At 35.0% G+C, this 117,239-nt stretch overlaps 5 protein-coding genes across 8 annotated transcripts; all 5 read left to right on the top strand.

Annotated features, from left to right (window-relative positions):
• The first annotated feature begins 1,154 nt into the window (after positions 1–1,154).
• LOC111511159 (uncharacterized) lies at positions 1,155–24,309 on the top strand. The gene is made up of 17 exons (XM_074175232.1): positions 1,155–1,442; positions 3,208–3,396; positions 3,486–3,634; positions 3,738–3,860; positions 3,915–4,069; positions 5,549–5,711; positions 5,972–6,061; positions 7,514–7,573; positions 9,297–9,508; positions 12,161–12,402; positions 15,376–15,564; positions 18,200–18,333; positions 18,796–18,945; positions 20,396–20,550; positions 20,610–20,772; positions 23,279–23,368; positions 24,204–24,309. Exons 1-17 carry the CDS (start codon positions 1,157–1,159, stop codon positions 24,273–24,275), a joined length of 2,622 nt encoding a protein of 873 aa, XP_074031333.1. The 5' UTR covers positions 1,155–1,156; the 3' UTR covers positions 24,276–24,309.
• A 3,387-nt stretch (positions 24,310–27,696) lies between these two features.
• LOC111511164 (gustatory receptor for sugar taste 64f) lies at positions 27,697–35,285 on the top strand. Of its 2 annotated transcripts, XM_074174736.1 has the most exons (7): positions 27,697–27,833; positions 29,132–29,282; positions 30,506–30,631; positions 31,457–31,611; positions 32,743–32,905; positions 33,055–33,144; positions 34,605–35,285. In XM_074174736.1, exons 2-7 carry the CDS (start codon positions 29,247–29,249, stop codon positions 34,659–34,661), a joined length of 627 nt encoding a protein of 208 aa, XP_074030837.1. In that variant the 5' UTR covers positions 27,697–27,833; positions 29,132–29,246; the 3' UTR covers positions 34,662–35,285. The 2 variants fall into 2 exon arrangements, with proteins under 2 accessions (XP_074030837.1, XP_074030838.1); XM_074174737.1 differs by lacking the exon at positions 33,055–33,144 and having other exon boundaries at positions 34,605–34,833.
• A 1,865-nt stretch (positions 35,286–37,150) lies between these two features.
• Positions 37,151–46,400, top strand: LOC111515692 (gustatory receptor for sugar taste 64e). Its single transcript, XM_074174738.1, has 7 exons — positions 37,151–37,500; positions 38,463–38,614; positions 38,747–38,863; positions 38,947–39,101; positions 42,106–42,268; positions 43,707–43,796; positions 45,539–46,400. Exons 1-7 carry the CDS (start codon positions 37,320–37,322, stop codon positions 45,632–45,634), a joined length of 954 nt encoding a protein of 317 aa, XP_074030839.1. The 5' UTR covers positions 37,151–37,319; the 3' UTR covers positions 45,635–46,400.
• A 386-nt stretch (positions 46,401–46,786) lies between these two features.
• On the top strand, positions 46,787–61,360 carry LOC111515693 (P2R1A-PPP2R2A-interacting phosphatase regulator 1). Its single transcript, XM_074174739.1, has 5 exons — positions 46,787–46,865; positions 46,928–47,212; positions 47,264–47,357; positions 51,519–51,963; positions 56,220–61,360. The coding sequence occupies exons 2-5, from the start codon at positions 47,067–47,069 to the stop codon at positions 56,393–56,395; spliced, it is 861 nt and encodes a 286-aa protein (XP_074030840.1). The 5' UTR covers positions 46,787–46,865; positions 46,928–47,066; the 3' UTR covers positions 56,396–61,360.
• Positions 61,361–62,571: 1,211 nt separating this feature from the next.
• drongo (Arf GTPase activating protein drongo) lies at positions 62,572–113,475 on the top strand. 3 transcript variants are annotated; one of them, XM_074174740.1, is made up of 6 exons: positions 62,572–62,904; positions 92,184–92,695; positions 102,778–102,870; positions 107,281–107,589; positions 108,249–108,517; positions 110,766–113,475. In XM_074174740.1, the coding sequence occupies exons 1-6, from the start codon at positions 62,741–62,743 to the stop codon at positions 110,808–110,810; spliced, it is 1,392 nt and encodes a 463-aa protein (XP_074030841.1). In that variant the 5' UTR covers positions 62,572–62,740; the 3' UTR covers positions 110,811–113,475. The 3 variants fall into 3 exon arrangements, with proteins under 3 accessions (XP_074030841.1, XP_074030842.1, XP_074030843.1); XM_074174742.1 differs by lacking the exon at positions 62,572–62,904 and adding an exon at positions 72,541–72,693; XM_074174741.1 differs by lacking the exon at positions 102,778–102,870 and having other exon boundaries at positions 62,577–62,904.
• The last annotated feature ends 3,764 nt before the right edge of the window (positions 113,476–117,239 follow it).

Genomic DNA, 117,239 nt, shown 5'->3' on the forward strand with positions numbered 1-117,239 from the left:
GTTGTGTTTAGACTCTAGTTCACTAGCTACCCAACTACTTTCATTTATCACTAGGGTAATTCTTATAAATGTAACGTTTTTCCAATCTTTTGGAGTGAAGAAACAATTGAATTTTGAGTTTTGTCTACATTCAGTCCAAAATTATTAACTGAAATCAGTTTTCTATTGGTGAACTTCTCAAGCTTGGTTTATTAATTGTCTGAACAAATCATGCTGTCGATAACAGCATATAAAATACCAGCGTGGTTCAAACATAACTGGCTGGTATCTCAATCGCCACAAGTGAAATAACCAGGAAAGGAACTTCTAGCAAAAACAATGGGAGAATATTTGGAAGCACCACTTCTCACGTTTTATCAACACAATTAATCTCTTTGTTTCTTAGTAAATTACGCTAGGCTTTTTCGTACTTTTACTAGATTGAACTTGATCGAAAATAGTCATTTTGTGAATTTTAAATTTTATACATTGAATTATTTATGTATACATATTAGTATATACACTTGTTTATGACCTGCTACAAATGTAATGTAACGTAGTCAAATAAACTTACTTACTTACTTACTTACTTACTAACAATACACTCGCCAAAAACAGTCTGAGCAGTGGTTCAGGCAGTGAAAGATGAACAATGACAGCCAACCCTTCAAGAATTAGAGTAAGTACAATATAACATGTGTTTGAGATATTGAATTTCAACTATACGTAATAAAGATAAATTCCAGAACAAAAAATCAACGAATGTGACGAAAGATTTACAGTTTTGACACTGCAGGTCCATCTTCTCTGCAGATTATGTTTCGAGTTCATTTATTTCACTTTCATACATATTCATTATCTAGTAATATAGTTTCAAACACCTTCAAATTGTGAAAATTTGAAAAGCTAACTGAACAAGGTTTAGAAAAGAGCTATGTGAAATTCTGCTTCAATTTTATCGAAGGAAAGGTGGAAATGTTAAAAGCTGATTCTATTTTCCAATAAATAAATGAATTTCCATCAACACAGTGACATACATCACTTTTATAATGGTGCATAATTAAACATGTCTAGTGTATATAAATCATTATCGAATATTCAGTTCACTCACAACAGACTCAACGCTACTACAGAAAAAACAAATCAATAATTCCATTTTCTTGCAAGAACCACAATAATGGTGTATGTTGTGACAAATAATAAAGTAGAAAATTCGGTAAAGTTAGCAAAAGTGGTAGTTGAAGAGAAAAATATCCACAACTCTTTGAAGTTTTTTCTGGTAGTCTATCAAATAATAGGAATTCTTCCGCAGGAAAACATCACAAAATCTTATAATGAACTGGGTTTCAAGTGGAGGAGTTGGAAAGTAATATACACACTAGCTTTGATTTCAATAATTTTTTTTGCTGTTATGACATGCTTCTTGGACTGGTTTTTCACAGGATATGACTTCGAAGATTTCGGTAAGAAAATTACAGTTTGCAAGTTATCTGAAACTACCTGAAGGATGATTTTTTGGAATCCTCTGAAATACTGTTCATCTTCAACTTCATATTTTTCAACTCTTCATGCATTTAGATACAATTTTAAAAAAGGCGATTATATAGGTCTAAATTATTACTCGGCCGGAATAAACTGGAACGAACTATGGGGTAATATAACTGACATAGATAAGGCAGTTGATAATTTTTACAAGGTGCTGCACAATTTTATTCCCGTTGTGCGATTTAGAAAATCAAAGTTTCCTCATTGGTTTTCGAGTGACTTAATATACTTAACAAAAGAAAAGAAAATAGCACACAAGCGGTTTAAAAAAAGTCAAAATTGGGATGATTATTTCATATTTTCCAACCTTAGAAGAGAATGCAAGGAACTAAGTGAACACAATTATGATAATTTTGTACGAATCACTGAATACCATATAAATACAACTGGTCTGTCCGAAAATATGTATTTGGGTGATCAGTATTTTGAAAATAGCAATGGTATTGTAAATAATTTTGCTATAGAATTTCAATCTATTTATAAACCTAATGAGCTGACTAATATTCCAGAAATTAATCACGATAATTCCCCCACATAAGTAACTGCACTATTAGTCTGGGAACAATTCTAACCAAGCTAGGGGAATTAGACATTAATAAAAGTCCTGGTTCGCATGGAATACCAAATATTTTATTGAGAAACTGCCGATTTACACTTGCAAAACCATTATTAGCGCTTTTCTCTTCTTCTCTAAAATTAGGTATATTTCCTCTATACTGGAAATCAAGCTTCAAAACACCTATTCATAAATCTGGTGATGAAGCTAATATACAGAATTATCGCCCAATAAGTATTATCAGTGCTATACCCAAAGTGTTTGAGTCCACAGTATGTGACGAAATCAAAGATTCAGTTAATCAAGTTCTTATACATGAACAACATGGCTTTACCAGAGGCAGATCAACACCTTCCAACCTACTGTTATTTTCACAGTATGTGTTGAAGGCTTTGGAGGAGAAACATCAAGTAGATGTCATTTATACCGACTTTTCCAAAGCATTTGACACAGTGAACCATTCAATTTTATGTGAGAAATTGAAAGCAATTGGATTTTGTGGAAAACTATTGAAATGGCTGATAAGCTATATTAGTAACAGATCTCAAGATGTAAAAGTCAAGGAATACATATCTCACGAAATTAATGTTTCATCAGGTGTACCACAAGGAAGCCATCTGGGGCCGTTTCCTTTCAACATTTTTATTAATGATATCAGAGTTAACTTAAAATATACTGACATCTTACTTCTTGCAGATTATTTGAAAATGTTTAAGACAATTCAAACACCAGATGATTGCTTAGTATCACAGACAGATTTAAACAGATTTAGTGAATGGCGTTCACAAAATGATATGAATCTCAACGTGAATAAATGTAAATGTATGACGTACTATCGAGTACTTACACCTGTAAACTATGATTACTACATATCGGGAGAACTTTTAACACGTGTCGAATTTGTAACTGATTTAGAAGTAGTGATGGATAAAAACTGGACTTTTACCTACATTATTCTGTAATGGTTCTGTAATTGAGAATTTTTTTGGTTATATGAGATGATAGCTGTACTTGTGTACTTGAAAAATTAAAAAAAGAAATGTGGAGAGAATTCTAGAATTTTATTTTTTAGCTTTCATACCCACCCTAACAAAAATTCCATATTTAGGTTCATTATTTCATTGTAGGAATCCTCCTGTTTTACTTGGCTACTGTCATAACCCTCTTCCTGTATCTTTGGCTGGCCAAATCATGGAAAAAACTGATGAAGTCTTGGTGTCGAATGGATAAAATTATGAATATCAACTATGGATACCCCGAAGGATTGGATAGAAGGCTACAAATATCCTCACTGATTTTCATGTTACTAGGAATCAGTAGGTGAAATAACTTCAATCATATCGGAAAACCCGAACATATCAGACATGAAAAACTACCACCAAGAATGAAAAATTATTATTTTTAGGTGATTATTGTTTGGGTGTATATAGCCGTTATAATACACTAACTACAGAATTTGGAAATACTTATGACTATCAAAAATATTACGTTGAAACATTTCCTCAACTATTCAACATTGTTCCGATTAATATAGTGACTGCAGGATATTGTTCAGTAAGTGAACCGATGTTGAATATGTAATTTTATGACATATCAATTATGATTCACGGGAAGTACGAGTTAATTTTTTATACATTTGCTACTATTATTATTTCAGATGATTATAGTTTATGCTACTCTCATATGGACTTTCAATGATTTATTTATAATCATGATGAGTATGGCGTTAGCTATGAGATTCAAGCAGGTGACCCAAAAGATTGTTGAGAACATCAACAAGGTATGGTTTAAATTCAGCTCAAAAACGACCTTTTTCTCTTTTTTGATGTTTCAGGCGAAGTCAGAACAGTTCTGGATAGAGATACGAGTAGATTACGACAGACTGAGTATACTATGCAAAGAATTGGATGATCACATTTCCTGTATTGTACTTTTATCGTATACTTTGAACATATTTTTTCTATTGGATAAAGTATACAAAAGTTTGGAGTAAGTGACAGATAATTCATAAGCAGATAATTCATTCAGCATTTCAGATATTTTTAATTTTTCAGAGACAACCTCAAATACATATCGGCTATTTTAAATTACCTTTCATTCATGTCTCAATCTCAATACATAAAAATCCAAGAAAGAATAGAACAGAAATATTTATACAGGGCTATTCAAATTCGTTTCTGTACATGGGGATCTCGTAAACGATAAGAGATAGAGTGTCAGGTAAATCGTATCAAAGTTGCGTATTTCAAAGACATATTCAATGATGTAAAAAATCGAATATAGCTCTTTTGGTTCTGAAGATATACAGGAAAAACAAAAAAACCCAATTTATTTTGCCTATATCTTCTTTATTCGCAGACATATTGAAAATCTGTCCACATTTCGCTATTGGCACTTGATGTGGGCTATCAGAATATGTCCATGAATCTTTTATATAGGGTGTCATCTAACTTGGGCCACCCCCATTTTTGAATTTTTGAATACGGACCTGTATTTTTTGTTGTAATTTTTGGATCGTAGACGTTCACTTGATACTGAGAAATTGAATCTTATTCATATTTACCTATACATATTTTTTCATATTTACATCGCTCTGAGCGTCGTCTACAATGAACTTCGAATAAGAAAACCTTTTATGATTATCTGAAATGCATCTACAACAAAAATATATTATATGTGTTTTGATGAGCAGAAAAAGACATGATAGCAATAATAACATCCGAAACGAACACTATAATTATATAATTGAAATGAAGTAAGTAATTTATATACACAAAAAAATCAATTGTGCAATAAATGTTCGAATTAGAGTCCTTCCATTTCGAGACAAATTATGGGACATTCAGATGGTCTGCAAGATCACCAGATCTTACTATTTTGGACTATTTTCTATGGAGGACATTGAAAAATATCCTGCATATGCAATTGGCAATTCAAATGAATGAGTCGACCTTCAATTATAGAACGGGCACACTTGCAGACCGGTTTCGGGCTTATTAGCCACTCATCAGTGCAAGATAGTGACCATCATCGACCTAAAGTCAATGAAACCGGTCTGCAAGTGTGCCCGTTCCATAATTGAAGGTCGACTCTTTCAGTTGTATTGCCAATTGCATATGCCAATTGTATTGCCAATTGCATATGCAGGAAGTTTTCTGTGAAGATTCCTGCACTGGCGCCTGTCGGATATAATCCAACGCCCTTCGTGCTATCAGCCAGGGGAGTAGTTGTTTTCTGATAAACCTACTGTGTAGGTATGTAGAGACTGGCTTGAACGGCTTGAGTTATGTGTATCTTGAATAAGAACACGATCAGAAAAAATTTCGTTAATAAACTGACAGTTCATGTAAGGAAACTTGCAAACTTTCACTTTTTTCCACTTAATTCTTCTATTTTCGAAAACATTTCATCTAGTCTACAATGATATATCCAGAATACTTTATATTAATTTCATTAGGTATGTTTCAGATTTGTTTCGGGAATGGTGGAACGATTGCATTTCATATTTTCGTTCTTATTCTTGATACTGAGAGTAGGGTCTGTCTCTCTTTATGGAGCTTGGATAAACGATGAGAGTGTTGAGTCTGCTAATGTTCTCAACTCCGTTCCATCTGACTCGTATAACATTGAGGTGAGATGTGACATACATTTTTCAGTTCCTTCTTTCAGAATAATGAATGATCAGTTCGTCTACGAGACAAAGTATTTCAAGTACTCATATCTAGTTGTAAACAAATGTGAATAACCTTAAAAGTAGCATTGGCAATGAGCTGTGTAGATGTGTAGATGATATTTCAACAAATTTTCATTCAAAGATTTTTTATAATAACATTTTCAACATTGTTCTCATAGATCATTTATTTTTCTAAACATGCTCAATTTTATTTTCAGATCAAACGTCTCTTGATACAAATAAACTTCGATAATGTGGCTTTGACAGGATGTAGGATGTTCAAAGTGACCCGGGGGATAATTTTGAGTGTGAGTTCTAATAGTAATAGCCCAAATCTGGTTTCAAATGCATTGATGTTTTTCACAAGATTCAAAATTATATTTGTGGGGTACGATTAATTCTATAATGAGTACTGCCGGCTCGAAATGAAGATATTATCGGTGGGCCATAAGCACGTATTCAATTGCGAAACATAAACCTTCACAGTATTGAAAATGAATAGAAACGACAGAAATTCAGACAAAAAGCGCATCAGAAACGTTATGTGGCATTATAGCAGGGAGATGTAAAAAAATACTGTTGCATGGACATACTCCAGCGCGTCAGATATTGATAGCATCAATGTCCATTATTATAATGTGCAAAAAAAATTCGCCATTTTGAAATACTCTAACGCGTCAGATTAAGATATATATGGTTCATCGATATATTTTAGACGTGCTGTCTCATAATCTGACGATTATCTAGAGAGATTCGCTTAATCTGACAAAAACAATATATTTTTTTTCAATTCATTGAACTCGATTAATTGAAAAGCTCAGAAAATAGCCTGCAAATAAATAAGTGTATGTTTTTTAAGTACAATACTTGTATTTATAAGATTTTTTTTTAAATGCTCAAAAAAATTAATCTTTTATAGTCAATTGATTAATTGATGATGAAAAGGGAAATTGAACTTTCTATGTTTTTTACCACTTTTATTTGTAACTAACGTTACTGCAGTTTCGTCCTATAAGGACATATTTAAACTTATATATTGTATAAGTTTGAAAATGTCCTTATATATTTCATGGGGACGGAGTGAGAGAGTAATAGAAAGAGAAAAAGTGAATAGAGAATAGAGGAATAGAAACTCGGAGAGGGAAATATAGGTGTCACACAGCTGCACGCATTAAACTTTATCGACGAATTTTTGTTATTTCTTCTTGCGAAAATCGACAGATTATATATTTTTCGTTATCTTCGAATTATTTTCTTCAAAGTCAAAAAAATTAGCTACGTTTGAGAATGTCGAGATGACGTTATTTTGTTACAACTTTGCTGCCCTCCCTTTTCTTTACGTCACTCTCAAATTGTCAGATTACTGGAATATACACTTTTTAGCAGGTAATTAACTAACCCTACCTTAATCTGACGCGCTCGAGAATTTCTGATGATCAATTTTTTTTCACTAATCTGATCCTTCATCCATCACAGGCGACCTTATATATGGGGCTCATATTTGGTGGAAGAACTGCAATCAAACAGTTTTAACAAAATGCAAGACGTGTTTCGCCATACAATGGCATCTTCATGAGGAATTCAAAAATTCCTCATACATGGAACTGAGAGTCAGATGAAAAAATGTGTAGCTAAAAACAAGCAAATGGCTCAACCTAGTAGTAGTATAGTTTTTCAGTTGACCACTTGGAAGAGATATATATATTTTCCAAATGAAATATTCAACCTGTCATTAACAAATCTATTATTTTCTCTTTCAGATTGCTGGTGCTGTGGTAACATATGAACTGGTACTTATACAGTTTAACGCAGCTACCAATGTTAAGATTCTTCATAATTGAAGAGATGTCCTGAAGATATTGCACATTTGTTGTTTGTTGAAAATATTCACAATGTTCAATTGTAAGGAATAAATGCGAGTTGAACAACAAATTCAACTATGACTGTCACTTTCTCTTTGGTTCAGTTCATTTTCGAACTTCCCCGACAGAGTCAAAGAAGTAAAATATGTCACTGTTGTTGACTGACTTTTGGAACATTCAGTGTTTTTATTATTTCAGATATGTGTGGTGATGATTCCCATAAAGACCCATAGAAAAACATGCAAGTTGTTTTTCTTTTGATAGAGGTGTTCCGCTCACTATTTAAATCTGGTACAAAAAAAGTTTCACCAAAAACCGAACTTGAGCATATCGTTGCAATACAAAAATTTTTCAAATAGGATCACATGCTACATAGTTGGTTAAAAGCTGAAGGCAAACTGAGTGAAACCGTTAAAAAAAAGTGGGAATCTTTTAAAAATGTTCTGATTGACTCTTCCGTTACTTGATGAAGATCCATAGTAATTTCAAAAACTACGCCTGACGATTTGATCTCCACAAACTTTATTTGGAAAAATATATCATATGTTTCGCTAAAACATTGTGCTTATGCAACTTTTCCGAATTTACTATTATATTGGATAGGTTTAGCATGTCCATTTGTTGAAAGAACCGTTAATCTCGATGGAAATAGTTGTAAAAGAAAGCCGTGGGTTACGAACGAAATTATTTATATGGGAGATCTGGAACGAACGAAATCTCGACTTTCAGAAAGGACAAAGACCAAGATAAATACATCTCTGTTCCATACCACCAATAAACGAGGAACTTTGGAAATATTTTCAAGGAACTAGGTATGAAGGTGGTTTTTAAAACAAGTCATACACTACAGAGCCTTTTGGGAAGTCCAAAAGACAGTCGAGAATTCGGAAAAGTCTGGAAGATCTATTAAAGTAAAATATAAGGAACACATGGCACACTTAAAATATGGAAGACCTGAAAAATCAGCAGTCGCTCATCATATTTTGCAACAAAACCATTCTATAGACTTCAGTTCATCAAGATTAGTTAGACAAGTTAACAACAACAAGCAACTAGATGCCTATGAGAGTGTAGAAATAAGTAAACACAATAATATTATGAATAACGATGACGGACCTATACCAAAGAGCATACTATATGGCTTGTTAAAATAAAATAAAATAATGTTGTTGGGTTTACTGATTACTACATAAGGACACATTGCAAAAACAAATTTGGATAGGCAATATTGTGAAATTGATTTTTATATAGCTGAAAATTAATTTATATAAACATATATTGTGAAATAATAGGTCAAATAATAAGGCAAAATTGTAAAATTCATTTGGGTTGGTATACCAGAATGGTTGGTACGCCTGGATGGTTTACCTGTGTGGGTTACCTATATGGCATAAATAGGGTTAGCTCACATTAGTTTTTAGTTTTGATTTTCCTCTTTGAAGATGATCACTTGGTGATCGAAACACGTGTCGAAGTGTTAAAGTGACGGTTTGGTGTTGGAAAAGACTCCAGTAATATTCATTACTACACCAAAGGTTCCAAACAATGCATCATATGAGTGCTCAGAAGAAGCTCAACAACGGCTTACCACAGGGATCAGTACTTGTCCCCCTTCTGCTCAGCTTATACATGAATGAAACGAATTCGAGAAAGTTCAAATACGCTGACGACTGGACACTAGCTGCTACACAAAGATATTGAAGCCACCAAGGATGTTCTTACAAACGACCTGCTGGATATCGAGCAATACAGTCGCAAGTGGAAACAAAAACCAAGTGCTGCTAAGACAGAGGTCTATAGTTTCCACCTGAACAATAAATTAGCCAATAGAGAACTGCAAGACTATCTTGAACCTAGGGATTACACTAGACACACTGAGATCCTCAGCCCTGGGCTTGGTATATTCAGCAGCTGAATAACGTGCGTCGGTGTGGCTTAATTTAATGTATCTTTTTATGCTTTCATACAATTATATCTGTTATGTTAACTTTTGTGATGCTAATAAGCCATACGCTAAATTTAAGTAAATCCACTGAGTCTTATTTTGTAGCAGTGGAAAAATTTAAAAAAAAAGGAAAACATTTCATGCAGCAGAAATTTTGCAGAAGAACTGAAAAACCTTATATTTGGCGTCGCATGACTCAATTTTTTTGGTAATTTTTCATCACGATCGAAGTAGACATTGATGTCAAAGTCATATTTCGAATGGAGCTATCATTAAAAGAAATTCAAAATTGAGCTGCCTTACCCAAGTAAGATGGAAAATCAACAGAACGATATCGAGTTACAGAGTCGGAAATCTATTGGAAAGCAATCAATTTCACGTAAACATAAGTATTTATCATTCATTCGATTAAAACGTCCACCTTTCAGGTTTCTTGAATACCACACAAAAACAGCTTATGGAACAATAATGTATTTATTTGGTCATTAATTAAATACAATCATTTATCATGTAACCTGAAAAACTGCCATAGAGTGAAAAACAATCGTTTAGAGTGATCGGGCCTGGCCACAAGCAAAGCACGTCAATATGACACAAAGGTAATTTGAAATATAATGAAATGATGATAAAAAAACTTTTGAAACAAGCTTTCAAGTGCCCAAAAAAGATCAAATCAAAATTTCAAATCACATTAACCACATTCATTTATGACTTTACAGAATTGAAATTATAATAAAAGCTCGTCGCGATGCCTAGAAGAAATCTCTACATATTCAGTCAGATGAAATTTAAATAAAATTTAAAATTTCAAACCCGATAAATCCTATGTGTGCAAAAAAGTTATTCAAGGTTGAAGTTCCACTTGTTTTAAAAGTTTTTATCATTATTCTATATTTTTTAGTTTCAATCGATAGTTATCGATCAATACGAAAGTCCATCTATAAAACGGAGAGTCCTTCAACAGAAAAACTTAAGGAACGGGGAAAATTATTATTAGGATAAAATATATTCTATAGAAGTAGGTAGGTACTTACTCCTCCAGCATACCTTATAGAAGAATTAGCTTGTTATATTTCTTAGTCTTTTCATTTCATTGATGGCGTCATTATTACATGGCCGAGTCCCAGTTAATTTCGAACAGTCTAATTCTTCTATCAGGAGGCATTCTATTGATGTGACCCTACTTAAAGCCACGTACGCTTGGCCGGCAGCAAACAACTTTGAATCCAAGTATACAACAGCGTGGTCAACCATACTACCCTGCATTTTGTGAACTGTACAAGCCCAGCATAAAACAATTGGCAACATTCTACGTTCAGCTGTACCATGGCTAAATTTAGCTGAAAATTGCACAGATTTCGGTTGAATAAAGTGGATCCCATCTTTGCCGAAATCGATACGGACTGATGGAAGGTCCGTGTCATACATTTGTGCTCTCCGGAAACAGGGCCATATAATTTCTATTATATGATCAATGACAACATTCACTAGACCTTTAAACATCACCTTGGCCCCCACAAATATTTCCAACTCTTCAGGCAACCCCCCAGTCTTGTTTAAATCAAATTTGATTTGTTTTCTAAAAACATATTTTTTTTATTGAAGCCAACCCTGGATGTGGCATCTATTTCATGGTGGACCTACTAACTGCCTATCATAAACGAATGCGTTTACAAAATTTCGTGTCCCTGCTATTTACCGCTGATGTGATCTCTCGTACGGAGCCGATCCTGGCAGCAGCATCAGGTCACGTTCATGATTAACATGCATTGTAATCGGTTCTGGACCAGCATGCAAAATTCCAGATCAATCGGATACCGGGAAGTGGGTTAAATTGAACTTGCTGGTTTTAAATTAAACTTCACTGGTTTCACGATCATCCAATTTCTTTGAAAACTTACTTGTTTGTTTGCTACCATCTGTCAAGTATGTATGTGAAAAATCATCAACATATTTTCGATATAAATGTGTGTTTACCTTTCTTTGTCACTTAGTTTATGGTAGCTGAGGCGTCATGACGGTTTTTGTCAAAAAAAATTACGAACAAGCGAAGCTTTTTTTATCTTGGGACTTCTGGGCTCTTCTATTGGGATGATTAGACTCTGGTTTCGATATCATCACCATATATTCATGACTCGTCACCAGTTACGTCCTTTTTGAGCAGATCTAGATCGCCATTGCTCATGCGACGGTTTTTTTGGTCAAAATTCACCAGTTTTGAAAAGAACTTCGCTGCCACACGCTTCATGTCTAAAATTTACGGAAAAACTGCTTGGCATGAGCCAACCGATATGCCGAAATCCTCAGCTACTTCTCTAATAGTGATTTGACGATTCTTCACAACAATTTTCTTCACTTTCTCAACATGTCCATCTGTTGTTGATGTGCTTAGGCGACCAGAGCTAGCGTCGTCATTGACATCTTCTGTGAAAAGCCTGTACCACATCACAGATTACGTATTTACGAATCAGTTAAAATCTTGTCCAGATAACGTCAGAACCTTTTGGAAATATTTCAGAATTCACTCACAAATACATTTATTTATATAGCGAAAAATAATGTGATATCCATTAGGTATCGTTTTAATATAACTTTTTCAGGATGAAAGTCGAAACCAAAGACGGGAACATACATGAAACACTCAAAAACTTCCTGACATTATCTCAATTCTGTGGTATATTTCCGATATATAACATCAGGAGCAATGATCCAAAAAATCTAAAATTCAAATGGATATCATGGAAATCATTCCTGACCATATCTTTGGCTATTTCCTATCTTTTAAACGGAGCTTTCTTGTTGTGCAACGTCCAACCCCTCCATATTGGTATGGTTTTCATGAGTGAGTATTGAACAAGTGAACAAAAATGGATATGCATAAGATTTTCTGAGAAAAATTAGTAGAAATAAATTTTTATATTGAACGGTTGAATAAAAAAGGATAATCGTGGTGTAGAAAATGTATTAGAGACTAAAAAATAATTCGGAAGGTCCTAGGTAGCAGCTATCATACCACTCTCCTCAGGTGTGATGACTGCTGTGATCTACATCATCATCTTTTTCTTTTCAACAAAACCGTTGAATTTAAACATATTTTTTACTTACTTTGTTTTTAATTTCTAATTTTGTAACCCAATTCATCTCATTCTGTTTAGTTCATTAAGTACCTCAGTATTAGAAGGTAATATGACCTCCGCCATTTTGTAGCTGCGGCCATCTTTGATTCACAATGATACAGAATTCATTGAATTGTATTGTCATCAAAACTGAGTGTGTTCCAAATATCAGATCAATCTATCAATAGGAAGGGAATCCAACTTCAATTCCTAATAGAGATTCGACTATTCTTCAAAACATTTTTCATACAAAATTTGACGCAAATTCTGTGATCCATTCTTTCCAATAGCAGAAAATCGCCAACGTGCAAAAAAATTTTACCTTCACCAACAAACTAAACAGCTGAAACAGCTGAAAAAATGTATGAATCCAAGTTTCCAGCATTTGCAAATACTGTTTCCCTCTTATATTTTGATCAATAAATGGAGGTCCTACAATTTGATTTCCCAATATTCCTGCCCAAACGCTATTTTTTTCTGGATATTGAGTATGTGTTTCCCGGAAAACGTGAGGGTGGGTGTTACTCCAATGAAGACAATTTTGTCTGTGAACATTGCCGTTTGAAAAAATGTACATTCGTCACTAAAACAAATATTGTGGAGATAGGTAGGATGCCTTGCAATGGTTTCCGTCATGATTTCGCACAATTCTGTTCTTCGATCAGGATCATCTTCAGTTATGAACAATAGGTTGATAGATTATTTAGAGTCAATAAATTATTTATATTCAGGTCAATATGGCTTTAGCAGATCAAGTGATACTAAGTCTGCAGTAATGGATGTCATTTCTAATATTCAACAACAATCAGATAGAGATATGAAATGTGGTCTATTATCTCTCGATTAGCGAAAGGCTTTTGACACAGTCAATCATAATATTTTATTGAAAAAATTGAATAGTATTGGTATTCAAGGAATTATTCATAGATGGTTTGAAAATTATTTATCTAACAGAAAAAAGTTTGTGTGTCTAAGGAAGAATGCCAGTTCATTGAAAACTATCACCTGTGGTGTTCCACAAGGGTCTATTTTGGGTCCAGTTTTATTTTTGATTCACATAAATTCTGTTTCAAAATTATTGTTGAAAGGAAATATTAAGTTATACGCGGTGACACATCATTGCTATACTTTTCTAGTGATACTAAAGAAGTTCAGAATAACATGAAAAATGACATTATATTGCCAACCTCTTGGTTGAATTATCATAAATTAAGTTTGAATTATGAAAAGTCTTCTTTAATGTTGATAACTAAGAACAAAATCACAACCAAAGAGAATTTGACTGTTAACAACAAAATGATTGAATATTGTCAAAACAAAAAACTTTTAGGACTATACTTTGATGAAAGTCTCTGTTGGAATACTCATATTGAGATGTTAAAGAAGAAAATCGGACCAATTTTAGGAATATTATTTAGTATTAGAGATTTTATTCGATTAAAATATCTTAAATGTATATATTTCTGTTTGATATATTCAAATCTACAATATTTAATTTCAATTTAGGGAACAGCTAATTTATCAATATTAAATCCTCCCAAGAGACTGCAAAATAAAATAATAAAATGTATATTCAAATTGCCATATCTTGAACCTACGTCAAATTTATATATACCACGTGATCTTTTAGATATTCAGTCTATTTTTCAATTGAAAATTTGTTGTTTCATTCATTTTGTTAGAAAAAATCCCAAACATTCGAATTTGGAATTCAATCAAATAAATACTATCCATGACTATAATATAAGACAAGCAAAAAAACTACTAGGCTCAGAATTTTGGGAGATATCAATATTTCATTTAGGAGTTGAAATATAAAATAATCTTCCAGAGAAACTGAAAATGAATCAAAAAACATAATTCAAATCGGAATTGAAAAAGTTTCTGCTTTCTTCCTCTAATTGAAATTCTGATCTCCATATTACATTGTTTTGTTTTTAATTACCATTATAATTCAAAAATGTATAAATTTATATATGTCGGTGTGTATATGTAAATATGTATGCATATATGTATATTTGTGTTTGTATTTATATATTTATGAGCTGTGTATGTAACTGATATTTAATATTGAAATAATTTATTTGATCATTATTTTGAATTTTATCCCTGTTATAAACATTCTTGTTTCTTGGGATTAAAGAAGATTATTATTATTATTATTATTATTTGGTGTACCATTTAAATTCCATATGACAGATAAAAAGGAATATTTCTAAAAATATCGATGTTAATATGTTTGTCTTCAGGAACTTATTAAATGTTCCGCCATTTTGTAGTAGGTGAAGATATTGACTTCATATTCTAGGGTTGTGAAGTATTCGTCAGGGTGATATGTCACAAGACTCCCTTTCCATTTAATTTTTTTCCCAGATTCCACTTCAAAATAAAAAAAATGAAAGGGGGGGACATTAAAGAAATGCACTGTATAGATTTTTTTATTTCTTGAAATATCTCAGTGTATTCAGTGTCTGAGGATAGGTAGCAGGAAAAGATTATGAGAAATAATTCATCTACTCCTTCAACCTATGATTCTGCAGAAACTTCAGAAGTTTCGAAAGAGGCAAGTCACTTTCTTAGTAACTTCTGAGACAAGAAGGAAGAAATATAACAATAGCTCCTCCATAACCACAGAACTATTTTCCGAATCAAATTAAGTTAAGAAATTGAACTACAGAAATAAATTGTTTACATTTCAGTTAGCCCTATCATAGATATCCAAGTTGCTGCAATATTACTGTCATCGGTATTAATTGCAAGAAATTGGCGAAATTTTGTTCTGGAAATGTGCGGGGTAGAAAGCGAAATTTCGAAAAGATACGTGAAATCTGTCAAAATAGCAAGAAAGTTGAAGACAATATTCATAATTTTGGTTATTGCTGGATTTGGTAAGTATTAGTCGTCATTAAACAAGTTTCAAAATGTTCCAATGCAAATAAAGAGACAATATAAGGATATTGACTGGTGTATCTGTTCATGCTTAAGCTGGTGTCACACTGTGCGGTTTCATCGGTACAGTTGACACGGAAGCATAGTGTAACACAGCTTCAACATCACATCTCAAAAGTCCCTCCTCACTTCTCTGCCCGCGAAGTCAGGAGAAAATAAATGATCGATCTTTGGAAAGTTGCCGATCAGCCCAATAACATACAAACCAATACACTCAGTCAATGAATAACTATTTCATATTTGTCAACGTTTCATTATCTCCATATGGTTTGTGTTCTGCTTATAACAATTTGTATGGTATACGTATTGTATAAGTCCCGACTTATTTGTCGTCAAGTCTGGTGTCTATTTTACGTAAATAACCTCCTCAAATACAGCACGATTCATACTCCTTGGCCATCGAAAACTCCATTACCAAAAGACGCAACCGATTAAACTTCAGTACCGAAAACTTTATGAAGATTTTGAATGACGTAGTACTCTCAACTGTACTAGCAAATGTAGCGTGGGGAGATATATTTCTATAATGAGAATCAAAATAGTGGCAACCAGTATGATCTAGTATGGCCTATTGAAATGAAAGAAAAACAAAAAGGAAATATTCACTGTTTTCTCTTGACTGATCGAGGGTGACTTTAGATTGGACCTGGATCCCGACCTTGCCAAATATTTGATACTCAAAGTCACATTTTAGGGAAAAACCCGTTTACTTTTCCACGGATTGAGAAATGGCAGAGGAAATTACTATTGAGTAGAGAAACATGAAGAGAAACATTAAAAATGGCACAGTAATGGAGAGGCTTAGGGTAATCATGATTCAATAAATGGATGTGGCCGTTACTACGTGGTAGGAAATCATATTGAAGAAAAGAGAAATAAAACTTTCTATGTTTTTTACCACTTTTTTTTGTAACTAACACAGCGAATCAGTCGAACCAGATATCCAGTTCAGCGAAAGAATCATTAACTTCGCCAAAGTAGAATTTAACAAAGAGGAAATTTCAACAATGTTCAATAGGCCGGAATATACACCAACAATAATTAATAAAAATAGTTTGGATACGTTGATAACAGATACAGCTATTGCATTGAAACATACAGATAATAGAGATATAGGGGCACACAGGATAATGAAATAATTCAGAACCATCCTTTCTCTTCATCAAACAGTAGAGAAACAGGCATAGTAAAAACTATACAACAAAAAATAAGAAATAATCATCTTGTTTTCACGAAAGCTGATAAATTGAATGCCATCGTTATCCTTGAACGAGAAAATTGAGTCAGTCATTTGAAATGAAAACCTTACTGTCATCAAGAAAGACCCAACGAAAAATAGTCAAAATGAACTGAAAATTTCCTCTTGGATACTAAAATAATTTTCACGGAATCAGAGAAACGGAGAATCACCAACATGAACCCCTGTTGCCCTAAACTATATGCCCTGATAAAAACTCATAAAGAGGATAACCCCATAAGACCGGTAGTTTCGTATGTAAGAGAACTAGGAATACGTCTCAACAAGTTCTTCAAGAATATTACCAATTTCGTCCCACCTCACAGCATTAAAAATTCACTGACTTTAGTAGAAAACATAAGGAACCAAACCACGTATGTTCTTCAACATACCGTACAACAAGTGAAAACCCCTTATTTTAGACATATTAGATTAAGGCAAAGTAGACCATATCACTTTCTTAAAAGTTTCAACAGCTTTCGATGTGTGCCTGAATCAGAGCTACCTACAGTTCAACAACAAATTCTATAAACAGGAGTCAGGTTTACCAATGGGCTCACCCCTCAGTCCACTTTTAGCAGATATATTTATGAACAATTTGGAGACCACTATAGTAAACTCCGAGCTGGGTAAAAAACATATTCATTTTTGATACAGATTTTGATACGAAAGGCTTCATCTGTGATTGCTGTGTGGTGAAGGTGTCTGTTTTTTTAATCACTGACAGAAAGAAAGAGAATGGAAAAAGGGTAAGTTGTTCAGGTATTTTACTTTTCAAATGGGAATATGCAGTATTGAAGCCATCGTCATCTCTTCTAGTGTTAACACTGTCGCATTTCAGGATATACATCATTTCGCTCAAGAGTCTTTTGGATAAATATGTCTAATAGTTTTCAAAATAGTAATATCAACACGAACAAACTATTTCGGTGCGTAATTTGATTAAGAACTCATTATTTCTTGTAAAATTGAAACGATAATAATCGTATAAGTTTTGTGAGAAGTATGTGATGAGTACGAGTTTCTGTTCGGAGAACTAGACTTGGGCTTCAAGTTGATTGCAATCAAGACTAACTCCGAATCCATTATCGGATTCTCAAAAGAAATCCTGAACTCCTGGTACTTTCGTTTTCTTCTACCGTTTCACGTTTTCAAAAATTGAGCCATGCCGCAACTTTTGGGTTACTCTGTATATTATCGCAGTGAGCCACTCAGAAAAAGTCTTGAATTCTTCTTCAGGGCTCGTAAAGTAGTTTCTTCATGTTCGACAAGTATATTTATATATTGCTATTCTCATTCTGCATATACATCTCACATATCAAATTCATTATTTCCAGGTGAAAAAGTTTTGTTATTGACAAAAGAAATCCATGAAATGGGATTCGATACGTTGGATGAATTCCTGAGATATGAGTACCAGACTGAATTTTCTTACATTCCTTATCATATTTCAATTGGCATAATATTCTGGGTAAGGTTCATAAAGCTTTTTTGTTCGCAGTAAGACATTATTGGAAAATGAAATGAAAGTTAAGTTGGAAATACCTGGCACATACCGGTGATTTACATTCAAATTTGTATGTTATCTTGAAGAATGTAAACCATTTTCACATTTTTATACACTTATTATAGTAATAACTAACAAGTTGTAAAGGTTATTTTATAATGAAGGGCTTGAAATTAAAAACCGATGGAGTTTTTACTTTAGTCTATTGTCCTTTTAGTTCTAATCCAGATTTTTCAATTAACAATTCGTCGAATGACAATATAGTTTACATATTATACATAAATGTATAATATGTATATGTATATTTTAGTGAAATAACTGTATATGTAATACAGTTATTTCACTAAAAAAATTCTACTATCGAATTTTCATTCAATTTTGTTGTTAATTGCGTGAAATATGTTTTCATTCGAATATCATTTTCAGATATACTATTGGTCAATCTGGTTCAACTGGATAATTGGAGATACATTCATAATAATTGTTTCTCTAATGGTTTCTTCAAGATTTCGACAAATATCCCTCTCCCTTGAGAGCCACATCGAAAATCTCCGATTTAAAACTCCTAAAGATCTGGTGAGTTATATAAACCAATTTTTTTCAGTGAATCCCAAAATCAAAAGTTGTACAGATGATGTAATACATTTTTTCTAAAAAGAAAGTTCCACATATTCTCTAAACGACATGTTTTGTGGAGAGCTCACTATTTGATACTTTTTTTTAGGTTTATAATCTTTTACGATCTGAAAAAATAAAACCTAATCAATAGATAATCTGCTGAAGTGTAGTAAAGGGTAAACTAAAAAGTTCACCCCAAAAAGTTACTGCGAAATTTAAACTACTGGAAAGTCCAATTAGTCAGCAATTTGTCATATTCATGAATTTTGCCTTCAAATTGGAAACAATTTTTTTCCGGTTTCAAAACCTGTATTCACTATGAAATTCTCGCCCCAAACTCTGATATTTCTAATTTCTTTTGACACAAGTCTAAATGTGGATGGCCACGATATTTTGAAACGCCTTTTCAACTTATTTTGTATGTTACAACATTAGTTGTCAATATATCAAATCTAAAGTTCGTTAACTTCAAGTCTGACAAATGGTCGGATTAACGGGAATGCATGAAATAACAGTTTTACAAATGATTGGTTACGGAGATTAAACCCGAACACAGGAAGTAGCTCGCCTATTTCATGACAAATTTCCTAATTTACCACACATATCTCAAGGAACAATAAGCAAAATAGAGAAGCAGTTTCGCGAGCTTGGTCATGTGGTGCAGATAAAAAAAACAGCTGCCAAAGCAATGAGTGATGAACCCAAATTAGATGTTATGCTTGAGTTTGAGGAAAACCCACATACATCGAGTAGACAGGCATCCACTACATTCAGTGTTAGCTATAGATCGATAGTAAAAATAATAAAACAAAATAAAATGCATCCCCTATAAAATGATACCTACTCAGGAGCTCATGGAAGACGATTTTGATAGAAGAACTTATTTTTGTGAGCAAATGATGGACATGTTGGATAACAAAATCATCCAATTAGAAAACGATTTGTTTTCTCATGTGTATACTTTATCTCTTAACGGTCATGCTAATCGGCATGTTTGGCCACTCGTCAATGCACTCGTCTTTTTTACTTGTTTCAGGGATTTCAAATCATTTTATATAATAGACAATGGAAGTCCGAACTAGTGAAATTCATCACGAAACATTGTCAATCACCTTCAAACAAACATCCTCGTTTGTTATTGATATTCATGGTTTCTTTTTTCTTTCCTTCCCATAGATGGTGTGATTATCAGTTATCATCATCACCACCACTTAGAATTGATGTCTGGATGCTCCTGTCATAACCACTGATGAGTCACATTAATCCTGTTAATTGTGCATGTATATCAATTTGTTAATTTCCTGATCTGAAAGTCAAACCAGATCAACTGACACTGATGGATATTACCGCTGGGTTCTTGAGAAATTGAAATGTTTAATCAATTTTCTTCAATAGAACTTTTTTTCAGGAATCCGACAGAGAATTTTACAGCCAAATCAGAAGAGACTATAACCGTCTAGCTTCTGTTTCCAGATCTTTGAATGACTTACTATCGAATATAATAACGGCTACTTATTTTAACAATATCGCATTCATCCTGGTTCAACTATTCAACAGTTTGCAGTGAGTGAACATTTATATATCTAGGTGCTTCTATTTTGGAAAACTTATTTTCGTTACAGAAAGATGCGAACCCAGATAAAAAGAGTTGTTTTTCTATATTCCTTTGTTCATGTCATAGCAAGAGTCAGTGTCCTCACCATATATGCTGCATCCATTCATGAGGAGAGCAGACGCTTTTTGCCGATACTGAATAGAGTGCCTGCGGAACCTTTTGATAGAAACGTAAGTCGACAATAAAGGAGCAGTTCTTCCTCCACCGATAAAATTTTCCGTGTTTTTCTATGCTTAGTATATGCTTCTCAATAGTTTCACCTGTGATAAGAAACATGAGTAGGAGCGTACCAAAACTGCCAGGAAAAAAACTTTTTTGTGAAAATTTATTTGTTTATGAGGTGAGATTTCAATGACTGCCATTATCTTGTGTAAAAATGTTTTCAAGAGATAATTTGATGGAATTCGTTCACTAGATTCACATATGAAAGCACTAAGTTGGTCCTCATGGGCTCAACAGTCCCTGGCCTACGAAGGAAAACGCGTTTTTTCTGTTCAAAATTGTCTTCATTCATCAACGTAACGTCCATCAAGAGCCACACAAAAAGCAATAACCTTTTCATTCGATCAACATTTCTTGCCAGTGAGCATTTTTTTGAAGTCTGCGACCAGTCAGTACTCACTGGCAGCCAAATCTGGCGAATACGGTGGAGCAATTCAAAGTTCAATCCATGTAGTTTCGGGATCATTTGACAAGGTTCACCAGTTGTAAAAAAAATCCACAAACCGGGAAAATTAATGCGCCCCATCGTGACAGCTATTGGAGCTCCTACCTACCAAATAGCAAAGTGGCTCACTAAGGAATTTGAAACCTTGTCTATTGCGGAACCAGGTTTTAGTATAAAAAACTGTTTAGAGTTCATACAACATACAAAAAATATCGTTCTGCAAGAAGGTGAGATTTTGATTTATTTTGATGTTAGTTCCTCTTTTCCTAGCGGGAAAGGAAGGAACAGGAAGGAACGGGAAACCCCTTGTCTCCCTACCTGGCAGACCTGTTCGTGAGCAGATTCGAAATGGAAACCAAAGAAAAGACGGAGTATTTTCCTAAGATTTGGCTAAGGTATGTAGATGATATTTTCACAATATTCGATACAAAAAAATCGAATATTGAGGACTTTGTTTCCTTTTTGAATAATAGATGTCCATCAATAAAATTCACGTATGACTTAGACACCACCCTACCCAGCTACAATCCGTAGCCAACACGTTAATATCCCGCAGTTTCCGCCTAACAGAACCAACAAACAGGGCAACAGAATTGGGGGAGACAACAAAGGCTCTGCGACAAAATGGCTACGGACCAAAGATCATTCAAAAGGCCATCGACAGACAAAGAAGAACCAACAAAACATCCACTAGATCGACAGAAGACTCTCCACACGACAGACAATCTGTGACACTACCTTATATCAAAGGTGTGACCGACAAAATCGGGAGAATACTAAGACGTAAAAACATTCGGACAACCTACAAACCACACAAAACGATATCCAGTTGGCTGCCCAGACCGAAAGAGAGAATTTCCCTAGAAAACCAAGGAGTATATAGCATCACATGCGAGGACTGTGGACGACAATATATCGGTCAGACCAACAGACGTATATCTGCCAGAACCAGGAGCACAAAAACTCGATAAGAACAAAACAAACCTCCTCTGCCCTCTTTCAACACCATCTACAAACAGGTCACAAGATTAATTTTGACTCCACAAAACAGATAGCACAGGTGCAAAACCCAAGAATACGACAAATCAGGGAAGCTATCGAAATCGAAAAGCAAGGCCTCATCAACAAAAGGGATGACTCACTAAACATCCCAAGGATTTGGAAAACAATAATTAAAAACAACCACCAAAGACAACCACAAATTGATAATGAACCATCGCAGGTAGGAGAACCGCCAGAAGCCATTAACAACCCTCAGGTAGAAAAACAGGTAGGAGAACTACCAAAAGCCATCAACAACCCTCAGGTAGAAAAACAGGTAACAAATCCATACAACTTACGCAAGCGAAACCATATAAAAAACACACAAGAAGAACCTGACATCAGTTACACCTCTCGAAGCGAAGCAGTAACTCGTCTTGATAATGCCATCTGAGATGATGGCGAAACGTCGACTATCGAATAGTACACAACGGATGAACACCCGGAAAAACAACACATCATATTCTACCATCCGTGAATATATATATATATATATATATATTATATATATATATATATATATAAGGACACATTGGGTAATTGTAAAATTAATTTAAGACACCAAAGGTGTGGTATAGCTGTATACCAGAAATAGGTTTAGCTTCGCTAGGTTTCCTGTTTAATCTTCCTATTGAAGATGACCACTTGGTGATCGAAAGACATTTCGAGGTGTTGAAAATAACGATCTGAATATCCTGCTAATGATGCCAACTTAACCAAACGCGCGTCAAGAAACAGTATTTCCATTCTGGTTGCTGGTGTGTGAATAATAATTTCAGTAGATTCATTTTATGACAGAGATTCCAAATCAAAAGCTACATTTTCACAAAATATTCAGTGCCAGAGCCATGTTGTTTATCTGAAAATTAAACACTATGAATAGAGAAAGCAGGTGGCATAAGTAGTTTTTATCTGTATTTTTCGCTCAAGTTTCTTTCATGGTCAGTAGATCTATTTTGCTTTTTCAGGTGGAAAGATTGATACATCAAATACAAAACGATTCATCGGTCTTAACCGGTCATAACTTCTTTAAAATCACAAGAGGTTCAGTCCTGAAAGTAAGTATGAATGAGTGACAAAAATCACATGAATAATCAAATTAGGCAGATTCGATAAAATTTACTACTCCAATGGAAAAAGGTCGGGTGATTTTTCATCATTTTTTAAAGATTATATATTTATTCGACAATGTCTATTTTGTTTCGTTCGAACTAGTCCCTTTCAGATATAATACACTTAGTTGGACTCATTTTTCTCGATAACAGAAAATCGCTACAAAATATAATGAAATACATCTTTGCATATTTGTCTATGTATAAATGGGAGTTATTCTCAAAAACAATTCATTTAATTCATGTGTGGTTTTCACTTCACACACGGTTTATAATTCAACAAGTTGAGTCTACCATTTGTTGAGAAAAAATACTATAAAAATTCAGTTAATTAGGCTGAAATTTTTGTTGACTATATTCAAAAATTGCATGATTCATTTTGTAAATCAAAGCTAGACAATTACATGAGAACTTCCTGATGTTGGAAAATCTAGGAAAATCCAGGAACTGGAGTCTATGCAAATGAAGTGGCAACAGCTTGTCTCTCATGCACTGAATATTTTCTGATTAATTCCATTGACATTGACAAAGTTCAAACTCTGGTCATCCGTTTATTCAGACAGCTAAATGGACCGATGACGTTGCATTCAGATAAATCACAACGTGGTACTCGCAGTCTAGTCGGGTACCACTCATGAATTCAATGGAATATCCAAACTGGCTTCATCTAGTTTTCTGCTTACAGCGCAGAGAGACAGAAAATAATTGTTCTTCCGATGACAATTGTACAAATCTCTAATGAGTATTGATTTTATTCATAATAAATTAATTTTTGTTTCAGGTTGCAGCGGCAGTAATTTCCTATGAGCTCGTTCTGATACAGTTCTGCCAGACAAATGAGTTTATTCCGTAAATATCATATGAAAACCTTGACAATTTTATATTTATTCGACATTAGAATCTCGACAAAAAGTGTTGGGAAGTTTCATAAGTATGTTCTTCTAATTAAAAGATATTTCGAAAAAAAAACGGTGGTTTTTGTTCACTTTTCTTCTAATGTTCATTTTTCTTCCAAATGATATATATTCCTCCTATCTTTCTTATCAATAATCACTAGAAATACAGGGTGTTTATTAAACATGCGGCAAAAAATGAAGGTACTATTCCTTGAACTATTTTTAAGTATATTTTGTCTGAATTGAATGGGTTATATTTTTAGGAGTGATTAATTTTTGGGAAAGAAAGTTTTTGGCTTTCTACTACTTCATCTTGATACAAAAAAAGATGAGGGAATCTTCCAAAGAAAGGAAGGAAGTAATCAATTTTAAAATAAGTAACTCCATACATGGAATGTATATCATGCAAAGAAGTAATTTTCAGACACAAACTAAAAGAAAGTCCTCCTGAAACAGCTACTTTCATATAAACGTTGAATTACACGAAAGAAAAAAATTCTTTCGAAACAAATACTTCTATATGAACACTGAATTATACAGAAGATACTTTTCTCTACTCAGTTTGTATTTCAAACATTCGTTGTGGAATAAAAATCAGTAATCATTCACATGAGTTCTACTTTTAACGAATGGTAACAAATTGCACTTACATGGAACATTGTCATCCTCACTGCTATGCATCGATGTTTCGCCTTAAGACACTTACCCTAAGGTTCTTCAGTACCAAATTGGATAACATTATAGAAAATATCAAGATGGAGTAGTAGAAAGCCAAAAACTTTCTTTCCCATATAGGTATTTTCTCCTTTGATGAATTTTTGTTTCGAAGATACGGGCAAAAAAGACACTCCAACGTGAAAAGTTCATAACCTAACTTTTGTTATGAGAATCACAACTTCGGAATAGAAGATTTGAAATGCAGAATCCTGCATTAGTTAGTAAAGAGTTAGTAAAGCTCAGCGCCAATCCACTTCACTACTTTGGAGAAAAAACGTATGAAAGAGCAACAGGAATATTTTTAGCAAACACTGTGTTTTTTACCGACAGTTCTGATGACCAGATCCATCAGGATTTGTACTCATACTTAAAGGTTCTTCAATCTGGTAAAATCCGTTATTCCACTCAAAGGTAAGTGAATATCTATACAGCATGGAGATGGTACCTCTTTTGAGTTGAATTGTTACACATCCATCTTCATGCAAGTAGTATAAATGTGTTCTTCCCCTACCCTCAAGGTCTTATGGAGATCAATTTCTATAGAGAAATGAAGTTCAAGGTTTTCAATTGAAAAAAAATGGCCATTTTATGAAATAGGATATATTTTCAGAAGGGGCCAATTTTTGGCCGCATTTGCTGGCCTGGTTTTCGTGAAGCTGCTACGGATAGTGTTACAGAATCTGAAGCAGGTTCTGATGTTGTACTTGGAATCAATTCTTCTTATCCTCTCCGATAATCCTCTGATGTAGGGAAGTGCAAGCACTGGTTGTGACGGCTTCTCTTCCTTGCGAGGCTCCTGCTGTCTTTTAGCCAAGGTCTTTTATACCATCGCTTTGGAGTAGACATTCCGTTGAAGATCATTTTTTCTGATGTCTAGTTCCTTCTCGATACCTTCCTTCGTGTTACAGAACCCGAAAGCACGGTCTAAAACGGTCTAATTCGTTTAATGTTATAGTCTTTCAGAACAGCTATGGTTTCATTACAAATTAAACATAACGCCTTATTACTGGACTCGATCACAAAATACTGGAAGTTCCATTTCAATTGGACGTTCTGCATACACTGTCGATTTCTCGCTTCTTTTCCATACTAATAAATCACACATAAAAACAATAAGCCAAATCAAAATACTTTTATTGACGGGTGTTATTTTATTTCACAATAGACAGTTTCGCTTCCCTCACCTTTCCTACGCAGACTAACTCGCAGTTGCGCCGCTAGCTTTTCTATACGCAATTATTACTGCCATCTCGAAGTGATTGAAATACACTAGCTAGAATCAGAACTTTCTCGAACCAACGCGGTAATTCCAAATATTTAATCACGCCTAATGCCACCTAGCGGGTAGCTGAAAAAAATAGTACATAGTACCACTACTCGCCACTAGATGTCGTCAAGTGTCACTTGAAATGTAAAAAAGCGGTTGCTTAGGTCAAAGTTTGGAGACCCCTGAGTTAGGGTATAACAGAACCACAAGTGATTCTGTAATTCCCGTATCCAGCGGGGCTACGTGGAAGCAGGCATCCGATGGCCGGTTTTCTCAACCGCCACATCCCAAACCAATGCACTCGCCAAAAACCACCAATGAGTTTGTCAAAAAATTTGATCCTCAGACACATCAATCAGTTTTCATCTATCTAGTTTGAAAACAAGAGTTTCCCTTAAAAAATGTCCGATTCGGCTCACTCTGTACATGCCTCTATTGTAACTTTTTGGTAGCTACACAATAATTATTCAAATGAAGTTCCTATTGATACTTCTGAAATAAACAATCAACATTAGTTCCATCCATTATTGCTTCAATACTATTTCAGAACCCGGTTTTCATTATTGAATTGAGTTGTTAATACTGAAATGGATTTCATCGTACTTTATCGAGTCTTTCATCATGACGTTTACCAATTGATCAAATAGACTTGTGTTAATTAAAATGAACTGTCCCCAATAAGATGACATTTCATCGATACGGTAACAACCAAAAATAAATCCTGAGAAACACCACATCAGCAGAATAAAATTTTGTTTCCCGAAATAGTCAAATCTTCCATCCAGTCGTTTGTCTCCGGTCATTGTCTCCACCTGCTTAACATCAAAGTTCCTGAAAGAAAGGTATTTGTAATGTTTTTTTTTGAAGTATGGCTTCTTATATGATCCCAATAAATAAAAAATGTGGAAGAGTGTTTCTATAAAATGTTTATAATTATCCTCGCTTTCAGGAAAATGGCTACGAAAAACTCGGAAAATTGCTTTCATAGGGATATAAAATATATTCTGAGAGTTTGTCAAATATTTGGACTATTTCCTGTCTCAGAATTGACTTCAGAAGACCACCGAAATATAAAGTTCGAATGGAAATCCACCCTAACCGTATATTCTTTCTTGTTGACGTTGTCAACACTAATTTGCACTGTCCTAACTTTTATTCAGCTAGTCACTCACGAATTCAATTTACATTCAATGGGTAAGTCAAGGTGATATGTATATGCACAGTTAAATGGAGTACATGGGATTCATTTCTATGCTATAATTCATTCATAGTAGTATTAACTTCATTGTCATCTAAAATATCCCTCATGAGGCATCAAATTCTATAACTCTACATTTTCTTTCAGATTCCTTTATGTTTTGCTTCTTCGCCTTCGCCATTTCTTTGTCTTTCTACAAATTAGCAATGGACTGGTCGGAATTGTTGAAAAGTTTTCGTGAAATAGAAATAGCTTTCAAGAACTATAGCTACTACCAGAATTTGAGAAAACAATTTACAATCATGTTTGTAATATCTACTACAGGAACATTAAGTGAGTTGACAAATATTTCAGAAGTACAGAATTGGTTCCTAATATTTTTTCCTCACGAACGTCTCTTTCTATTAGATCGACAGGAAACTGAAATCATGGATAATAAACACAAGCTGTATTCCACAATTCCTCCCGTGTATAATTCGAAAGAAATGACTGAGAGGAAACTTACCAGAAGTAGAAGTAACTGACCCCACGGTATAGTTCCTTGTATGTTCAGAGTTCGCCACTTCTCGGTAATGATCGGTTGTTGGTCGGCTAAGATTACCGTGTTTCGCACCGCCCGTTCCATAAACCACTTATTCTACAGACGATTCATGGAAATGGTAATGGTCGGAGATGCTTTTGTAGTTCGTTGTGACCACCTGTAGAGGTCGCAGCAATAATTTGTCGAATTATGAGCATGCGTAGTTGACGCCAATGCTGTCAGCTGGCAACGATTTCCAACTCCCTCTATAACTTAGAATTGGAACTAAACAAAAAAGCGGGAAACTTAAACGCAACAGCTCCACTATTGAAACTTTTCCTAGAAATCAATTACCGTAACACCAAACTGATATTTTTCGCACTCGACGCGTGTTTTGCTAACATGGTTAGCATCTTCATGAGAAGATGCTAACCATGCTAACTGATCGCAGAACAATAACAAAAATAATACATTTCAAATTCCTTTTGAAGGAAAAATGTCAACAAAGACTACTTCTTCTTCACAAAACCTTCTTATCTTCTTCTTCTTCTTCTTATATCACTGAAATACTGTTGTTTTGTGATATATACTTCGAAGAGACCTCCACAGGTGGTCACAACGAACTACAAAAGCGTCCCTGACCTGATAATATGCGTGGAACGTCTAGAGAGTAAGTGGTTTGTGGCCCGTTCGGTGAATGCAGTTTTTGATATATGTCATTGAGCTTTCCCGGTGATTCAGTTATTATCTTCTCAATCGTTGCTAAACTCCGTCTTTCTGTGAGTCTGTTCATTCTTGACAACAGAAAAAAGTCACAGGGGGCAAATCAGGTGAATACGGTGGTTGGAGTACGATTACGGTGTAGCAAGAACTACTGATGCACTACGTCACGGTAACGCTTTTGTCAAGCATTCACCAGGTTACTCCCCATGTCAAGCGCACGTGGAGAAGTTTCACTTCAAAATTTGAAAACAGGACAAAGTTGATGATGTAAAGAATCTAGGGTCCATTGAAAACAGGTCTTGAGGAATAGTCTGACCCTTACCACATGCACATTTTCCAATGGTACTCCTTGTATAATATCTACTATAGATATTTGATTTGCTTTCAGTTGAACACAGTTTAGCAAGGGTGGCTACCTACAACCAAGTTGATCCCCAAGCAATATCAAATAGAACACAACTGGAATTGTATTTAAAAAAGAGTATTCATTTGTTTTTGATCATATGGAATATTCCAATCCGGTAGCTTCATTTTCATTCGTAAGTATATTTTAAATAATTTCAAAACTTTCGTTGGAATTTGCCTCCTTGCGATGGTGACTATGTAGTACAGTACGGTACAGTCGATCTTTCATTTCGATTTACTGTTTTCCGAAACAATGATTTGATATACTTACTTTCAAGTACCGACATCATCGCCGATTATTAAAGAGGATCATCCCATTTCTTGACAATTTTCGGAGCTAACTATTTCACAAAGTTCTTCCAGAACAACAGTCATTTGCAAAATAATGAACAATAGATATATTGAGGAAAGCAAATGAAATTCGTATTGTTATTACATTTATAACCCCATGAGAAACACGTCACATTTCAGGAAATACCAGAAAGACTTCAGAACGGAATATTAAAAAATCATTTTGCCAGCCAAAATCCATTTCACAGGCTTTTTTGAATAATTATTCTACTGAAGATCTTTCTTATTTAGCCCAGTTCCTCATTGAGAGTGAAGTCTGAGTGAACGATCAATTATGGTCTAGACGTTTCCCCTCTTGGTAAGTTGGTGGTGAATGGATTCGTAATTCAAATAATCTCCTGAGTGTTAGTCCTCTTCAATCATCACGTCTTAAAACAACTATCAATTGTGAATTCATTATCTCTTCTTATAGAAGGTCCCACGCTGTTAGGGTGCTACAAAAAAGTTGCCGATTTCGCGTCCTCTCGGTTTCATGTCATGAAGTTGTCGTCAATGTATCTCAACCAGACTCTGGGCTTCTTGCGGGCTTCTTCAACGGCCAGCAATTCATTACTACCCCATTTATATGTTAGCGATAACCGGTGAGCGATAGGAACCTCTGTAGAATTAGAGGTACTTTTTCCCCCTATTTGAGCTTGATCTGTTTTCCATCGCTTCGAGTGTCTTCAATTGTTCTCAAAAGACAAGATTATTTGCAATAGCAGCTGGATGATTGTAAGCAGGAGTGTGGATAAGTTGTAGGTGACTGAATATGTGGAACAGATCTAAGCGAAACATTTTTCTTGTGGGTTTTGATTAGTCCACACAGATTAGGAAGTTTACTGAGTGTGCACCTTTTTTCTCATCGAGGCAGGTAATTATCATGTACTTTTCCTGTATTGCTCCGTCTGAAGAAAGTCTTCGATCTTCTATTCGTGAAGATCAGTATCCACCACTGCAGGTGAAATCTCGATAGTGTTACTGACTCCTTATATACAATTCACTAATGAATAATTCGGTATTTCAGATCATCAATATTTTCAACGTTTTTGCTTGGAATTTTCTCGACACATTCATAATGATGATCAGCGTAACTCTAGTATTCAGATTGAAGCAAATTTGCTCACAAATCAAAGCTGGAGTTCGTAAGAAGGTGCGTATGTAATACAAAGAAACATGTTTATTCGTTTTTTTTTTTGGTTAGAGTTCCTCTTCAAATACTGAACCGTCCTACAATAAAGCTTCTGAAATTTTTCTGTCTGAATAATAATAGCTGTTTGAATTGAAAGGGTCATATTTTTAGGAATGGTTATTTTTTAGGAAAGAAAGTTTTTGGCCTTCTTACTGCTTCATTCGTTATCACCAAGTTACTTCACGTCGTGAAGTAACTTGGTTTGGAATCTTTTGATTTTCAATTTTCATTTCTTGTTGATATATTTTTTATTTTTATCTGTTAATAGTTCAATTTTTCGATTTCTTGGTTGTTGCTTGTATTTTATTTCATTTTAATTTCAGTTTTTGCTTGATATAATTTTTTCAGCTGATCTCTCCTATATCATATCATATTAGATCGAATGAAATATTTCTTGAGTTCCCAATTTGTTATCAAGCGAAGAACTTCCAAAAAATAACAATTTTTTTCACTAGATTACAAATTTTCAGTAGGGGAGATAATTTCTAGTGAAATAAATAATGCATGCCTTCTTCAGTAGTCATAGAAAAACAAAATTTGCTTTCTTCGCTCTAATATTATTCATTGATAGCATTTTTCATTTCCCTCTGACTCAGTGGATGAGTTTAATTGATGCATTTATGCAAGCATTTATTTATTTTATCGTCCTTTCCTTTCCATGAGCACCAGTGCTGGGTAGCAGTTTCCACAGTAAAGGGATACTAATTTTCATACCAGAAATCTAAATAATGAACCATGAACAGTCAATAAATAATGAGATTTTTTTCATTTCATTCTTGATTTCAGTACATCTCTCTTTATTTCTGGACAAAAGTGAGAGAAGATTATAGTTTGATATCAGAATTATGCCAAAAGGTGAATGATAAGATTGGCCACATGATATTGATATCATTCGCGTCAAATATGTATTTTGTTCTGTCTCAGCTGTATAAAGGATTGACGTAAGTATCAGTGCTAATTCAATCTAAGAAAGTTGGGTTTTCTGTTTTGCATGATCAAGTAGTTATTCGTGAAGAAATGAAACAAAAGCCAGATAAGTGATTGAAAGTAATGATTTAAAGTAATGAAAAGTAATTGAAAACTTCCATATTAGAATCACGGGTTGATGTGGAAAAGTCACTGGTACTAATATTGACACATACATGGTGTTACTATTTATCCTCATTGGGTTAGATAACGCACAAGAGTAATAAATACAGTTTAAACAGGCTTTTATAGAACATCAACATAAAGACTAAAGTCAATAAAAGTGTTTCAGTACCATTTGTAATCCATTGTTAAACATTATCAACAGTTCTTTAGAGAAAGGTGACGTACCAACTGAACTAAAATTATCTACTATTATACCTATACCAAAAGGACCAAATACAAACCAAGCTATTCAATTGAGACCAATAAACATTATCAATGCTAAAGCTAAAGTATTGAAAAGGGCTTCTTTACTGGTAGCCCTTCATGGGCTACCAGTAAAGAAACTCTTCGAGTACCAAACAATAATTTTTATTTTTGAAATCAAAATTGGATATTCACCTGTATATCTACAGAATAAATCAACGTATGTGGCTGAAATACATGGGCATGATACCAGGAACAGAAACAATATAAAAGTTGAAAAATATTTAAAAAATAGTACACATTATTCTTTATTTTATAAAGGAGTAGATTGTTGACCTCCCACAATAAATTAAAGATAGTGGTTCGATAAATATATTCAAAAGACGATTGAAGGATTTCTTAATGAAAATATGGTATATTCTTAAGTATGACTTTCTTATGTAACTTTTTATTTATAGATTTGTATTTTCAATCAGAATGTTTGTATTTTTTCATATCGATATAATTTTATTTATAATGTGACAATATATGTACTATTGTAAATGAATTACTTTTTCAACTGAATAAAGAGATATATTCAGTTCGAGTAGGTTTTTGAATCCTGTTTGGTATAGCCGTTTCATTGTTCTTGGGTTTTGGATTCTCTTGGAAAATGGAAAAGTTTGACGTCTTGACACTTAATCGCTTTTTATTATCACTATCATTAATAAGAAGCAGATACGTTTTTGATGTTTCAGAATCAAACGAACCATAATTGATGGAATTTATTTCATATTTTCGTTTGGAATAGTGATTTTGAGGCTGAGCGGAGTGATACTGTATGGATCTGAAGTAAATCTACAGTCTCAGAAACCTTTGAGGTACCTCATCTCTGTGAAGTCAGACTACTATAATGAAGAGGTATGTTGTGTTGAATAACCAAGAAACATTATTGGAGCATGATAATAATAATAATAATACGTCTTTATTCACCACAAATTATTATTGAATAGTAGGAACTAATCATAACTTCCATGTCTAATTTTTGATCAATTTTTCTTATTTTTTAGATAGAGAGGTTCATTCTAGAAATTCACTGCCACGAAACTTCACTCTCAGGAAATCAGTTTTTCACCTTGAAAAGAGGATTGATATTTGGTGTGAGTGATAATTGTGAGAAGCAGTGTTAAAATAGAAATTCATATCAGTTGTTTTCATTGCCGAATCTTTCGTTTCTACTCATTTACTCATCAGTTGATAATTATTAGGTTGTTTCGAAGGTTTTGTCCATTTTTATAGGTCTACTTTGAACTGTAATATCTCAAATACTTATTCAATTAAATCAAAATAAGCGTCATATCAATCAGTGCACTTTTACATAATACAAGTCGATTTACTCAGCATAAAAATTATGTGCTTGGGATTTGACGAATTTGACGAAGGACGCTTTTGCCTGCTTCCGAATGGTGAAGGTTCTACCGGCGAGAAGATTATCGAGGTGCTTGAAAAGACAGAAGTTGGTTGGCGAGAGTTTGGGTGATTATGGTAGGCGCTGATATGTAAAACTTGCGTCAAGTGTAGCTGACGTGTAAAAACCCTCATATGAGAAGGTTGTCGCGGGTATCAAGGGGGGATTCTTGCACCTGTAAGCCGCAATAAACCCTTGCGGGTTGCGGTGGAGGGTCCAACGGACCCACCTACTTTCGACCTTACCTAATACGATGATCTGAAGAGAGGCAAAAAGTTAAAATTTGGAGCTACAATAACACATGACATTGAAACGGATAAAGCGTTTAAAACAACCTAATAACCAACATATGGGATGTTCATAATCACTATTTTTTTCTAAATGTAAAATGCATCCTGGAATAGTTCAACTCACTTAGAATGGGAGCACCCTGTATATATAAGTACTCCCCTTCTACACAGTAGGTACTTAGTGTTTTAGTGAAACTCATATTTTCTTTCTAATATTCAAGGGTTACCCATAATTTAAAATCAAAAATAATGATTTTCAATATTTGTCTTGCAAAAATTTAAACGTCGTGTAGTCTGTAGAATTCTCTACATAGACCCGTTGCTTCAGAAAATAGCCCCGAAGAAACGGTTCGGCGAAAGCGGTCATGACGTCACCAGATATACGAATTAGGGAACCGAGTAGAAATCGCCATCTGTTTCAGACTTTATTCAGTACCTGAATAATTGCATAAATAGAATTTAGAAGCGCTTCCATTGAATGAATTCAGAAAAAATCAGTCCTTATCCATATCGGAATATTCCAAATGGGTAAGTTCACTGGTGATAAAAAATAACGTTCGTTTTGCCTCACTAGAACATTCCTGGATTGAAAATATCTTCTTCGAAACCTCAAACAACACATTCTTTACTTTATAACGGTTCAGACGTTGTTCTAACGCTGTACGGACAATAATACATATCTCGTGACGTCACACTTGCTTTTGGCAAACGCGCAGCTTCAAAGATATATGCCTTGACAGTGAATGCTATCGAGTTGTAATTTTTGCCTTTGCATTCGGGATGACAAACAATATCAAAAGATTTTCTGGAAATAAACTTTGTCTGAACGACTAGATCATCAACTTTCGTTTTTTTTTTCCAGATGGCAACTGCAATAATAACATACGAGTTATTCATGCTCCAGACAAAAATTAACTGATGGGGAAGTATGTATGGGCTGAAAACCTGAGGATTGTTCACTTTTCAGGTCAACGGAAATAAAAAGGAAATACGTCATTAACGTCATATAACCTATACATAATATTACCCTTGTATTATCTATTCAGCCATTTTTTTTTATAAAAATGTCATACTTCTTCGTGAGAGATCAAATACCGCTCAACTCATCAAACAGATACTTTTTCGAGGAATAATTTTATTGGACATGAAATAACGAACCATAGACATGTGTTTCGGGTTTTTCTGTCCATCATCAATATGGTGTAGCCAAGTGTAAGAACGGGCAACACGAAAAACAACACAAATCATTGAAGCCATCGACAGAAACCAGCCGCCTATCTGTGGTTTTGGGTAATAGATCTTGTGCTCACAAGAAAACCAATGAAATAACTACGAAGTCAGCTCGTCATCCCGGTGTTGAAAATCATACTTGAAGGATGCCGAGTATCTTGATATGAATCAAGACCGGCTTCCACCTGCTTCCCAAGTATCGTCTATTCTCAAACTTAACCAAACCAAGGAGGGATGTGGGCCAAAAAGGTCGAAACACTTGTCTATGGTTTACCATTTCCTGAGTGCTAGGTCCAATAATATCATCTCTTGAAGTCTTATCTTTTATCACATATTCCTTGAAAAAACTGTATTTTCCATCCATAGTATTTATTATACAGTGTGTAACAACGAAAACTTAACAGAGCCGTTTTTGAATATAAAAAGTAAGATTTTTAAAAAAGCTCGGACACGTCGATTTCTAATTAAAGGGGGACACCTTTCAGACTAATCAGATTTTTTGTAGTACGCATCCCCTTATTTAGATAGGGAAAGTAGGTCGAGTGGCACCTTGTTTTAGAGGTCTTTCGAATACCTTCATGAATCTGTTAAAAAAAAATTTGTAACGATTAATTTTCGAGATAATTTGAAGTTGAAATTGCATGTTAATAATACATCAGACAGACCACTCGGTAACTTGTATGCCTAAATAAAAAAAAAATTCGAACAGGGAATGTCTGGGCCGGAATATTTGGCAATCATATTATAGGTCCATTTTTCATTGATGGAAATTTTACCGGTGACTCTTATTTGTAGTCGCCATGGGGCGCCAATTAATTTTTGTTGTTGTTTTATAATTTCACGATTTGTATTTTGGAAGTGTTTTAAATTGTAAAATGTCGGTTTCTGAATACAGTCATGTAGCTTGACATCTGAATAAAATATAATAAAGAATATTTCTATTGCAGTATATTCAATCCAAAAAGAGGTTGCAAAAAAATGGTTCAGACAAAAGTTGTACATCTTCACATTTTCTTCATCGTTTGCATTGCAGTTTTTTTTATAGGAGATCCAACTTCAATTGGACTCATGAAAAACTATTTTCCAGCCCTAAAATTCACTCATTTCATCTCCCGTGTCTTTAATTTCAATTTATGTTTTACTTGTCATTTTCTTTTCAACTCAGTTACCTTCATACACTTATTTCTTTCCTTTCGAAAAATTGTTTATATTAGTTTTTATTTGCGTTTACGATTGCGTTTGATATCTCCACTGTACTTAATCAGATATAGATATCGATCCCAACCTTGAACTCTTCGACAGAAGCAAAGCCATCTACAAAATATTTTCCATTCATCAAATGTTCGACACTTTATGCCACGTGATATATCCATAAACATTTACACATCCATCATAGCATTTCACGGCATATCAGATCAAGCTGTATTTAGATAAACATTCGCTTCGGAAAAAATGTTCACTACCCTGAATATCAAACCTAGATAAGACCGATTCAACAAACACAGAAAATCCCTGTGGAAATAACACCACCCGTGAGGATTCCGGAATTACAGAATATCCGCGACTCTCATCATGGAAGTAAATCAAAAAGCTACAAGCGAGCTATCTGTGAATGTTGGTCGGAGCAAACCATCACAGCAAAATAGCTTTCACGAGAATATAAAATTCTTGGTAGTCATGGCGCAGTTTTTTGGGGTAATGCCTCTGCATGGTATTAGCAAAGGTATTGACGATGTCACATTCAAGTGGGGAAGCCTGAGAGTGTGCTATTCAGTGTTCAACGCTGCAGCTACACTCACCAGTACTGGGTTCTGGATAGTTAAATTTTTCGTTAATGGCTTGATCGTGGTTCAAACTGGTAAGTTGGTAACGAATCTTTTGAATAGTTCCGCAATTGTCGAAGTCATTAGGCTGGATGAAATCTAGCAGCTTCATGGTATGCTTGAGGCTGCAGCTTCATACATGAGAATAATACTCCAAAGCAGGTCTGAGCTTTATGAAGGATGATTGTGCCAAGACATATTAGTGTCTATTCAACCTCCAACAAACCGAACAAGCAAATTCAACGCCCTGTGTCTCCGAAACGAAGCATTTCCGGACACAAGTTTGCATAGACTTTTTTTCTCGCAATTATCTCAGAAATACGTTACTTGAATATTTGAACGTACTCATGTTACACCCTGTATAGCTGATTCAAAGTTAAATATGAAAAATTAAAATTCCGGTTTTTGTGCATTGGTCGTTAAGATGCGCAATCTGAAGCTACATTGGAAAGTATAATCTCACAGTGTCTCACAGTATCTGAAGCCATACTTTCGATTGTGATTTTTCTTTTGTTGTAGTACAAATGGTTTTCTACAGTTGCACGTTTTTGGCTTCAGTGCGACTCATTAAAATAGCACGTCATTGGTCTTATATTTTACGGGAATGGTCTGCGGTGGAGATGTCTATGAGAGGTTATTTCAATGAAACTAAGGCAAAGAGAAAATTCGTCGTCATTACAGCAGTATTCATGAGTTTAGGAATAGGTATGTACCTATGCTAATATGTTCCTTTGAGAAATACAGGTAAATATGAGTTTCTTGCTGTTTTTTCAGTGTCTAATCTTCCATAAGCTGGAAAACAAAAAAAACTAAACCGATAAGGAATCTATTGAAAACCAACCAAAAATTGACTGCGTAATAAAAACTACTAAATAGTCCTATTCGTCATCAATTTGTTGTATTCATGAATTTTGTCAACAAATTGAGTACTCATAATCAACGTTAAACGTGAAATTTCTATACTTGGCTCTTTAGATTGATGAAGTTTCGGAAAATAACCCTTTCCTGTTTTCAAAACCCAAAAAAATCACTTGTGATCAACGCCTGAATTACAAACATCTACATTTCTTTTGGCACACGTCAGTTTAGGTTCATATTTCTATTTTCAACCTCTCTTTTCTGTAATGCAACTACGTACGATCCATTTCCACAGAGCTCACCTAACCTAACCTAACCTAAAATAACCTAACCTAACCATATCTGTAACTGATTCGTCTCAATTTTCCAGACAAACCGGAAACATGTGTTGATGATTATGGAATCTGTATGTTTCAGTTACTGTTTTCAAAAACTGCTTTGAAAACTATTCCAGATACTCGTTATGCACCAAAAAAACCAGTAAAAAACATTGACTCCTCCAAAGAAAATGTCTTTCAGATAATATTTTCACAAAATACCATCAAATTAACCCCTAGTTTGGGGTAGTTTGTGATTTGATGGGTTTCCTTTTAGTTAGTAAGCAAATGTCATAGTTTAATTTCTCCATTAAACCAGTTGCAATCTTATGTAAGAGACAATAAGTGAAATTATCAGGTGGGCTCAAGAGTTCGTGGGCTAACACACAGATGGCGCCACTTTCATTGACTCCAAATGATTTTTAGTTAACTCCAATCTCTCAAAGACACAGTACAGTACAAAACAGTAAACTCATTATTGATTATTTTCAGTGGAGCATATATTTTTTATCATGAACGGCATATTCCAATCCAAAGAATGTCAAGGATTTTCCGAGGAACCCCTGAAAGTATATTTTCAAGTATCTTTCCAGAATTATTTCAGTTTCATCGACTATAATATTTGGATTGGAGCAATAATTAAGGTACATACATGTTACAATTTTAGTTTTTTCTTTTAGCATTGATTTTCTGACATTTAAAAAACAATAAGTAGAGTAGGGTGCTCAAATTATGTTATATAAATTTCGATAAAGATCCCTTTAACTCAATTTCAGTTTGCCAATACCATTTCAACATTTACATGGATTTTCACAGACCTTTTTATCACACTCATAAGCATTGCCATGACGTCTAAGTTCGAGCAAATTTTCAAAAGACTGGAAATTAATAAGGTCAGTAAAATGGTAAACATCCACGAATATAGTCGCATAAATTCATTACTCATTATGTCATACAAAAATTAATGTTCTTTCAGGTGACTCACGAAAAATTCTGGAAAGAAATCAGACACGACTACCAGAAGTTGTATAATCTGAGCAAGTCTTTGGAAAAACATCTGTCCTTCTTAGTACTGGTTTCTTATTTTCACAACATATTTTTTTTGTGCATTCAGCTTTACAATAGTTTAAGGTGAGATATGGTTTTTTGTTTGAATACCGATAAAATATCTTCTCAAATAATCAATCCCTTGAAATATACACTGGACTAATCACAAACTCTAAAACTATAAAGTTATTCAAAACTGTTGAAACTGGTTTGCTTATAGACTGATCAAGTTAGGGATATATTATACTTATCAAGCCTAATCAGTCCCAAAATCTCTTTATATTTGCAGAAAAAAGAATAATTCGAAAAGCAAGAATTCAAATTGGCCGCGTGTCTGTTGACCAATAAAATTGATCGTGTCTAGAGCGGAGTTGCCAAGTGTATTAGTTTTTAATATCCAATCACAGATCTGATGATCCAATTTGACAGACGCCATTTTGTTGTTATTGTTGTCAACTCCGTGAAAGTTTTGAAAATAAAGAACTACAATCCTTCTACTCTTCCAAGCCTTTATAGAAATCATTAAAAAAGTGACTATAAATGAAGGGGGAACAAAAATATTGAATTTGATGATGGAGTGTTTTATTTCAACTTCACGTATTCTCCACAGAAAGTATTATCTGGAATTAATCTTGTTACTGAAAGTATGAAATGAAATTAATTAAATGTAATTATATGATTTAATGGTATTATTATCTCAGAAGCTTTTGTTGGATCTCGAGTACAATTAATTCTGTCTATACTTGACCTCATTCAACCTTCCTAACAAGTTTTGGGAGATTCAACAGATTTCCCAAGCGAGCCTATAACGCTTGAATGTAGTAGCTATATTAGAAAGAGGTATGTATGTAGGAATCGTTTTTTTTATGACAAAGTGAAGTTGTACAGATTGAGGATTGTAGAATAAATTGAATATTTGGAATGATTCTTTAATTCAGTTTGCTATATTTTTTTGATTTTCATAACTGTATATTATTAAATAATGTATAAAATTATAGTGTAGGTAAATATTTTGTGATCTATCGACTTTATGTACTGATTTTAGATATAGAACTTATCTGCAATTTTTCGTGTACATTTTATTCCATGTGGAGAATTTTTCGTCAATTGAAACGTTAACGGGCTCATATACATTTCCATAATTAAATTGATAATTATATGCTTCGTAAATTTCACGATTTGGCAATGTAGATTATTTATATTGTTTCTATTGGTCAATCGAACAAGAAGCGGGAATAGGGCCGTGACGTCACCACATTCGATTTTTAATAATTAATTACGGGAAAACTACGGTACTTAGAGAGATGAAACAAAGTCCACTGTTTTTCAATTTAAAATGTCTATTAAGTGAAACTATGAACAAAAAATCATGAAACAAGTCCATGGTAAATGAGATAAGGAAAGTAACTGAATACTTCAGTATCGGCAGATGATCTAAACCAATTTTACTGTACCATAGCTGAAAAACTGACAAATAACACCGTGATTCTATATGATTATCTCATAAACTCAAAAAACACATTTGTCAACGATAAATTCACTTTATATCAAAGACACGATAAAAACCATTAAGAACAAAAAAGCCTCTGGATTTAATAAAATATCTGTTTGAATCTGTTTAAAATCTGTTTTTCCGTCAACTCACTGTCGTAACTCTATGAACGACAACCCTCAGCAGTCGAAACTTGTGCAACTAACGAGGTATTACCTTTTAACGTGTGATTCCTAACACGGGTTGGACGAAAGCAAGTAAAAACCGATCGTTCAGCCTGGGGCTTGAACCACCGACCAACACGGCGGTCGATTCAAGTGAGTTAACAAAGCACCCACGTTGCACCGACGTAGCCGATTGATAATCTTCCTTTAGTGACTTTGACTGTTTTAGCCAAAGTCACTATATAAATGACTCCTTCGAAGCTGCCTATTTTCCTACCTCTCTCTAAACATCTGTAAAACGCTCTACAAATTTGGCAGGCGAGAAAAAATTCTATAAAATGGTGAAGGCGCCAATGTGTACAAATTCGTTAAAATGGTGAAAGCGAGAACATTGTAGTGTCAAACAATTCATATTTCCAAATGATTTCATGTCATGATATCCGTTATATTCCGAACACAACACTATGACTCGTACAGGCGCACAATAAACGCTCTACAAATGGTGCAGGCGAGAAAATTTTCTTTTTCTATAAAATGGCGAATTCGCCAATGTGTACAACTTCGTTAAAATGGTGAAAGCGAGAACATAGTGTGTCAAACAATTCATAGTGTTCATATTTTCAAATGTTCTTCATCATAATATTCATATTATGATCCAAACACAAAACTGATACTCGGTGCAAACGGGCGTACGATAAATAGACAGGTCAGAAAATGTCGTTTTCGTATAAAATGGCGAATTCGCCAATGTGTACAAATTCGCCAAAATGGTGAAAGCGAGAACATAGAAGTGGCAAAACAGTTCATATTTCTAAATGTTTTTTGTAATAATATCCATGATATTTCAAACATAAGACTTAGTCTCGGTGCAGACAGGCGTACAATAAACGCATTACAAACTGAGCAGATTTTACAGTCGTTGCCAACTGATCGAAAAAGTTAAGAATATTGTGTTTTTGTAAAAAAAATGTGGTGTAGCTATCACAGTCGTTTGTGTCTGACAAAATTGTTTCTATACATATAAAATTGCACCTAAACAATTCGTTTGAAATTCTTGGAAAATGTCTTTCAAGGACGGAACTGCAGTAACATTAGTTACAAATACAAGTGATATAGAACACAAGAAGTTTCAGTTCTCATTTCTGATGGTGATCTCCTACCATGTAGTAACGGCTCCATCCATTAGTAAATATACGTTATACAATTTTTTTCAAAAACTAATTTTTTTCCAAGATCATTCACAATATCCTCATTTTTTTTTTCTCTTATTAGCCAACGCAGACGGGTGTTGCTCGTAAAAGACAATGTTTTTCAACAACGCCCGCAAAATTTGCAGCCTCTTGATTGTTCGCTCGTCTGTACGATCTAAACAAAGTCAATAACATAGAAATTAATTGGATTTTAATCTCTTAAATCTTTTTTTTTTTTTCAGTGAAAGAACCGGAGCGATAGAAACAGCTTATTTTTTCATTTCTTTTGGCTTCTTGGTATTACGCATTCTGACTGTATCTATGTATGGAGCATGGCTCAACGAAGAAGCTAAGAAACCACTAGATATTCTATATTGTGTACCAAGTGAACAATACTCTAGTGAGGTAAGAAAAAGATTATATGTTTGTTGAGAGATTTTTACTAAATAGTTAACAGAATCGCAACACGCGTTTCGCTTTGCAATAGCTACCTCAGGTGTATTCATACTAACTAAATTTCGCCTAATTACGATTATCCAGGTGAGTTTCAATCAAACCCAAAGGAGTGTCTCTTACAACATAATATGACAGTTTTTCGAGTGAAATGCTGTGGGAAACAGTCAAAGGCCTTTGACAGGTCTCAATTCCCTCAACTATGCCTCTGACAACACTCATAGTAGCATCGGTGGTAGAGCAGTTTCCGCGAAAACCAAATTGATAACTGCAAAAAAAAATGTTGATTTCGAAATATTTGGTGAGTCTTTAAAGACTAGATTTATCAAATTGGTAAATGGGACAAGAATAATATCCTGAGTTGCCTTAATAATTCGACTATTTATTCCATTGATATCCGGACAAGCTGAATGTTTCAAAGATGTAATGATTTTTTGTACTTCATCACATGTAACAGGAGTTAAAAAGAATGAAGAGCCAGGAGAGGGAAAATTTCTAAAGTTCACCAATTCAGAGATAGGTAGATTAGGTGGCTATACTTGAGAAAAAATTATTAGTCATTTTCAGTTAATTTCTCTGAGAAACACCTTTGTTCTTTGTTCCTCTTTCTGTAAAAATTCACAATGTTGAATGATCAATTAAAAAAAATTCATGATAATATAAAAAAAATTGAAATTAGAGAAATATTTTCACTAAATTCAATCTAATTTTGATAAAATCATAATTAGTAGTACACTTATTTATGTTCAACTACCTGTTGGTGAAGACACGTCTGAAAAAGCTATAGTATGGCGAAATAATTCGTTCAGGCCAGTCTCCACTCCCTACACTGTAGGTTGATGGACTGACACCTATCAGAAAACAACTATTCCCCTAGCTAATACCACGAAGGGCGTTGGATTATATCTGACAGGTGTCAGTGCAGGATTCTTCCCTGAAGTTATTTCTGGATATGCTGTTGGCGGTACAACTGCCGCAATCGATTTTCAATTTTATTGGAGCACACTTGCAGACCGGTTTCGGACTGTTTGGCCACTCGTCAATGCAAGGTAGTGTCTAGCATCAGCATAAGTATGCCCACTAAATTTGTGAAGTTTTCTTCCTTATACGAGAAAATTGGGAAATGCGATTGGTTACTTCGTTCACAGGCAGATGGGGCATTAACAAACATGTTTGTTGTTCGCTTCTGCCTAGTTCAAGAAATGATACTCTGAAGGAAATCGATTTTCAATTATCGGAAATCAACAGATTAACGTGATTCCTTCATTAATTTACAGGGCCATACTTTCCAGCTCACTCCATTTTTTGTAATAGTGTTTTATAAGTTATAAATTGTTGTTCAAATCCACTTTCAAAACCAATTTTGAGTTACCGATAAACTTATTTGTAGGTGGCTCGTTTGATTGAACAAATATGTACAAACCCAGTTGGATTATCTGGATCTGGATTTTTTCTGGTGACAAAGAATTTTCTACTTCAGGTAAACTTTAATTTTCTGTGAATTAGAAATTTCTTTTCTGCTCATCTCGATCATTACAATATTTACATTTACTCAACCTACTGAAAGAGGTAGGTTCAAATACCAACAACCAGTAACTGTGGGTAACACAAGTGGGTAGGAAAAAAAATAGGTATAAAAATAAAGGGAATCTATAATGAAACGAAAATAAAATATTACTTTTGAATTATACAAACAGTTAAAAAAGTAAATCAGCTATCCCCATCTTCTGCTTCAACTTCTATGCTCTTATATTGTGTATGTTATATTCCTTCGTTTTTATCAGGGGCAAAAATTCTTCTTATTATTCCTGACAAATGGTTTCGTTACAAATTCGATACTGTTCACAGAATATATCTTTCAATAACTAGCTGTATCCTCCTTACGAAAGAAAACGCATATAGTAGTCGAAACTTGTGCGAGCTGAGGATTAATGAGGTCTTACCTTTTAACGTGCACGGGTTGGATGATACGTAGTGAAAATCTATCGTCCGGCTGATGGACTTGAACCACCGTACTATCAGATAGTATTTGAGACGCTAACCAAGCGGGTATCATCCCACCACCGTCCATACACCTCGAAGCAGACTTCATTTTAAGTACTTTAGGCGGCCTTTTAGAAAAGACATTCTGAAATTAAATTTCATTACTTCTGTATATCTCATATGAAATCAATTACTTCAAATTCGAAGTCATCTGAAGAAACAATGTGTGGTGTATATGAGATAATCACCCATTTCATATTTAACTTTCACTCATACTATATATAATGGAAATAATTAATGAATTTCAATGTTCTATGGCTGTTGCCTCTCATTCGAGCGCATTTGGCCAGACCCTAACTAACCATAGTGAACAGAAGCTTCGTCCGGGGGCGCAGTTGTCTTGCACGAAGCAATGTTGCCACACTAAATTTTTTCATTCACTTTCTCTTTCCAAAAACACTTCAATTGTTCACTTGTCGCCTCCTTCTCAGGAGGCTTTCGAAAAAAATAAGACATCTATTGTCGTACTGACGAACTCATCAAAATCCAGCCTGGTTACTGGCGTAGGGGGTCGCCAGTTCACTCAGTCATCTTTCACTTCGAAATGTATTCGAACTTAAATTTATTTGAGAATACACCTCTTTTGGGCTCTCCGCTTCGACCACGACATCCACGTGCCATATACTTACTTTTATATTAATTATATTTTTAATGGAATTAAAAATCACGCATTATCATAAAAAGTCAGTCACAACTCCCTATAAATATGTTCAGTAATACCAATCAAAAAAAATTAAATACCCATTTTGAAGTTATTGATTTCGAAATTTTTTTCATGTACACTGAAGTATGGCACTTGACAGCTTGACAAATCTCATATGATGATATTGTTTCTGCATGTATTTTGATCTTTAGAAATGTTAACGGTAGTTGAGATTTTCCAACAAATCGATCATATAACGGTCCATTTGGAACAAATATGTAGAAATAGGAAAACTGTGTCAATCAAAAAAATTTTAATACCGGTAAAGTAATATGAAAAAGCGTTGGGCTGATGTTCTGTTGGCGTTGGTCTCCGGCAGATGCCCCAGTAGGCCACACATTTTCCGTGCTCATAATGTTTGTTGGGGATTCTTTCAAATCAGAATGATATACCTATAATATTCATTTCATCTGCAGTTGGTAATGTTGAAATGATATCAGTTTCAGTGTAGATAATAATGCTGTAATTTTTTTCAGATGGCAGGAACGATAGTTACATTTGAACTGATGCTGTTTCAATTTGCCCCAGTAAATGCACAGCAAAAACCCATGAAGTCATATGACTGTATTTAATGGAAATATCTCCTTCTCAGCACACAATAGGAAGTAGGATACAAGCAACACTTCACAATACGTTCAATGGATCTTCACACATGTGTTATCAATTTATACATCCGAAAAAAGATGCATAGAAACCCTAGTCACAGCCCCTAGTGTGCTAACCGATTCGCTTTTGATTGGTCAAACACTCTCGACGAGAAAAATGAGGTTGACCCACATCTTGATAGATGGTGCAAATATCAACTGTCGGATGTCAGTTCGTCAAGTCTTGGGAACAACTAACTATGTGGTGAAAAGAATTGAAATAATAAAATCACATCAATTAACAAAACATTGACCGGTCAAACATTTACTGTTTTGTCTTCGTTTTTCACTTGTGTGAGAAAAGGAAGCCATAAAAAAAGTTACCTAGTTACTATTGCTGTTCGTGTTTCACTGCAGTGTTGCCTACTCTACAACGTGATGATGTTGACACCCTCCGCGCCTTAACTCTCCGTCCCTAGTATTCATAGGTCCATGGTCTACAATTCCTTAAACATAAGCGCAACCCAGCATTCACAAGTGTATCCCATGTTACCTAAGCCAAGACGTCAAAGTCGATATATGATCTGAATGTTGAATGTTTCAATGTGTCGTTGAATTCATATGATTAATTTTTTAGTTTTTCGTTGCTCTAATGAAGTAGTTTTAGATTTCATGCAATATTTTTGTACCCATTTTAGTAACATGTAGAATTTTCAAAACTGAAAAACTAGTTATTAAAAAAATTATTTTCTTAATGCAAATAAAATACTTCCACTATGAAAATGTTTTATTGTCTTCAATAAATTCGTGTTATAAATTTAAGCAACTTCTGGAGTTTTACTCATAATTCAATAATAATTCTCCAAAAAGAACAAAATGCCCAATGATATGATGTTTTTGTCTACACTATTGTGCAGTCTCCTACACTTTCGAGTCTTTCACTTACTGCTACACCCCATTGTGTCCTTCTGACAAAAATCAGCCACAAGGGTAAGGGAGCTAGGCTCCAACCTGTCAGAACTGAAGATGCTTGGTCGGTATTGTAATCCATTAACCAACAAATTGATTTTGGTAAATTTACGAACTCGCTCTAATATGAAACTCCTGGATTTAGTTCTGTGATCAGCTTCCACATCACCGGTCAATTGTCAACTGTCATTTTATGTTTAGTTTCATGTTTCGTGAAGTCGGAATTGCACCCGAAAACATTTTATAACCAGTAATCAGCCAGAAATTATTTGACAGGATTAATCGACTAACTGAAATTTCATATTGTTTCAGTTCTAGTAGCTTTATTAAAAAGTGGATGTTCAAAAAATCTTCGCAACAGGATCTACCGGTCGGAATTTTTCAACTTTTAGAAGAGGTTACTGTCAAATGTTCCCTTTAATTTTTATAAAAGGGGTTCCAGAGTTCCCGAATGTCATTAACAAATTCCCACTCGGTGGCTATGGACGTTGATGGTCCTAGCAACGGACCCGGGACTCTCAAAAGGTGCTCCAGTGCCCCCATGATTAATGAATCTACTACTGTGATGACTACAGTTAATCCTACTGCACCCAATAGGTAAGATTTTGATGTTTTCTTGCTGTTTACCCTTACGTTTTTTGTATTCAGGGAACAGCAACCCTTCAGTTCCTTGTTTGGATCTTCTTCACAGACAAGAACAAGGAGGTTTAGCGCCAGCTTCAGCCAAGTCCCAGGTTCACCGGTAAGAATTATGAAATACAATATGTCTTAATTTGTATATGCATGCATAAACGATAGAGAATAATTCGAATATATGCACACAAATCGATAGTGAATGATTGCTAAGCCCTGTAGTCTGTGGGAAAGTATCACTATCGCACATTATTCTGAGTGGAAAGATTCAAAATAGAGTAAGATAAATAATACACACATTCACAAGGGAACATAGAATTTATTATCATTTAGACGTGTAAACAATAAGTTTTCTTTTTGTCTATGATTTGATAAATCCTCAATCCTGAAGCTTCATACATACAAGTTTGTTCTTTATTTGTCTTTTGGTGTTCACTACACAACTAGTTTTTTTACACCTAGAGACAAGGATCAGTCAGTTTTTATTTCTAGTGGTTGATTTTCTCTATGTTGAATATATAGAATTATTTAAATGAAAAATTCTAAGCTCCTTGTTAAGCATACTGAATATCTTTCTAGGAACTGAAATCTTATCTATTCTAACACATTAAACCTTTCAGAAAGGGTCATTTATAGTTCCGCGAGGTACACCATACTAAATATTCTCCTGAGAAATGAGAATATCTATTCTAACTCATTGGAATATTTTAGAAATGTAGCCTTTCTATGTTTATGCATCTGTATTATTTGTCTGAAAAATATATTTTTCAAAAAATTATTTCGAGTGCTCTTTCAAAAGTTTCTCAAAAATGTTTGGAACTTGAACTTATAAATGAGTTGGATTTATATTCGGATACCTCTTATTTCAAACCTTATTCGTATATTGGTATAATCAGGACAGTACTTAGGCATTTGGGAATTTTTCGGTTTTTGAAATCAAATTGACAAAGTATGACAATGCCTCGTAATATGGCTGAGCTTCTAAAGAATAGTCTAAACTTTAATCAGTCTATTCCTGAGAATTTTCCACATTTTTTATTCTTTTATAATGTTCTTTTATTGAGTTTTTTCAGGGTTATCAAGTCAATTTATATTATATTAGACAATGGAAGTCCAAACTGATGAAATAGTTCGTTTTCCTCTTTTGTCGATAGTTATGATTGGGTATATTTTTTCCCCGTTGATTTTCCAATGCTGCTTTAGAAATCAGTAAGGGTCTGTACAGTTTTGTTGAGTTTTTTTTCAATGGGTTACTTTTGTTTGCTATCTCCTTGATATACTTTAATTTTTTGGGGATTTCAGATATCCTTTATATCAGTTTATGTTATTATGAATTACCATCATCATAGTGCTGTATAGTTTGACCATCACCGGAAGAAATTATCCTAGTCCTTTTATTTCACAAACCTCAAGTCGATGAAACCTTTTGAGGTTATGTTGTCCACCAGTATGATTTCTTCATTAATGGAAAACAGTTAGAATTCCTCAATCATGTATACAAAAAATCTTGATGTCTAACCAATTTAGTTTCTGATCAGATCACTTATGTTAGGCATTACTTCAACTGACTGTGATTACCTAAATGAAAAACATAGATCTAGATGAATATGCTAAATCATTTTGACTTGAAATGTCTCCTCCAAACAAAGGACCTATTAAACTTTTGCAAAAATGTGAAGCTGTGGATATCTTTAATCTCTTGACAGTTACTCAAGTGGACTTGATCAAGTAACAAAAATGGAGGATATGTTCTTTGTTCCCACTGGCAAGTTTTTTTGTGTGCCTCAGGGAAGTAACTTTGGACTGTTTTTGTTTTCAAGTTCAAAATAATACTGATAGACCTAGGTTAGACATCATGTAATGTCACAGTCCAATAATAAAGTTTCTCCATAATATACTTCTTCATTTTTCTTTTTGACATGATTGACACGTATAGAAATCGTCAGGTACATAGAAAATAGCATACTTAATAATAGTCAAGTAAAAGTAATACATGTTATTAAAATAAGACAGTAGTCACGCTTATAATAAAATAGACATATAAATAGAAATATATAACTTTTATTTATGTATACACTTATGCACAGATACACACACATATACATATACATAATCTACATATACAAAAGGAACTCCTGTATCATGTAGGGATATTTGTTGATTATAAATCTTTTTAATAGAAAATTAAATTTTCTCAGGCACCCTGTTTCCCTAATCTCTTGTGGAAGATTATTAAAAAGTTTTGGTCCCAGGTAACAAGCAGAGGTTTCTGTCACCTTGTACTTATAAAATGGAATATAAAATTGTCTTCATTTTGTCTGGTATTAATGCTGTGAATATTCACATTCAAAGTAAAGTCTTTTCTATTATTAAATACATGAACGCATAGCTCTAAGATAAATAAACTTACTATTGTTAAAAGTCTGAAGTGGGAAAAGATATTTTTACACGAGTATGTGCAGGGTACCCCAGCAATGAGTCACAGAATCTTAAGTATGTACTACACAAACTTTGTCTGCAAGACTATGTCTTATGAAAATAAAGCATCATTTGAAGGGATTGAATTACATCAGTTTCATTGAATCATGCGGTGCCCTGAAATTACCATGGAAAACAGTTGCTCATTGATATTTACTGTCAACCTGACAATATTGTTGAAAGATCTAGTTGTATTAACACCCAGACCAGTTTTCATTGCATTTGTTGTTTCTAGTATTGTTGTTCTCTTAAACATTTCGTTCATGTTTTGATGTTAAAACCAAAAAAAATCTACTTCAATTATTACGGAAGATACGGGGGTGTTTCTAAGAAAAGTGAAACAAATTCGGATTTTTCAGGACTGAATTTTGAGCCTATTTTGCCCCCTAATATGTTTTACCGTAAAAATGGGGTGTTCCATCGCGAGTGGCGGACAGTGTATATCACTTTGGCCAACCCCATTCAGGTGGTAGGTGCATTTTGAGCATTTCCATCAGTCCTGGGAGTTTCATCGTTCCACCTCGAATATTACGGAAGATACGGGGGTGTTTCCATAAGAAGTGAGACAAAGTCGGATTTTTAAGGACTGAAATTTTTCAGGAAAAAAGTGTAATCGTAGTAAGTTGGTACTCCTGATCAGGAATCTGAAGGAATTTTGAGCCTATTTTGCCCCCTAATGTGTTTTACCGTAAAAATGGGGTGTTCCATCGCGAGTGGCGGACAGTGTATATCACTTTGGCCAACCCCATTCAGGTGGTAGGTGCATTTTGAGCATTTCCATCAGTCCTGGGAGTTTCATCGTTCCACCTCGAATATTACGGAAGATACGGGGGTGTTTCCATAAGAAGTGAGACAAAGTCGGATTTTTAAGGACTGAAATTTTTCAGGAAAAAAGTGTAATCGTAGTAAGTTGGTACTCCTGATCAGGAATCTGAAGGAATTTTGAGCCTATTTTGCCCCCTAATGTGTTTTACCGTAAAAATGGGGTGTTCCATCGCGAGTGGCGGACAGTGTATATCACTTTGGCCAACCCCATTCAGGTGGTAGGTGCATTTTGAGCATTTCCATCAGTCCTGAGAGTTTCATCGTCCCGCCTCGAATATTACGGAAGATACGGGGGTGTTTCCATAAGAAGTGAGACAAAGTCGGATTTTTAAGGACTGAAATTTTCAGGAAAAAAGTGTAATCGTAGTAAGTTGGTACTCCTGATCAGGAATCTGAAGGAATTTTGAGCCTATTTTGCCCTCTAATGTGTTTTACCGTAAAAATGGGGTGTTCCATCGCGAGTAGCGGACAGTGTATATCACTTTGGCCAACTCCATTCAGGTGGTAGGTGCATTTTGATCATTTCCATCAGTCCAGAGAGTTTCATCGTCCCACCTCGAATATTACGGAAGATACGGGGGTGTTTCCATAAGAAGTGAGACAAAGTCGGATTTTTAAGGACTGAAATTTTTCAGGAAAAAAGTGTAATCGTAATAAGTTGGTACTCCTGATCAGGAATCTGAAGGAATTTTGAGCCTATTTTGCCCCCTAATATGTTTTACCGTAACCATGGGGTGTTCCATCGCGAGTGGCGGACAGTGTATATCACTTTGGCCAGCCCCATTCAGGTGGTAGGTGCATTTTGAGCATTTCCATCAGTCCTGAGAGTTTCATCGTTCCACCTCGAATATTACGGAAGATACGGGGGTGTTTCTATGAGAAGTGAGACACTATCTTTGTAAGGTTGTAAACTTTTCAAACCACCCTCGTATATCTTTATTGTTTTTAATGAATTCATCTAACGCAGGTATCAGGCCCTCGCTTGACGCCGAGGATCAACCAACTGCGCCAAGAGGAACATGATGGCATCAGCAACACCCGGGAGCTCGCCCACGAACGGGAAATCCACCAGTCCATGCAGATATCCCAGTCGTGGGAGGACCTCAGCATAATGAACGACAGCAACGAGTCGACAAAAACCAGCAGGATGACACCTCTACAAATATCGCTGCCAACCTGCGGCGGCCCCTTTATGTGCAATTCCCCCTCCCCCACGCGGATGGGCTTTCAGAGCCCGACTAGATCGAGAACGATTATCAGACGTAGTGCTAGTCCAGTGCTCCGACCCAGCCCCCTCGGAGTGAAGAGAAAGCTGGACGACGATAAGCTCGATTTTCATGCCAGCCCCCGTGCCAAGAGAGTGTACAGTTACTCGGGGGGCAACGACAGGGGCGGGCTCCTCACCACCACAGGTAATAATAATAAGATATATAATAATAAGAAAGAATCCTGACTGTGTTCTTCTTATTTATATACAGTGTCACCGATAAAGTCCGCATCAAATGGAAACTTTTTTATTTATCGTTTTATGTGAAATTTGATTTTGGCAGTAGATTTTGCTTAAGAAATGATGTCAAATGGCGTCTACAAAATAGGTCACGTGATTTCCTTAACCTGTCAAAATTGACATTAAAGAAAAGAAACATCGAAAAATGACATTATTCTTCAAAATATCCAAAAATATCAAAGGATAGAAACATTTTCTTTTGTAATTTTAAACCACACACCAAGTTTCAAACCCATAATAAGTATTTTATATTTTCACTATTTTTCCGCATTCCTGCTTTTTCTACTTATCAAAATTTAAGCACACCTGTACTAAATCATTTATTTTAACTAAACTCGTCACCGAATTTCTTTTTTTGTAATATAATAATATTTTAAGAGCCTCTTTGATGTTAAAAACAAATTTTGAAAAATAAAAGTTGTCAAACTTGATGCAAAGTTCATCTAGTTTCAACGGGGCTTTCCAAACTATACAGTACTTGAGTTTTTTAATGAGCAAATGGCCTCACAATACAAAGGACTTTATTCCTGAATATCACAGACTGCATAGAAACAGAAAAGGAACTGACTACTATAGTATACATTTCTTTAATTGCTTGCCAGTGACCATAAGACTCCTTGAGGAGAGATTATTTTTCAAAAAAATCAAAGATTATTTGGTGAAGAAAGCCTTTTATTCAATTCAGGAATTCTTGGATAATAACTTCGATGACCTAATATGATTGTTTATATTATATTCAACTCAATGGAGAAAAAAAAAGTTATTTTACTCATTTTATTTTTTAAACTGTAATTTTATAATTGTATGTATTCTTGTAAATTGTATTCTTGAATACACGATGTGTATTATTACCAATAAAATTGATTGATTGATATGGGGGAGTTCCCCAAGGACCCGTTCTTGGTCCAATTCTTTTCCTTATTTACATTAATGACCTTAGTAAGATCGATATACATGGAACCTTTACCATGTTTGCAGACGATACCACCATACTATGGCATGGAAGTGATATAGAAATTCTGAAAGAGCGTATCTTTCTACACTTACAGAAAGTTAAAACCTGGTGTGACTCAAACTATCTTTGCTTCAACGTAAATAAAACCAAAATCCTGACCTGACCTGACCTTCAAGTTCCATTATGAAAATCTGACCTTGAATGAACAAATCATAAATAACAATACCAGCATAAAATTCTTAGGTATATATATTGATGATAAATTACGATTTGATGACCATGTAAGGACCATAAACAAAAACCTAGCCTCGGGCTGCTATGCTAGGCAGAATGGCTTACTTTTCTCTCATTGAATCACACTTAATGTGTGGCATTTCGTTCTGGGGTTTTTGCTGTTATCAGCTAATGAGCTCAGTATTTGTCTTACAAAAAAGAGCTCTCAGATATTTATCAAAAGCTAAGTCCAGGATCACTGTGAACCACTTTTTATAAAACATGGAATTCTGACCCTATACAGTATTTTTATCCTTAAGACAGTGTGCTTGATGCATAAGAAAAAATCCAATATGACAATTGTAAGACCATATAATACTCGTCAAAAAGACGACTTACCCCTACGGCTACCAAAAACGACATTAACCAAACACTCTGTCTTATTTGAGAGTAAAAAACTCTTCAATCATCTGCCGAGCCAAGTAAAAAATATACCATGCCCGAAAATATTTCGGAAAACCATCAAAAGCATATTTTTAACTAAAGTATAAACAAATAGTATAAAAGACGCCTTTGATAACCAAGAAATATATGTGAGCGTTTTTACAGATCTTACTTCAGCATTCGACTCGGTAAATCACTCGATTTTATGGGCAAAATTAGATTTTACTACGGAGTGAGAGGTGTCTGCCTGGACATGATGAAGTCATACCTTAACAAAAGATATCAAATTGTTGATCTAGGAAATACCAAAAGTGAAAAAAGAAAAATATTGAGAGGAGTGCCACAAGGGTCAATATTGGGGCCACTTCTGTTTCTAATATATATCAACGACCTACCTCACGTGATGAACTCGTCAGGCATAGAAACTATGTTGTATGCAGGTGATGCAACCTTGGGCAAAAAAATATATAAAATAGATGATCCTCATATGATCCATACTGACATATTAGAGAAAGCTTGATCATGGTTCACACCAAATGACTTGATTCTCAATGAACAAAAAACAGAAAGATTAACTTTTGAAACAATTTGCTTCTACCAAATTTTTGGGGGTACAAATAGATTCCAACTTGAAATAGATAGACCTCATAAATAACATGTGTAGTAAACTTAGTAAGACGGTTTTTGCTATCAGAAGAATAAAAAAAATAGTAAATCAAAGTGCGGCACTTGCAACATATCATTCTCTTTTTCATTCAGTCCTTAGTTATGGTATAATCAATTGGAATAATGCATCAAAGGTACATCTTAATAGAATATTTGTCATTCAAAAATCTGCAGTAAGAAGCATAATCTCTGCCAATTATGATGAAAAGTGTCGACCAATATTTGGAAAACTTAAAATAATGACCCTATATTCAGTTATTGTCTATGAAAATCTGCTTCTTGTTCAACAAAACTTGTTGAATGAAGTTGCTCACAAGGATATACACCAACATGTTACAAGAAATAAATAAAACCTTGTTCCTACAGCTGGTTGAAAAGAACAGATAATATAGGAATTAAGCTATACAATGCCTTATCTGTCGAATTTCGTAACTTGCCATTTAGAAGATTCAAAAACTCATTGAAGAAAATATTAACCAAACATCCTTTATATGAAATTGATCAATTTTTAGAAGTTATCCAAGAAGGAAGAGACACTTTTGTGGTCACCTCCCGAACTTTTACTCAACTTTGAATATATATAATACGTTAGCTATGTGTTTATAATTTGTAAAAGCTCATGGCTTTACATTTTAGTCAAATCTTATTTTTGTAAATCTAATTTATCTACAAGCATTTTTTTAAAACTTTATTGACAAATCTTATCCTCTCAAACCTATTTTAGAAATTGTATTGACGTGTCTAAAACTGTGTGTTTCTTCAGACTAATAAATATTATTATTATTATTATTTACAACTAGACCAAAGATATATGTATTATCTATTGTTTATATCTGCAAATTTTAACCATTTTATATAAATAACTGACAAATTAATAGGCATGTACATTATGTACATGTAAACCATGCTTTATCAAGAAGAGTCTTTTCTCTTAGACAATAAAGTACATTGATTTTTTCCCAAATGTCGCCCAGCTTTAAGATGAAGCTTGAAAGCTTCATCTATTCATCTGTCAATTTCACTTCAAAATAAAGTATTCGTTTGAATTGAAAGGGTTATATTTTTAGGAGTGATTAATTTTTGGGAAAGAAAGTTTTTGGCTTTCTACTACCTCCATCTGATACAAAAAAAAGGGGGGGGGGATGAGAGAATCTTCCAAAAAAAGGAAGGAAGTAATCAATTTGAAAATAAGTAACTCTATACATGGATGTGTAGATCATGAAAATAAGTAACTTTCAGACAGAAGCTGAAAGAAAGTCTTCACTGGTGTATACCAGTGAGGGTGACAGTGTTCCATGTAAGTGCAATTTATTACCATTCATTTAAAGTAGAACTCATGTGAATGATATCTGATTTTATTCCACAACGAATGTTTGAAATACAAACTAAGTAGAGAAAAGTATCTTCTGTATAATTCAGTGTTCATATAGAAGTATTTGTTTCGAAAGATTTTTTTTCTTTCGTATAATTCAATGTTTATATGAAAGTAGCTGTTTCAGGAGGACTTTCTTTCAGTTTGTGTCTGAAAGTTACTTCTTTGCATGATCTACACATTCATGTATAGAGTTACAAATTGATTACTTCCTTCCTTTCTTTGGAAGATTCTCTCATCCCCCTTTTTTTTGTATCAGATGGAGTAGTAGAAAGCCAAAAACTTTCTTTCCCCCAAAAAAAAAGTATTCATGTATTAATTTCATTATGCCAAATTTCAATTTTTCTAGTTAACCCGTTCAAAAAATAAAAGGGGACGGGGGAACATGAAAGAAATGCACTGTATAATCTGATGTAGTTTTTCCATTTTGTATTTCAATCCCACAACATTCCGAAAACCCCCTTCACATAAATTTCTCAAGGTCAGTATTTCAAATTCTAATATATTGTAGGTAATTCCCTGCCGGGTTCTTTGAGTTCCGTCGGAACTCCGGAATCTTTGTCCAGCGCAGATTCGCCGGGGTTCAGCTTCAGGAACGTAGATAGTCCTTCTCCTAGCCGTGCAATTCCAGTCGAGTCGATTTTGAATTCAAAGAACGATCAAGAAATGGCGGAGGGGCCCAGCTAAGGCGGAACCGTTGCAGGGACTCCTTACAGTTTGTGTTTGTAACGGGGAGAGTGTTACTGCTTCGGTGGGTGCCAAAATTGGAGAGTTAGATGTTGAGGAAGTTTGGTTTTTGTCTAATACGTAAAATTGAGGAAATGCTCCAGAGCATTGGTTTTTGTTTTCAGAGAAGCTCGCAGAGATTTGATATGATGCTATGAAGATCTCCGTAGGCATACTGTTATTTTATTTTATACATAATTCTGCTGACTTTATCGTCACTCAACACAAAGTAGAACTCTACCTTAAGAATTCTTTCCCGCTTATCCTATCAGTCTAATAATATCGAATTAATCTATTTAAAACAATCGGGTATTATACCGAAGAAAAATTTAAAGCTGAATTCGAACGTTCGTTTGGAAAATGTACAAAATTCTAATGCAATTGTTTTTGCCTGTTTCAAAAAGTCCAATTAAAACCTTTTTCTTAAACGTTTCAAATTGAATAATATTCAAGCTATATTTGCTTTGATTTCAACTTCTTATGCCTAGGGTCTTTAGAAATCTCTGCATCTTTTCTTCATTTTATCATATTAGTGCAATTTTTATGTTGAAAAAACTCAACAGTCTCCCATAATCTAATTAAAAAAAAATGCAAAATGTTTCTTAACAAAACGCTGCATGAACTGTCGAAGAAGAACCTTACCTACTTGAACGAACAATGTTGTAGTATAAAACCATATATTTCTATTCGTTTTTCACAAGCCAAACAAATGTAATCATACTTTATGTGAAAGGCGGTAGTTGTTATCTAGAAACTTTAACATTTTGTCTCTTGCAATGAACTATATATCAGGGGCTTCGCCCACACTTGTATATTATTATCTTCCTACACAGAATATAATTCATCATAATTTATTTGATATTTATTCGGTGGCAATTATATATTGTGTTATATCTAGTGGTGTAGGAATTTTATTCGTAGTTGTACACACTTTGGAAAAAACAGAACAAAGATAAACATTTCCTGTTAGACAATTCACACAGAGAGTGTTTTTAAAGATAATGATAATAATAATAAGTGATATAGATCTTCATTTTATACAAGATTACCAAAGGAATGTTGTTGTGAACTAAATAATACAAAATTTTGGGATTGATTCAAATGAGCTTTTTCTTTTTTTGGTTTAATTTTTGACAAAGCATAATTCAATTATTTGATAGTATATAATGAGGAATATTCCTCAATTTGGGTTATTACAGCAAATGCAAATGAACAAATAAAGTTGAGTTTAATTCATGAGTTTCTCAAATTCACTATGAAAAAGTATTCAAATTGTTGTTTCAAATGTTGGCAACAGCGCCTATATCAAGTTGAAATAATTTATACGTACCTAGATATTCTACTTTAAAGAAGGAAAATTATCTTTATAAATCAACAATTAAGACAAAATATAAATTATAGTTCAATACCACCTCCACAAGCCACATGGACAACAGTTGTTTTGTTATTTATTCATATAGAGGAAGATAGGTTAGGTGCACAAAACGTCATATGTCACAGAATGTCTCGGAGCTCGGAACATAAGTAAACAGAACAGCACGCCTCTGAAATATGTCATCTTTGTTTGTCTCATACAGGTAACAGATTCACTGTCCTTTATTAGTTATAATCGATGTTGCCAAATGGTGAAATAGAAACGAATCCCTTTAAATGTTGAATGCATTATTCAATTCCTCTTTTTTAAGTATTTAAATGTTTTTTATTTTTAAGAAAAAAGGTTGAAATGATAAATTTAAAATGCGTTGTTTCAGAGCTATTTTATGAAAACTACTTGATTTTTCTCAGGAGGAACATTCCCCATTGATCTGTGTCTAAAGAATTACTCAGAAGACAAGTTTTCAAATTCTCCGATGAGTCCATCAATTGATTGGTTGAAAAAATCCATCAGAAATTTTCTGTGAAAATTATTAACTTGCCTAGAGAACAAAAAAAGTTCGGGAATACCAACCTGGGAGTGCAAAAAACCGTTTGTGAGGTTATGTTACTCAAAGAATCGTTTTGTGACATATGACTAGATCAGTCGCCTTTTTGAATTTTCTGGAAGTCATTTCTTTTTGGAATAAACTCTTTGAAATTCATTAGATTGGGGTTTTTGGAAAAGACAGATTTTGGTTTTCTACTTCTACATCTTTATAAAAATAAATGTGGGAATCTTTATAAATTTTTATAAATCTTTATAAACGTGGGAATCTTTATAAAAATAAATGTGGGAATCTTCGAAGGAAAAGAAAAAAAAAGCAATTGATTGCAAAATAAACACAAAAATGTGAAGATCATGCAAAAAAGTGACTTTCAGACATAAACTGGAAGAACAAGCCCTCTAAAAAACTACTTTCAAATAAATATTGGATTACACGGAAGAAAAAATACTTTGAAACAACTACTTTTATAAAAACATTGAATTATACAAAAAAAATCCTATTCAATTTGTACTTCAAACATTCAAACTGGAAAATAGGCTCAGTTTCACATTGATGTGTCCTTTAAGTATTTAGAATGATTGTAAATATTAATTATCAGCAGTTTCGAGTCGTATTGCAGTCTATAAAATAACTTCAGTAATTATTGAGCTATAAAACGTTTGAAAGACAAACTGAACAGGAAAAAGTGTTTTTCTTATAATTCAATGTTCATGTGAAAGTAGTTATTTCGAGAGGTTTTCTTTTATTTAAAGATAGAGAAGTAGAAAGCTAAAACTTTTTTGCCAAAAGTTAATCTCTCTTAAAAATATACTGTTTTCAAGTTGAATTAGGGTTTTTGTTTTAATAAATCACAACTGAATCTATGTCTTACGGGGAATGATATGTTTAAAAAAATTTGAAAAGGCTGTTGCCTGCAGTTCATAGGCCTTCTAGAAAGTAAATGGTATGTGGTTTTTGAAAATGTTGGATAAAGATGGTATGAAAGTAAAATTCCTACACCAAAATATCAGACTCGAGTTTAAAATATTATTATAGTTAAGGATTTATTAATAATTAAGTGTTGAACATTTTCAGTCGTTGAATTTTTGAAATATATGATGAGTTATTGAGTAGATTTCAATTGTGAAACGCTCAGTTTTTTTCATAGTTAGGAAATATATTTATTCCCCGTTCTGCCGAAAGTATTGCAATTATAAGTTGTTGATAGTTCTTCATTGGAAAATAGGCTTAGTTTCTCATTCAGATCATCTCTAGCCCACATAATTTCGTTCTATAAAATTGCTATTTTTTTTCTTATCAGTCAGTGGGCTATGCTTAAATACTAGCAGTGAACAAATCTAAAGAAATTAACTTTAAATGTTCAAGCCAGTCTCGGATATACCTACGCAGTGGGTTGAATGGACTGACGCCTATCAGAAAACAACTACTCCCCTGGCTAATACCACGAAGGGCGTTGGATTATATCACTGGCCATTATAACAAAATTAATAAATGAAACATCACAAATAACGAAAACACAAAACAAACATGTGACTTTAGACTGACGCCATGTTGTCCATTTGCCGATGCGCTGCTGTCGCTTTCTATCTGTCTTGCACTTCAAACTGTCTCTCTCTAATCACAAGCATTATACCGCAATACTTTTCATTACTTTTTTATTTATAGTTAATACTTAACAATCGAATTAACGTCTGGCAAATTAATTTTAGATTATTTTGTGTTTAAAGAACATAATATAAAAATTGCAGACATTAAAAAATACTTTGAGTTTTTTAAAAAAAAAAAAAAAAAAAAAAATCGCCTATGGCACAAAATTAACAATAATAAAAATGCCTGGCAATAAAAAATTGATGTTTGGTGGGTCTATCTAAAGGCAAAAAATTAAAAATTACGCTTTGAAAAACTCTTCTAAAGTTAAGGATTTTTACCTGTGCAGGTAAGATGCGCAATAATATGAGTTTTGATATTCATAGCGTTTTCCAAAATTGTTACTGATGATCCAATTTCATGAGGCTGTATATCGACTATAGGTGAAATGTTAATTCTTGCTATAGAGGACTACATGAATACAGATATTTTGGATATAGAAACCAAGTGATATTTTTAGAAATGTCATATACTGATGGCGGAAAACAATCCAAGACCTCATTAACATTAGCCAGAACTTTTCCACATGACAAAATTTGTGGCGAGATTTACCTGTGCTGATAAAAAAGTATACAATATGTAACTTCATCTTGACATGAGTAATTCTGAGATTTTTTTTTATAAAATAGGTAAATATCACGACAAAGTTTTATATATATTTTATATAAATTGTGCAATGTAATAAACTGAGGAATAAGCTCAGCAAAAGAATTGGTAGAATTAATTTGATTTCTTTCAATGTGAATTTTTAAAAACAAGTGTTTCAAGAAAACATTACCGTGGCGAGATATATTTCCTAAATATGAAAACTGAGTGAAAATGGCAGTTTATTGTTCTTGTTTGGTCGTTTCCCACATTTCTAAGAGTTGCAGAAAATAAAAGCAAGCGAGGAGAGAAACCAAATTGGAAATAAATTTGCAGAGCAAGAAACAGTATATTTATTTGAACTGTCTGCGAAGCAGAGAAATTGTGCAAATATTTCGTGTAATGATTAAAAATATAAGAGTCGCTATTTTTCCATAGTTATAGGTTTATCTAGTCTGTAATTTTAATTTAGTTTTAAGATTATCAGATTTGATAGCATATACAGTCCTGAGATGCTGGGGAGAAATATTGTTTTCTTGTATTTCATCGTCTCCTATGAGTATGCTAAAGATAAACATTTTGTCTCTTTTTAATATCGAATTATCTAATATATTGTGGATATTTGAATTTTGTTTTTAATAACTCTCACAATAACTAAAGCTTTCAACTGCCGATCTTAATGCATCTCTTTTACTTTTGATGAAGATATCTACTGCTATAGTTCTTGTGAGAGTTGAACAAAAAATACTGTAAATATAAACACTGAACTGAATTTTGCAAAATTTATGACCTTTACCCTTTAATCCTTAAGAAATATTGCAAGCTCTGTCAAAAAGGATTTGTCAAAAAGGATTTGAAGCTTCATAACTTGTATTTATTATATGCAACCGCTTTCGATGGCTAGCTGTGCTATCACCTTCTTGGCGCTACTAAAACTGAACGTTTTATCTTCTTGTTTGTTCTTTTATGCGGTTAGAACGCCTTGGTGCAGGTACTGCAGGTAAATTTTCCTGTATTAGGGTTACATCAGGTAATATCCTTTGTGTTGGATTTTCTCTAGGTTCACCAAACAGACAAAAGGTAGATTAAGGCTTTTGTGGTTTTGTTATGAAATATTTTCTGTCGTGCCCACTATATAAACAGTTTCCATCCTGCCTTCTCTAGACTATGTTTTTATAATGGGCTACGGTTTTTAAAAATTGAATCTTTTGAGAGAAAAAAGTGAAAGCTAAAAAACAAGATACTAGATGGGGTCATTATATATATATATATATATATATATATATATATATATATATATATATATATATATATATATATATATATAAAATATTTGATAATGTGTACCGCAAAGGCAGACAACACTTCGATCATAGAAATCTGCAGACCACGACCAATAAACCAGGGAATAGCTCTGACACATTTATCCCCGACTGTGAGAGTTTACACCCTCTGATCAATAACAAATTATTGGTAATTCTCTATTACATAATACCAAAAAAAGTTAATAGAAAATATTTTTCATCTTGGCAGTTCTTTTGGGCGATGGCGAGTGAACCATCTTCAAATTTTCACGTTATACCAGACAGTGACATATTACATAAATAGTACTAAAGGGAAACTCGTCCGTTACATACCGATGTCACCTTTACATCAGTTTTTTTTTTCGTTTTTGATAACTGTATAACCTGGTTTACTATATTCATGTAATTTTATCCCATCCTCATTACACGCCTATGCAATTTGCGGTGCTAAATGTCACTGTTTAGAGTACAATCTCAGAGTTTTGTTACTCTGAGTGTACAAAACACTGTTTCAGAAAGTGCATGTGTTGTAGTTTTCGAGTTCTGTGCTTTAATACAGTGGTGTGAAGTTTGCAATTGATAATTTGAGGTTAAATTGAAGGCCTCTCACTTGATTAAACCTAATAATTTCCACGCTTCGATGTTCCGCCACTGCTAAAGATTGTATTGTGGCCTGCCGTTGCCGTAGTGCCAGTGTAGTGATTCCCATCGTGTCAGGTGTCAGTATTCAGTCGTGCAGCAGTCACTGGTTTTCAGTCGGTTAGTTAAAATTACGTAGTTGAGAAAGTAGGAATTAGAACATCGTTCGCGGACGGAAGTTGAGTGTAGGTAGTTGAATCGTGAAAATAATGGCTTCGTCACGGAAAAAACAGGACGAGAAGAACTTGAAGACTTTGCGTGAATTAGGTGCCTTTCCCCAAAACAAATACTGTTTCGATTGTAACCAACGCGGGCCTACCTATGTGAATGTTACCATTGGATCCTTTGTGTGTACAAAATGTTCTGGAATGCTGTGAGTACAGTTATTCTTTCAACATGCCTTTCCTGCTCTTGAAAGGGGATAATATCCTAGGTTGAACATACATATTGCCTTATGTGTTACTTTGTATTCTAGATACTTTTGAAGTCAAATTGTTGTAGTTTTTATGCAGTTTTTGTATCATCGGGTTCAAAAGTACGGAAGATGAACTGACAATTACAATAAAAATAAGCTCCTACATTTTTAAGAATCAAGTTAACCCAAAAATAACTGTATAGTTTACATTTTGCTTGTACTATCATTTTATATAGTTGAAATTATTTTAATCACCAAGGATTTTGTATTTCACAAGGTATTTCACTTCATAAAGTGTACTAAGTATTTAGTCTAATAATATTTTTACTTCACGTTACTCTCTATTTTTGAGACTTCACAAGACGCTAAGAAAGTGTCGAAGAAAGTATTGAAACTCCTGTGAATATAGTGCAGTTTGCCATGACCCCTACACCCCTTGTTTTGAATAATTTCTCTAGAATGTACAAATTTAAACAAACAAATACTACAAAATGAATAATCAGGTGAGTGGTTCAATTGACAGAGGTCAACGTTACCAATTCTGACAGTCTTGATGTTTTGACCATTCATTCAGAACTTCTGGACATTGAATGTAGGTAGAGTGTATAATATTATATGTATGTGGCATTCTGGCAATCATGATTTTGATAAAGCTCTCAGGTAAAATCCAGGGTAAAACTTTAGATCATTCCGAAATGAACAAAACATACACAGTTTTTGCACGGAAACCATTGAAGAGTAGGTACTTTTTTTTCTTCAACAAAACATCAAAGGGAAACTAGGAACCTACCATCACAAAGATTCTCATTAAGATTATTTTCTAATATAATTCAATAATTGATAGATACTATAGACACACATTCATATAAAAATACTTCTTTATTATGGAAAGTTTGCGCCATAACAATCTAAATTTCAACTCGGAAAAAGCGCGAATATAACCTCTAAAAGTGAATTTATTATTTGTCATGTGTCAAACTGTCAAAAATGAAAAGCGACGTTGCCAGATTACAAAACTAAATCCTAGTTTTACAGAATGTAAAATTTCATGAGTTGACATTTTGTTTTTGATGTGAATAGCATGATTTATGATTCATTAACAAGTAATGTGTTCAAGAAGTTTTTGGAGGAAATAAAGGTTTTGGCTTTCTACTTATCTTCATACACGAGAGAATCTCCAAAAAAAGAAAGAAGAAAGCAATCAATTTCAAAATAAACTCTATACAAAAATTTGTAGTTCATGCAAAGAAGTGACTGTCAAAAAGAAAGAAGAAGCCCCCGAAATGAATCAGATATCATTCACAGGATTGCTACACAATGTAGTTTAAGAAAGAGGAAAAATTTAACTTACATGGAACACTGTCCTCCTCCTATTGTCATATAAACACTGAATTAGACGAAAGAAAAAGCAACTACTTTTATATAAACTGTTACATATTCGAGACACGTTTTTAGACAGTCCCCATTTATAGAAAAACCATAAAACATGTATTGTTGAACAAAAACCTAATCCTGATATATTAGATGTAGGTGTTTGATTTATATTACTTGGTAAGATACTATAATCAACGTTCTAATTACTTTGGATCCAAAAAGATGATTATCTTCCCTAATGTAATGGGAAGAAGCACCGATTCGTACGTTATGAGATAAAACCATGTTAATCCTTTGCTTGCTCGAAGACTTCTGAGGGTTGTCGATCGTACTGGAACGACAACTGGTTACAGTTCTAGAAGGATAGATAGAAATTAGAAGAATCACTATGGCCACCACATTCACCTGATCTGATCAAGTTTGATTCCAAAAAGTGAGAGACAGACAGTTTGAGCAACCTTTCCTGTCTTCATCAACTTTTTCTTTCTTTAATTTCTAATTTCGTTGTTGCCATTATAACTATAAATCAATGTTGAATCGAATGCTAATTTTTCACACCCATCAAGGAAGAATTTTTGATCAGTCTGTCACTGACCCCTATATTATCAAATCTTTGACATTTTCACTCATTCGCGGCAAAATTTCTGTTGCAATTGTAAATCAAGATGACATTAAAGGCGATTGTTTTCACTGCCTGGTTGTCCTTTGTGACACAATATTGAAAATAACGGCCATTTGATAATCCCAGGAAAATATCTACATATGAATCGTATTCAGAATAGCTAATTATGGGAAGAATAAGAGGTGATCCAGGATTGAGTTGAAAAACAGCTTTAGCTGATACTTTGCCCATTCGTTATAAGGTTTTCTTCGAGTCATGTAAATAGATACAGATGAGATATACTTCATCTCTTGTGATGAATAAAGTCGATTACTTATTATTATTATAGAAGCGGCGGTAATATTTCTTGAGGAAATGAAAGTTTGGCAACATTGCCAGAATAAATTTTGAAGGGACATTTTCAACAATTAATACTTGACAAATGTCAGGGCCGCACTTGCCTACTTGCAGCACCGCATTTGTACCCGAAAGTTAGTAATTTGAATTGTAAGTCACGTGTTACAAAACGTTGAATTATTTCCAAATTTTCTTGAGTTTGACTAAGTATAATTAAGTTCATCGTGAATTTATTTTAGAAATATATGAAGTGAACTGTGGAGTAAGATAAAAGATAATAATTTTTGATATCTCGTATTACTCATCACTAGCCGTGATGAAGGTTAAAAAAACTGCAACTGGATCGTCGAGAAGCTAAAAAAGTTTCGCTGGTATATTGTAATATGACCCTCTCAATTTAATTTGATACTCTCTAAGGAGGTTATCTAAAATTAAGTAGTGCAATTTTGCAATTCCATTTAAAACGGGAAAATACGATTTCACGGAATTTTGCTACTAACTACTGAGTCACGTCAACGAATCATTTATTTTCGGATATTCCACGATTTATTGCTGTTCAGCCATGAAAAAAAAGGAAGTGATTATGAATGATATGGTTGGTATTTCAGCATCAATTACATATAGGCATCAACTAAAGATCATGAGTTGATATAGTCGAATGGTTTCTTGTTAATGTTAGTAACGTCATTCCACTACTACTTTTTTTTGTAAGAGTGAAGATATTTCAAACCTACAACGAAGTATATCTTTTTCGCAATGAATGTTGGTTGTAAAATTCGCTTATAATTCCCCTGTAATTCGCATTGATCAGTCACGCGTATCGCGCTTTCTACCAATTAGTTGAGGTCGAAGTCATCAGCAGATTATCGAACTAATTAGGATCAAAATAGGTATAATACTAATACATGCATCTCGTATTTTTTTGTTCGAGATGGTCGATATCTGTACTTGGTGCTGAAAAAACTTTATCCTTTATGTATCCCCAGACAATAAAATCTGAAGGAGTAAGAACTGGGGATCGAGCTGGCCAGTTAATTGGTCCATTGTCTTGGGAATTTTGCATCTAATTGTTCCCTTACAATTGCTGCATTATGGGAAGGAGCGCCGTCCTGTAGAAAATATTGTATTTCATGGCGGATATTCAGTGGCAATTCATCTAAGTAGCCATCGAATTCATCGAATAGAAAATGAAGATACATTTCACTATTCAAATGATCATCGTAAAAGAAAGAGCCAAGGATGTTTGTCCCACAATTCCCAACCAAACATTTATTTCTTGGAAATTGGTTTCCTTATGTAAATGTTTATTTGTATTATTCCACCTATAATGGATATTTCTGTTAAACCAACCATTATTGGTGAATTTTGATTCGTTAGTCCATATTATATTTTTACAAATATTTCCAACTTCCCTATTTCTACGTCTTAACCTCTTCGCAAATCGTAGTCTCCTTCAGTAATCCCTTTCATTGAGGTGATGAACTTTGCGTATTATGTAGTATTTATTTTTGTTCTTTTTCAAAATAGTTGTGGTGGATTTTACAGAAATCCCCATTTCGTGGGCAATTTCTCGTAAAGAGCATAATTTTTGTAATTGGCCAATCCTGAATTAAAAGTAATAAATATTTGTATAGCTATTGACGTTACTGTGTTCAAAAATGTTCGGTGTGAAATATCGAATAGGCTGTTCATATGTCAAGAGGTTTAAGGCAACCATGTCGGACATTTTCTGAACTGACCTCAAGCTTATATCTTACTTTAATAAAACTTTTTGTCTGTCCATAATATTTTGCATCGCAGTCCTTACATTCAATTTCGTGAATTCCAGACTTTTCCGAATGCTCGACTTTGTCTTTTGGACTTCCCAAAAGGCTCTGTAGTGTATGACTTGTTTTAAAAACCACCTTTATACCTAGTTCCTTGAAAATCTTTCCAAAGTTCCTCGTATATTGGTGGTATGGAACTGAGATGTATTTATCTTGGTTTTTGTCCTTTCTGAAAGTCGAGATTTCGTTCATTCTTAACCTAAACTTCTTCTTCCTTATCTACAATACCCTTCGAGAAACCGTTAGTGGCTGCTATTTCCTGTGTTGTACGTCTTTCTTTTGTGAACCTATCATGTGTTAGAGGGAGAGTCAAAAGACGATGCACTAAAAAATTCAACCCAGCACGTTTGTGCTGTCCACAGTGATGTGAACTGTCAGGAATATACCTGTACGTGCTTGTTTCTTTTCTAAATATATCTTATTCTAACCCTCCATATTGGCTCATCATTACCAAAACGTCAAGAAATGGTAGTTGTCCCTTATTTTCTAACTCATACGTGAATTTTATTGATGGACATTTATTTAAAATGGAAACAAAGTCGTCAATATTCGATTTTTTGGTATCGAATACCGCGAAAATATCATCCACATACCTTAGCCAAATCCTGGGAAAATATTTCGACTTTTCTTTGGTTTCCATTTCGAATCTGCTCATGAACAGGTCTGCCAGGTAGGCGTACAAGGGGTTTCCCATGGCCGTTCCTTCCTGTTGTTCATAAAAGCAACCTTCTACCTGGAACCGATTTTGTTTCATACACAAATTAGTAAGAGAAACGAATTCATCGATTTCGTTATTATTGAAATTATTTTTGTCTAGTAATTCCCTGAGGTATTGCGAGTTCTGTGGAATTGGGACGCTAGGAAATAAGGAACTAACATCAAAAGAAACCAAAATCTCACCTTCTTGCAGAACCACGTTTTTTGTATGTTGTATGAACTGTAAAGCGTTTTTTATACTAAAACTTGGTTCCGCAATAGACAAGGTTTCAAATTCCTTAGTGAGCCACTTTGCTATTTGGTAGGCAGGAGCTCCAATAGCTGACACGATGGGGCGTATTGATTTTCCGGTTTGTGGATTTTTGGGAGGCAAACGATGGTCTCAGTTCCATCCATTCCTATGTAATCATTCATAAAATCCGCTATAATTTTATCCATACCATAATCTATTGGTCTTGTCAACAATGATCTCTTCCAGTATTTTGTTGTTTTTTTCCGCTTTCGCTCAAAATAATCGATTACAAAAAAATTGACAGCACATTATGAAAACATAGTCTAGGGAATGTATGATAAAAACTGTTCTTGTAGTGGAAATGGTAGGAAACATTTCCCAACAAAACACGCGAATCTGACTGATTTTTGTCTTTTGGGTGGAATTCTAGTTTCGAGTTCGTTTTCGAAGCTAAAGCAGTTTTTTGTTTCTGTTTTTGAAAACGAAACTAGTCGCTAATAGTCATGTAGATTATTCCGTAGATTCACTGAATATTGAATGAACTGTTGTTTATCTCAAAGAGTGGGTTTTGTTGCATCTGAAAGTTCAAGGATAACTTTTCAATTCTTCTGTAATTGGGTATTATCATAAGTCCGTGGTATTATAAAACAATGTTCTTCTTCTTCAATTATTATTACCATGTACTTTATTAGCAAGGATTTTAAATAATATAATACGAATTTCTTTGAAAACTTATTGTTTCAATAATTGAAGTGTTATGAGGAATTCCTAGAAACGTAATAGTTTACATTTTCTGTAATTATGCTAATTTTAGTGATGGACATTTCAAGTTTTATTTTAATAGTATGACATCACATCTCGCTCATTGCTCGGGAGACTCATTTCAATGTTGGGTTTGTTTATATATTTTACTTCAGTATCGACAAATATTTGAACAATTTTCGTGTCAATATTGTTAATACGAACTCAAATAATTGTATCATTGAGTCCTTGAGATTCGTTTGTATATGCTCAGACTAGCTTAATGTACATCGGTCGCAATTTGGTTCTCATAACTTTATTATCCAGAATATTTGGCAGCTATTTAAATGATTATTTTGTTTTGAAACCATTTTCAAAGTGAATCATTCTTCAAGAGATATGTTATTTGATGTTTTAACCCTCCACGAAAAGAAAATACCGACAGAGAGTCTTTGCAATTATACTTTAGCAAAACTAAAAAAAATATGCCTCTTCTTTGGCACCCCGAAAAAAAATCATAATACAAAAAAAATTGGAATCAGTACAAAGTATGGCCTCCACGCTGGTTTATTACGGCCCTACATCTATCGTGCATCGACAAAATGAGATTGTCAATGTCTTGTTGAGGTACATTTGCCCATTCAGCGATTAAAAGCTCTCTCAATTGAAACGTTGTGTGAATGTTCCCCATATGCGGAGTAATTCTTCGTTGAAGCATGTCCCACACATGCTCGATGGGATTCAGGTCTGGTGATTGTGCTGGCCATGGCAATACATCAACTCCTTCGTTGGTGAGCCAGTCAGTCACTAGACGCGCGACATGTGGACGAGCATTATCGTGCATTAGGTGGAAGATTTCACCAACAGCACCAGCAAACGGACGGATGATAGGTAGAAGAATGGTGTCGAGGTACTATCGAGCTGTGAGGGAGCGATTTGGAAAAACGAGATCGGTTCTGCCGCCGATCATGATTCCGCCCCATAGCATTACTGTACCACCTCTGTATGTGTGGACCTTCTGGACGTGTCTCAAACGTTCATTATTTCCAGGTCGTCTCCACAGTCTTACTCGACGAGAATCTGGATGAAATCCAAATCTGGATTCGTCTGTAAACAAAACTGTGGCCCAATCATTTGCATTCCAGTTTTGATGTTCTTGACACCACTCTAATCTTCTACCGCGATTGCCTCTCGACAAAGGTGGACATCTAAGTGGCTTTCTGTTGTGGAGATCTGCTTCATGCAGTCGATTTCTGACAGTATCACGACCAATGGTTACCTGGTGCGTCTGCTGCAACACGTTAACCAACTCAGGTGCTGTGATTGTCGGTTGTCTTCTTGCGGTTAAGACCAAAAATCGGTCTTGAACTGCAGTTGAAGCGCGTCCTCGCCCTGGATGTTGTTCGGCTGGACTGCCAGTTTCACGGAAACGCCGCCACAATCGACTGATAACACTTTGGGAGACCCCCAAACGAAGAGCTACATCATTTTGTCGCATGCCACCTTGAAGAAGCCCTACAGCTCTATTCATCTCAGCCAATGGTAAGTGATGGCGTTCCATGTTAAAGCACAATATTTCCAGTTTAATTGCTGAGCAAGAACTGCATAGAATGTACAAACTCGACACTTTCAGATTATTCATTTTAGCCGAAAACCTACAGTTTGTAAAAAACATGATAAAACATTAGTTACCGTTTTTGCAGGCTTTGTTCAGCCCATAGAAATCTACAGGGTGGTCGAGTGTACCAATTTAATCGAAATTAAACGACCTCATGCATTTATTTTCATGATATTTAGTATGTTATAAAAATATCCCTAGACTTTTCCGATGTATATACATATATATATATATATATATATATAATATATATTATATATATATATATATATATATATATATATATATATATATATATATACATAATATATATATATATATATATATATAATATATATATATATATATACATATTGGATAGAGATCAATTTAAGAGTTAAGAATTGATATTACTGGTTTAATCTTCCTCTTGAAGATGATCACTCGAAAAGTCAAGAATTAGTTTACTTTCTCTACAACTTGGATGGTGTCGAGAAGAGTAATGCAGTTCTGGTGTTAGAGAAAAGTTATTTTTTAAAAGAAAATCGAAATATTTCGTAAATTTTCAATAATATAATTAATTTGGGTCAGCTTGTTTTGTGATAAGAAATTTGCAAAACCCGCCATAACAAATTCATCAAAATGTGTGTACAAACGATTGAGGAGTGTCACTATTACCAACAATTTTGTTGGTGACACTTTTACCTACCGCTGCGATCCAGTTACGAGCCAGAATCGTTTTAAAAAGGTTTGACGATAATCGCCCTTTAATAATATTATTATTGTGTTAAGCGAGCAACAAGAGATATCGCATTTAATCATCTGAAAATTCCGGGCAGTTATAAAACTACAATAAACAATAATCTCGACGATGATACGAAAATGAGAAAAATGAATCATGATGTATTCTGTGATAAGTATATTTGTTTGAAAAACTCAAGTTTATTGATAAGAATAGATCTTTATCTTCCTGCATGGTAGGATTCGGCGAGTGCTAAAAACAACTATTTTCTTGGTTAATACCACGACGAACATTGGATTGTATCCGACAGACATTTGTGCAAATTTCCTCACAGAAGAAATTTTTGCTAAAGATCCTCGTGTATACCGGATTCGGAATATCACTCCTCATCAGTGTAGAACAGATCTAACCAAGACTACACTACTCTATTTCCACAGTTTGATGTTTAGCATGTTTAGTTTGTCGGTAAGAGTTAGAAGTGTTTTGTGTGCTTGAAGATCAAAATGATCTTGATCAAAATGAATTTTTAAAAACGTTCGATTAGAATAATTCCGAAATATATAATAAAGTTTTCTCCTCAGTTGAGAAATATGTGCAGACCAGTTGAGTCTATTATCTAATGTAATGCCCAGTAATTTAACTTCATTAGTTTCACAATTAGAGATAATTGGATTATTAGCAGAAATCTGGATGTTTTGTGTCTTCTGACCAATTAGTTTCAGCTTATTAGATAGAAACCACAGATTAGGACTATTAGATACCTCGTCGAGATGAGACTGTAACATATCATTCATTTTATCCGACAGAATGAAAGTGGTGCCGTCCGCGGAGAGAACCGATTTGAACGGCATCATATATTTGCACGAGTCATTCACATAAATGACAAATAGGAGCGGGCCCAAAACAGACCCTTGCGAAACGCCATGCTTGATAGTTTGAAAGTTTGGGGACAAACCTGTGAATTCTACAAGCTCAACCTCCGAATGTTTGAGAACGAGTTGCAGATGACTGGAAATTTGCCACCAGTTGTCAAAAATAATGTCGAAGAGTAGATCTACTCAACTGTATTCGTTTTCAATGATTTTTTTCGAATACTAGGTATATTAAAACTGAAAACAAACTGTATAGCTATCGCCTGTCATCTGTTCCTGATAAGGCACGTGCATCCACTAACTGCTTCATTTCCAGTCAATCAGAAACGTAGTAGAATCGTACAACTGTAATTAGATCCCTGAGGAATCCGTGGCGCGCCAAACTATAAACTAAAAAAATACAAAATCTCTCCGGTCCGCGACTCCAACAGATGATAGGGGGAGTAAATTCGTGTGTAGTATTTGTTTAATCTGGATTAGTTCGTTCTGACGTTTTTTCGTTCCGTCGTAGTGTGCATCTGATCTGACACACGAGTCCAATTAACGTCGGAAAAAAAATGCTTATTATGTCCGGATATTTAAATATCGAGTTTGGTGATAAGCATGCACAAACCGTTCGAGGAAGTGCTCCCAGCAAGTTCTGAATGAGTTTGTGAATCGACGATTTCATGGCCTTGTTTTGTGTTTGGTGAGTGTGATTTTTTATTGACATTAAGTTTATCAGTTTGCTTGTCTCGATCGGATTTGAATTTTAAAAAAATTCAAATGTGACATCGTCATAGAAAATTTGTGATGCATGTTGGAACCTTTGGTGTAGTAATGATTATTACTGGAGTTTTTTCCCAACACCAAACCGTTATTTCAACACGTCGACACGTATTTCGATCACCAAATTGTCTATTTGAACGAAAGTTGGTATGACACTCACGACACAGTTACAAACGGCTGGACTGATGGTTCGAGAATGTGTACGTCTAACATGCCCGCAAACAAAGGATCGCGACTAATCATTGTGCATTGGGGAGGAAGTAAAGGATGGGTTTCGAATTCTTTGAAACTATGTGTGAAAAGACTTGAGGACTGCAATGTTGACAGATAGTTATTGTGATTCTTATGTAATCAGAAATTATTATTGAATAACGAAATTATTCAGCTCCCTAACTACATTGTTAAAGGAGAGATGTTGGAATTTAGGTTGCACTATATCGTTTACTTGAACTATACTATTCATGAGAAAAATGCGTTCAAAAGTGACTTTCAGTAAAAGGAGTCCTGTAAGTACACATTCGTTTCGTTGAACCTTTCGAATATCTCAGATTTTCTTGCAGTGACTCGAAACACAAGTGAAAGTACTTTTTCGCGAGTACACTTAACAATAACATTCCTGTCGAGATATGTCGTTAAATCATGCCGTGTACCTTTTGTTCTCTTATTTTCTTGGTTGGGCAAGTGGGTTGTTTTATTCGTCATCCGCAGCGGTTGCTTATTCATACCAGATGTGTTTTTCTGCCGTCATTTGATCACCGCCGCTCGTAAGCGTCAAATGTACAGGTTGCGGTGACTAAATGCCGAATTGTAAATCGAGTCAGACCCCTCTAGTCTGACTCCATTGTCGTGTCGAGTCGTTTTTATAAAGAAGTGGAAAAATTGAAATTGGTTCCTTGTAGTCGCGTAATTTAAGTGGGGGGATTAAGTTCACGTAGTGAGAATTCGACGTAGCGGGAATTCAACGTAGTGAGAATTCGACGTAGCGGGAATTCAACGTAGTGACACTTATTGCTCCTAGACGAAATATTCACCTTATTACGTCGAACTCCCTCTCTCTATCTCTCTCTCTCTCTCTCTGTGTCTCTCTCTCTCTCTCTCTCTCTCATGGGCGGGATACATTTCGCCGTAACGATTATTCGACGTAGCGGGAATTCCGCAAAGTACAAATTTGGCGTATTGATATTAACCACATAGATCTATACAACATACCTTCTGAACCGCTCGGTATATACCCATACAGCCCTATATTTTTTGAAGTACTTCTCAGGCAGAATTCTAATAAGGAAAGAAATATGCCATATTCCATATAGGAGGATATTTCAAAAGAGCCCAATGCATTGATATTCAAAATTTTTATTGTTCCACTCTCACAATTTTCATTGCCTCCAGTCCGACCCGTGTTAGGAATCGTACGTTAAAAGTTTAGACCTCGTTAATCCACGGTTTGCACCTGGTCACGCATAGACGGAGAATTCAAAACAGAATTCCATCTTCACTTGAAATAAAAATAGGAATAAAAAACATTTTTGAAAAGCACTGGGAACTGAAGTATTTAGAATAACTTTTCGAAACGAACCGTAAATATGTTTGCAAAGGATTCATCGTGAATGAAATGAAGATTGGGTACAGAGGTACAGAGACCAGAAGAACATTTCTACTATGTTTTTAAGGATAACGAACAAAATAGGACGTTTTCTCAGAAGATTTGGTAATATAAACTATTTCGAGCCGTTACAAAGAATGAAAGATTGAGATCAACGAAGTTTGAGAGAAACAACAGAAAATGGGTTTGCCTCTGTCCGAAGTTTGTCATTTTAATAAGACAAGAGATAATCGATATTAAGTCCCCAGATTATATCACGATTATAGTAGAATTTGGCAGACAGAGTTTCCTTAATGAGGAAACTAGCACGAATGTGTGTAGGAAATCATCCAATGGCCGTAGTGATAATAGCCAGGAGAGTAATTTTTTTTCAGCAGTCATTTGGAAATCCTGTGGTCTGGGAACGTTGGATAAGGTGAATATATCGAACTTCAGTTTTAAATTTTCTGAAGACGATATAATTTTTGGAAAAATTTCACTTTCAATTGAAGATCATTATGTTCCCAGGGGTCTAGGGGTCTGTAGATGTTTTACTGGGGGTTTTCTGGTTTCTGGTAAATAAGAGATGCCAAGCGTTGGTAGGTCCGTAATATATTGTGATAACAATAACGGTACTTCTGTTTTTCTGAACAGTAAATACACGAAACAGTTATCAGTGATTCTTCAGTGGCAGATCTCTTATATCAGTATTATGTGGTCGTGGAACGCTACCACTTTCTCCTAATAAGTATTCTAACTGGAATAAGAAAAAGTGAAAATAATGAGATACGTACATCAGCGCCGGCGAAATTAGAATATTGCTCAAATCGGTATCATCAAAATATAACCATTTCTATTCCACCTGCTTTCATGGGGGAGAAGAATCGACAATTTCAGACAAGTTGGCACGGAAGTTCGATGAACTGACCCGTTTCGATGGGCAACAGACGACAAAACATACCAAAAACTATTCAGTGAGTCAGCGATCTGGGCAGTCAGTGGCGTGTACACGGAAGGTTTTGTCAGGGGATTGGGCAGTATTTTGCGGTGATCCGCCATTGTGAGTCTTGTAAAAAACTTGGTAGAAGAATTATCCGTTCATATGCAACGTAGAACAGAAACAGTCATATGATGAATCCAACACAAAAACTGCAGAACTGCAACACTATGGGAAATAGAAAAACTCAAATTTTTATGAACCAGAACTTGGGTGAAGCCTCATCAATTCCTCGGACACAAGATATTGGCGTGTTTGGCTTTCCACCCAAACCACAATTGACTTAGTCAATTATTACCAGTAGAGAATCCGGTGAATTTTATCTGCGATAGAAACGTTGTATTTGAAAATTTTAGTTCAGAAGAATAACTCAGCCACCGCATTCACCAGATTTGGCCGCCTGCGACCTTTTTCTGTTCCCGTAAAAAATTTAAATTCTCCAGAGAGCGTATAAATATATTTAAACAATCGTATTAATTATTTTTGTTTGGATCAATCAGCGCTATTAATTGCATTAAAAATTTGCACAGCCTGCAAAATTCCGTTCATGTTTGCTGCACGTAAAAAGAAGGAATGCGTTTCAAATGCAGTTTCCAAATCACATGTAAATGTAATGCACGTGGATGTTGGCCAACTATTTTCTAGACGGAATAACGTGAAAGTTGGAGTGATTGCTTTCCGTTTTGGAATCGTAAATAACCTGCTTGGAAGCTGAAAAGTCGATCCGAGTTTTGGAGCGATTACGTCAGAATCTAATCTCCATTTTTAATATTTCACGCGCTGCATGGTGCACCTCAGGAAATCGTGACCTTTTGGCCTTGCTGTGATAGGAAGTTACGTACATCACAGAAATAGTTTCAGAAATATTTCTTGCGTGCAATATCGACTTGAGTAAACGGTATTGATTATTAATGCAAGAAATTTGGAGAATGGGGAATGTTCCTCAATTTGGGTTGTTACAGCAAATGCAAGTTTGAACAAAATAAAGTTGCGTTTAATTCATGAGTTTTTCAAATTCACTATGAAAAAGTATTCAAATTGTTGTTTCAAATGTTGGGTTTTAATTTTAAAGGGATTTGTTTCTAAATTCACATATTGGCAACAGCGCCTATATCAAGTTGAAATAATTTATACGTACCTAGATATTCTACTTTAAAAAAGGAAAATTATCTTTATAAATCAACAATTAGGGCAAAATATAAATTATAGTTCAGTACCACCTCCACAAGCCACATAAACAACAGTTGTTTTGTTATTTATTTATATAGAGGAAGATAGGTTAGGTGCACAAAATGTCATATGTCACAGAATGTCTCGGAACTCGGAACATAAGTAAACAGAACAGCACGCCTCTGAAATATGGCATCTTTGTTTGTCCCATACAGGTAACAGATTCATTGTCCTTTATTAGCTATAACTGATGTTGCCAAATGGTGAAATAGAAACGAATCCCTTTAAATGTCGAACGAATTATTTCATTTCTCTTTTTTAAGTATTTAAATAATTTTTCAATGAAAAAGGTTGAAATGATAACTTTAAAATGAGTTGTTTCAGAGCTATTTTATGAAAACTACTTGATTTTCGTCAGGAGGAACATTCCCCATTCACTTTCGCAGCCTTTTTTTGCACAATACAAGCTACAGAAAAGCACAAGTATTTATTCACCTTCTTTAGCAGTCTAATAATCAACATTATTCCTATAAAAAAACTTAACGGGGGCTGCTTTTTGGTCATATTTTTTTGAGGTTAACGTCATAGTTGGCGTCACTGAATTGCTATTAACATTTTAAATTCAAATAATAAAAAGTATTTTTGCCTTCATCATCGAGATCTTCAATTCTGACTCCGTTCAAATCATGTTTAGAATTTTTGAGGAGAATTGTTCCCGTCAAAGTAGGCATTTAAATCATACGAATTCCAAATTGGGTCGGTGACAGTTACCAACCGGTTTTTTTTCGAAAATTTTCACTAGAATATAACCTTAAAACGGAAGGACGTCGCCAGAAAACAAATACATTGTTAAATCAAGTTTTTTATAGGAAATGTGTTGTTAATTAAACTGAAGAGATGAAAAATGACGTGAAGATGATGAATAAATAATTTTTTGTATAGTTTGTATTGTGCAATAAGAAGGCTGGAAAGTTGCAATTTTCGGAACTTTGGAGGGTTGTAAATCTGAAAATATCGGGGAGCGCAATCCGTGGTCCTCCCGAATATTTAAATGTGAAGGATTTTGAAATTCTTCTTCTTCTTTTTATATCTACTGGCCGTGAACTGCGAGTCAATGGCCAGCTCCGCATTTTTGTTTTCGAATAGTTGGGGCTATGAATTATTGTGAACATTTCAGTTGAACTGATGTGATAAAAAGTCTGCAAAAGATTATCGAGTATTCATTCATTAGTTATTTACCAAATAAACTCTGAGATAGTTGCGAGATCAAATATTTAACAGGAATTTCATTATCTGTTATCCGGAGTGAATGGAGTTGAATCGCTTCTAAGAGAAGGACGCAAAATAATGAACGTTCTCCGATTCCCGAGAGCTTTGTAACACTATCTCTCGTCACTATCATCCGACATGATTTCTCCATCGGTCCGAGACTAACGGTTGCGCAAGTGCTACGTGGAAATATGTTTATTCGTGCAGGAAAAATGCCAATATCTCGCTTTTATAGTCTATTCCACGAACGGTTATGTCACGCTTCATCTCTAGGAATTTTCACGGCTGTGAACCGTTGGTTCGCCAGTAGGATTCTATCGGAAATCTGGCATCTAAAGCTGGATTTCCACCAAAAGGACAAAACCTCAACAAAACAGCAACTGTGTCGATTTCGACAAAACAAAAACTTGAGTTGTCAAAATGAGAGACATTTTGGAGACTGTGTCGCCGGTGACTGTTTTTGTCAACAACAATGTGTTGCGTCAGCAGACGAAAGGTCAAAAGGTTTCGGTGTAAACTGAAATCGCTATGTGGAAACTGGGCATATTAACAATTTCGCTCTTTTCTAAGTGTGGGCAGAGGGTGCAGAGGCCGATTATTGGTTGGGGGGCGACGAATTAGCTGTTTTATTCTAGAATATGGAATTTTGCTACTCTCGGAACGTGCAATGGCAAGTGACAGAAGAAAGTCATCGGCAAAATTTGTTGCAGACTTCTATCTGTGAGATATCAGAAAACCGTCATGCCAAAATCTTTTTGATATCCATGATGTAGCAAAAAAATCCTGCATGTATCAAATGCAGGATTTTAACTCTAATCCACCGCATCGACTAATCGACTCTATTACATCACAACCCACCGTGTAACCTGTAATAAATGCGCGGAAACAAGTTCCGCGCCTATTTATCATCGCGATCACTATTCTCTGGATGACGAATTGGAAAATTGCCGACCGACCGGATCTTTTCCCGTTCGAAACTATGCGGCCATACCAATCAACATTTCTAACACATTTTCAGAAAAATTCAGTCACTGTTTCCGTCCTCTTCGATGTAGTCGGCATATAATATTGCAATCCTCATCATTACAGTAATGTTTTGGTGGTGGGAGGAGGGGAATATAATAATAACAATAATATTTATTTGTAGTGTTAGGAATCCGTGTTAGGAATCACACGTTAAAAGGTAAGACCTCGTTAATCCTTAGCTCGCACAAGTTTCGACTTCTGAGGGTTGTCGTTCGTAGGGGTGCGACAGCTGGTTAACGGAAAAACAGATTTTAAACAGATTTTTTAAACAGTTATTCATTACATACAGTGCTTTTCTTTAATGTCCCCTCCCCTTTTATTTTTTGAACGGGTCAACTAAAAAAAATAAAAATGTATACAGCGTGACTCACGGTCGATGGTAGGTTAGACGTTTCTGGAAAACGCAAAGCATGATTTTTCTGAAAATTTCACCTTCCAAATTTCCTTACCTGTTCTATCGATCTAAAATATTTTTTAGCATTGCGGCGTTGCCACTTCCATCAAAAAGTCCTAGCAACTTCATTTTTTTAAACAGAACACCCCGTATATTAATACATTTTTGAAATCGCTCTGGTATTTTAATACTTTTTTGTTAATAATGTCATATACCTATCTCTATCTGTTTTCGAGATAAAAAATAAATTGTGCTAAATATGGTCCAAAACATAGCCTTAATTGAAATTGAGTACATCAGTACTCTCAATTCATGAAAAGTTGATATTTGATGATAGTTTGGACAAACTCGAAATATTCAAATAACACCAAGAAATCGACTTCATATCATACAGGGCGTGCTAAAATTACTATTATTTCCATTGTGCATAAAAGTAGTCAAAAGTTCATTTTTCAAATGAAACCCCCTGTATATTACTCCTTAATTGAAAGATGGTGAAAAATGCTTCAAGATGATATATCATGTCCCTATACCTAAATCGTCAAGTTTTCTCAATAAAGTCGCTTCTTCTAGAAACATTATTTTTTTTTACAATTTGGATTTTGGTAGCAGTGGAATTATCAAGCTTATAGCAGTTCGGTTACTTTTATAAGTAATTTACAAAGAGTTATCGACGGTGTTCGAATAAACTTCTGAAATGAATGCAAATATCGATTATTCAAACGAAGTTCTTATGAAATTATTTATTATACACGGACAGTCTGATCAAATCATTGCCAGAACTTGTAGAAAATTCAACCAAATGTATCCTGAATTAACACCAATGAACGAGAGGAAGTTTGTAAGATTACAAAATAATTTCCTTGTAACTGTTATAACTGAAGGATCGTCGATATAGAGTGGTTCTATGGGACGGAGGTGAAAACGACCTTTAAACTTCAAATTTAAAGTATGTATATCGCTACGGAATCTTATTTATACAGAAATTAATTTTTTGTCACAATTAATAAAGTAATATGGCACAAAAGGCTATTGAATGATATTATGAATATTTATGGCTGTCGATCTATTAATAATTTGAATATTTGCACGTCGGTGGACTACTAACGATCTAATGAGTTTTATTTTTAGAACCGATGATCCAAACATTGTCATGGTGTTGAAAACGGCATACGTATATATGTATACAAAACATACCAACAACAAATCGATTGCACTTCGAACCGTGGGGCATATCGGCAACATTTTAACGTAGTTTTCTCGATAAAAACAATTCATTAGCAAATCGAAGATTGTTTGTTTTTAAATTTCAAGTTCATGGAAAAATAATGTTTTTATTTTTGTCGGCTATTTATCACGATCCGTATATTTAGAGTCGGAGAAGAAAAAATATAACGCGCAACTGGTTCGTTATCCTCGTGGTACGATAAAGTATGTAAACAAAGTTTTTTTTCTACTAGATTTGAATTTTTCCTCAAGGCAATTGACATTTATTATACAGGGTGAAGGTTCTGGAACCGTCAAGAATCTGCGTTGTTTGTAAAGCGATTTTTTTGAAAATTTGGTATGTTTATTCATGCCTTTGTACTAAGTTTTTACCTTTCAAGTGTTTCTTTTAATTAATTGACGACTGATCTTCTAGCTTTTCAGTAATTATTTTACTAAATTGATGAATATTGTAAATTGATTTATTCTGATTTCAGATTTATTAAAAAACATCAGTTACATCAAGCCATAGGGCTTATTATCGGTGTTGAACACAATCTTAAATTATTTTCGAATTATTTTTTAGTTTGTGTTGCTATTAGAGATTGTTTTTCTTTATTTTTTTTCAACTATTATTTGTTCTTTCTTTTACAGCACAATTGCAGTTTGTTATCTTAGTACAAGTCCCTGCATGGATGTCGATTATGTTATTTCCCGGTTGATCGTTCTGCAATAAATAAATTCAGTTTTTTTTTCACATTTATACTTAGGAAGGTTGCGATCAAGCCTTATCTGGATATCTCTGTCCCCTTTCTTATCGGCAGAGCCGTACTGTTACCATTTGACCTGAAAGATCACTCACCATACAAACTAATCGACTTCGCTAAGAAGCTGGGTTTATTTGGCCGAGTGTGAATAGGTCGAGCCACAATAAACCCTTGCGGGTTGCGGTGGAAGGTCGAATAGACCCACTCACTTTGAACATAGCCTAACCCACCCCTTTCTGATTGTTCAAATATTGATGTAAACAAGAAATAGTATGGGACCTAAAACTGTTCCCTGTAGCACTCCTGTTTTAACTTGCATTGCCTCACTCAGGTTATTATCAACTTTGACCTTTTGTGTTCTATGTGATAGATAGTCTTCCATAGTGTCGGTGTCGAATGCCCTAGCTAGGTCTAGAAATACAGCTGAACATTTTTCCTATATGTGCAAGGCTCCGCTTTTTCGGTATTGAAGTTGTTAACGAAACCGAAATAAATCCGCCATTGCTATTGCTTGTTGGTTTTAAATTTTGGATTTTCGTTTTTCTGCTCTTTGTCACGCTTGCCCAAATGTCTGTTGAATGTTAACCAATATTCGTCGTGGTATTAGCCTGGTAGTCAGTTGTTTTTCGCTAGCTGTGAGAGTTTATTGTTTCAAATTTATTTATACATTTATTTATTTGTAATACAATACTCTACAGGACATAGCCCAAGATGTTCGTTTTTAAACTGTAGGACATGACCTTACATTTATCCGGGTTCAGCGACAAGTTATTTCGATAACACCATTCTACAACCCGTCCTACGTTTGCTGAGACGTTCACACAATCATCTATGTTCTCAACGAGGCAGTATAGTTTTAGATCATCGGCATATAAAAGGAAATACACATCTATAACATCTGCAATATCATTAATGAAGATATTGAAGAGCAACGGTCCCAGATTTGACCCTTGTGGAACACCGGAAGAAGCACTATATTCCGTAGAGCTGAAACCATTCAGCTGAACATATTGAAATTTCTTGAAACATCATCATTAATATACGAAAGTGGAAATTGTTGAGGCTCAAGTTCATTGTATCGTTCTGTTCCCATTTCTACGTAGAGAGGCACCATTAAGGATCTTCCAGTTCGTCATCATTTGTTAAAGTATTCGTGCAAAGTAGTACAAATTATGTTGTGACGAATGAAATATGTTAATAGTAATCATCGAACATACCTGTCACCATTAATATTCGGTGAATATCAATAGATTTCGTGGATGTGGTGTACTTAATTGAGACAGTGATCAAAACAATCGACTTTTAAAGGTTGCATTTGATGATACTCTCAAAGTTTTTCTCTTGCAGCTCTCGTTGAAGACAGGAGTGTTAACTCATCAATTGAAAAACTCAGTTGATGAACATGTTTAGTGTCATGTTACATAAATCAGATATTGGTGGTGGCGTGGTATAATTTTTTTCCAAATTCATTTCATTTTTTATGAACCTACACAGATTTTTTTTATTAGTAGTAAAGAGTAATGCCAAAAAAACAGTTTGTACTTACATGAGAATCAAATAAAAACGCAACTTGAATCTGAATTTGGGGTTATAATATTGGGATTGATGGAAGGTGAAATGTAATATTCATTATCTTTTTCTATACTTATGACGCACTGTTTGGAACCTTTGGTGTAGTAATGAATATTACTGGAGTTTTTCCCAACACCAAATCGTTATTTTTAACACCTCGACACGTGTTTCGATCACCAAGTGGTCATCTTCAAAGAGGAAGATTAAAACTCTTTGAAGATGATCACTTGGTGATCGAAACACGTGTCGAGATGTTAAAAATAACGATTTGGTTTTGGGAAAAAACTCCAGTAATATCCTTTTCTATGATATACTGTACAAATATCATCCATTCACCACTGTTGTTTACTTCATTGATAACTTTTCGTATATTTCCTAGTACGGATTCAATATTTGTTGAAGATTGGTTATATTTCCTCAGTTTTTTAACAACAGCCCAAATCATCTCGATCGAATTGAATTTACAGAAAGACTCAGATTAGTATGACCATGGGCTTTTATAGCTTCCAATAACACTTTTTTCGTAGCCTTTTTCAAAAATACTGGCAGTCATACTTTCATGGTATTCAGCAGATTATTGTTTTATATTTTTAGCTGACAGTAGAAGAGCATTAGGAACAAAACTCTTATTACTGTCTGCGTTTACCGCAAGAACAAGGTCCATTTAGAGAGCATGGTATCTAACAATTTTCAAGTAAGGAAAGTGTAAAGTTTCATTAAAAGCTTTAAATTTTACACAATGATGAAACAGAAACTTTTCGGATTTTTTCGTTTTTTTTTCCGTTTTCGGAGAGGATTTCCAATAGTAATGTATATTTTTTACACCATCAAGAAGTGTAGATTTCGAAGAACAAGAAGCATATCGATTTTTTTTCAAACATATTTTGACGTGACAGTTTTTGATTGAAAATTAGGGTGCTTTTTTGATATCAAATCGAAATAATGAGAAATAAATTTTACATTCAAAAAACTGCAGTGTGTTTGAGATTTGAAAAGGTAAGTTTACACCAATTTTGATAAAACAAGTTGTAGATAAAAATAAAAAACACCTTGCCTCGTGTTTCAAGAGGAGGATCTAATATTTCTCTTGAAGATGATCACTTGGTGATCGAAACACATTCTATTCGTAGATACCCCTCATCTTATTTGCTGAGTTGTTCACTGTAGCACTTTTGCATGATGAAAAAAAAAACAAAATTGTTGACAAATCATTGGCAACATTATATATTATGTTGTTTTTAAGTCAAGTGGAAAAATTGTTAAAAACCGTCACATCAGTTTCATTTGTTTACGAATCGAAGAAGCGGCATAGCAAGCGTGATAGTCCGTTACATTTCCTTCGAAAATCAATTTCTTGAGCAATCGAATTCTGTTTGAAATACGTATTTTTGCAACTCGCTATCGCGTTTTATATTTAAAAGCAAACAGTTCGTCGTACTCGTGGCGGATCCAAAACAAACCTTGTCTTTCATCGATAAAATGCATTATGCGTATTTGTTTCTTTTCGGCGATAGATGAAAGTGACTCTGTGACGGCACCGTAGGTTTGAAATAAGTATATTTCGAACATGTATGGTGAGAAAGAAAAAGGTCAACTTATCTATTGAAAAGTTAACTCTGATATGAATCTTACGACTAGATATATAATACTAGTTTTGTCACATTAAGTCACATTTTCCCCCTTGTGAGTGGAAATTCCTGATTCCCTTTCTTGATGCTTATTTACGATATACAGGGTGTAACTAAATAAGTGTAAAATATTTAAGGAGGTGATTCCTCATCGAAAAAAGATAGGATCTTTCATATAAAGAAATTTCATTGGAGGATCCCTTGTTAAGATACAGCTTCTTAAAGGGGGTACATAAAATTTGGACAGGACAGCATCTGAACCAGAACCAGAAGAAGAATCATCAAGGCTCTAAGTCCGAACTGTTGAAATAATAAAAGCGTGTTAAAAAATGAGGCAGCAGGCGCGCGTGTTAATAAAAAAAATATTTTCAAATGAAGAAATTCATGTAAAGTGAGTTTGAATAATGTCAAGGAGATTACCCACAGCGCCATCTGCCCGCGAATAGATCAAGCAATAATGTCGATATATCAAGGAGATTACGTACAGCGCCATCTGCCCGCGAATAGATCAAGCATCACTGTCGATAATTCTGTCAAATACAGATCCCCAGTTTGAGAGTAGCAAACATAAATACATACAGGTGAACCTAATAAAGCGTGTTAATAAAAATAATGCCGTCCTGTTTATTCATCTCTAGGTTTATGAACTTTTGTTCCGTTTCTTGCACACACCATTACTTGTTAGCCCACCCCCGTATTATGACGGAGTGATAAGCGTGTGCCTCCAAGGTTCGCGTTACATTATCGGTATCGCCGTATCGGTCCACAGGCTGCTGCTGCTACTACTTCCCGGACTCGATCAAGGCCGTCACAATCGGTGCCAGATACGAAACAAGTGAGCAACGTTTTCTGGGTAGCTCGTTCACGTTGTCTTTGAAGCGGCAGATGCGATTTGGGTGGTCGAGATCAGTTGACATGTGACTCCTTGAGAGGAAGCGATTAGCCGAAAAAAAATGATAACAATATAAGAAACTTCGTCAAAAGTTGTTTTTTTAATATAGACCGTAAACGAAATAACCCTCTATTGTTGTGGTAAAGGGATCTTCTCAAGCACTTTCTCGGCAGATCCTTCTCATCCTCGATATCAATGAGACTACTGATCTGCTGTTTGTTGTATGAGCATGTACTGGGTGTAACTGAATAAGTGTAGAACATCCTCATCGAAAAAAGATAGGATCTTTCATATAAAGAAACTTCATTGGAGCATTTCTTGTTAAGATACAGCCACTTAAAGGGGGTAAATAAAATTTGTATAACAATTTTTTTCACAAGCACTGAAAAAGTAACAATATTGAAATCAACCTGACGTTTTGTACTACCAAAAAGACACTTAGCCAGAAATGTATTTGGTTTACCCCATGGTTGTAAGGGGTGGAAAACGCAACCCCTAAAATTTATTTCCAATGTAACTTTTTGTCTTATTATTTGTTTACCATTTAAAAATTTATTTCCGATAGCCTGTTTCATTCTACACAAAAAATGTCTCTTGGGTTTTTTGCCCAAAATAAACCAGTTCGCAGCAAAAAATTATTTTACCATGGGGTAAACCAAATAAATTTCTGGCTAAGTGTCTTTGGTAGTACAAAACGTCAGGTTAATTTCAATATTGTTACTTTTTTAGTGCTTGTGAAAAAAATTGTTATACAAATTTTATGTACCCCCTTTAAGGGGCTGTATCTTAACAAGGGATGCTCCAATGAAATTTCTTTATATGAAAGATCCTACCTTTTTTTCGATTAGGAATCACCTCCTTGAATTTTTACACTTATTTAGTTACACCCTCTATACTAGCTGTTTGTTTTGCTTATAACTTGAAAATGGTTGGGCTACAGCAATTCCCTAAAGGAAAGAAAATGAAAGCGTGAACGAAATTGTTGGGGTGAAGGGTTCTTCTCAAGAACACTCAGACAGATCCTTTCCATCCTCGATATCATTGAGACAACAAATCTTTGAGATTGAATAATGTCTTTAGCTGTGTCGTTGTTCAACCTTTTATACTAGCTAGTCGATGAACATGTTGGGTGCAGAAAATAATAACGGGGAATGACGGGACAATTTTTAGTTATGACGTTTCCGTAATGATCTACTGGAATGACATTATTACTCGAATTTGAGCCGTTTTGGAATACTGCTCACTATTTGGGGTCATGTTTTTGATGTAGGAACTTTTTTCCATATAATTAAAACAAGACTCAACCTCTAACGGAAGCAAGAAACTCTTTGGAAGGTTCGAAATAGATGAACATTTCAACCTAGCAAACCACTATTATAATATTCATGCGGTCATTGTTCACTGTGGTTCTGGCGTTGAATTTGGTCAAAGCTTTGGTCGCCTTGGTCAAAGAAGAAACGGACTGGTTTAAGTTTGACGATAGTCGTGTCACGAAGTGTTCTGGTGATGTATTGAATTTATTGGAGCCTCTGGAGACACCCTACATTTTGTTTTATAAGAGAGAGGACATTGTTTAGATCAAGATCTTCAGATGATGTGGTGCTGCAGGTTTTTCCGGGTTTTCCTGCAGCTGAAAAAGCAAATGCGCCACTGGAATCAATGAAGTCGCCCGGAGCGCCAATTAATTTTTATTGTTGTTTTTATTTTATTTTTATCGTTATTATAATAAAATCTAAATAAAATATTGTAAGCTAAGTCAAGTCTCTCGAAAACGACGTCGATGATGGCTTTTTAATTGTCATATTCAAGCGGATATCTCACTAACATTAAATGCTCAATGATAGTCTTGGAAAACACGTCCCCCCCTCATTAATGTAGAACTGAAAATCCAATTCCATAGTTCAGTGCCCTAAATTTGCGAGGAAAAGTTTTATCCTTACTGCAAACAGAGATAAGATAGTTCAATTTGTTGAAATACCAATATTGTCCTTCACTCGGTTTTATCATTTCCCTTGGTAATGTTATCTTGTCAAATATTGATGAACGGATATCTCAACACAGTTTTGACTACCTACTTTTCGGGTCAACTGCAACCAAAGAAAGATCCTGGTAAAAAATTATAACTTTGAACAAAATAACTAAAGGGAAATTGAAAGAGGAAGACATCAGTTTTTGAGCAAGAAACGTTTTTTTTCGACTTTCCATTATATAATAAATGAAAGAGTTACGATACAATTTTTTTTACATGGTCTTTACTGAGTCTTTCTTGTTGCCAGATATTTTCGAATTTCAATCAACTACTTTTTTGTTGATTGTCTCGATTAGATAAAGGCGCAGAAATAGAAACTAGTCCACCGTCTGTTCTAGGGTCAGAGGTGAGCGTGTCACTGTTACGTCCAGAGAAATGAATGTCAGTCTAACGCGCAATATGTATGATTGCGTAAAAAATGAAATTCGAACATATCGTGTAGTTATAATTATTATTTGTTGATTTCCAATAAACTTGAGTGTCATAATATTTTTATTCTGGGTAGTGGAATTGCTTGGTGGTACCGATTGGCACTTGTTTTTGCAATTCAGTGTTTTTAAAAGAGTTTGATGAAAGTTTTGTCACACTCGTATGCAGGGTGATTCAGAAGTACTTTGACAAACTTCAGGAGGTGATTCCTCACAATATTCTAATATGAATTGTCCAAATAAATAAATGTCCGGAAACGCTTCGTTTCCAAGATACAGGATGTTGAAGTTTTATTTTTATTTTCGTTTTTTTTTTCAAATAACTTTTGAAATACTGAACTTAATTAAACGAAACTTGGTAATAGGAGGTTTTTGAGGTGTCGAATTCGAACCTGATGTTCTTATTGCTCTCGCTCGTAGGGGGCGCCACCTACACCGTTTTTTTTTCTTTTTTAAAGATTCATAACTTTTTTGGGCGTACTTGTAGCACATTTTTCAGTAAAAAAATCGATTCCTCTATCATATCTACGTAAATAAGCTACCCTTGTTACTAGTCGCTGTAAGCAACCGTTTTCTAAATATTTGCACTTGAAAACTTCAAGTCGATTATTTAATAATCGATGCATGTTGAAGTTATTACGAATATTTTGCATTTTTCACAAGAATGCTTTGGAAATAAATTTGACGTTTGTGAGTAGTTTTGGTAATTACATATTTTGTGACAGGCGTTTTGTTGAAGTTTCCGTAAGTAAGTAAAAGTAGAAAACACTAATTTTGAAAAAATGGATTATTTAAACAATAATGCTCATTTAGCCGATATGCATTTCGTTTATGGCCTTGCGGATGGCAATGCGCGCGAAGCAAGACGTATTTACCAGGAGCGATTTCCTAATCGAGTACTGCCTTCAACTCCAACATTTGCTAGTCTCCACCGTCGTTTGGCAGAAACAGGTAGCTTCAAGAGGGCAGCTGATATTATTGGAAGACCACGAGCAGTCCGAACCCCAGAATTGAAAGAAGCTGTTATGAACGCTCTCGAGGAGAATCCAGAAACAAGCACAAGAGTAATTGCTGAAGCTGTCAATTCTACTCAGTCCACAGTTTGGAGAATTATCCACGATCAACAGTTTTATCCATACCATATTCAAAGGGTACAAGCTCTTTTGCCACGAGACTTTCCCCAACGCATTACTATGTGTCAATGGTTTTTGAGAAAATTGGCTGGAAATCCTCAATATTTAAGATATGTACTCTTCACGGACGAGGCAAACTTCTCCCGAAATGCCATCACAAACTTTCATAACAACCATATTTGGGCTCTCGAAAATCCGCGCGCAGTTAGTGAAAGGCTTTATCAGTATCAATTTTCTGTAAATGTATGGGCGGCAATAATTGATAATTACTTGATAGTTCCTTTCTTTCTTCCGCTCCGACTGATTGGCGCAACTTACAGACACTTAGACTTAGAAACTTAAAAAATGAATTGCCGGGACTACTTCAGAATGTACCTACCATTAGAAATTCGTATCCGCATGTGGTTTATGCATGATGGGACTCCGGCCCATTTTAGCGTTTTAGCCAGGGAATTCCTCAACACAGTCTATCCAAATCGATGGATCGGTAGGGGTGTAGAAGAACCTAACCAGGCGTGGGCACCAAGGTCCCCAGATCTAAACCCGATAGATTTTTATTTTTGGGGACATTTGAAGTCACTAGTTTATAAGACTCCAGTAGTGAACGAGGAAGATCTAAGAAACCGAATAGTAGACGCCTGTGAAACAATAAGAAACACACCAATAATTTTTGAGCGGGTACGAGATTCAATGACTAGACGACTGACTGCCTGTGTCTTCGCTGAAGGTGGAGACTTCCAACAATTTATTTGAATACAATTTAGTTTCGTTTATTTTAGTTTATTCTATATATTCAAAATTTCCTGAAATAAAATGTTGACATTTTTTGCAAATTTTATTAAAACAAATACTGATTATGCACCCTTGATACAAAAATAACTATTTCGGTTAAGGATGTCATAAAGGAACGTACCCAACAGTAATGACCTCTTCAAACGAGTAAAACGTCAAATTCATTTCCAAAGCATTCTTGTGAAAAAAGCAAAATATTCGTAATAACTTCAACATGCATCGATTATCAAATAATCGACTTGAAGTTTTCAAGTCCAAATATTTAGAAAACGGTTGCTTACAGTGACTAGTAACAAGGGTAGCTTATTTACGTAGATATGATAGAGGAATCGATTTTTTTACTGAAAAATGTGCTAGAAGTACGCCCAAAAAAGAAATGAATCTTTAAAAAAGAAAAAGACCTGTAGGTGGCGCCCCCTACGAGTAAGAGCAATAAGAACGTCAGGTTCGAATTCGACACCTCAAAAACCTCCTATTACGAAGTTTCGTTTAATTAAGTTCAGTATTTCAAAAGTTATTTGAAAAAAACGAAAATAAAAATAAAACTTCAACATCCTGTATCTTGGAAACGAAGCGTTTCCGGACATTTATTTATTTGGACAATTCATATTAGAATATTGTGAGGAATCACCTCCTGAAGTTTGTCAAAGTACTTTTGAATCACCCTGTATATAGTTGAATAAGAGCAACCATCAGTAGAAAATAATAGGAAATAGAATTACGGAAATAATCGAGGGGATTGTGAAGTTGTAATTATTTATTAATCTGGCATGTCGTAATATTTTTATTCTGGGTATTGGGATTGCTTGTTGGTACCAACTGATACTGTTGGGTTTTTACAATCAATTATTTCTTCGACAAACTTGATCAAAGTGCATTAACTAAGAAACAATTTCCGAGATTGCAATATTCATAATATTCGAATCTTAGACAACGGAGCACTATCAACAAAAACGTGTTGTAGATCAGTTTGAACATTAATAAAGCGTTCTCGAAATAAATATTTCAGGGAATTTGAATGTTGTATCCGACAGATATGAAGAATGTTTAAAAGAGAGGTTCTATACAATTTTTGGAATGAACTTGTCAACTTGTCATTTTTTATTTAAAAAGTTTTTTTCTACCCCCATTCTCAAACACATTGTATCAAAACAGCTGTTAGTATTGTGTAAATTGTGATTTACACATATTAGAAGCCTTCACCGTGAAAAATAATTACTTGTTATTGATCTGTTAACAAGTTTAGTAAACAATTATTTTGAGTCAAGTTATTCAGATACCTACTATTCGCAAAAAAGTATACATTTTTACATACATATGTATGTAAAAAGTTTACAAACGTAAGTATGTAAAAACATAAACTATGCTTTTGCATACGTGTCGTCTACGCATATGGTATAATTTTTCAAAAAGCCATATAGTATAGTTTTTTCATAACAACCGCAAAAATCCGTTCTATTTCTTCATTGATGATAAGGGGAAATACAAATTCCTAACCGAGATAAGCCCCTTTTATAAAATATTAAATGCCACTGTATTCAAGCCAAGATTCTCCTCCAGCGTTATCGTCTCGTTCGGATGTGAGATAAAAGTTTTGGTAGATGAAGGTTTGTTTATTTTCATTGTTTGGTTTGCATTGCATTTGTGTTTTCTGACGGAAGTCGGAGTTTTATCGCCATGTCCGATATCTTAAACCGTTACTAACTTTTCTCTTCAATACGACTTGGACACTTCCTTATTTGAAGTTACATGCCAACATGCGTACCCATCGGTGAGAATTTCCGATAAATGATGAGGATGTTGAGGGATCCTTTATTGTAATTACTAACTTTCAAATGGGACCTAAGGGATCATATTAAATCAAAATTGTCATTGGATATATTTTTATGATTATCTAGTGTTGCATCAATACAAAACAAGAATGTGTTATTATAACCTTTATCATGTGAACTTTGTATGCATATTAAGGATGCTTGTTTGAAGAAACTGTTCTGATATTTTTCCTTACGATAATGACGTCATCAACATGTTGGTCAAAACAATGACATTTCGTAATTCCCCTGTAGTTTATTTTCGTATCCGTATACACAGGGTGTTTATTAAACGTGCGGCAAAAATTAAGGGACTATTCCTTGGACTACTCTAAGGACATTTTGTCCTTTGATGATTTTTGATAGGTGCAAAAAGAATTTCGACAATAACAATTTTAGTAATTTTAAAATTATTAACGTAGCCGAAATGAAAGTATAGCGTACTACACTGGACCATCTTTATTGTTTTCAATTGATTCGCTTAAATAATCATTCGTTCTATAGGTAAACCATGTTCAAATATTAATTTTTTTAGCCCTTTGATGTCATGTCTCTGCATTAAGATAATTTGTAGGCACCCTCTTGAACCGATATATTCACCAGGTCACACTAGCTCAAAAGGCCGTTGTTTGACTCGAAACTTTTTGTAGACCCCTCGTACTTGTTGTTTTCCATGACTAGGTCTTTTTGTAACGGCGTCCCATTTTGTTTCAGACGCGGAATCACGCCGCCACACCGAGTGAAGTCGATATCTATGGCCACATTCACCAACGAAGAAATAGATTTGCTGCGGAACCGAGGCAACCAATACTGCCGTAGGGTGTGGCTGGGCTTGTACGAGGGCGCGTCGCCGGGCACCGACGAAACATCGATCAAAGACTTCATGGTGGAAAAATACGAGAAACGTCGCTATTACCTGGACCCGGTCCATTCGAAAGTGTCGGAGGTGGCGTCGCAGTCGCCGTTGACTACGGACACTCCGAAAGCGGCGAAAGTCAACGGGGCTCAGATGCAGTCGGCGCACAGGACGAGACCGGAAGTGAACAGGAATAACGTCAGTGGCGGGTTCGCGGTTGATTTCGATCGGGCTGATATTTTCGGGGCTGGCAAGACTACCACGATGAACGGCAACCACCAGGAGATCAACGCGCCGCAGCAGAACGGTTTCGCGAACTTCGACAATAATCCCGTTTTCGGGAACAGCGCGAATACGGCGACGAATACTGGTGAGTTTTGATTAAATTTTTTTTTTTTTCCCTCAGAAATTGAACAGTATCAAACAATATAGAATGACTGTTTACTTTAACAAGGGCATATTTTCAGGAGATATAAATTTTTGAGAAAAAAAAGTTTTGGCTTTCTACTTCTCCATCTTCATACAAAAAAATGTGGGAATCAGTCTTCCAAAGAAAGGTAGAGAGTAATTAATTTCAAAATGAACTTTCGACAAAAATGTGAAGATGATCTGCTTTCGTATTTACACGAATGAAAAATATACTGTCTTCCAACAGGGACTGTTAAACTTTGAAACTTGAATCTGGCTCCAGCCATCTCTACCGCGTCTGTCTGAATGTCGTGGATATACAAGGTGTAACAAAAAAGTTGGTCATAAATTGAAACACAAATTGATTCCGTCAGAAGCCTATGATATTGGAAAATGGAGGTCATTTTCAACATCTAATTTAGAAATTATTACACATTCGTACATTCTGTACCTGCAAATAACATGGATACTCGGTTATTATAACTTACTTTTTGTTACTCAAAATTTTGCAACATAATCCAGTCATTTAAGCTTAAATTAGGTAAGAATCTCGGAATTCGAGATACCCAGCTGTAAGTCTGTAAATACTTGTATATTGACACCCTAAAAGTTGTCTCAAAACCTACATATGATAGGATGTAAGCAACTATTAAATTTCAAGGTCAAAGGTCACAAAAATCGGTTTTTTGCGCTTTTTTGGAAATATCTCATTTCCTATGGGTTTTTGCTATTTGCATTTATTATGAATATTGTAGAATACAAAATTCTCTACAAATTATGTTTAAAAAATTTTTTTATACGGTGAACCGTTTTCGAGATAGAGGGCGGAGAGCGCGCGGTCACAGCATCACTTCGGGTCAACCAGTGCCTCCGGTCGAAAACGCGCCATATATAGTTGATGAACTATCGATAAATCAATGATTATAAATATTTGTCAATTTTTATTTATTATTTTTGATGAATACATGAATTATTTACAGAGGCATTACAGTTCCAAAATAATTGTTGTATTTGACGGATATTCAGACTACAGTAAGAACGTAAAAGCTATGGAGCAGCAGAGAAGACCTGCTGCACTTTCAAAAACGTATAGAGTTTGTTTCGATGAAACAATGGTTGTACCAGTTACTCAAGAAAAATTCTTATCAAATCGAAATAACAAAGATAAGTTCATTAATATGTTAATTGAAAAATTACAAGCTGCAAATATTACTACTAAACAAGCCAGAGATGATGCGGATGTTCTTATTGTTGAAACTGCAATTGAAGAACCAAAGTCTAAAAAAACTGCAGTTATAATAGGACAAGATATTGATTTACTTGTCATTTTAATTGGGCGTACACTGTCTTACGAACAAGAAATTTTCTTTAAAAAAGTTGGGAAAGGTAATGTAAAAACGGAGATATACTCGAATAAAAGTTTTGATAATTATCCTCATTCTAAAAAACATATTTTATTTCTGCACGCATTAAGTGGCTGTGACACAACTTCTGCGCATTTTAAAAAGGGAAAAAAATCATTTTTAGAAGTTTTTGAGAAACTGACAGCATTTGAGGAAGAAAATTGTTCGGCCCAGAGATTATTAGAGAGTGGAACTCAAACCTTATTGGCAGTCTATAATGCTCCGAAATCTGTGAAAAGTCTCGATCATCTTCGTTATATGCATTACGTCAAGTCTACAAAACTTAATAAACCTGTGCAGCTTTCAAATATTCCACCAACAAGTGCAGCTGCTCATCAACATTTCAACCGTGTATATTATCAAGTTCAAACTTGGTTAGGACATGATTTGGAACCCCAGGTATGGGGTTGGGCAATGCGAAACGATTTTTTGGAGCCTATCATGACAATTTCACCACCTGCTCCAGAAGATTTGTTAAATACAATTTTCTGCAACTGCAAGAGTGGTTGTGGTTCGCGATGCGGATGCAGGAAAGCGGGCTTGCAATGCTCTTTAGCTTGTGGCCAATGTAATGGGCAAGCTTGTCTCAATGCTCTACCATATCAGAGCGACATTAACGAAGATGGAACCTTTGACCCCTAAATCATGGAAGAACTTGAGACAAATGTCGTTGAAGACGATAATGAAGACCAGTTTGAAATTTGCCAGCAGCCAGAAGACGACGATGAAGAGGAAGAAGATGATTAAAATTATAAATTGTAGTTTTTGTACCCTTTATTCCATTTCTTTACTTTCAATAAAAATAAATGTATTCAATGATATTTTTTAATAAAAAGATTAATTCATAATTTATTTGTTTTTTTTTTTCATCATGTAAGAAGTTATAAATATTAATTAGGTTAAAATTCAAATATAATTCCTATATTTTCATTAACAATTCTGCAATTACATGGGCAGGTAAGTGTTGTTAAATAAATTAATACTGAATAAAAAGTGGATAAGTTATTGAAAAAATGATAAAATATAATATAATAGTTAATAAAAATTGACAAATATTTATAATCATTGATTTATCGATAGTTCATCAACTATATATGGCGCGTTTTCGACCGGAGGCACCGGTTGACCTGAAGTGATGCTGTGACCGCGCGCTCTCCGCCCTCTATCTCGAAAACGGTTCACCGTATAAAAAATTTTTTCAAACAAAATTTGTAGAAAATTTTGTATTCTACAATATTGATAATAAATACAAATAGCAAAAAACCCATAGGAAATGAGATATTTCCAAAAAAAAAGCGCAAAACACCGATTTTTGTGACCTTTGACCTTGAAATTTAATAGTTGCTTACACCCTACCTAAAAAACACGCTTTTAAAGAACATCGAACTGAAAAGTTAAAAATATTTTTTAACAAGCTTAAAACAATAACGAACGAAAAATACTTGTATTATTTTGAAAAAATCGTGGGCGCTTTGTGTCATAGTTTTTGTATATCAAGATCCCGTCGCTTATTGCACAATAATACTAGTATTTTTATTTCGTTATTGTTTTAAGCTTATAAAAAAATATTTTCAGCTTTTTAGTTCGATGCTCTTTAAAAGCGTGTTTTTTAGTTTTTGAAACTATATTTATTCCTTTAGGGAATTAGTACTTTGAATGTAATTTTTTGTAGAGGTCAACGAAAAAAGCGATTCTCCTATAATTCAATATCGTGAAAGTAGTTGATTAAGGAGAACTTTTTTCTTCCAGTTAGTAACTGAAAGTAAATTCTATTCATGATCCACACATCTTTGTGAAGAGTTCATTTTGATCCCGTTATTTTTTATAAAGAAGCCAGGACGTTTTTTTTTCTCGAAATACGGTTCCAGGATAAATCCTGTTAGGGATTTTATGAATACAACATCAAAGTGCTACCCTGCTACCCGTTTAAAGCCGAGAATAGTGTCACTAGTTACGAAAAAGATTCAAAAACATTTGCTGCAGTCACCCGGTAGGTCTAAAATTGGCCATTCAAGTGGCTGAACTGTGTAACAAAAGAAAACAATGAACGGTGCGCAACTTGCGACATGCACTTCTAGAATAAAAGAAATAATCGTATAAAAGCCGTGTCTATTATTCGCAAGGTTTCCGTTCTATTTTTGATACGTACACCAATCGGGGTCAGGTGAAACGAAAATTCTGCAGGCCGATGAGATTATTTGTCCGCTACATGTAGTTGTTGGACATTCACCGTGATCTCAACGTAATCAGTAATTTTTTTGCTGGTATCTTTTCAGCAACACTGTTTTTGACAGATCACGCGTGAATCGTGTCTTGTGTCATTGTCAAACTTGTTCAGTTTGGTCTGTAATTTAACCATGAATCGACTTACGAATGAACGACGCTTGCAAATTATTCCACTTCTTCCAATTTATGGGCAGTTTCGTCGGCCTACTGAGGAAGTTATTCGGAAGCTTGTGACTAAATTTCGAACCCAGTTTACATTGTTGGACATTAAACCACCAACACGCATACGTTGAGTGAGGACCGAAGAAAATATTGCGGCTGTATCCGCCAGTGTTCGCGATGACCGTGAAATGTCGATGCGCCGCCGTTCGCAGCTATTGAGCCTCTGTTACTCCACTACGTGGAAAATTTTGCGAAAGGATTTGGGTGTAAAACCTTGTAAGATACAGCTGGTGCAAGAATTGAAGCCACACGACCTCCCACAACGTCTAACATTTGGTGAATGGGCGATGGCAAAGTTGGAGGAAGATTCACATTTATATCGAAAAATTGTGTTCAGCAACGACGCTCATTTCTGGTTGAACGGATAAGTTAACAAGCAAAATTGACGCATCTGGAGTAAAGTACAGCCAAAAACATTGCACGAGCTACCGATGCATCCCGAAAAAGTCACTGTTTGGTGTGGATTATGGATCGGTGGCATCATCGGGCAGTACTTCTTCAAAGACGACAATGGCCGGACGTTATTGAGAATGGCGTGTGATGATTGACGACTTTTTGTTACCTAAAATGGAAGAATTGGACATGCCTGACTTGTGGTTTCAACAAGACGGTGCCAACGCGAAACAATGGCCCAATTAAGAGCCGTCTTCGGTGAACAGTTTGTCTAACGTTTGGGGCCCGTCAATTGGCCGCCTAGATCGCGTGATTCAACGCCTTTGGATTAGTTCTTGTGGGGTAATGTTGAGGCTCAGTTCTACAGGGATAAACCAGCAACGACTGGCGCTCTGGAAACCAATATTGAAGCATTTATACGTGAAATACCGGTCGATATGTTAGAGAGAGTGTGCCAAAATTGGACCTGGCGCAGGGGCCATCTAAAGTGGAGCCGCGGACAACATTTGCATGAAATCATCTTCAAACAATAAATTATATTGATCGTCCTACCGATTCCAATAAACATTTCATCAACTTTCTTTTAATTTTTTGGGTTGTTTTGATATACAAAAAATAGGCACAAAGCGCCCAGTAGCATTATTCTCGCTGCTTCTAGAGTGGCGGGGAATCATCGTACATTCGCGCTCTCTTAGCTACGTCACGACTGTTTTATGACTACCAGTGGCGGCCGGCGTTATTTTCTTTAGGGCATATATTCTAGCCAAAACACATTACAGAATTCTAAACTCATTATTATCAAATTCAAAATTCTGGTGTGCAAAAGAAGTGGCAACACTGATGGGCATTGATAATTCACAAATCGTAATGAATTGAATATGTTTATGAACATAATCGAAATATCCACCAATTTCATAGATAATTTGAATAAACTTTAAAGCCAGCTTTTGTTCTCGGTGTACATTCCTTATTTAAAGATTTCTATAAGTGCTAAGTGCCTGTAAGTGAGAGTGATATACGATAATTGGTTGTTTAAATATTTTGAAATTTGTTGCAAATTTTCACAAACTTGTAAAGTTTGTGTGTATGTATGGGCCAATTCTTACAACTGCAACCGACTGAAATAAACTTCTCCATGCACATTTAGTTTGGATGATAATCCATGGTAAACTAAGTGACGCCATTCTACATGTAATACGGCGGATTGCTCAAGGTGGTGCACTATATTTATATGCACTCCCATATAATGACGGTTATAGATAGTTTGGATGTGTTCGAAAAACTACTCTAGGGACCAACTATGTAACAGTGACGTATTAAATGAAGTGAACAGACAAATCAGTAACTGTAAAAATGTACAAGTTTTTATTCATCAGCTCCTAGATGTACTGGTAGAACGATACGGTACCAGACTAACACACAAAGTGTATCGAAAACCCACACTCACAGATATATACTTGCACGCACTATCGAACCACCATCCTGGTCAAAAGAGAGGAGTCATCTCCACTCAAACGGAACGGGCTCGGAGAATATGTGAACCAGAACATCTGGAGAAGGAACCGAAACACCTTGAAGTGACCTTGAGATCGAATGGATACAGTGCCTCCGAGGTCAGGAAAGCCATGAAACCGAAGGGCACCACGGTTCAAAAAGCGAAAAAGGATCAGATGGTTGCACGCGCATATCTACCGTTTATCTCTAGGGTCACGGACATAACTGGAAAACTATGGGATAAACACGACATCGAAACAGTCTTCAAACCCACAAGGAAGATACAACAAAGCCTCAGATCGGCTGAAGACAAAAGAGACCCATTATCAGCAGCAGGGGTCTATCGCATACCGTGCACTTGTGGGAAGGTATTTATCGGAACCACCAAAAGATCCATGGGAACAAGACTGAAAGAGCATAAAAGGAACTGCAGACTAGGCTAAGCGGACAAGTCAGCTGCGGGCAGAACACGTGCTCAGTGAAGGAGACCACATAATTTTGTTTGAAAACACAGAACTAATTTCCCCCAACCAGGGATAATATAACCGACTGATACGAGAGGCAATAGAAATCCACAAAATCACGGAGAATTTCAACAGAAAAGAAAAAGCGGTGAACCTCAATCGAATATGGAACCCGATTTTAAGGAATTCGAGAATAACGGGCAGAATGACAACAGGCAGCAAGATTGTTAATGTTCCAGGTACAAGTACAGGTACAAATGCAGGTACCAATACAACTGATTACCTGACAAGGCATAAATACGCTTCACGAAGCTTAAAAGTTAGTCATCGGACAGCAAGCTATGATGGTTGAACTTCTGAAGAAGCTAGCCACTCGCGCCAGCGAAACGTCAGGAAGAAACACGAAAAACAGTGACACTTTAAAAGGACAACTTAAAATTGAATTATAATCATCAATTTATTATAGATTATTTTCAGATTATAATGTCGTTAGGGTATTTTTGGTAAATTTTTCTCTACGTATTCAAGCGCTGCCGAAGCAGCAAACCAGGCATTCGGCACTGTTCGACGTTGGTGTGAGAAATTTCGTTCCGGAGAGTTTAGCCCTGAAGTGATAGACCTACAGTTATCCAGGACGAGGATTTGAGGACCCTGCTGGTGGAGACTAACCTCAAGCTCAAAAAGTGGATGCCCCACGATTTGTACGATCGACACAAATTGCCTCGTTTCGAAGTCTGTTCTTCTTTGCTTTTGCGCAACCAAAACGATACTTTTTTTGGATCCTCTACGACAACAGGAGACGGTCAAAACAATGGTTGGAGACCGACGAGCCACCAAGGCTCTTCCAAAGGCGAAAACTCACAAAAAATAGTTACTCTATGGTGGTCAGCGGCTGGTATTATTCACTAGATTTTTTTTTACAACCGGGCCAAACCATAACAGTGAGGAGTTCGATGAAATGTATGGAAAACTGCATCAGCAGCAGCCTGAACTGGTCAATAGAAGTGCTCCACGACAACGCCCGTTTCACGTTTCTGCAAGTCAAGGACCGAAAATTGAACAAACTGGGCGTTCCTAGATTTGACAAGCTGTATATGTTGATACATGGGCACTCTCTCCCGAAGTTTCCGTGTAGTGTCCTTGTAGCATGTTTACGGAAAAAGCAGCACAATAATTTTGCAATCGATTTCATTCCGTAACAATTTGAATCGGCAATCACCGGTAGATTAGTTTTTTTTTGTAGCTATATAGATCTAGGTTCTTTAACCGAATGACCGCTATATAAATTCTCGGGACCTTGACCTCGACAGAGTCGGTCGTCATTAACTTTTGCGGCATGTAATTAGCTATTTCTGGTTTTCTTCGGTTGAAGGGCGTGATCAATCTTTTGTTGTTGTAGGTGTACGTTCTCTTCTTCAGAAAACGAGAGTCATTTTTGTTCAAATTCATAGTCCAAGACATGTTTAGTTAGTCAATTTGAGAGAAGTTGTTCAGTAAATGGTCTGCTTATTATTCTTTCGTTTGTTGAACGGAATACTTTGTGAATTACGCGCAAACTAAATGAGATTTTGATGAGCATTCAAAACCAAATTGTACCAGCCCCAGAAGATAGCTATTGGTCACACAAACTGATGTCAATAAGTACATTGGCGACATATAACTTAAGTGGGCGGAGTCTTTCGAAACAGAACGATTTTACGTTTCTGCGCTGAGTCATTTTAGTTGGCGCGTACTATATATCTTTGTATTTTTGGATCCCTATAGAGAGTCACCATTGCCTAAAACGTACTACCCAGAATGTAGGCCACAGACCAACTAAGTTCCATAAAAGTTTTCTCAAGTGCAAAAATCCTTAAACGATTGATTTTCACTACGTATCGTCCAACCCGTGCTAAGAATCGCACGTTAAAAGGTAAGACCTCGTTATTCTTCAGCTCGCCCAAGTACTTCTGGGGTTTATCGTTCGTAGGGGAGCGACAGCTGGTTGACTGAGAAACAGATTTTAAACTGAATCATTTTGTCATACCGCTTCTTGTTTTACCTTCACGCTCTCCACATCGTTCTTCGTGAGAAGCATCCTATTGCTTTCTTGCGATATCCCCAGCTTACAGAGATTGAATTCCAATAGGAAATTGACTTTGGAACCACTTTAACAGACTTCCATTGTCCAGAATGACTGTAATGTGATATGAAATCTATGATAAAACAAATATATGCAGCTTCTTTGAACTTCCTCTTAAACCAGTGCTCCTCCCTGTGGATGATCTCAGCTTGGGACCACTTGATGTTATGTTGATGGGTCCAAACATGCTCTCTTATTTTCGATTCGCTGTGCGTTTCTGTTGTGATCGGCAATGCGGACTTTCAATGGCCTCACCGATATAGGATTTGGAGATTGTAACCAAAACAATATTAAAAAAATCAAAACCAAAGCAGTTTCTTAGAACTTCCGATTGAAAGCTTTTGTAGATTCCAATTTTGTTTTCATGTACAACAAAGTGGCAAATCTATTCACTTCAGCGATTATATTTCTACGATCGCAAACCGACAGTGGAGCCTTAAAATGTAACAAAATAGTTAGTGGTTTTGTTGTCGCCTTCTGTCTAGGTAATTTTACAGTCTACTGAGTAACAGAATCGTTTCCTTTTGTTTGCGATCTGTTAATAGGAGAACCGTTGCGAAACAACTTTTTTGACGTCTGAGTGGTTCAAATTCGTGACAAATATTCATGAAACTCCTGAAAATATGACCGATTATTCATTGAATTCAGAAGGACGCGTAGAAAAATTGGTTTTGATGACTTTTTAATGCACAAAAAATTGTAGTTGTTATTGAATGAAGATTTAGCTTTTTCCGGAACTTCTGGGACATTTTATGTTTCTATTCAGAAGTGTTATTAATACTACGTAGTTTGTAAATTTCATATCTTACAAATATATTATATATAAACTCGTCGAACTTTGTGCATAATTGCAATATTTGATGCCTTATAAAGTTATGTACTTTATTGTTTACTTTTTGTAGGTCAATTATGGCTAAGAAAAGGTGCTTTGTTGTCGTTAGCCTCGATAATAAATTAGTCAACACTTTTCACGACTAGTATTCTATTGTTTCTTTAAACGATATAAATTTACTAGCCCAGACTTAATATGCACAGAAGAATAGATTTGAAAAATAACTATCACGGAGAATCATTGATTGAACATATAAAGTGATGTATTACGCAAATTTTGATCAATTTATTTCAGTCTTTCACCTATCTCAAATTAAAAAAAAAAATTGTGGTGTGTACGCATGTACCAATATTGTGTCTCAACTTTCATTTAGCATTAAGTGGTGTTTTCATCATAGTAGTGAATAGTCCATTTTTGTTCATACTATTACGAATCTGAAACCGCCCGTGACCGATATGTCAGCCAGCGAACAAACACATGACATCACCGCAAAAGGAATGCAGTCGGCAACCGCCGGTTAAACTCTAGTTGAGCACCGACACGATTACAGAATTCTAGAACGATCGTTACCGATATATAAGGCCGGCTTCTCGTCCCAAGAGGGCAGTGAAGTTCAGAAAGTGAATCGAGCGGTTAAACAAGGAATTCAAATAGTATAAATAAATTAAGCGTTAGTTGCTAAGTAAATTAGTTTGAGATAGTGAAATATTGTTGGAAATAAATTTGTTTAAGACAGTAAAATATTTAACTTGTTACAATACCTTATATAAAAAGTGTTTGAGTCAAGTCTGTCCTTTCCCTGTCTTTCATTTTGACTTTAAAACTTTTCTCCATATTCAGTATTGCTACAAAAATATTGAATCAATGACAGTGACTTGTTTCTTGCAGACTTCAGCATATTCGACGTGAATTTTTCCGAAACTCAGGGTCCTGTTTTTAACAACCGTCCTCTGTTTCCAAAGTGCAACACAAATCGTTGGAGTAAGTGATTTGGCAGACGATTTGTTTTCTTTTTTTTTTAGCTAGAAACATGATATGTTTTGCTCTTGCGTGCACTCACAAAATGCTTTTGTAGAAAACATAGCAATGCTCTTTCTAGCTCTTTTGTCTTGAAGTTGTCTTGCTCTTTTTGCATGAAGAAATGTTGCAGTGTTTCTTCAGTATATTTATTAGAAGATATGCCCATTTCTCAGAAATGTTTTCCATCCAAAGATTGGTGATTATCATAGAATCTTCCAACAAGGTTAGGTTAGGTCGAAAGTGAAGAAGGCCTGTTAGATATCGTAGTTCATCCCCACTGTAGTCCAACAACTGTTTGGTATCAATCTTCGAAGGTTGAATAAACGCCTCCCAACTAGCAATTTCGTATTTTATAATAGTTGCAGAAACGTTTCGTAGAAACAAATTATTAAGCTAAATTTCTCCCAGAAATGTTTTCAATGTGTTTATAAAACTGCTATAAATAGGAAATTGGTACCGTTTTATAAAACATTATAGTTATTATCAATATTTTGTTAGGCCTTTCACAAACACTACAAAATAGTTTTATAAACATTTTGGCAGTTACTATAAAATTTGTATAACACTCTTAAAAAGTAGTTTTGTAAAGACTTTCCTTACTGCACTTTTGCAACACATTTAAGCGATACTTATAAAATAATCAGAAGACAGTTTTATAAGAGTTTTTTAGTAGTTCCAAGTAGGCGTTATAAAATATAATACAGCCGAAAGGCGCAATAAGTAATTTTGTATTGGACACTAGGACAATATAATTGATATGTCACCAACTGAAAACTAAGAAATAGAAATGTTGAAGCCACTTTAAAGTTTCACTTTTGCACTCATAAAACTGTTGAATACATTGTTTGTGTTTCAAAGATTGATATTTTTACTGCAAATAAAATTTTATTGACAAATATATAGCTAATTATTAGCGCGCCACTCATGTATAAATGTTTTCGGTAAAATTATTAATTATACAAAAATTCACTCTGTCGACGTATTAATGTTCTAGTCACAAAACTTAACTCACTTCATTCTAAATATAATGTTATAATATTTATGTACTTTTTTGCTGCAAATATCACTTTATGTGCGGTATTTCATATTTTCAATTCATCTAATTTCAGTATCCCGGATCGCTATCATTTGAAATGGCGTCGTTCTATAAAATAAATTGGTATCAGTAGCAAGCATTTCAACGTATTTTAGCTACTATGTTACCCCTATAAAACTGTTAAGAAACTGAGTTCTGAGAGTGATGGTATTGCGGCAGAGTCGGACTACTCTTGAAGCTGTAGGTTTCTAAAAAAGTGCTTGTATGAATAAAGGATTTCTCACATACAGTTTGGATAAATATTATTTGTCGGGATGTTTTGGCTGAAAAGTTTCTTTCATCGATTATAAAGGCGAAACGACGGGTTTTAACCATTATCATAACCTTTTTCTGATTTTCGCAAGAAAAAATTGAAGCACTAGGTTAGGTGGGTATATGGTTCATCTTTATGTTTTAGACGTGCTGTCTCATAATCTGACGATTATCTAGAGGGATTCGCTTAATCTGACAAAAACAATATTTTTAATTTTTTTTTTAATTCATTGTACTTAATTAATTGAAAAGCTCAGGAAATAGCATGCAAATAAATAAGTGTATGTTTTTTAAGTAGAATACTTAAAAAAAGAATATTTATGAGAAAATAAAAAAAAATGCTCAAAAAAATTTCATTTTTTATAATCCATTGATTAATTAATGAAGAAAAGAGAGAAGAAACTTTCTATGTTTTTTACCACTTTTATTTGTAACTAACGTTACTGCAGTTTTCTCCTATAAGGACATTTTCAAACTTATATATTGTATAAGTATGAAAATGTCCTTATAGGACATGTAACGTTAGTTACAAATAAAAGTGGTAAAAAACATGGAAAATTTGATTTTTTTTTCTTCATTATGATTTCCTTCCACGTAGTAACGGCTACATCCATCAATCATTTGATTAATTAATCATCATCTTCATCACGAACGAGTCTCTGTGATCAGCTGTGATGACGTCATGGCAACAGAATTCAGAGTGGGGACGGAATGAGAGAGTAATAGATAGAGAAAAAGTGAATAGAGAACAGAGGAATGGAAACTCGGAGAGGGAAATATAGGTATCACAGAGCTGCACGCATTAAACTTTATCGGCGAATTTTTGTTATTTCGGCTTGCGGAAATCGTCAGATTATATACTTCTCGTTATCTTCGAATTATTTCCTTCAAAATAAAAAAAAATAGCTACGCTCGAGAATGTCGAAAATGATGTTATTTTTTTACAACTTTGCTGCCCTCCCCTTTCTTTACATCACTCTCAAATTGTCAGATTACTGGAATATACACTTTTTAGCAGGTAATTAACTCACCCTACCTCAATCTGACGCGCTCGAGAATTTCTAATCTGATCCTTTATCACTCACAGGCGGCCTTATATATGGGGCTCATATTTGGTGGAGGTACTTAACCGGGTACAAGGCATCCCCCTGTATATTAATCTGCCGCGCTTTAGTAAATCTCTAAATCCCCGCTTGGGCTCCTCTATAGGGCTCACCTCGTACAGTGTCGAAAACCATACCGATTCTTTAGCCGCTTGGGCAGCAAAAATGCTCTAAGTACTGATTTTTGATGGTGGTGATTCATGCAAAGAAGAGGAAGAACTCCTGATGACTCTACTGATACCATTCTGTCAAGTAGAACCTCCAAACTAAACGTCTACGGCCTCCCTGTTGTTGGGGAAAGTACTACCGTAGAACGGATGATTTTGGATGCAGACTTCTATGGAGGTGCATCAATTTCGGGTCTTCTCTTTCGTGTCCACTTCTCTACTCCAAACGAGTAGAGTGAGGTCGGAAAGGCAAGTATATTCGTTGCAGTACCTTTGTTTTCCCTCGACAGTTCCGTTAACCAGATCTGCTACTATCGCCTGTTAGTAGAGTTGTTCCACTCTGAGGTATGTACGTCTTTCATTCAACGTTAAGCTAGCAGAACTTGTAGTATCTACGTAAGATAGAAAGCAAAAAATTCAGGAAAAGAGTACAAAATTAACCTTAAATTAGCCTAAAACGATTGAACATAAACATAAAAATTCTAGCTTGCTAAACAGGGAAATGTTTCCTCTCTATTTGAGTTCATTGATCTAACTAAATCTATTCTCAATAATGCAACTTATCAGAAATAGCCTCTAGGAACTTATTAGGGTCGCATAAAAATACGGAAATCATTGACAGCTGCTCTCGTTTATATTTCCTGAATCGTTCTCATTTCCATAGAAGATAATTTACCAGCACACGCTGTTTCAGAACAACCGTTAAAGGGTTAACGTCGTTACGTACAGATTTTAAGGTCGCTTTGACATTGAATAAACACAATATCGAGCCCTATTTCTTTATCTATTCCAGAAATTGTTTTGCAAATTAATTTCCCAAAATGTGCAATGGCGTAATAAATACATCAGGGACTTTGTACAGGGTGAGCAGAACTTTAAACCCATATCGGGTCTGTGAGAGTTTTGACCCCTTAAAGTCTTCGCAAAACCTTCAACGTACTTGAGTGTCGTCCCCCAAAGTTCATACATGCAAATGGGAATTGAGAAATATCTCATAAAAAAGAGATTTCGATTTCCTATTCATTGCTGCTTATGGAGCTTTGGAATGCTAAGGATACTTTTCCAAAAGTTGAATCAATTTTCAAAATGAAGCTCTTGTATGATCATAAGATTTTTTTGGGTCTCAAGTCTTAAATGTTACCTATGGATATGGATTAACCCTAACATCCGTGTACAAATCTCACAGCTGTCGGACTATTAGTTTGTGGGATACAATATTTTGGGTGAAGCAACTGTTGTTAGTTTGAAGGAAATAGATAATTTGGTATTGCGTGTGTTGAAGCGTTTCTTTTTGGCAGCGGACGCGCCAAAGACAATGTTGCCGACGAAAACATCAAATCTGATGACGTGATATTTCGAGGGTAATTTTTTTGACATATCGTCGTTTGATCTAGACCATAGCCCCTGAAAAGACCTAAAAGACTAACAATTATTTGGCCTACGGCTAATAATAAGTTCACAAGGAATTGAAGGAGGTAACGTGAGCAATAATTTTTTTCACAAAATGAAAGATGGATGAAGAGGAATAGTAGTTATATTCTACAACAAGTGAGAAAAACGACATATTTCTCACGAGCGCAGAAATTTGTCGCAAATCAAACGAGTGAGAAATATATTATTATATACATGTGGCATTGCCACATGTACATGTTTGTATCTGTACGCGATTTTATCACATTGTAAGCTTTGTTTTATTCAAATATCTCGTTGATTTTCTTCATTTGGAACTGAAACTATATTTTTTTCTGTGCAGGTTTCCCAACACAAGCGACATTCAACAACATAAACAACTGGTCAAACCTGCAGTCGAATCCTCCGCCTTTGAACGGTTCGCTGAACGGAACCCTGAATGGTTCTTTGAACGGTACGAAGCCTCAACCTGCCGAAGACAAATACGCTGCCCTCAAAGATTTAGATAACGAAATAAAGTCCCAGAAGTCGGGCCAGCTGGACTGGAACTCGACCGGCTCGAATGGTTCCCTTTACAGTTCCCCAACGCCGACGGGTTCTGTGTACAGTTCCCCATCGCCGCAGAGTTCGATATTTGGATCGCCTAGTCAAGGTACAGTAAAATGAATCTTGTTGTCGTATTTCTCATGAGTTTTTACGTTATTGCCTCTCAGTACAACCATTTAATTCCGTATAATTGCCAAATTGCGCGGCAACTGACAGCTGACAGTTGTCGCTGAAGTTATTGACTGTAACTGTTTTCTTCTTCTTTTTTTGGCGCTTTATTGTAGTTCCATCACTTTCAGTGCAGTCCAGACCGCAACCATTCAAGGAATGCACATGTCAGTTCAAATGGTAGGTGCTGGTCCCATCCAGTACCATTGTAGCAGCGTGGACAGTGTGGAGCTGCTTTCATTGCTGTGCAGTCTCTTTTCGGTTTCAAGGGTGGGAATACAGATTGTAAAAAATTCACTATGGAACTGTCAGGGTCAAAACTCTCCCTGTACGATTATTATTTATACCTTTGGATAGCGTTTTTCATAGTCTTTTCAATGATGTATCACAAGTAGGGGTTTGCAATTTAACCTTTTTGTGTTTTGGTGGGTGGGGACTAGAGGGTTGATGGGGGTGAGTTTCGATATCAGCTTTCGTTCGTGAGATATAGCCCATTGTAAATTTTAAAATTGACACACTGTATTATGTTCTACCGGTCTGGAAAATACCGCAGACCTGTATCTATTTCCGTTTAATTCAATTAGAGATTCATTCCAGGTCAGTTCATGACTGCTTTTTCCGCTTCGCAAGAAAACGGGATCGGAAACATTTCTAATCCCTTCAACAGCGGAGGCGTGAACTCTGTCAACTGGGGAAACGTCAACGGCGTGCAACCGACTCCACAGTCGTTCGCCAATCCATTCCGGGACCCGATCAAATCGAACGGATCTTCTCATCAGGTCTTCCAACCTATAACTGCCTTTTCCGTGAACACAGTGCCTGTTGCTGTGAATGGTACAAACGGATGGACCGCGAATCCTTTCAAGGTGAGTGCATTATGGTAAAAGAGCCTTAGATAAGGCTTACCTTACGACTTTTTTACCGAAACACGAGTATTGCTAAATTGACGTTATAATTTTGTCGGAGCTATAGGGCGGCGGCCGTCACACTTCTAGACAAGGACCACACAGTACGATGCGGGTGTCAACGCCGGGCCGCAGAGTATGTGACACCTCCACGTTAGGTCGCGCGACAGCCGCGCGACCCAATGTGAAGGCGTTCTTGCACTTATATGTATTCGGTTCATTTCGTTAATTATTTTGCACTAGCTATGCACGCGATGTCGTTCGCATGGGAGTTTATATCGAAGAAAGTAATCATACATATTGTTCCTTAAAATATTCATTGGAAAGAGATATTTTTTGAGAACAACGTTGGCCAGGGTATCACTGTCAATTCACTTTCTTTAAGTGGACTCTTCTATTGCTTCTGTTCTTAAATGCCTTTAGCTCTTTATAGAACATATATTTCTTTTGAAAAATGTTTCCCCTCACTAGAACAAAAATACTTCTTCTTCACGCGCGTTTTGTTAACTTAGTTAGCTCCATCAGATAATGACCAAGACTAATTCCTACGGCCATGTTGATGTTTTTATATTAATTTAGACAAATCATAACCCTTACATAACGAGAGTCGTTGAACTAATTACTTGTTAATGTTCCCAATGTCATTTTTTACCTAACTTTTACCTGTTTTTCACCTGTGATTAGATAAGGGTGTTTTAGTTGATTTCTATCACACCAAGAAATCATGTCATCCATGACTGAATTACTGTTGTTTTCTAGCTCCTCCGCAGTATTTCCGGAAACTGTTATGGTAGTGTCATCTGCGAATAGGATAATGAAACCTTGTTTTATATACTTCGGAAGATAATTCATATAGATCGAAAAAGCAGTGGGCCTAAAATGGACCTCTGTGGTACCCCAAGTATAATATCTTGAATATATAATAATATATATATATATATATATATATATATATATATATATATATATATATATATATATATATATATATATATATATATATATATATATATATATATAAATAAATAGATAAGTACTCTTTGATCATTCCCATATTGATTTCAATTTAAGAGCCACCGGTATACAGCTGTTTCAGCCTATTGGGCATCGTCAGTACCGGGCAGGTGGTCCTCGATTGAAGACAAAATGAGAAAAAACCAAGAAAGTACTTGATAAAAATAGCTGCGTAAACGCAAGCGAAACATAAGTGGAACCACCTATTGGTGTGACACCCAAGTCAACTTGCCAAGTTTTTATGTCAGTGTTGGTGGTTTGACCAATCAACCGACAACTGCGGTAGCAGAAATTTGGGAAGCTAACCTGAAATGCCATCGGAAAACGAATCCACATGTTTCTAGAAATGATATGAAATCTAGAAGGGTTAATGCAGTCAAGCTGCTGGAAAATAATTCCATGAAAATCAAAAAATAAATAGATAAGTACTCTTTGATCATTCCCATATTGATTTCAATTTAAGAGCCACCGGTATACAGCTGTTTCAGCCTATTGGGCATCGTCAGTACCGGGCAGGTGGTCCTCGATTGAAGACAAAATGAGAAAAAACCAAGAAAGTACTTGATAAAAATAGCTGCGTAAACGCAAGCGAAACATAAGTGGAACCACCTATTGGTGTGACACCCAAGTCAACTTGCCAAGTTTTTATGTCAGTGTTGGTGGTTTGACCAATCAACCGACAACTGCGGTAGCAGAAATTTGGGAAGCTAACCTGAAATGCCATCGGAAAACGAATCCACATGTGTCTAGAAATGATATGAAATCTAGAAAGGTTAATGCAGTCAAGCTGCTGGAAAATAATTCCATGAAAATCAAAAAATAAATAGATAAGTACTCTTTGATCATTCCCATATTGATTTCAATTTAAGAGCCACCGGTATACAGCTGTTTCAGCCTATTGGGCATCGTCAGTACCTGCCCGGTACTGACGATGCCCAATAGGCTGAAACAGCTGTATACCGGTGGCTCTTAAATTGAAATCAATATGGGAATGATCAAAGAGTACTTATCTATTTATTTTTTGATTTTCATGGAATTATTTTCCAGCAGCTTGACTGCATTAACCTTTCTAGATTATATATATATATATATATATATATATATATATATATATATATATATATATATATATATATTATATATATATAAATATATATATATATACATAATATATTGTGATTATTATTTTTTGCAGGTTGGCGGGACATCAACCATGAATTCGAACAACCCGTTCTTATGAAAAACCCGCGACCACCAAGAGCCTATGCCAGTGTGCCCTACGATTATAAGCAAGTTTTAGCCCACATGTTAACTCATTATAACGAACCACATAATATATGAATATATTCTCTCTCTATTCACCTCTCTATTTTCACCAGGCGAAAGAAGGAAATGTTATCTACCGGGCAAATGTCAAACTTTCTAATTTATTTTTTTGTTATGGTGTATTTATTTATTGGTCCGCGGCCCCGATAAGAGTACAGCGGGAACTTGTATCAAAGTTATGCCAAAAATGCTTTCGTCTATTATATTATATATACATAAAACTGTTGTAGGTTAGGTTAGGTTAAGGTATTCTTTAGGTAGATTTTAAATACGCTTACGCAAGAAAAACAGTAACGATTGCCTTTCACTATTTGTAGATTTTCGGAGAGTTACACGATCAAAAGCTCAGGACAAATCGGGTTACAGTTTATGTGTGCACAGGGTGGTTCCTCTTTCTGCTTTGGAAGTTGAAATATTGTAAAGACTGAAATTATGTTGGGAAGTTGCCTGCAAATTGTATCTTGTGGCTGTAAAATATTGATGTGTTATACTTCTTACAAAACTAATTTTGAATCGGAGTTCAAAATCACAAATTGGGTCTTGCATACCTTTGAATCAAATCATCATCCTAAATTTGAAATAGTCATCTAATGAAATCAAATTGACATTCCAACTTTTGAAATTACCACTTGAATCAACAATTGCCAACTTTAAAGAAGAAATGTTCTGTAGAAATGACAGCTGTCTCCCAAAGTGTCAACTTACACTGACAGTTATAGATTTTATCACTTGGAAGTAGTTATTTTATTGGTAATTGCCTGCTCGAAATGGTGGGTGTTGAATTATATATCTTCAACTTAAAATATAATGTATGCATTACCTCATCCACAGTATATTCTTTTCCTATTTATGATATTGTCAACTGTCAAAATTGATCTCTGGAATATATAAAATCAAAATATACTCCTATGAAAATTTCATTTCTATATTCACATGAACTTTCATACATCCAATGAATATCATTGATCAAAAAGCTGTCAAATGACGTCACTGATCAATTTACAATGAAATCTGATGAAGTAATTTTTGTAGAAAAATGATCTGTAACCGATATTGGCAAGTGACACCATACTGTTATTATCCAAACAAAACACTTAGTCATAGTAAAACTCAACTGATAAGTCCACTCCCACTTCTTTCATTCATAAATTCACCGAGTTCTCAGTGACCTCGAAACGAAGTGCAGAGCCAATTTCGTTCGTAAATCACTTATAACCAACTACAAAAGCTAAAAACAATAATAACGACAGCGAATAAACTAAACACAATAATTTCCGACCGTTTATTATAACTAATCCGATGCTCGTGGTACGTCGAATCCTTTAATACTACAGCACTGAACGCGATCCTAAGAGTGGTTGAAGGTCTTTGGCAACTTGGGTGGATCACGTGGTGAGAGAGCCTACTGCTTGTATTATTCTACTGCGACTTTGTTGTTTGTGATATGAAGGAGAAATTTTCCATATTAAGAGCACCAGGTTCAAAAAACTCAGCAGTCCCAGGGTCAAAGCCACTTCCATATAGTGAGAAACATTGAATTTTAGTGGAGCCCAAGTGAACAGAAATGACGTTGTTGATGACGATTATTGATTCAAAGTAGAAATTATAACTCTTATGAAATCAGTATATTCAACTTTTCAAACACTCGAAATTGTTATTTGTAATGGCAACTTCCAACCGGATAATAATTGTCAACAAATTGACAGTTACATTGACATGTTGGCTATCACAGTAAATACTTGTTAACTTCAACTGAGATTTGGGCCAGTAAAATTATAACAACTTGTAAATCTTCAAGATATTCACTTCCCATTCCAATCGAGGATATGAATGTCAATTTGAAGTAGACTCTGTTAACCCTAATTAACTATTGGGAATGTTTGCTCATCATAACAGTGAGGTTATAAATGTCAATTTGAAGTATATTTTCCTAACCTCAATTAACAATTGTAGAATCCACTTGCAATTATAATTACTTCTTGTAAACCTTTTCAAAATGTTTGCTCAATGTGACAATTTACAGCTCAAAACATCAATTGTTAACTGGAGGTAATGGATGTCGACTCTTGACATTTACAATGAATGTAGTCTCATGATGACAATTATTGTCGAACAACTTGATGTAGTATATGTGTGATTTAGGTATATCTGTATGTAGCCCAAATCGCTTGATACAAGATATGTTCTTCAAGATAGCATTTAAACCACTTTATGATTTTTTTTGTGATATGAGAAAAAGGAACTACCCTATTTTTATGTTGAAACATTATTGAGCTCTGATGGCTTCTGAGAAAGTTATTATTAAAGTTTTGTTGCAATTTTGAGCATCAATCAATTGACGACATATTCTGTGATAAAAAATTGCTGACACTAATTGTTCTTATACTAAACGATAGATCTAATACAGTAGCGGAGTATTTTATGGTGTTTTTTAGAAGAAGAAGATTCGCCATATTGGAACATGCGTGACTATTTTTCCGTCCTGGACACTAACATAGGAATCTTTTTTGCGAGCACAATGTATTCTGTATATTCATGAATAATGTCGAAATGGTTGTGTAAATAAAATTTAACACCAATTGTGTTTTTTTTTCTATTTTTTGGGGGGGTTTGTTAAACTTTCTAACAAAAATGAGATATGATGAAAAATCAGAGCTTATTCACCATTATTTATTGAACTGAATTTTGAAGGAAATTTCATATCAGAGGCAGCGACTTAGATCAATTCAATTTAAATTGAAAGAAGTATATTTTTAGGAAGGAAATGTTTTGGCTTGTGGGAATCTTCCAAAGAAACGAAGAAAGCAATTTATATCGAAACGAACTCAAGAGTTGTGTAGAAAATGCAAAGAAGTAACTTTCAGATACAAATTGGAAAAAAGCGCTCTTGAAACAACTACTTTCATGTGAACATTGAATTACACGAAAGAAAAAATACTTTCAAAACAACTGTTTTTATACAATTATACAAAAAAACCACTTTAAATTCAATTCTATACAGAATGTTTGGAGTATAAACTGAATACAAAATTGTGTTTTTTGTCAATCTTCATATAAAAGTAGTTATTTCGAAAATATTTTTTCTTTCATGTAATTTAATGTTTGTATGAAAGTAGTTGTTTCAAGAGAGCTTTTTTCTTCCCGGAAGTCCATAAATCTTCTTGCCTTCCAGACACGGCCGTCGCCATAGGGGGGGGGGAGCCTCCCCCCCTGCTTTTTCGACTTGAGAAAAAGTTGGTAAATTTCGGGCCGTGAAGATAGAAAAAAATAATAGTAGAAAACAATAAGCACAATATTATTTAAGTGTTTCCTTTCATTCGGTCGGTCGGTAGCCAAGCGGTTCGGCGTGGGTGCTTTCTTCACTCACTCGAATAGACCGCCGTGTTGGTCGGTGGTTCAAGCCCCAGTCTGAACGATCGATCTTCACTCGCTATCGTCCAACCCGTGTTAGGAATCACACGGTAAAAGGTAAGACCTCATTAATCCTTAGCTCGCACAAGTTTCGACTTCTGAGGGTTGTCGTTCGTAGGAGTGCGGCAGCTGGTTAACGCAAAAACATATTTTAAACAGAACAGGAAACAGATTTGTATTGAATATTCCTATACATGGTAGATATGGTGGAAGATCTTGGTCCAAAGCAGAATAATTCCATTATTATTTTTATAATTACGAAAATTTATTTTTGTTTGTGCATACCCTAACAAGCTTTCAGCTAATCTTTGGATAGCCAAGTAAGAAAATTAATATATTATAGTAGTAACTAATCCCTCGGCTTTAATTTTTTCGAAAGTTGGGAAATTTAGCTGGTGGGGTTGGGAAAATTTCGATTCCCTCCCCCCTGGATTTTCTTTTTGCTACGGCCCTGCTTCCAAATGTTCAATCTTTGTTTTGCAAAGCCTGAGCACAATCTACACCTTCCTTTGATAATTCTCGCATTTTTTTATAAAGATGGAGAAGTAAAAAGCCAAAACCTTTCTTTCCCATCAATTCAATATTATGAAAATAATTAAATTTTCATGCATTTATGGTACACCATAAAGTGTATTTCTTCAATGTCCCCTACCCCTTTTATTTTTAGAAAGGGTCAATTCAAAAAATTGAAATTTGGGATGATGCAAGAATACTTTATTTTGAAGTGAAATTGACAGATGAAACTTTCAAGATGGCGACTGGGCGCAATTTGGAAAAAAAATTAAATGGAAAGGGGTCTTGTGACCCATCGTTTTGAAGCCCCTGACAAATGCTCCACAACCCTAGAATATAATGTCAATATCTTCAACTACTACAAAATGGCGGAACTTTTAATAATTGCCTGAATTCATTGACGTTTAACTGCATATGAGCTTGAGGTTAGTTCAGAAGATGCTCGAAATGGTTGCCTTGAACTTCTTGACACATGAAAAGCCTATCCGATATTTCACATTTTCGAACACAGTAACGTCATTATCTCTACAAATATTTATTATCCTCTGCCGTATATCCAATATTGAAGCAGGTTCAGTTTCGTACACCTTTTGCTTCAAATAGCCCCGTTAAAAAAAGTCTGAAGGTGTCAAGTCTGGCGAGCGGGCTGGCCATTATGTAGGACCTTGACGGCCAATTCAACGAGCGGGAAAAGTAGTATACAAATAGTTTCTTACTTGTCTAGAGTAACGTGGTGGTGTTCCATCTTATTGGAATACAATATCCATATCGAATTCATTAGGATTCGCTTCAACAATTTCAGTGATGAGAGGGTCAACAGTAGTTTCCAGCATATTCAAATACGTTCACCTGTTGAAACTTGATCAATAAATAGAGGTCCTACAATATGGTTTCCCAATATTGATAAATTGTTGACGTGGTGCCTATCTACTAGTAAAACCAAAAACTAAATGAGAATATGCTAACTGAATAATGATGTTCATTGTCATACAGACATTTTTTGTCGTGTTTATGAACAAAAAATAACTTAACAAACCTTATCGGTTTGTTGAAATTGCCATATGGCAGATAAAAAGGAATATTTCAAGAAATATTGATATTAATTTGTTTGTCTTTAGAAAATTATTAAATGTTCCGCCATTTTGTATTAGGTGAACTTCATATTCTAGGGTTGTGAAGTATTCATCAGGAGCTTCAAAATAAAGTATTTATGCAATCATTTCATTATCCCAAATTTCAGTTTTTTGAGTTGATCCTTTCAAAAAATCAAAGTGGGGGGACATTAAAGAAATGCGCTGTATAATGGCGTTCCAAGGGGGGTTGAAAGTAGTCTGAAGTGTACATTTGGACTGAATGGTCTAGGCTAAGGCAACGGTCAGCCACAGGCGGCGAAAGGTCGAAACTTGTATCGCCAAATATTGTAATGTGTTGTATACCAAGCATAAATTAATACGTAGATGAGGTACACCATACCTCATATTTTCAAGCCACAACAATCAAGCGCAATACACTGGTTATAGCTTTTCTAAAAGCTGTATTTGCTTTTCGTCGCAAGCTGGATATCTTTGACAAAGGTATGGTAAGACAGCAATTCATTAATTTTTTGACAATTCTTGAATGTAAAAAGAGTTTTTCACATATAGGTGGTGGGTACAGGCAATGTTACTTGTGAATCTCATAGGTCTAAAGAATTTTCAGAGGTGGACGTCAATAAAAAACTACATTAACTCGTGGAAACTGACGATAGTTTAAAACATTTTTGAGTGCCCAGATAAAGATTTTTTATTGTACTCCATGCATAGAGAATATCAGACCCTGATTGATCTTAATTTCTTCTTGAAAAGCTTTATGAAAAGATCATAAAGCAGAGCGCATATGACAACCATATTCCCCCCAACTTAATTGAAAAACTGATCTCCATTAAGAACATAAAATTGATCATGAAGGAACTATACCTAAATCAGGAAGAACATAAAGAAGGTAAAAATATGCTAGCAAAAGTTATTCAGGGAAGCACTCAGAAAATATAAAGAACTATTTTTCAAAACTCAACATAAGCACATCATTTTCTAATAAGAATAATTTAGGGAACATGTTATTCAACGCAAAACCCAAAAGGGATAAATGGAAAAAATCGGGCATATACACACTAGAATGTGGGGACTGCCCAGCAACTTATACAGGTCAGACAGGCAGAAACTTCGACATAAGATACCGAGAACATGTATTATCAGATAAAAAATCAGCCATATATGGACATCTAAAAGAAACAAACCATACAATAAATAAAGGAAACATGAAAATTCTTCATACATGTTACAAAGGAAGGGAGATGTATTCATTGGAAGCGTTGGAAATGAATAAATTGTACAAGGACCCGAAGTTCATAACGCTCAACAACCAACTAGATCTATGCAGA

The sequence above is a fragment of the Leptinotarsa decemlineata genome, unplaced genomic scaffold (assembly GCF_025532065.1).
Source record: "Leptinotarsa decemlineata unplaced genomic scaffold, Ldec_3_MD MMD2_tig00000882_RagTag_RagTag, whole genome shotgun sequence".
Taxonomy (NCBI): Eukaryota; Metazoa; Arthropoda; class Insecta; order Coleoptera; family Chrysomelidae; genus Leptinotarsa; species Leptinotarsa decemlineata.

Excerpts from the sequence above, each read along its gene's own strand:
- LOC111511159 (XM_074175232.1), top strand. The coding sequence starts at position 1,157 with ATGGTGTATGTTGTGACAAATAATAAAGTAGAAAATTCGGTAAAGTTA. Across the intron at positions 3,635-3,737 it reads TGACTGCAGGATATTGTTCA|ATGATTATAGTTTATGCTAC; the intron begins GTAAGTGAACCG and ends TTATTATTTCAG. Across the intron at positions 4,070-5,548 it reads AAAGTATACAAAAGTTTGGA|ATTTGTTTCGGGAATGGTGG; the intron begins GTAAGTGACAGA and ends GGTATGTTTCAG.
- LOC111511164 (XM_074174736.1), top strand. The coding sequence starts at position 29,247 with ATGGAATATTCCAATCCGGTAGCTTCATTTTCATTC. Across the intron at positions 32,906-33,054 it reads CAGACTACTATAATGAAGAG|ATAGAGAGGTTCATTCTAGA; the intron begins GTATGTTGTGTT and ends CTTATTTTTTAG. Across the intron at positions 33,145-34,604 it reads AAAGAGGATTGATATTTGGT|ATGGCAACTGCAATAATAAC; the intron begins GTGAGTGATAAT and ends TTTTTTTTCCAG.
- LOC111515692 (XM_074174738.1), top strand. The coding sequence starts at position 37,320 with ATGGTTTTCTACAGTTGCACGTTTTTGGCTTCAGTGCGACTCATTAAA. Across the intron at positions 38,864-38,946 it reads AAAGACTGGAAATTAATAAG|GTGACTCACGAAAAATTCTG; the intron begins GTCAGTAAAATG and ends ATGTTCTTTCAG. Across the intron at positions 39,102-42,105 it reads CAGCTTTACAATAGTTTAAG|TGAAAGAACCGGAGCGATAG; the intron begins GTGAGATATGGT and ends TTTTTTTTTCAG.
- LOC111515693 (XM_074174739.1), top strand. The coding sequence starts at position 47,067 with ATGTCATTAACAAATTCCCACTCGGTGGCTATGGACGTTGATGGTCCT. Across the intron at positions 47,213-47,263 it reads AATCCTACTGCACCCAATAG|GGAACAGCAACCCTTCAGTT; the intron begins GTAAGATTTTGA and ends TTTTGTATTCAG. Across the intron at positions 51,964-56,219 it reads CGGGCTCCTCACCACCACAG|GTAATTCCCTGCCGGGTTCT; the intron begins GTAATAATAATA and ends AATATATTGTAG.
- drongo (XM_074174740.1), top strand. The coding sequence starts at position 62,741 with ATGGCTTCGTCACGGAAAAAACAGGACGAGAAGAACTTGAAGACTTTG. Across the intron at positions 62,905-92,183 it reads ACAAAATGTTCTGGAATGCT|ACGCGGAATCACGCCGCCAC; the intron begins GTGAGTACAGTT and ends ATTTTGTTTCAG. Across the intron at positions 102,871-107,280 it reads GTGCAACACAAATCGTTGGA|GTTTCCCAACACAAGCGACA; the intron begins GTAAGTGATTTG and ends TTTTCTGTGCAG.